At 37.9% G+C, this 144179-nt stretch overlaps 1 protein-coding gene across 1 annotated transcript; it reads left to right on the top strand.

Annotated features, from left to right (window-relative positions):
- Positions 1 to 69661: 69661 nt before the first annotated feature.
- prkx (protein kinase X-linked) lies at positions 69662 to 127419 on the top strand. The gene is made up of 8 exons (XM_036563559.1): positions 69662 to 70401; positions 92824 to 92992; positions 94535 to 94798; positions 109018 to 109137; positions 117117 to 117212; positions 121107 to 121164; positions 123386 to 123463; positions 125424 to 127419. Exons 1-8 carry the CDS (start codon positions 70221 to 70223, stop codon positions 125547 to 125549), a joined length of 1092 nt encoding a protein of 363 aa, XP_036419452.1. The 5' UTR covers positions 69662 to 70220; the 3' UTR covers positions 125550 to 127419.
- Positions 127420 to 144179: the final 16760 nt, after the last annotated feature.

The following is a 144179-nucleotide window of genomic DNA, read 5'->3' as shown; positions in this document are numbered from 1 at the left end:
AGGCGTCTGTTAGCTGACGTAACAGATCTGGCAGTTGGTGCTTTCCTCCGAGCGCGTTCAGCTGTCCAATGACGTTGTGTGAGCAGCAGTTCAGAAAGAAGCGGTGGGACTTCACATATTTCGGAGTGTTAGCCTTCACCCTCCTAGCGCTGGTAGTATTGAGTAATTGGGGGAGTCCTAACTAGTGGGTGGAATTGGAGACGACTAAACTAAAAAAAAAATCAGTATCTAGTGTGATAATCCACCCCCCCCCCCCCCCCCTTTACCTTTATTACATTACATTATTACATCCATTCAGGAAACTTTCAGACTCATAGTGTTGAGTTGTCTTCTCACAGTGGAAGGATGGACAGAAACACCTGTGGATTTTTCAGATCATAATAAAAGTGGAACTGTTATTTTCTCCTCTCTCTCAAAGATTAAAGCTTAACGGGATTGTTTTGGTGGTCTATTAGGTGTTGCAGGATTGTTGGGAGTTCATATTTTCTCTATATCTTTTAATAATTCTAGTTTTGGAAACTTGTTCTTATTATTGTTGATCTTATATCTTAGATTTTCAAAAACATCTCCTGAAAAATGAATAACCTGTACTTTATAGCTGTTTTGACTGAAAATGAAATAAATGAAGAATGATATCTGACTTTTGTACAGTACTGTCAATGGACTTTGTTTACCTCAATATGAAATGCAACTCATTTAATATAGTCTACGTATTTTCAGTTTGTAAATCAAGCAAAACTTTTGGTTGATTTTGGAGTGTTTTTGAGAGCTTTTTATACTCACACAGCAGCCGAATGACTGCTAGCTTACTGTGAGTGTCTATTCATTTTGACCTGAGTTTCCAGTCCTCATGAATACAGCAAGAAAATAGCCATGATGTAGGATCTTCTTTCCATCTTTTCTTTGACTAGTGTAATTCGGTATGCAGGTAATGTAGAAATGGGTCATATTTACCAAAGCTCTTACAGTAGCTTTGATGGATGACTGTAGCACATTTACAAACAGCTTCGTTTCTGACTATAGTGCAGCTTTAAAACATCACATAGAGCTCTTTTTGGCCTGACAGATGCAGCAGATATTTTTAACTTCAGTTAAACTCTCCAGACTGTGCCATAGCACGCTTTGAGCCACCCCTTTTTCCACAGCTCGATCCCCTAATACAGAACTTTCTGGAGTGTTTACAGGAATAAACGTACCTGTGCTAGCATCACATCATGCCGCCTGCAGCCTTTTATGAAGACGCCGTGTCATTCACACAATTCTGTGAAGTGGCTGAGGCGCATGCAGCTTCAATGTAAACGTGATCTCTACAGCGACGACAGCAAAAACAGGAAAAAAAGCGTTTATTTAGGAATGAGTGTTCTTACTGTGATTGCCATCCTGCAGGCTCTCATGAAATATGCATACCCTTCCCCAAATCCAAAAATATTATTTGTATCTGTTTGTGCTGGTGTTCCATTCCCCCAGACAGCAAATGTTTTAGAGAATATACAGATCTCATCAGCTGAAACCATGTTGCTTTCCTATTGTTGGTAGAATATAATACTAGGAAATTGTGTATATATATGATAATATCTATACTGGCAGCTCATTTGAAATAGCATTTGAATTGTACTCTTAGCAGATACTCATTTTAGTGTAATTTTCTTGGTTTTTACCATCATTTCATCCAAAATAATACCACCACACTGTGGTGACCGTACCTCACACTTTCTTAGTATCTAGAACCTGCTAGTCACTTCAGTGTATTTTAACTAGACTGTGTTTATAGTTATCATCACTTTATCCAAAATAGTGACACAGCACTGTGGAGACTGTACCTCACCCTTGCTCCATTTGTATCTGAAACCTGCCTTGGAACCTACCATCAAAATAATTATCTAGTACTTTGGAGTTGGCACCACACATATACACTTTTGATGAATTTCACTCAGGTATATTTTTGGCTCTATAATTCCACTTTTAAGGTAATAAGATTTTGACAAACACATACTTAAGATTTGATTGTACTTCTTCCATAGCTGCTTAGCAACAATGCTAGTTATCTAAGGATGTCAACAGCCATCATCAGATCAAATAAAAATGAATAGCGTAATATCAGCTACATTAATTGAACTTTAAGGAATTGATTCAATCAATGCCTTTGACGACACTCCAGAATGGTTTTAGTATGGAGGTAAAGCACTGCTCTCCTGTTAGCTTTATGGAAAGTAGGATACTTGCTACCTTTAGCACTGACAGATAAACATCCCTTAACAGCAGATCCCAGATTTTCCTGTTAATATTTATGTCATGATGTTAACAGTACACTGCAATTTCTAAAGGGTAGAATTTGAAACAGTCCACATGCTGTAATGCATTCATTCAGCATGTTGTCATTAAAATTCAATACAAATTATTCTTATCAAAATTCAGAATCAACCGCGCCCAGAGTTCAGCACCTTGTTTGTTTATATCAACAATGAAATGGGACAATTTTCACATCAGTGCATCTGCCCACAAAACTCTCTGTATTTATTAAGCTTCACACCTCTGTTGTGGGCAAGAGAGCAAGCAAGCAAAACAGACAGAGGAGAGCAGAAGACAAAGTTTATTTGCTGTAGTAATGTGGCTGTGATTGGTATGGTATTGTTGTGTTTGTGGCTGCTGTATTTCCCTATAGAGTCTCCTGCTCTGAGCACAGGACAAACTGTCCCTGTCCCTCTCATTGTTCATAAACACAAGCCTACAAAAGCTCTATATGGCTCTAATGAGGAACACATACTGTGACCTCCAGGGTACACCAACAGTGTAGTGTACACAAACATTAACCAGCCTGACCAGCCCACTGTCGATTAAGGGTGGGCAGTATTGCAAAAATATCACATCAATGAGATTGAGATGGAAGAGATTCACGGTACATTGTAAGTATAATTTCATTTTTTCTGAGTTTTGCAAGCAAGTTGGATTAAACTAAATGCACAGCAGACCAGCAGTGTCACGTTTAAAACTGGTTATGAAGAATTATGAGTAAAAGGAATTTTTGGTAACACTTCAGTACAGAGGGACCATAAAATGTCCTTGTAACACCCTTATTAAGCCTTATCAAGCCAGTAACTTGCTGCTAATTATTTCTTTATTAAGCAATAACGGTAATGTGGGAACTCTCTATGCTGTCACGAGTTGTCAAAACAGTGTCATGTTACCATTACTATTAACTGTGATGTCAGATGTCATAAAGTTTGATGTCATAACCGCATATGTCACATGCTAAGTGTACTCAAGTTAGCCATCATGACATCTAACATTGTGACATCTGTCATAACAATCAATAGTCATGGTAACGTGACACTGTTCTATTACTGAACAAAACCTGTCATGATAGCATATGACATCAGCCATGACATGTTTAGTGTATGATTATGTCAATGTTATGTAGAGGGGTTCAAGTAGTGTTACTGCAATAACTATACCACTTTTTTTTCCAGAGCACTTTCTATGCTCTAAAACAATAAGTAATGTATATATAATATTTATGTACTTTGTGTAACATTTTATAAAATTTCTGTTTTCCTTTAAAACTTGTTTTAAAATACTTTAGTAAGAAAATATGTTGCAGTGTTATAAAATACATTTTAAAACCTACCTACCTTTTTTACTTGTATTTTGTTTTGTCTTTTTGGCCCACAGCCCACCACAAACATTGCACTTAGTAATTCAGTTACTAGCTTGATATGGCTAAATAAGGGCAGAATAAGGAAGAATTTGCTCTGTAATGTTTTTTAGAAAAGTAAGTAAAAATAGTGTATTACAGTTCAACCCCTTAAAATCCCAGGCTTTTTACATACTTCTACATACTTTTTATTCAGTAACTACAGGGACTTCAATGCAAACCAGCTGAGCTATTCTTAGGTTATAGAAGTGTGTAAAAAATGTATTGGCCATTTAAAGAGTTAAATATAGCATTAATGCTGAACAGTATTTAAGAGGATGAATACTAGACAATAACAAGCTGCATCATGACTGTTAACTGCCTCTAATTGGCTCTTAAACACCAATAATTTTCTTTAATTTTGTTCACAGTGTAATTGCATTGGTTAATGTCATTTTTAATTCACATTTTAATTTACAGCCTGTTGGCCTATTTTTCTGCACAGCTGTATTTCTGCACATCTTTAGTGTTAGGGACATTTTAATTATTTTGAATAATCATAATAACCAGTGGACCTGTGAAAGGTTTGGCCCAAGGACCCCTGAGTTTAATGGGCCATATATGGCTCGGGGACCAGAAGATCAGATTTCTTTATTTATTTAATATATTTTATTTATTTAGTCATTTGTGCATCTCATCATTGTCCAAAAAAAAACCCATAAAAAACAAGTACCTCAAACTACATCATTTAAGCATGGCAGGTGTTCTTTAGATTATGTGGACATATTGAGATGAACGTACCTACAGGATGCACAAAAAAATACTTTGTAATAAAAGTTTTGTAATAAATTTTCTTTATATAAACTGACATTGGAAATGAAGAACATTTTTGCCGTCTCCTCTTACTATTTTGGAGATTTCTTTTTCTTGTTTTGTACAGTGGCAATATGTAACAATATTCATTCAGTTCATTTTTACACCTGCAGTGGATTGTCCTGAGTCTTTGAGCCACCTCGGGTCAGAGGCCCCTAAGCACTGGTCCCAATGGCCAGTAAGGCCTTCCGGTCTGGGGAAAGTGTAAAATGGTGTAAATCAGATTTTTCATTGAACTATTGCCTTGTCTCTAGATGCCATTGTCTCTAGATGCCATTGTCTCTAGATGCCATTGACTAAAACTGATTCAGAAAGCTCTCTGAAACGAGTCCAGGCTTGAGAGTCATTTTACTGTAATTATAAAGCTCAGCGCGTACGTTACCATGAGTTACAGAAGGCCTCTCCACTGGAAGCTCAGGCTTGGCTAAATGTCAGCAGCATCTTGCTAACACACTGCTCACTGCCCCATCTTTCAAAAGGAGGGGGAGGGAGGAGAAAAGTGTCCACAACCCTGGCAAACCTCAATTTTCTCTGTGTTTTGCATAACTAATTTAACTTAATTAGGCCGGCTCATGGCGGAGGCATAAATCGATTGTTAATTACGGCAAGAATTGGATGGGGTGGGGGGAGAGGGCTGTATTTATAGACAAGGGAATAGCATGGGCACCGCAATGTGAGGCATACATTATCCCCTAAACTATTTTCATTTCAACATTTATCCTGTCAGTGCGTGCGGCATTGCTGCAAATAGAGGAAGGATGGCCTGCATTCGTGTGTGCGTGGGTGGGTGTGCTTAATAATGTGATTTGAAACCTATTGGTGCTTATTGCCTCATCATTCTGCTATCATTTTAAGTCGCTGAGCTGTGTGCATGCATGTGTGTGTGTGTATGTGTATAAGAGAGAGAGAGAGAAAGAGGGAGAGACACTAATTGTGGCCTAAGCTCAGTCTGATATTTTGATTTCCAAGGCTCAGAGAGGAGTTAATAGCTACTCTGTGTTTGTTCATCTCTGGCTTAACCCTCCCCCCCCACTGAGCAACCCCTCCCAAACCCCACTGGTTATCACTGGTCAATCTACATACTCATGTCATCAATCATCCTCGGTCAGTCTAAAAGAAAATCTCAGAGAAAATCAGAGGAAATGCAAAGAGAATCTCTGCTGACACCCCGGCCACCACCTGATGCAGCTCCTTCCCTCAGGCCAGCCATCACTCTCTTATACAGTTAATCATTGCACATAAACAATATTCCAACTTCTAAACTGCACTTCTTAAATATATTGGTATATATTATCACATTCAACATTCCATCCTCTGAAACCACCGTCACAGACCAGCGTTTCTTCTAGCATCTTACTTACCTGCCTTATTACCCCACTTATCTGACTGTTACCTCACTGATCCCTTTCTTTTCCACTATACACCCTTTAACTGCTGTTGCACTCAGCACTTTAACTTACGATACATACTTTGCACAATGTAAGTTTTACAGGTATGTGTGTGTGTGTGTGTGTGTGTGTGTGTGTGTGTGTGTGTGTGTGTGTGTGTGAGTGTGAGTGAGTAATGGTAGGAATGCATGATTTATTTTATTTTATTTTATTTTATATTATTTTATATTATTTTTATTTAGTTACTAATATGTTTTTTGGGTTTTTTTTTGGTGTGTGTGTGTGTGTTTAAGTTCACGATGATTTAATGATGATCATATTGCTTTGTGATTTGTCTCTTCTCCAACTTTGGAGAGTTAGCATTGCGTTTTAGACCAAAATAGTCACGAAAAGAGCTGTACAATCCTCAGGTCCTTTGCTGACAAATGCTGGATGTTCTAAGAAGATACACTGCAGTTCTAAAAGTTACTCAGAATTTAAGTAGTTTTTGCTTTTTCTGTATTTCTACTCTAGTTGTTCTTTGGGAAAGTACTTTTACTTTTACTTGTGTAATTATTTTATCCAAGTATCAATACTTCTACTTGAGTTGAGGCTATTCTATCCTCTGGTCATCGGTTATCATCGGTTAAATAAATTCTTCTCTGCAAAGGCTCATTTCTTTTATTTATTCATTACTTTTTGTTGTTTATTCATTGTAATTGTTATGTTTTATTTATTTTTTAGTCATATGGCTCTTGTTGTATTATTATGTTATTATCTGGTATTGACCAGAGGAAGATGGGGTCCCCTTTTAAGTCTTAGGTCCCTGCAAGATTTCTTCCTCTTGCTTTTAAAGAGTTTTTCTCGCTACTGTCACCCTTGGCTTGCTTACTTGGGACTTGGACCTGGATTTCTATAAAGATGCTTTGTGACAACAGCCATTGTAAAAAAGCACTACATAAATACTTTTAAAATAAACTGATCCGTACTGAGGGGTGGCACGGTGGCGCAGTGGGTAGTGCTGTCACCTCACAGCAAGAAGGGCCTGGGTTCGATTCCCGGCCGAACGACCGGAGTCCTTTCTGTGTGGAGTTTGCATGTTCTCCCCGTGTCTGCGGGGGTTTCCTCTGGGTACTCTGGTTTCCTCCCACAGTCCAAAGACATGCAGTCAGGCCAATTGGAAATGCTGAACTGCCCCTAGGTGTGAATGTGTGTGTGATTGTATATGTATGTCTGTCTGTCTGCCCTGTGATGGACTGGTGACCTGTCCAGGGTGTGTCCTGCCTTCCGCCCAGTGACAGCTGGGATGGGCTCCAGCACCCCACCGTGGCCCAGAAGGATAAGCGGTTTAGATGATGTATGTATGTATGTATGATCTGAATTGAAATTACATTTTAAAATTGAAGTTCTCGTTATATGGGGCACTGCCCGCTCTGCCAAACACCTCTGAACCGTCTCATGTACAGCTAACACAGGCATGTCAAAATCGTTCTACAAAGAGATAATAATTCATAATTCAAATTCAGGTTCAAATTCTTCCTCCTTATATGCAACGCACAGTGAGTAAGACTCGTGTCTCACGCCCAACGGTACAAGCATGACACGTAATCTTCAGCAGTATTGCATAAGAGCAGATGATGGAAACACTGATTAATTCAGATTTTAAATAAAAGAAAATGTGAATTAATCAGTGTTTCCATCAACTACTCTTATCTCACCACCAAATAGGTGCACTTTGGAATCCAGTTTGAGAGGAGGGTGTAAAAATGGATTTACAGAGAAATCAAAGGAGAGAAAGAGAGGCAGAAAAAGAAAGAAAAAAGAGAGTGAGAGAGATACACAGAAATTTGAAGAGAGTGCAAGTAGAAAAAAGAAAGGCTGAGAGACAGAGAGACACATGGAGAAAGAAAGGGCCACGAAAGGTATGAGAAAGATAAAGAACAAAAGAAAGAAATACAAAAAGAGATGGGGAGGGCAGAAAACAGCAAGAGTGAGAGACAGAGAAGAGGCAGAGACTAAGAGAGACAGAGAGAAAGAAGGAGCGAGAAAAGGGAAGAGAGAGAAAAGGAAGAAGAAAGAAACAGACAGAAGAGAGCTGTAAAGAAAATATACAGAGAGAGAAAAAGAAAGAGAGAGAGAGAGAGTTTCCACATTTGAAGATGTTTTGTAAGTTGAAGCATATCTCATACATACTGTATTTTATTTAAGGCAGAATAGATTCCTCTGCTTATGAAATCTTACTTTTAGTCAGTAGGAAAGCTCTGTGTCTGCTCTGTTATGCACTGTAGGCTTGATTTCCAGCCGACTCAATATCTGACATCAGCTGTCTCTTTTCTCACAGATAGGAAAGGGAATTTTTCAAGTGGTCTGTCACTTTATTTACACATCCCATCTGCACAGGCCAGAAACCATCGGATAGACACCACAGCGCAGTGAACGCTGTCACTCAAACATTGCACTGAGAGAGGTCTCAGCAGCCAACCATAGTTCAGTTCCACACTGACACACATATCCAGACACAGACAGCTAATTTTTTTTTATTTATTTTTCATACTTTTACAGTATGTATATTTACAAATGCACTCAAAATTATTATTATTCAACCCCCTCAAAGTGCAGGGCAGTTTGGTAATATAAATAAAATGTGATGAAAATCTATCAACCATGGCTTAGTAAACAGTCAAAGAAGGTTAATGACTACATGTTCAAGTGATTTTGAGAGCATAAAGTTGAGTTTACTGTGAACAGTTCAAATGTAAAATCATTCTGTCCAAAAATGTGCAAAATTATTCAACCCCCAGAAGTCAGTATTTTGTGGCGCATCCTTTACACTTTATAACCTCCAACAAATGTTTCCAGTAGCTGCTCACAGGCTCCCTGCTGGCTTGGTTTGTAGGCAATTTGTCTAATATTTAATATTTCTCATTATGAAGTTATTGTACAAATATAGTACAGACATTCAGCCTGTTTCTAGACATTTTACTCGAAATTATTAAGTGAAAGTTTCTAATTTGCTTAAAAATATAGTAAAAAAGGCCTAGAAACAGGCTGAATACTTTGGTTAGTATTTTTTTAATTGCCTGTAAAGATTCATTTACTGGCCACTTTATTAAGTACACTAATTTGTATCTACACTCATTGTCCATTTTGTCACCTGTAACACCATACAGGTGCACTTTGTAGCTCTACAATTACAGACTGTAGACAATCTGTTTCTCTGCATACTTTGTTAGCCCCCTTTCACCTTCTTCTTCAATGATCAGGACCACCACAGAGCAGGTCTTATTTGGGTGGTGGATCATTCTCAGCACTGCAGTGACACTGAAGTCATAGTGGCGTGTTAGTGTGTGTTGCACTGATACAAGTGGACTGTTCAGTTGTCTTCTCACAGTAGAAGATTGGGGATGTTTTAAGATCTGCAGTAAGAGTGGAGCTTGATTTACTCATCTCTCTCAAAGCTTTAAGCACTGTTTATCTGATGGTGACAGTTTTGGTGGTCTACCAGGTCTTGCACAGTTGGTAGGGGTAACATTTTCTCTAGATTTGTTAATAATTTTGTGAGCTCTAGTTTTGGAAAGTCATGGTTTTTCACTTATTTTCCATTGACTTTCCACTTGTTTATGCAAGTGAATTATCGTTTATCTAAACTCTTCAGAAATATCTCCTAAAAATGAACTTTTAATGTTAACATTTTTCATCTTGTAAATCAAGCAACCCTGTTGGTGTGTTTGAGAGGTTTTTGTATTCACAATTTGTTTTTGTTTTTTTTTTTCTCTGACATAAACGACCATTATGAGCGTACAAATTAAATACTGATGAATTACATATTATAATGAGTGTTGGGGGCTTTTGTGTAAAAATTTAGTGTAATACGGTAAATCTCTCCTATACTTAATGCCCATTTGGACTAGTTAACCCTCTGGGGTCCACAAACTCACCTGCACGTCAAATTGAATGTTTCTATATATTATATATTATATATTATATATTATATATTATTAACAAGGTGCAGAAATATGGTTCAAACATTTGCTGACTCTGTAGAGTCACCTTTTCCATCTCATCTTATCACAAGTTTGTGTGTGACTCATGTCCGGAGTTATGAGGCTATGAAGAGGAGTTGAGATACACACCTTCTGCCTCTCACCATGCACTGTAGGGGTTCCTGATCATTGGTGAATAATCTAACAAAAGGCCAGCAGATTATACAAACAATCAGATGGACTACAGTCTGTAATTGTAGAACTACAAAGTAATCTAGTATATGGTAAGTGGAGCTGATAAAATTGACAATAAGTGAATGTGCAAAGTTACTTTATAAAGTGGCTTTTAACTTTTAACATTTAACTCTCTATATAATAAGGGTATAGCTACTAGCATGTGTGCTAAGCATTTACCAAACCTTGTGGTGTTGTGAAGTAACTTTTTGCCTCCTAAATCTACATTTTCACTAAGCAACCATGCATAAAAAGCAAAACTCCCAGTGTCAGAAAGCGCCACATTGCTAATTACCTAAACTTCCTGTGTTCCTCACTTTGCATCTGCACTTATAAACAAGCTTTCAGGCTTCGCACTAGCTTTGCTAGCTCTGCGTCTTCCTTAGCTGTCAGCTCAGGAGTTTGTCACATCCTGGATCCGCGCTTTGAAACCACCACGGTAAAGAGTGTGACAGTTCAGGGGCTCTGTGTGACGTTGTTAGCGCTGCTAGCGCTACGGTGGGAAAAAGAAACATAACAGCTGATCAAATATTTAGGTTAACCATGAGCCACAGAGACACAGAAGTAAAAAAAAAGTGCCGTCTCTGCAAGGTTGCTCTCATTTCGCTTCCTCAATGGCATCAATGAAGCAGATATTTTGGTTAAACAAATGATCTCAGATCAGTTTTCTTGGTTTCTCTTGTAAAATGTGGTCAGGGGAGATGATTCCCAGATCAGGGCAAAAGGGCAAGTTCCACCTGGAGCTGCAGAGGCAATGGCAGGATTATCCTCCGTATGGAGGCTTATCGCTTGTCATTTTTTCATCACGGTCTGACTTTGAATTCTCAACCCGTGGCAATTCTCTGACTGCGGGGCAGGAACATCTCTTTCGCTCTCTCTCTTTCTCTTTCACTCACGCTCCAGACTCTCCTGAAGCACAAGACTGGAGGTCCTTGTCAATTACAATCGACTTCTGTGACAGAAAAGTGTTGGTTTATGGTTTAGTGGAAGGACTTTCTCCACTCCACACATAAACACTGATGGGGTTTGATGTATTTACTGTATTAAAGGGGGCGCCTAGTCAAAGAGGCAGTCTGGCCTAAAACTGGATTTTAATATGTTATTTGTTATGTTATGCAGTATCAGTGTTCTCTCATTAAAATACCCAGCATGTGTTACATGTACATCATACAAGCATCAGGAATCCCTGTGGTGTCATCCAATACTGACTGCTAGCCTAGCCACTGATCTATAAGATAATAAATACAACCAAAATGTTAGTGTATGGTAGTGTAACTTTTATCTCAGTTGTTGAACAAAATCTTAATGAGATCAGTGATTCTATCTGTATTTAGCACACAATGAATGCTAGACAAGTTGTTTACTCAACCAAAGAAAAGAAACCAAACTGAGGTAAAGTATCTCCACCGTCTGCTACCTTGCTAACTTTCAATTCAACTAATCCATTTTTTCCACTATAATGATTTAAAGTTACTAAAGTTTTACGAATGCAATAAGATATTCAGCTTCCTAGTAACATTAGCAATCTGCCTTCCTTCTGCCATTCATCAGCTAAATATTTAAATCCAAATGCCCCTAAAAACCAAAATTTAAAAAAGGTTGCATAAAGGTTGCTTTACAGTTGCTTGATTCAAATGTGTACTTTGGCTTGACATGAATAAAATGTTACTTTGTTAATTTAATAATGTTAAGTTACTGTAACGTTTCGTTTGTGTACACATTTGAATAATTTAAATTCAATCACTTGTTTTTTAATGCCCTATACATTCACATCCTCACCTTCTGTTCTCAAGACAAAGTGTTCACAATCCCGGGGGTCTGGCTTTTTAGCAACAGACAGAAGCTGCCCAGAACTTCAGCCCAAGTTCTCAGAGTTCTCCCCCCAATCAGTCTTCCCTCACACTACCACCATATGTTGAAGGCATGGTCTGAATTCACAAACACAAATTTAGGGTAAGCTCATTGTTTAGCGGCTTCACACACAATCAGTGAGCTTCTGTCTTTGCTATTGTTGACTGTCTAGAGATGCAGCACTGGTCTGCCTCAGGGTGGCACTGCTGCAAACTGGTTCACTCAGTTGGTCCTTAATAGCCTAGCAACTGTAACTATGACACCTCTAAAAACTTTACAATATGCCATAGCATATTTGTAAATATGAAAACTTGCCCAATTTCCCATGAGACTGGTGGAATGGGGGGATTATTATTTACTCAAGCCAGAAGAGGAAATGTGTAAAATCTCACTGAATGTGTAGAAGAACGCTTTGCCAAACTAGAAAAGAGCATGTCTGGAAGAAGAATTCTTAAACCAAACATTTTGTTGCCATTGAATCTAGCATCAGTGCCACTATTGTGAGTGAGCATGGGACCCCCTCTAATACCAAGGGGTATTTCGCACACTGGTTTAAATCTTTAAAGTGGAAAATCTCACTCAAGAGGCTACTGCAGCACCACTGCAGGGTGCAAGAAGGCATGTTCCCATTAAATTGCGGAGAAAAAGGGACCTTAATGGTCTACAAGGTAATGCCTTCCTACTTAATGCTGCAAAAACTTTTCTAAAGCTTCCTGTCCATTATAGCATGAAGAAAAACTCTCATAAAGAAACGCATAGAAAGTTCTCCATTCAGTCAAATTGAGCATGAAGATCACAAGATCCAAAAATAGCTGCCCCAACATAAAAATGACTGAAAGGTCACCTCCGAAAGAATTCATATAAAGCATGGCATGACCCTTGAAGATGCACTACAAGGCAATCGGACTCTTATGAAACTGAATGTGCAAGGAAATAAGACTGATAAGGTGACCATGAGTACTTTACAGTGTTCATTTGCAATGATTCCCTATTGAACTATCCCTTTCACAAGAAGACCTCGCATCTTAAAGAAATGCATTTGATCAGCATTGACATTTGGACTTTTAGAGCTGCAGAGCGGTCATTCATTCTGTACATTCCAAACAAAACTATCAAAGGCTGAATAACAAGGTCTTTTAAAGGAGAGTGACAAAACATGTTATGGATACCTGATCCAAAGCTCTCTTCAACACCACCTTGGTCTCAAATTTTAGGCTCAGAGGTCAATAACTGAGCAGTGATCTGTGTTGCTTGTCAATACGTTTGCCAAAGCATTTGGTTACACCAGTGTTACATCACTGCTCAATCCATCAGTACATTGAGTCTGATGCTACAAAGGCCGTCTCCTCGCCATTTATAGCCGTCCACAAGGTCATGTCTTCTCGAGTTGCCTTTATGATACCCTCGCCGATCTAAAATGGATCAAAGCGCCACAGGAAATTCCAGAAATAATGTTATTTCACAGGGAAAAGACAAAAGGAGCTTTGCCTTTTCAGATCATTCTGTTTCTTCCTTTGACGTTATTAAATTTGATCGCTCACCATCATTGTGATGTGTGTTCTTCTAGAAAGGAAGATGAGAGGCACGCAGAGATGAGCTGCCATTCCTGCCTATACTATGGCCTTGTCTGCCTTGTCTATAGATTTTTTGTCCACATTAGCATTTTTACAGTGTTTTTTAAAAAAGTTCTTCGTCACTTTTTCATGTACCGGCAATAATAATACATTTAGAAGTAAGTTTTTCTTGTTTTTGGTGCAGTTCTGGAGTGTGATTGTTATGTAGAATTGGCTTCATCCTTTGCAGGCTACTTGCAGACTAGATCAGATCTAGAGTGGGGTCAGTTACTGATGTTAGATATGTAGTTCTGGATCATAAACTCCACTCAAACTCATCCCAAAGATGATGGAGCCCCACCACTCCAGAGAATATAGTTCCACTGCTCCACACCCCAAAGCTGGGGGGCTTTATAACCTTCTGGCTGACTCTTGGCACTGGGCATGGTGGCCTTAGTGTCATGTACAGCTACTCCAGAGTATCCCACTCTGTCAGCAATGCTTTTCTATGAAGATTATACAAGTTGTATGAGAAATCAAACGCCTGTGTCAGTAATGGGAGCTCATTAAAGTAGCTGAATTCACTTAGTAGGGGTGTCTGGATACTTTTGGAAAAGCAGTGCATCCGTATTAGTGTGGATAAGGTTTAAAGTCCCCTGGGAACAGGAAACATATCATGGCATTTTAAATTAAAGGGACAGGCAGGATGGTTTTAGAGCAAAATCAAATAGAACTTATTTTATGGCTGCCTTTTTGATTTATCTTTCTGAATGCCGACTTTGGCACTCAAAAACCTTTTCTTGGATGGATACAAAAGTTCAGTCATATCTATTTTGGTGTAAATTATCTTCGCTACAGCTACTCATCAAGCTCATAAGTGAGTCACCCATGCAAGACTGACCTCCAATGAAGGCGATGTCATTGCACACGAGTCTGTTCCCCAAACTGACTGATTACAACTGATTAGCTGGCAACACAAAGTACAGTTGACTAAGATAATGACTGCAATTTTAAATTTGATGTCAGTATCAATAAAATCATCTCATTCACTTTTACAGTTGAGGTAGCTGATTTTAGACTGGCCATGTTTTGTATCTACACAAAAGACAGTTTTAATGATATCTGTAACAGTTCTGGTGTTAGCAGCTCCACAACAGGACAAATCTGAGTGAACTATTAGGGTCTAATAGCTTTATGACTAAAGACTACAATTACTAGGAGGCAGCAGGAATTTGATGTATTTTGTCATTTCTTGAAATCAATGCAAATTGAAAAATAACCTGCAGACACAGAATATAAAAGAAATGAATGTAATTCATTACACAACAGGCTATGTCACATTCACCAAGCACTTTATTAGGATCACCTCCTTGTATCTCTTTGATACTCTTTGTCCATTTTATCAACTCCACTTACCATATAGGAGCACTTTTTGTAGTTCTACAATTACAGACTGTAGTCCATCTGTTTCTCTGTTTACTTTGTTAGCCCCCTTTTACCCTGTTCTTCAATGTTCAGGACCCTCACAGGACCACCACAGTACAGGCATTATTTGGGTAGTGGATGATTCTCAGCACTGCAAGTGACATGGACACTCCTATCTTGTTGGTCCACCTTGTAGATGTAAAGTCAGAGACAGTAGCTCATCTGCTGCTGCACAGTTTGTGTTGGTCATCCTCTAGTCCTTCATCAGGGGTCACAGGACACTGCTCACAGGAAGCTGTTAGATGGATTATTATTGGTTGGTGGACTATTCTCAGTCCAGCAGTAACACTGAGATAAAGGAGTAAGAGTTATGTATTTAATTCAGTAATGTCATATATACATTTGAATAGTGCAGCAAAGCACAGTAATAACTCACCGTTGCAATGGAACTAATAAGATTTATTGGGGTGATTTTTTTTATCCTTAAGAAGTTGGGTTATTTTATCTGTTTTAATGTCAATAAATAATAAACCTATGGAAAAAAATAATTAGTTCCTCTTCTACTTACAAACAAACAAATGTTGTATTGACTGAAAGTTTAGAACTTCCAACAGAACATCTCCACTTGTTTCAATGAGCTACAAGTAACATACTTTTATTCTTACCCTAATAACAGATTAATTTAACCATAAGTGGTTAGGAGAATTACATATGCCACATTCATTTTTGCATGACATGGCCTTTTTTCAATGATTTAGAGATTCAAAAAGCAGGGGGGGTGCCCTCCAGTTAAAGACATTCCGTGAATTTGACCTTTCCATCTTTAGGATGTTCTGCAACCTGTCCGTGGAGTTTCTGGAGACTTACGGCCAATGCACAGACGGATTCAGACAGGGAGGCAGCTAAGAGTGTCTGTAGCAAAGAGAGAACAGAAAGGAAAAAAAGGGAAGGTGGAAAAAAATGAGGGCAAGAGAGGGAACTAAGGAGAGGCGGAAAATAAGAACGCTCGGAAAGGAAGCGTCCACCGGCTGTGAAAGACCTAGCAATATATCCGCAGCAATTTCACTGGTGGAGGAAAGCATTGCTCCCAGGGAGAAAAGTACGTTGCTGATTTTGTAGACGGCATACAGAGTGCCTCAGCTAACCTCAGAGAGTTGCAAATAAATAAATAAATAGCAAAAGCAGGAGGATACGCACAGCAAAAGTACAATGGAAGAGGCGATGTAATGGAAATACAGATTGAAACCAAATCCTTTGCACTTAACCAGCATTTGGCCATTGATGAAAAAACGTGGACTCCCAGAAGACGGCCCTGATACCAAGCTTTGTCCTGTCTTAGCACATCAGAAAGATTGATCAATGGGAGCAAAGTCAATAATACTGAATGCAACACTGCAGCGATGAATGATGGCACTGTTGAAGGTCAAAATGCACAATATGGGGGTACTAAAACCCAACAGACTAAGTAGAATCCATGGAAGGATCTAATCTTGTCTAACTTATTGTAGCAGTGCTGTTTTATGGTAGAGCTAATGAGTGTTTTAGGACTTTGTCTGACCTGTTCATGTTGCTGTTTATTGTTTGTGGTGTTTTGAGTTAGCTACTCTAGCATGTGACAGTTTTGTGTGGTGAATTATTTATTTATTACATTGACGTAACTAGGCTCCACATGATTAGCAGTTGGTGGACAGGGCTTGTACTTTACCTCAGTCGAGGTGGCAATCCCATTACTGATGCTGTGAGGATTGGAGCGACATGGGGGCAGGGTTGTTCGAAATGAGAATACTAAAGGAAGATGTTCTTGGGAGGACTGGAGAAAAAAACACATTCTTTATCATCCTTCTCACCCAGTGCCCTTCTGGAGGTTTATTTGTAGTGGTTCAAGTAGTATGTTGTAGCCCATCAATCTGTCTTACTCTAACTCAAGTCTTAATTGTTTGTGGATTGGTTTTCCAGACAGGGATTAAGCCATTTTCCCTCAGTGAAGAATCTCTATTCAGAATGCTACGTACTCCAGGACTAGGCTTAATCTCTGACCGGGAAACAAACCCCATGAATGTTAAATGATTTATAGTGTTAAAAAACACACAGATAACCTGAAAACAGAATATTTTATGATAGTTCAGACTGAAGTGCTGTATGTTGCTATGTCGCTTTGCATTGCTGTTTGTGTAAATGCCCTAAAAAGAAAGATATGTAAGCCGAAGGTTTGCCAACACAAGCTCTCTTCGCAATGTGCATTTAATGAATGAAATGAAGTATTAAAGAAGTACAAATGTATCACAAAACCATCTGAATTCACAGCAACCAAAGCATAAAGGAATGCTAACTGGAATGTTCATATTATTCCTTTTCTCCGTACATACTCATTCAAATATGACAGTGCATCCTTTACAGCTTAGCTATACATCATATGCTCTTTTCGTTTACTGTTCTAAACTAATAAATGGTTAAATCACACTATTAGTGCTTATATAACATGAACAGAGCGTAGCTTTACCTTGTCCCTTCTGCTAAAATGGCTGCTATGTAGCTACAGCATTATTAACTATTCACTTAGCTAAGCTATAGCTAGCATACGTACATGAGTCTAGAAAAATGAACATATTTCTCTATAAAATGCGAGCGTTTTCGACAAATATGTGCCCAAACATTAAATATAAAACTATATTGAACAAATAATTGAACTTAAAACAACTTTTAAACACCTAGAATGGAATATATGTGAGCGACACAAGCTCTCTTCACAACCTGCGTTTAATGAATAAACAGGGAGAGAGCTAGTTGCTCCCCTTACTACTACTACTGGCCTCCTACTGGCCAATTCAGATATTGCAGCCCAGGAAATACAACAGATTCACAGAATTAAAGTTTTAAATCTTCAGCAAAGTTAACTTCTCACTACTGCAGGCCCTTTGTTTAAATACAGCTTTCAAATGTTTTTTAACATAAACTTTTCAGTATCTTTGGCAAACTACATTGGACTGTGCTCACAGGCAAACTAACAAAAGCAGTAGCAAAGTGGAAAAGTATGAACTGTTTTGGGGGTATTTTGCTAGCTTGTTATATGGTTTGGTTTGTATCCTGATGCGAGTGGTCTCTTCCAGGATGATAATACCCCCATTCACAGCGCATGAGGGGTCAATGAATGGTTTAGTGAGTATGAAAATGAGGTAAATCATATGCTGTTGCAGTCACTAGATCTCAGTTCAATTCAGCACTCATGGGAGATTTTGGGACTGATGTGTTGAGACAGCTTTGTCCACCGCTGTCATTAAAACAACCAACTGACAATACCTTTGAAAGAATGGTGTTCCATCACTTAAGCAGAGTTTCAGAGACTTGTAGAAGCTAAACCAACACTGAAGCTGTTCTTGTGGATTGTGGTGGCCCATGACCTTACTAAAACACTTTCTGCTGTTTTTTCTTTTAATTTATTACCCATATGTGTGTACAGGGGAGCACCGGCACAATTGTATCAGCTTTTCGAAGTAAGGAGGTTAAAGAGGTTGATGATTTTGGTCATGTTCTCAGGCTCCCACAGCAACAGCATCAGCTAATTTTTACTGTTAATCAGACAGATATTTCTCAAGAAAAGCAAATTTTTGTGCCATGAAAGTATATTGTAAAGTGCAACAGGCTAAAAGTTCAAAGAGATTTGAAGTGGTTTTAAGTTTTGAATTGACGTAAAATCAAATCATGTTGTATTCATTCATCTAAACTTTGCTTTGCATTGTTTCATTCAAAGTATTATTTTGAGTTTAACTGCTTGTTACCAACTGCAATTTTTGTTTTGTTTTGGTTAAACTGACAACCCTTTTGTTTGTTTGCTTGTTTGTTTGTTTTTTACAGTGTGGCATTTTCATAATAGGTGTTTTTGATTACTGAGTTGTGTATATGAGGCATAGAGTTCCCCCTCTTGGGTGACTGAATGAGTGATTAAACATAACCTGCTCTGATAGATGTTGCATTCCTGAAGCCTCATTCATAACAACAGCATTGATTTTATACCTATTCACATCTACTCACACATAATATCTCATTTTCATTCTGGTATTTATGGATAATCAACTGCAACATGCAGGTAAAGGTCATGTGTCACAGAATGATCACAGCTGTAGTGTCTGTAAGTGAATAATAAGCTTCAGCTCTCCTCGGCGTGCTGAGCAGGATGTTTGCGATGCCGTTTTTGTATTCTTTCTAAATAAAGATCAGGTGGATTTCACAGCCCCTGATCTTGGCAAGATCAAATTCAAACGGCAAACAGTGTTAGTCGTTGTGGAGAGAGATAGATTAAGATCAAAACACTCTGCACGGTTAAATATTAATGCGATGCAATTGCACCCAACTTCCCCCACAAGAATATTAAGCACTTGGATTAACATTTGCTTTCTATTTCATTTGATCAGGTCTATAAAATGAGAGCTCGCTAAGCAAACGTCTCTTGTTATGTCAGACTGCAGATTAGAAGGATGGTAAAAAGGGCAAATTAATTGTGGGTGTGCATGTATGTATGTGTGTGATGGGGTGTGTGTATAGATGTGTTTGTTTTTGTATATTTACAGGGCAAAAAATGTCTACAAATGTGACTTTAAAGGGATAATCCCTTTTTTAAAAAGCCAACATAGTCTAACTTGGGCATTTGTAAATATGCTACGGCACATTCTAAAGTTTTTCAGAGGTATCCCAGGCATAGTTGCTAGGCTATGAAAGACCAACTGGGTGAACCAGTCTGCTAAAGCGCCACCCTCGGGCAGGCCAGTGCTGGATCTCTAGTCAGTTAAGAATGTTAAATACAGAAGCTCTCTGATTGTGGGTGAGCTTTCCCTGAATTTGTACTTGAGCATTTATTTCCGACAGTGGACAGTATGATATCATGACAAGTTTATTTTCAGGGACGTCCCAGAATTTTGATTTTTTCAGACATTCAGGGGGTCCAAAAGGTTAGTTAAGGGGTCCTGCACCCCCAGGACCTCCTGTATTTTGCACCTCTATATACATACATATTTCATGTATGGGACATACTGTTATTACATATACACTGACCAGCCACTTACCATAAAGGTGCACTTTGTACTGCTATGTCTGATCCATTTGTACCAGCATAACACACAGTAACACACCACCACCACGTCAGTGTCACTGCAATGCTGAGAATGATCCACCACCCAAATAATACCTGCTCTGTGAGGGTCCATGGGGGTCCTGAACATTGAAGAACAGGGTAAAACAGATCAACTACAGTCCGTAATTGTAGAACTACAAAGTGCACCTAAATGGTAAGTGGACCTGAAAAAATGGACAGAGCATAGATACAAGGAGGTGTACTTAAAGTGGCCAATTCGTGAAGGTGCATACATATATACTGTATAATACATATGAGATATATTATTATTACATATAGGCACCTGCATATTTATAACACATGTAGGATGAATGATTATTACATATAAATGTAATAACGCTTACATGTATATAGTATATATAAAAACAAGTAAGTGTGTGCATATGTGTATGTGTGGGATGGGATGCGGCCTTTACAAGCTCTAATAAGCGTGCCCTTTTTTAAATGTGTGAAAGCAAACTCATTAAATGTTTTCTCATGCTAGAATTTATTTCTTTCCCCTGAACACATTACAAGAAAGCATTAATTAACACATGTAGCCCTGTCATAACTGCAGCAAATACCCAACCTTTACCTCTGAGTGGGTTTACACCAATTAAATTCCTCCAGCTCTGCCGAACCACTGCTTTTAATAAAGCCTAATGAACAATTCAGTAACATATAACCCACCTCAGTCTGACTTTCCTCACATGTGATTATAATGAGTGAATCTACACAGTTACCTGGGTACAGTGGAACATTAGAATAGTTCATTTGCAGAGCGTCTGAAGTGTAAGATCAGAAGAGGAGAGCGAGGCGTGTATGTGTGTGTGATGTGTGATGTGTGTGTGTGTGTGTGTGTGTGTGTGTGTGTGTGTGTGTGTGTATGTGTGTGTGTGTGTGTGTGTGTGTGTGTCACCAGCAGTCACAATTTAATAGTTTTCAAGGCAGCAGAGGAAATAGTCCTGGATTTTAGAAAGGGCTTCCAGTGGTCAAACTTTGCACAGTGTCCACCTCTTCACTTCAGTGATTGTTTAAAAAAATATGCATGTTTGGACTAGGCCTGAGCCATATGTTAAAGTATGTAGAATGACATAAAATTGTTTTTGTTATTATAAAATTGGATTTATAGATTATATTGCCCCCACCAGTCCATCTATGTTCTGTTTAGCTTTTATGCATTTTCTCATTAATTGATTTAATGAAAATCTTTGATGAGGTCACTGGTACAAAGAATCAAAAGCGTCTAATTTTTAGACACCCTGTCAAATATCATCTGGAAAACACCCAGATGAACTAAACAATGTTTTCAGAGTAGTAATACTTTTAATTTAAATTCATTGTATATGATAGCAATCAGATAGATAGATAAATAAATAACAATAATAAAACTGCAAGCAGCAAAATACTCATTTTTAAAATTTGCTTACTTTTATAGGCTGCATTGAACAGATTAGGCAGTAATGCTAAAGAAACAAGATAATCCACACCATTTCTTGCTCTTACTTTGCCGGCCTCTTTTAATAGTAGTGAATAAAATGTATGTCAGTCAAAGTATTAAATACCCAGTAAAGTCTTGGCAATGGCGCCTAAATTGTGTCCTCCTATTAAATCCAACCAAAATCCACACAGGTTGATGGGAAACAACCAAATCTGGCAAATCTGCATAAATAAAAGCGACTTGTGTGCTAATCGCTGCCCCTTGTGGAGAAACCTCTGACTGCTAAATGTGAGCGAGTGAGTGACCTCCAAATCCACATTACATTGTTATTAATCGATCCATTGTTGATCAGTAAAAAGAAACGTACATATTATTTAATCAAACAACGGGTCAGGGACAGTCATATGAGCGTTCTGTTTACTATATACTTTTAAACAACTGTTCTGCAAAATAAAGAAAAAAAAGAAAAGCAAAAGTAAAGACTTAAAAACATTGACTGCATTTACATGGATTTAACAATCTGATCATAATCAGATTTCTGCAGTTATCTGGTGGTCATGTAAACAGTATGATCTGATTTCTTAAATCAGATTAAGGCCTAGAAATCTAATTAAGAAATGTGACAAAGAGGAGCTGGATTTTAGCTCAGTAATTGAGTTTCCAGCGCTTGTACACACTTTCTCTCATTTCTTTTGGTTTACTCAGTACGGTAAGCAGCGTTTAACACAGCACCTGAGAAATGGCAACAAAACATTTTTGGAGCGATGCTGAAACAAAATACATGCTTGATGAAATGAAGAATTTGAATATGCTCATCTTCTAGATAAGGTATATTCATATTTTCCATAAAATGACTCAATTTTAAAAAAAAACTGGTAAACTGGTATTTACTGTGAAAAAATATGCTGTTATCACAACTAACAACATAGGCAGAATGTTTCTCAACCAGGTTGTACTCAATCAGATTGTGCCATTTTAACTAACAGTTGTATAATGTTATTTAGCAGGTGGTTTAGTGTTCAAAGGTCCTCTCAAATTCAGTTCAGTAGATCAGTTCTCAGGTAAGACAATGACGATGCTTCACAGTTAATAATCTCCATGTTGAGAAGATAAACTGTAATGCATCGCCATTGGCTTACTTGTCACTTATCTGACTGCATCCAGGCCTAGTTTGTACTTAAACAAGTACATACACATACTTTCTGCACATATTCCGGTTTGTACATAAAGAGACACATGAACATTCTCTCTCTCTCTCTCTCTCTCTCTCTCTCTCTCTCTCTCTCTCTGTCTCTCCTGCTCTAATGGCACTGAACTCAAGCTGCTATAAAGGTGTACAATCAGAATTTTTATGGCACACTTTTCAATGTAACTCCCACACAGTGGAGGAGGAGACTGACAATTTAAATAAAAGAGAGCGCTAATCAACACACTGCGGCAAGGGAATCGCAAAGTGGAGCGGAGCCTCAATTTCTCACAAACTATCAAGGGGTGCACAGAAAATATCAAGGGGTGCAGGGTAAATAGCTTTGTTAAAAAAGAACAATACATTAAATGGCTTTGAACATCGGATTACATTTGTTACTGTGTTTACTGCACTCTAAAGCTTCCTCCAGAGGCAACTTTAAGAGATGGCATACACTTTTCTGTGAGAATCACAAGAGTTGATGGAAGTCATTATGAAACATTAGTCTTGACAGTGGTTACTCAGTCATTACATAAAAAACATAACAAAAAAGCACCAGTTTTGAATCAAAAGGATAGTTTGGATAAAAATGACAACATTTCTAACAGTCAAAGGAAAGCTAATGTTTAGGAAAAGAGAGAAGGTAATGTTTTAAGGGGAACTATTATGCTCATTTTTAATGTCAATTTTATTTTTGGGGTCTACTAGAATAAATTTACATGCTTCACTGTTCCAAAAACACATTATTTTTGTCATAATGTGAACTCTATTTACCCTCTGTCTGAAACTGAGCCCCACCTCCTGATAAGGCCAGTGTGCTCAGATTGGTCAAACGCCAACAATTCCACCCCTACACTTTCCATCCCTGTCTTGCAGTCTGCAGACAGAACCTTCTCTCCTGAGCTGTACACAGCAGTGTGGCTCTTTTTCCAACAGCATCAGTTCTGCCATATCAGTTAGAGCCAGCCAGAGTCCAATACTGAAAGTCAGGTCAGCATTTTCTCAGCATGGCTACAAAACTGAACAAACTCTTCTTGGCTGTGTGGAGGTGTGCAAAGTGGGGCAGCAAGGAATGGGTTATGAGATTTCGTCATTTTGTAATAAAGGAAAAGAGCTGCAATTCCAATGAGGCACCTGAGAGAAGTGGTTTGTGTGAGAGAGAGTTACTCTCTCTGGTGTGTACTATGGGCTTTGCAACTTTGCAGACTGTTTACGTGCACAAAAAGCTACATAACACACTAAAGGAAAAGGTAAAAATAATAACACATAATAATAACAGTCAATGGAAAGCCAATGTTTAAGAAAATAATAACATAGCCAACAGTCAGAGGAAAGCTAATGTTGTGGATAAAACATAGTTAACAATCAGAGGAAATGTTTAAGAAAATGACAACACATCAAACAGGCAGAGGAACGCTATTACTTAAGAAACACAAGGCTAGCAGTCGAAGGAAAGATAATGTAATGTAAGGCAATGATAACATGGAAAATGATCAGAGGAAAGCTTATATTTAAAACAATTACAACACCTTGTAAGTGTTCAATTTACATTACCGCTCTTCTTTTTCATGACCATTTAATCTGTGGCCAGTTGCTGAAAAGAGAGCCACTCTTTGTTGGATCGTTTTGTTGTTGTTGGCAGACTATTCTCAACCCAGCAGTGACACTGAGTGTGTAAAATCCCAATGATGCTGCCATGTCTGATGCACTGGAGTGCTGAGAAAGGACCACCACTGGTCAGCAAGAGGTCCCATAGTGGCCCCTTTCCATTGATGGATGGGGTAGAAGGGGGCTGCTGATAAATTGTGCAGCTCATCATTTTATTAGAAACACCTACCATATATATATATATATATATATATATATATATATATATATATATATATATATATATATATATATATATATATGCATTTTGTAGGTTTAACTGTGGCCTGTCTGATAAATGAAGGCCTTAATAAAGTGATTGGCTACGGTCAGTAACTGTAATCCTACAGGTAGATAGAGAGAATAGAATGGTCAACCAGTGTGGATACAAGGTAGGTGTTTCTAATAAATTGGCAACTCCAACCCAAAGCTCTGAAAAACAATTGTCTGCTTCAGAAACACCATGTTAAGTGCTCTTTGGCTCTTTGCACTGGAGTCATTTTGTGCAGTGACCTGTGCAAGAGGGAAAGAGGGCCATTTAGCTTTTCAGCACAGCCAAAGTCATGTCCTATACAGCTAAAGGCCTGTTCCCCACCTCAAGCTATTAACCTATTTGAAGGAGGTCTAGCCCAAGCCATACTACCATAATAACATCTGCTCGCTTTCCCTCTCTCTGTCTCTATGTCTCTCTCTCGCTCTTTCTCTCTCTCTCTCATGAAGAACTGTGTCATCTGCAAAGTCTTTCACCAGTTGCCTCCAATTGACCGGCGGGCATGCCACCATCCGTCTCTGTCTCGGGGGAAAAAAGATGGATTCTTCAGTGGCTAACGTTAGCATAGATAGAATTCCCAATGGCACGACTAGCAGCCTCTTCAAATAGGAGGAATCCAACTGGTCCAGCTGAAGACTCTGCAGCATGTGTTCAGGAAGCGAATATCTCAGAATCAGTCTTTATGCTCTCTAGCTATTCCATGGCATATATGGCCACATTCAGCTACACCCCAACCAAATAAACACAGTCCAAACTCTTTACCTAGCCACTTTACTACATGACATCATCTGCATAATTGCATTCCTTTAATGATAGTTGGAAAAAATATACAGGCGAAGGATTCTGGTTATGATTCAATTGGCCTGCAAGCTGCGACAGCTTTATTCATGTTTACAAGCATATATGTATCTCACGTTACACTTTCGCTTCTACTACACACAATAGCCTTAATGTGATTATGTTACCAAGGCAAGTTGTTAAGAGCATAATTGAGAATTTAGAGGTACTGTGGCTGAGAACAGCTTGGGAATTGGCGTCACGTTGTGGTGCATTGTGAGACAGTTCCACCATTATGGCAGGATTTGTTCTTTGTTTACATGCTACAAATATGAACATATACTGCGAGAGCTTAAAGACTGCTTAAAAGATGAGTCAATTTAAAGGGTAGTGCATCTTAAATAATGCTGGAGGAATGCCAAACATTTCTGTAATGCTAAAATTGTGGATTCATCCAAACTCCCAAACAAACAGTGGAGTAATGATCTGGAAATGCTAACATTACCATTCATTCCCTCTTGCCCAGCTGGCATGTGGCTAAATTGCCTGTTTTTTTGCATGAATCATAATTTTCTGTTACAGTTTACAAATGGTTATTCTGCTCAGCCACTGGCATCTTTAACTCAGTTGACTTACTGACATATTTAATCCAGCCAATGACATATATAACAGAGTTTCTGCCATGTTTTGCTCAGCCACTGGCATATTTAACTGAAGAGGATTCATACGATCTTTGATTGAATTCAGTTACTGGCATATTTCACTCAGCCGCTGGCATATTCCACCCTATGTAGCCTTTTAGTAAACACTGCTGACTTAGCTAGTTACCTACACTATAGACGCTACTGCTGCACTGTACTATATTAACTTCCACTAAAAACACAACATTAGATTACATCTTATCCCTTAGATGGCCAGGGCCAAGTTTTATTACACACTTCTATAACCTAAGAATAACTCAGCTAGTTTGCACTGAAGTTCCTTTAGTTACTGAATAATAAGCCTTAGTATGTAATATGCCTGGGATTTTAAGGGGTTAAAGAGAAACAGACAAATGATAATCATCTGACACATCAGCTAATGCTACTACTAAGTTACTGCACCTACTTACTGAAAACAGCGCATTTTAAAGGTAAAACATTAGGTTCGTTGATCAGAAGTGGCAATATCAATGCACACAAAGCTGAGATTGGCTTCTTATTCACCAGCTTCTTATTTAAATTTACTAGTCCACCTCAAACGGTGCAGCAGTTACATTCTGCTGTCTGTGAGGTGTTTGTAAAGAGCTGATTTTCGAATATGATAAATCCACTAAATCACATCGAAAGATTCATTCCATGAAATCTTGAGCTTTGAGCTTAATGTTTATCAACACTTTCACTGCAGTGCTTCCTGTATGTTATTTAACTAGACCTGCATCCAATAACTGAATGAACCTTTCCGTCTATTCTCCCTCAATTTTGATCTGATCCTTGAATAACTAGTCATGTAGATCCACATGCCAGTCAGTTCTGCAAACATATAGTAAGTCCATGGGCTTCAGATCAGGTAAAATCAAGAAAAGCTGGTAGGCAAGGAAGAATCATTCAGCTATTCTGGACCAAACTAGACTGACCAACCCTGCCACAATGGCGGATCGGCCATAAGACTGCATCATGACATAAAGTTCTCAAACCTAGTTCCCTAGTTTTGTGTACTTTTTGCATTGAAATTTGATATTGCTTTGCAGCTTTGTGTCATCACGATCTTCTTGAGTAAGAAGAATAGTATCAAGCCTTGAAATGCCTCTTCTTCCATTTAATTTCATTATCTGGCATACATAGCTCACTGAGACAAGCTATGAATGCCAGATAATGAAAAAAGTTAGAAAGTGTGGATTATAAACTTTCAATTGACACCACATTTGTGTTTGCAAGTACATGAGGATTTTTTTATTATCATTTAACTTTATTTTAAGTTATTATTGCATGTACAGTACTGCTCTGGGGAAAGAAGACTTATCCTTTACAATGTTGCCATGTTTTTGTTAATGCTTGATACCAAAATAAGCTGAAAAATATTAGAAACTTGAACCTGTAAATAAAGTATGTAAATTGAATATAAATGTAATTCATCTATATCTAGCTATCTAATTAATTGTGTAATTATGCAACTGCTTATGAAAATTACACAAGTACACTAGTTTCATACCACTGGTATGAAAAGGTTTGGCTTGAAGAAAATAAATTAGCATAAAATGTAGAGGAACAAAAGAAATGTTCTGGGTACTGAAACGCAAATCACCATGGTCACTGTAGTTAGATCTAAAACCGTCAGCTTTTCTGTAATAAGCGGTCAACAGAGGACAGCAGAAAGGAGATGGAGACATTGGTTCTGCTGCATGCTCATTGCAGCCAGCTGTCAAGTTCAGGCCATTATAATCAGGTTAGGCGATGTAAAAATATTATTAAAAGGTGCTAATGCACGGCTAAACAGGTGTTGGGCTGTCCTCCAGGGTCACATTTACAATGCAAATTTGGAAAAAACAACCAGCTACATGATCTTATTCAGAGCCTTTCCTCACTGCGGCAGGAGGCCAAACGCTTCAGATCCACTAACTGCACTGATCCGTAACTGAAAATACATCTCTCTCCTTCTGCCTCTCTCCTCCTCTGTTTCTCTCTCTCTCTCTCTCTCTCTCTCTCTCTGTCTCTCTCTGTCTCTCTCTCTCTCTCCTTTGATCTCTCTCCCTCTCTTAATCTCTTTTATCTGTATCTCTTTGTCTCTCTCTCTTTTTATATGACTTTGTCTCTGTTTCTCTGTCTCTTTATTTCTGATTCTCTCTCTTTATTTTAATCTCTCTCTCTCTCTCTCTCTCTCTCTCTCTCTCTCTCTCTGTCTCTCTCTCTCTCTCTCTCTCTCTCTCTCTCTCTTTCTGTTTATGAAAATGCCTCACTGCATCTGACCACCTTTTCTCCCACACACGTAAACACGAGAACACAGTAACAAAGTGTACATTGAAATAAATAAATAAATAAATAAGTCTATTTTTGAAGTAATTTAGGGGGGTGAAGAGGCAGCCACCTCCTCATAGGGTACAGCTCCATTAGTGAGTTAATGGCTTTTGAGGAGTGGATTAGCTTGTTCAAATTCGGCGCCAGCCCTGCAGAATCTGGGGCTGAATGACACAAAATGCTGTGCATTACAGTCTGCACTAGTTTTTGCACTGCTGAAGGACAAAGCCAGCTTCATAAATCAATCAAATGAGGACTCAGAACAGCAGCAAAAGGCAAAAGAGCAATAGTGGCACAGAAAGGCACGAATAAATAAAGCATTGAAATGAAAAATGAACTAAAATGCGGCGTGAATTATCTCATATGTAATGTACTCATTACATTACATTAGTTTGCAGCATGTTAACTGTATTGATTATATACCATTTTACAAATAAAAGCTTTGCTGGCTTTTCATTTGATCACTAGCTGGCATGCTTGTTTATCCATTATCTAAGTTAGCTATTAGTAGTGAGTCAGCTATTTCAGAAAAGTGATTAGGAGAATTAGCCAATCAGCAGCGCAGTAAAGTCCTGATTCAAAGTGCTGGAGAAAACGCATTTGACCGGTCAAGTGGCCTTTTCTAGATATAATTAACAATTTGCACTTAAAAACAATTGGTCACATTCTCTCCTATCAAAAGTTGCTCATGCCAGGTTTAGTAAACAGGTCTAACAAAGTCTGCTCATACAGTTGCTAGTACAGGTAGTAGTAATGTAATTTTAAATCTATTTGAAAGAGTTCAGTTTAAAAATGACATCTTAAGCAGACACGATTCATGATTGAATAGGTCAAAAATTAGTTTTGGTGAGTTTCCACAAAAAAGTTTCATAATTGTGCACTACAGGATTTTCACGTTGCCAGTCTGGTAAGTAATGGTGTATATATTTTGGACACTGTGGTTGTTATGACCTTTCAGCTTTGTGGCTTATGTCACTTTTGCTACATTATTATCTTATATTAGGAGGTTTCATATATTTAGTGTTATTTATTGAATTCTATGCTGATTGTTTTTGAACAGGCTGGTTGTTGAAGGGTTCGGTCGGTTTCGTGCTGTTTATCTCTAGGCTGATATGTGCTTGAGATGTGCTTGAAAGCAAGAATATGTACTGTTCAGCTGTTTTGTCATGTGTTTTGTGATATGCACCTCACAGTCAGCTTAGCAGGCTGAACAGAGATCTGTTCAGTTCAATTCAATTCAAATTATCAGCTAGGTTGTGGATGATCACAGCTGAAAAAAGCAGAAGTGGTGCTATGGAAGAGTGGAATGTGGCGCTGTGAATAGGGCCAGGCAGCAGAGTCTGGTATGAGACTAGGCCACAGTATTACAGTGATAAATAATCCTTTCAGTTGGTATCCATGCCACTGCTATCTATCTATCTATCTATCTATCTATCTATCTATCTATCTATCCTTTTTCCTTTGATTTTCCTTCTTCCTTTCTTGTTCTGACTTTCTACCCTTTCTCCATTTTCCTCACTATCATGTTGACTCACTGTTTTCTCACCATGAAAAATAAACAAGCAAAAATAGGACAAAAAAACATCCTCGCCCACATGAAGCTGTGGCATATCCGGCGTGTGAGCGCGCTAATGTGTTTTGGGTGAGTCGTGGGCGTGGGGTTGACGTGGGGCTGGGAAGTGGCACCCACATAATTAATCTCCGTTACAACGCTCAGGCCTGATAAACACTGATGGGTTCACTGAGTCCGAATATCTAAGTTTATGGAGTGGATACACCATGGAGCTAGCCCAGGCCGCTGGTACAGGGCAAGAGACATTAGCTGCAATTTATCGACTGCATGCCTTGAGAAATAGCTGGATCAAGCATGCTAATGTGGCTAACAACAAATGGAAGCTAGTAGCAACCGATTAGCCTGCTGTTCATTGTATAAGATTCAGTCACTGTTAGCATTCTTAGCCCTTTTGAGCAAACTAGCCTGCAACTTGGTCCACTCAGACCAGCACAACACACACTAACACACCATCACCACGTCAGTGTTACTGCAGTGCTGAGAATGATCCACCACCCAGATAGTACCTGCTCTGTAGGGGTCCATGGGGGTCCAGACCACTAAAGAACAGGGTAAAAGGTGGCTACAAACTACAAAGTGCACCTATATAGTAAGTGGAGCTGATAAACTGGACAATGAGCGTAGAAACAGGGAGGTGGTCTTAATGTTATGCCTGGTCGAGTATTTAATCTAAGATGACGTGTGTGAGTAATATTGTGGTTTTGTAGCATATGACATGAGTTTTTCTGTCAAACGTTTGTAATCTTAACTAAATGATCTATGCCATGCTTGTGCTCTTAGGTACACTATATGTTTGACAGTTTGTAGACTCCTACTTTTCTTCTGAAATAAAGGGTATTAGTAGGGGGTTTGTTCAGCTTTGCTGCAGTAAAAGCCTGTACTCTTCTGGGAAGACTTTACTCTAGATGTTGGAAAATTGCCAGCAGTGTCAGCAATGGGTGCATCTTAAAGTAGCAGAATTCATTAATTAGAAGGGCTGTCTGGATATTTTCGGACATACAGTGTGGAAGAGGAGATATTTTGTTATTACAGTTTTACCCTTTACATCATTGTTGGACATTGGAACAAATGAAAAGAGGTCACAAGTGCAGACCTCATAAATAAGTCACTGCCACTGTACTTTCTGAACTCATTTCATACACTGGGGGGGAACCCACAGAATTTCTGGACAAACTCACAGACACCTTGCTTACAACACAATTGTACATTAAGATAAATCTGTTTTTATGAAAACAGTTGCAGGTATCCAGAAGAGAAAGAGACCATTCTCAAGAAAACTATCTGCTTCAGACACCCCACGTTAAGTACTCTTTACCTCTTTGTGCTGGAGTCAATTTGTCATTATTTGAACTTAAGTGAAGGCAAAGTTATTGTTGTTTTCACAGTCTTGTTAAATGGAAAAATCCATTATATTTTGTTTTGCCATGTTTTTGTGATTTGTTTACATTAAAACAAGCAGAAAAAAGTCAGAAGTGAAAGATTTGAACATGTTGATACAGAATGTACCCAGTTTCCAAAAAAGTTGGGGCAGCAGATAAAAAGCCAATAAAAACAGAAAGCAATGATTTGTCTTTTACAGGCATTTCATTCAAACAGCAGAAGAGATATTTTAAATTTTACCACACCGGCTTTCCTGATGTTTGTAAATATATGCTAATTCCACATTTGATGAGTGCAACACATTCCAAAAAAGTCAGACAGGGGCAAGGTAAGACGTTTGTGGAATGACCAAAACACCTGTTTTGGAACTTTCCAAAGGTAAATAGGTGAATAAGTAACAGTTGATACTATCAAGACTGGATATAAAAGGAGCGTCCATGAAAGGCTCAGTCAAAATACTGTACAAAGATATGAATGAATAGTTTGAGAACAACATTTCTCAATGCATGATTGCATGGAATTTACCATCTACAGTCCATTACATTGTTAAAAGAGTCAGAGAATTCAGAGACACCTCTGTGCATAACGTGCAAAGCTGAAAAACAATATTGAATGTCCATGACCTTCAACCTCTCAGATGACAATGCATTAAAAACCAGCATGCTTCTGTAATGAATATAACCACATGGGCTGGAGAATACTTCAGAAAACCCTTGTCAGTAAGCACAGTTAGTTACTGCATCTACAAATGAAATTCAAGATTCTACTGCACAAAACAGAAGCCATATATGAACAACAGGCCGAAACATTGCTGGCTTCTCCAGGCTAAAGTGTCTGCAGTCCAGACCTGCCTCCCTTTGAAAATGCGTGGCTTATTATGAAGCGCAGTATATGCCAGTGGAGACCTCCGACTGTTGCACAGCTGAAGTGTTAAATCAAGCAAGAAAGGGAAAAATGATTCCACTTTTACAACTACAACAGTTGGTGTCCTCAGCTACTCAATGACTACTGAACACATTGTTAAAAGGAAAGATTATGCAACACAGTGGTCAATATTGCCCAAGTTTTTTGGAACATCAAAGGCATCAAAGGCCTGATATTGTAGGCGTCAAATCTGAAATAAGCATATAATAAAACAATAAAGGGAATAACATTAAATGTCTAGTCTTTGTTTTCAGTTGAATAGAAGTCTAAAAACATTTGCAAATCATTTTGCAAACTCTTGTAAATTGAATGTAAATGTTATTTACCAGCTATAATATTATAGAAACTGATTTATTAAATAAAATTTAAAAAATAATAAAATAACCTGTAATAACTTTAGACCTTCAAAGGTTAACCTTTCAGCCTTCATGGACCAATAGGGAAGGTCTGCACTCCCATTTATCGCTCATTAATGGTAAGTGAATTGTTTTGCATTGCTTTTAGTATAGTTGCTGAATAGTAAGCCTTATATTACAACAAAGAGGCACAGAATGAGGCTAGCAAATGGTATTAATATTGACATTTATTTACAGTAAGATCTATTTGGCAGTCTCTGACATTCAACTATTGCATAACAGGCAAGTTAAGCCTGGAGACAAAAAATGAATGCATAATATAGAAGGCTATCCAAGGTCACGTAAGTCACAAAGGCTTTCAAAAATACAGGGCACACATCAAAAGACACAGTTACAAAGCCAGTCCTTTTATGTCCTTTTTCTACTCTCTCATTCCATCCATTTGCACAACTTCGAGTCAATATGCCTCTCTCTCTCTCTCTCTCTCTCTCTCTCTCTCTCTCTCTCTCTCTCTCTCTCTTTCTCTCTCTCTCTCTCTCTCTCTCGATTAAAAGGCTTTGTGAATGTACGTTCTCTCCATGGCCCAGGCAGGTGGGTTGTTCTCTGCATGACACTAATAGTCTGTGATGTGTAAAAAATGATCCATGGGTTTTCACGATACACTCTAAAGGAGAGCAGTCTGTGCAAGTGGCATAAACAAACTTAAACGAGGACTGACCTGCTCCTCTTGTAGCACAGAGGGGGGCTTTTAAACCAGCACTTTACAAGCAGTTCACATGAGGCCACGCCACAGATCAAGCACAGGATTATGAAAAAAGTAGCAAAGCACAGACAAAAAAAAAAAAAGCTCATGCCTCTGACTGTTTGCTGTAACATTTAGGCCCAGTTTTCTAGGTCCAGATTAAGACTCAACACATGGATATATGTATTGGAGATCTAGCTCACCAACAGAGGGCACACTACTGAAGCCACCACTCAATCGACCCATACATATTGGCTTGATTTGGGACACAGAGAGTACAAGTAAATGCTTTAACTGCCTCCATATTTATGGAAAAAAAAAAAACACAAAAACTGCTTTTTCATATGAAATGATGGAATATTTCTGACAGTGCTACTAATTCTGTTTTATAGTAGGTAAAAGCTACCTATCTTCACTGATGAGGGAGCACACAGTCCATAAAATTAACTGACATCTAACATGTTCCTTATTTAAATATCTGATTAAGTACATTCATATTGATATCTTGTATCTGTATATTCAAACTACGCCCATCTCCAAGAAATAAGGCCACCTGTATTAGGCTAGAGTAGGCTACATTAAATCATCATATACTCTTGTACACTGTAAATGGTAATAGTGAACATTACTACAAAGTTATAAGTAAGTTTACTTAAATTAGAACAAACTGGTGTTTTATGCAAAGAACTTAAGAACAATTTTTTTTCATTAAAAAAATGTCATTTTTTTATTTAAATTAATTTGTCAATGTACTTAGTGAAAGTGAGGAAGCTGGTTTAGCAACTTTAGTTACAGTTAAGTTACAGTTTACAGTGTAACTCTTAAATCAGTAAAGGAAAACTCTGATGAAAGCTCATACACATAAAATTGTACAGTCATTAAATTAAGTATTAAGGAACATGCAGCACAATATCCACATAGAAACTGTCACATCTCTCTCCAGTGATGGCAGTGTAGGCCTCACAAGATCGCAGGACACCAAAAATATGGCAGACAGAAATAGCACATTGAGTGCAAGAGTGTTCATTGGTGCATGTTGAAGAGGTGCTAAAATATCAACACATCATAACAAATACATACAGCCATCCATAAAGTCAGATTTCTTTCTCTTAATTACCCCACTCTGCACACTATGAACAAGGAAAAAAACAATATTTTCACTTGGAGATCTGCAGTATCTCCATCTCACTCTCTAACCAATGAGACTAGTCCTTTTTATAGGCTATGTTCATATTACAATCCTCATTACCCAAATCTGATTTTTGCCCAGATCTAATCTGTCTAAAATGATGGTTCTCACTCGTTTAGGTGAGTAACTCAAATCTGTCATTAATGTGAATGGACCACATGGTGAGCAGAAAGTCCCCATTGTTTTGAAGTAAATGTGTCCCAGAATTGAAAATTAATGTGCAGCAAATGAGTTGTCACTAATGAAACATACTTTCTGCAATGAAGTCAACTTTTTTTGTGTGTTTTAATGAAAAATATTATAATTATATATGTGTGTACAACTGCTCAAGCCTGTGTTTGCTAGTCATTTACTGGCTAGTGTTTTGAGTTCTGATGAAAATTAGCTAAAATTGTCACTACCAAAACCGTCACTACTGAAACATTTGGGAAAGTTTCAAAAGGATTTCAGTCCATAGTCCAAATCAATTAAAAGTCTGAAATGGTTTTGTACTCTAAAAATGTCCATATCTATGGTTTAAACAATTAAATTAAGTATTAAGGATCAATTAATTTTCATTATTCACATAGACGATGGAAGAGTAGAACTCAAAAAATCAGAGGTCACCAAGGAATATGGCAGACAGAAATAGCACGTTGAGTGCAAGAGTGTTTATTGGTGCATGTTGAAGAGGTGCAAAAATATCAACACTGCACAATATATACATAAAGCTATCTACAAAGTGTATGGTTTAGAGAGGATTTCTCATTATACACCACTCTGCACTATATGAACAAGGAAATAAGACAATATTTTCACTTGGAGGTCTTCAGTATCACCATCTCACACTCTAACCCAATGAGAAACTAGTCCCTTTCATAGGATCATGTTCACATAATAATCATCATTGCTCAAATCTGATATTATTTCAAAGCAAAAGATTTTAGTCCACAATCCACACCAGTTAAAAGACTGAAATGGTTTTGAATATCCATATCCATGATTTAAACAAGACTTTGAAAACAAGGTCCAGGTCCAGCTCAACACCTTAATGCAAAATCATCGTACAACATTGTAGGCAATGTATTCGTGACCATTGCACATGACAGGTTTCTGTGAGGTAGCTTTCATAGTCATTAAACATTTAAGACATCTGGTTCCTATCACCACCACTGTGAAGATTTCTGACTCTGTAAGTTTCTCTACAATGATGCATCTCACATCAAACCACTCTGAATGGCTTTATTTACATCTTAATGATAGATGTATGCAGAAATTTTGAAAAAAAGAGTGGAATTCCCCTTTAATCTGTGACTGAGAAACCTTGCAAATTTCATGACAATTCAGTTTGATTTGACTTGATTATTTTATAACAATTAAATTATTTTAGTACAGATACTGAATATCCAAATGTGACTGGAGGAACTGTTTACACAGTAGTGAAATACAGACGATAATAACAATACGCTGAGCTTTTTTTAATATTCATGTGGGTCCAGGCTGCACAGAAGCTCCTGTAGAGCTTTGCTCATTTGCAGCTACTATTCTTAAAACTCTACACCCCAGCATAGCAGTCTCACAGTGATTATGACCAGAATAGCTATACTAATTGTTTAATAAGCTCCATTTGTGTGACTTCAAAGAGGACGTTTTTTTTTTTCAGCATAATATTTCCCATAAGATCAAAGCTTTATCTCTATGCTGAACAAATGGCCTTGGCTGCAGAGTCTGCTTTAAATACACTGAAACACAGTGAAGAGTCAATACAATAAGCATAGCCAAGTTCAACAAAACCTTAGCGTGGAATGCATGATCATAATTTGCTTTGACGCACGAGTGATGTGAACGTTGTTAAATTAGTCATGCTGTAGAATCGATACGCTTTTTTTTGAGCATTCCTCATGGCGAATATAATTTTACACCACATCAAGACTAGGTGGCAGTCCCATAGGAATGTAATCCATATTCCATTGTGAAGGAATCAAAGGAATCTCCTTTCATGAATGATCAGATAACAAACCGCGCCAGACTGTGCGACATAAATAGGATTATTTAATGTGAAGCTGCTTGATATACTTGGGTTTCAAGTCAAAGCCTTAGTCAAAGTTTTAGAACAATAGTTCAGCCAAAGATCAGTTTTGCACAGTTCCCCTATGAAACCAAATGTAGCTGACCAGCCAAGACATATTTGGTCAGTTTTGTGCCAGAGCTATGAAGCTAATCATGCAAATAAGTGATGGGAGCTTATTTACAGGACTGTGTAAACAGACCACCCTTCATTATTTCATTTCCAGACAGAATTATGTCTCAGAAACTAAGCAGGGAACATACACTCACATTAGCACTTTGTTAATTACCCCTCTTGCATCTACACTCAATGTCCATTTTATCAGCTTCATTTACTTTATATGTGCACTTTGTAGTTCTACAATTACAGACTGCAGTCCATCTGTTTCTCTGCATACTTTGTTAGCCCCCTGTTACCCTGTTCTTCGATGGTCAGGACCCCCACAGGAACCACCACAAAGCAGGTATTATTTGAGTGGTGGATTATTTTCAGTACTGCAGTGACACTGATTGACACAACAGTGCTGCTAGAGTGGTTAAACCCCTCAGTGGCACTGCTGGACTGAGAATAGTCCACCAAGCAAAAATATCCAGCCAACAGCGTCCTGTGACCACTGATGAGTGACTAAAGGATGACCAGCACAAACTGTGCCGCAATAGATGAGCTACTGTCTCTGACTTTGCATCTATCAGGTGGACTGACAAGTGTTTAATAGAGTGGACAATAAATGAACATAATGTTTAGAACTCCAGCAAAACTGCTGTGTCTGATCCACTTGTACCAGCGCAGCACACACTAATACACCACCACCCAAATAAAAGCTGCTCTGTAGTGGTCCTGTGGGGGTCCTGACCATGGAAGAACAGGGTAAAGATGGGATAGTAAATTATACAAAGAAACAGAAGGACTACAGCCTGTAATTGTAGAGCACATACATTGTATGGACAAAAGTATTGGGACACCTACACATTACACCTACAGGATATTCTATGACATCCCATTCTAAATCCATAGGCATTAATATGGAGTTGGTCCCCCTTTGTAGCTATAACAGCTTCCCCTCTTCTAGGAAGCTTTTACAAGATTTTGTTGAGTGTCTGTGGGAACTTTTGTCCATTCATCCAGAAGAGCATTGGTGAGGTCAGAAACTGATGTTGGACGAAAGGGCCTCAGTCATGCTGGAACAGAAAAGGTTCTTCCCCAAACTGTTCCCACAAAGTTGAAAGCATACAACTGTCCAAAATGTCTTGATTTGCTGAAGCATTAACATTTCCCTTCACTGAAACTAAGGGGCCTATGACAACCCCTGAAAACAGCCCCATAGCATTATCCCTCCTCCACCAAACAGCTGCCGTAAAAGTTCGTCACTCCACAGAACATGTTTTCACTGCTCCAGTGCTTTACACCACTCCATCTGATGCTTTGCATTGTGCTTGGTAGTATAAGGCTTTTAATCATTTTTTGAACTCTTGTTTTGGGAACTCATGTTTTAAACTTGTTTTTACTTGAATGTGCTTATTTAAGTGCATTATCTTGTATCTAATCTATTCAGAAATATGTCTTTTAGCAATGTTAGATGCACATGAAACAAATTTGTGTGGCAGCTCAGGTGTGTTTGAGTAGTTGCTTATGTGAATGTTAGCATTTGTGAAGGGGCACATTATGTCAATGACACATATAGGAACCTTTAGTTGGGAGGATCAGTTGGCTTTATGACTGAAAGGATGGAAGAGTTAAAGTGGCAGTAGGTGCACAACATTAAAAAGTGGATAAATTAAATACGGATAGATTTGATAGTATGTAAGTGTTGGAGGGTTTTGTGTAATTTTCTATTAAACACGTTTTCTGCTATTTCTGGCATTGGAAAATAAACAACTTGTACTTAATAGCTGTTTTGACTGGAAAATAAATAAATGAAAGGATAGTCTTTGACTTTTACGCAGTATTGTACAGACATAGCTAAAAACAGCATGCATAGCCATCTATAAGTCTGTAATTCATCCATTCACATAAATAATAGTAAATCATACATTGTCAGAAACCACATAAGCAAGTCTATTTGAGCTTACTTAACAACTCAACACAGTTTGTCGCAGGTGAGTGATGATTTAAGCTAAGCTGTAACTTTCCATTACTTGTAAGCTACTTTAGCCCTGTACTTCCAGTGCAAAACTAAACATGTTCTGACTGATGAAATACATTTGGGGTCAGGGTAACATTCAGTATTTGATTCTTAGCCAAACCATCACAGTAGGAATTCAGGTTAGGTTAGCCTAAAGAAGCAGAAAGTCCTCAGAGACCAGAGCCAAGGAGCCTTTGAATCGACAAGGTCACGCTGAGGAAAAGGCGGACGTTTGCCTCCAAGCGCAACATTAATCCACTCCATCATATCCACTACTGACACTCGGCCCAGAGAGCCACACACAGATCGGATACTTGTCACCTAGATGGCAAAAAATGCTCTTTTCAGACAGGCATATTTGGGTGCAGCCTGTAAGTAGCCAAGGGCATGATTTTCATTGAAATGACTGATTGGGCAGGGTAAAATTTCCCCTTTCAGGGGTTGCAGAGGCAGGTTCAGATAAGTGACCTCTAAGTGCTTGAGCGTGGGTGTTTGGTAACACTTTACTGTAAGGCAGTGTTCATAGAATCACATGATCGCTGACACCTGACATAAACCCACAATACAATTGGCTGAAACATACCCACAATAGGCATTGTTTGTCATAAGGCTGTTTTTGTCAACTTTGACGTCAAATTACACTTAAAGTCAAAATGAAATGTGGGATTTACTTAAATGTTATGTCAAGTGGTTCTATGCAACTGTGTCAAGTAGCTTTTAACGGAGCCATTTTTTCAAATTTCACCAAAATCAAATGGTTCAGATTTAAATGAAGTCAGTCAGAGTGGCTTGATGTGAAATGTATTGCTCTAGAGAAATTTCCTGACTTGTTCACAGTGATGGTGACAGGAATCCAACATCCAAAGAGTCTGATGCCTCTAAATGCTTCCTCAAAAACAGGTTTCACACCAAATAATTATAAATATGCTGCCTGATGTCTGGGACATTGTTTTATGGTAGTTTTGTAATGAGGTTTTGGCCTGAAATATCTTTTTAATCCATTTTAATCCATTCATGGCAGAGGGCATTGGAAGGCAAAATAGTCCTCAAAGAACCCTTACTTTTTCAGATTTTCCACTATTTTACCATCATAAACATTGCATATTAAACCTTAGATGTGTAGGTTCGCTGGTGGTTTTGCATAGTAAATAAAATGGCTACATTTGTGTTGTAGACATTGCTCTCCTGGTAATGTCACTGTACTACTAGTATAATGATATTACCTTTATTTATGTAGCAAAACAATAGTTTGACTTTTGAGATGTTTTTTCTAACACTGTATTTTAAATATCCCAGATACAGCAGACACGATTTCCACTGCCTCCCCTTATAACATGCATGTTAACATTTATGAAGACTCATCTAATAAAACACTGCAGCAACAGTAGTGAATAATGAGGAAAGTTGTATATGTGGCTGTTTATTAGGAGGAATAACATTAGCCGGCTAAAGCACTGGTAAATTGAAACTGAACCTTTTTTATACTGGTAGCAGTTGTAACTTAAATGTTTAACGTTACTTTCATTATGTGTTTACATTTCAGCTGTGCACAGATCGTCAGTTACAACTCAGTCAACTTTGAGTAAGTTGAAATTTCCTAACTTAAGATAAGATGCTGCAAGAATTAAGGTAAGGTGTGCTTCTGTAATACAAATGTGTGAAAAATCTTATCTTGTCCTGTCAGATCTTAACTTAAGACAAAAGGATAGGACGTTTCTATAATACGGCCTCTGGTTCTTATCACCACCACTGCAAAGAAATCTAAGTCTGTAAGTTTCTCTACAATCACCCACTTCACATCAAACCACTCTGAATTACATTGTTTACATCTCAAGGAATTCCCCTTTAAGATGCTCAGTTTAGTAAATGTACTCAGTGAATTCGTGCAATCAAACAAGTGCGTTCTAATTAACTGGACTGATCATTTATTATATGTATTAATCCAACATTCAATTTAATTTGGCTATGTTTTATCGATTATAGGAGAAACAGAACATACAGTTAATAGGCTTAACTTAGATCTGTATAACTTTGTTAAGTTATTTCTTTGCTACTAAGCTGTTATAGAATTACACTCAGCAGTAGGTTACATGGCAACTTGCTCTTACAACAAACAACAATGTGGCCTGGTGGTTAAATATATAGAAAAGATGCACACACATTGGAAGGTAGGCCAGAAGGGAAAGACAACAGGAATGGGGAAAGTAAAGCAAAGAGATGATGACAGAAGCCAATGGGAAAGATGTTAAGTTTTACTCAACAAGATTACATTAACCAAACACTTATGAAGTAAATCTGACAACTCACTTAACTCAGTTTTACTGACTAACAGGCATTTGTTAAGTAAAATGAATGAGAGAAAAACAACAATAGAGTGATTTCATTTTTAGAGTGTATGCCAGGTGACATTGGTTTTCATGTGGGATTTTTTTGGGTGAAATGAAAAAGCAAGTAAGAACAACTGACTGTGTAGATAAGTGTATATCACAGTGACAACATGCTGATGAGGAGTCAGCTTTAAATCATGTTAATGGTAAAATAAAACTCACTTTAACTAAGGACCACACACAATGCTCAATTTTGTTCATGCTGCTTCACTTGGCAAACTATGTCATATTATTAGCATTATCACCATGTCATTGTGAGCTACAAAGTGTGTCATTTCACCTCAGAAAGTGTCATAACACAGCCTAATGGCAGAAACAAATCAATGATAGATGTTAGGTAAACCTGATATCAAAGTTGGCAAATGCAAACTTTATGACAAACAAATAAGTTGATAATAGTGTTTAGTGTTTTAATAGTGTCCACATAGGTTTATGTCTGTTGTCATGAAGGTTTTATGTAGGTGCCATGTAGCCTGAACACTGACCTACAGTAAAGTGTTCCCAAATGTTCTGAGCATAATTTCACTCAACTGTGTACTTCTACATAGATGGAATGACAATAAAACCTCTTGACCTGACTTGACTTGACTTGAGGATCTATAGTAACCCTCTACTTCACAACTAAGATCAACAGTTGTGGTATTATAGAGCAAATTTGAATTTTTTATTTCAGATTTCTGCTTTCAGATTTACATTTGCTAAGATTCAGTCCTAAAAATTGTTTTCATTTTCTGCTTCTTTTTAGAAGATGAAGCTTTCGCCGATGCTGACAGAAACATGTTGAAATTTCATGTGAAATTATTTCTCACTCAAAGCTCATTCAAAGTTGTGGAAATTGCAGATTCAGCCAGAGCCAGTCCTGACCTCCCTGGGGCCCTAAGCAAAGCAAAAAACCCTCCTGCCTGACCCATGAGCCATGTAAACCATTTGCAATTGCCACAGTCACAGCTATCATCTCAGTGCTCCCACTACACTTAAAACAGTTTGCACCATCAGTCAGTCTAAGAATAAGTAAACCTAAACAGAACAGAATAAGGAATAAACAAACAATAATTCAAAATTTTAGATTGCTCCATTTTAATTTTATCAGCCGCATCAGGCCCATTCAAACTGGCTTCCCCAAATTCTCTTTTGTACATTTTTCAAATGTATAATACTATTTATATTATGGCTTTGCTGCACACTCGATGGTTATTATTTACTGAGAGATGTGCATCCATATTGCCCAGCAAATTAACATGTTAAATTCAATATTTAATCAAGTCAGTCTCAATCCATGCTTTCTGTTTTGCAGTAGTCCAGAGTTCTAACTAAACCTTGACTGAGAGACTAGATAAAATGTTTTAAAATGAAGAGTGCTTATGTGCAGTGTGCTATCATGCCCATATACTGCCTGAACTGGGCTGGTCTCCATAGAGGCTGCAGCTAGAAAGAGTTTCATTTCATGCACGCGCATATGAACACATGTATACACACAGTGTGGTTATCTTTTCCATGCTGCAGTTTGTAAACAACTTTAACTGTATTTGACTCTCAAGGACTAGAGAGAGATGCACTGGCCAGCCAGCACATCAACTTTTATTTGTTTAGCACTACTGTTATTTGCTGATATCAAACTTGAAGGGGAGAGTACAAAAGTTTACCTGATTGCTGTTCCCACAATTCACTCACATCGTTTTTTTTTCTTTTTTAGATTCAGATGGATTTTTCTGATAGCTTCATCCTCTCTTCAAAGTTGTAAACAAGAAGAAGCTATAACATGAGGGGGAGGCAGGGCCCTTACATCATATGTGGGGCCTACACAACATGCATAGTGAGTGTAGAGCCCACTGGTTTTAGATTCAGAACAATTAATATCGCATTTGAGTTTATAAGTAGAAAAGATGTTTTGATAATGAATGCACAAATGTAGTTATTTGAAAACATATTCAGTGTAGCAAAATGACAATAACCTCTAAATAAAAATATAACCCCATTTCCAAAAAAGTTGGGATGCTGTGCAGAATATGCAAAAAAATACAATGCAATAATGTGCAAATCATGTACACCATATTTTTAAAAGAAAATACTACAAAGACAACATATCAAATCTTGAAACTGAAAATTTTATTGTTTTTTGAAAAATATATGTCCATTTTGAATTTGATGCCAACAACATGTTCTAGAAAAGTTGGGACGGGAGTATGTTTCATCACCTCTTCTTTTAGCAACACACTGTAAGTGTTTGGGAACTGAGGAGAAAAACTGCTGTAATTTTGGAAGTGAAATGTTTTCCCATTCTTGTTTGATGTAGGATTTCAGCTGCTTAACAGTTAGAGATCTCCTTTGTCATGTTTTTCATTTTATAATGTGCCTGGACTCCTTTAAAATGGAGCAATGCTGTTGTAATACATGCAGAATGTGGTTTGACATTGTCTTGCTGAAATAAGCAAGGTCTTCCCTGAAAAAGACGTCATCTAGATGGCAGCATTTCTGGATCCTGTTTATATATGATTTCTTCTTTGTGTTGTGGAGTGTTAACTATCATTTGTGGATGCAGTGATGAACTGTTTTCCCAGACAGTGTTTTTCAGAAGTGTTTCTGAGCCCATGCAGTGAATTCCACTGGAGAATCATGTCTGTTTTTAATGCAGTACCGCCTGGGGGCCCAAAGATCATGGCCAGCAAATACTGCTTTTTGGCCTTGTCCCTTGCATACTTTTAATGATATTATGTACTGTAGATGATGAAAAGCAAAAGTTCTTTGTTATTTTATGTTGAGAAACGTTTTCTTGAATTGTTGCACCATTTGCTTATGCAGTCTTTCACAGAGTGGTGAACCCCTCTTCATCTTTACTTCTGAAAGACTCAGCCTCTCTGTGATGCTCTTTTTATACCCAATCCTGTTACTGACCTGTTGCCAATCAAACACCAGGTGTTTATTTTAGCATTAGACAACTTTTGTTACCCCATCCCAACTTTTTTGGAACGTGTTGTTGGCATCAAATTCAAAATGGGCAAATATTTTTCAAAAAAACAATAAAATTTATGCTGTATTTGTACTATTTTCAATGAAACATAGGGTTTAAATGATTTGCACATCATTGCATTTTGTTTTTGTTTACGTTTGGCACAGCCTCCCAACTTTTTTTGGAAATGGGATTGTACAAACAACATTTCAACATCTAAATAACAACATTTCTAAAAGTTCATCTCAGGACAAACTGGCTAAAGGCCTCTTTTTACAGCGCTGACTCAAACTTTTCAATACAGAATGTAAACTGAATGTTAATGTAATTAATTATGCAAATTACTAGGTAATTAATAAGTAATTACATACTTACATCAATAAAAATGTAGCAAAATGGTAATAACTCTCAGGCATTTATGTCAAAACTCAGTGGTGTCTGCAGTCTTTTTTCACTAAGTATTATAGCACTTTTAGCACCATCCCAAATGACTCAATCCTAGTTTGGATGCACAGAGTTACTATAGAAGCCCTGACAGACCGAGTCAGACGCTAACAGTGTTACAAAAAGACAGGCTTCATTTCTCATTAGCTGTTTGTCTGTTATCGTCTCTGTGTCCATCCACTTCTCTCTCTCCCCTTCTCTCTCTCTCTCCCTCTTTTTATTCCTCCCTCTCTCGGGTGACAAGACCTCTCAGCCTGCTTCTCTTTCGCTCTCTCTGTCTCTCTCTTTCTCTCGCGCTCCCTCCCTCTTTCCCCACTCCATGTTTAAGTGATCACTGCAGAGACAAAGCAATGAAAGAGGGAAGGGGGCTTTGGTGTGTCTTATTTGTCGCAGCAGAGCCACAGCGCCCCCATCTGGTAGCCAAAGCAACTATTATCTAGCACAGTGAAGTGTTGTATGTTCCAAATACCTCTAGTTTATTCATTGCCACTGGGTATGCAGAGGGATTCCCATGTGCTTTAAATGTGCAAAGTCATCTTTTCTATCACCATACATCTCAGTAGAGCTTAGTAGAGCTTTTTGACCAAACCCAAAGGAATTCGACTATTAACATGAGGTTCAGATAGTTTCTCAGCTCTTGGATCAGCTTTCAATTTCATGTAAGACTTCTGCACAACCCCATTTAATGTTTCTTCGTCTGCATTTACTTGTGCTCTACTTTTCCCTCCTGCTTTTATTACTTTAAATTTTTAATCTGGCATGCTGAAGTCACTCATGTTGCGTCAGCGAGGTCCGCTGAGGTCCATAAGGCTAGCATGAAAACATGCATTAGCCTTTTTAAAGTTTTTTCCAGACTGCAAACTTTTTGAATGTCCTTAGAGAGTCTCGATTAATGAATGCATTTGTTAAAGTGGAACTTACACATTATTTTGAATAGCTGATAAATAGGCGGTTCATTTATTATTTTGTTTGATCTGATGATGATTGCCTTTGTGGCTACTTAACAGGCACTGTTGTTAGGAATGTGGAGCTAGTTGGTGGTGATCAGGTTCTGGATAGGTTTGGACAGAACTTTGTTTGGCTACAGTTTCAGATTTAAATTTTGATTCAAGCCCAATGTTCTCAAGCTACATAATTATTGGCTCCCTTGGTAAAGGTCTAAAAATGTCTTTGTGGTTGAATAGCTTAATATCACATTGAAAATATGAGAGAAATCAAATTTTTAATTAAAGTTGATTTAGTCCAAGAAAACAAAAATGCTTATTTTTTAATAAAACTGATATAATTTTAAGATACTGTGTTGGGACATTTTTTATTTATCAAGGTACAAACAATGTAAATGTACCCTTGAAGGTACAACAGTGGTTTTAAGGTCCAATTATGTACCTTAACTAAGTTTTCGTGCCTTTTCATAACCGAATGTTTTAAATCAGAACAATAAAATAAAAAGACTGGAGACGAGACGGGGTGTATGGAGTCAATACAACTTACAAAATATAATTTCAGTGGATTGTGGTACAAATATGTTCCCTGACTAAAGGTACTGAGATGTGTCCTTGAGGAGACCACCCCAGTGACAGAAGGGGTACTGCCCCAGTGACAGTTTTGTACCTTTTTTTATGAGCATGAACAAATTTACATCTGCTCCCTTTGCTAGCGTAACAGCAATGAGTCTGCTCCTATAATGCTTAATTCAATTAATGCTTTACTGGAGAATAGAGCAAGTAATCTGAGATCATTCTTAATACAAAATCCCAAGGTTGCTGCCAAGGTCCTCTTTTTGAACCAACTCCACAGGTTTTCAGTGAGGTTTAGGCCAGGGGATTGGGTCGGCTATGTCAACAGCTTGATGCCGTGGTCATTGAACCATTTTTGGTGGATTTGAACAGATGTTTAGGATCATTGTCTTACTGGAAAATCCAACCATGATCAACCAACCATAAGCTTTTTTGCAGAGGCAGCCAGATGTTAAATCTCCTCATAGTTAATGGAGCCCATAATGGTACATATTCTAAACAAGATTTCCATGGCCTTTCTAGGAACAACAGCCCCAAAACATTACAGATCCTTCTCCATACATCACAGAAAGGATGGGTTTTCTGTACAATCTTCCTTCTTTTTTATGCCAAACCTAACTTGAGTGTTTGTCACCAAAAAGCTCTATTTTTTCCTATCTAACAACAGAACCTAGTTCCAGCCAAAGTTTCAGCAGTACCAAGCAAATTCCAGGTTTCTTTTGTGGTAAGATGAAAGAAAAGACTTTCTGTGTGAATGCTTTCCAAATAGTTTGTTGGTATTGAAGACCCCAAAAAGCTACAATTTTCTGCAAATCACATTTACTGTCAGTGCCAATTGTGACACAGTTTTATTGTAAATGTTTTCTGAACAGTTCCTCAGACTTAATTTTACTTCAAATCAGAGGTCAGATTTTCACATATTTTTAGTGTGAGATTAAACGCAAAGACATTTTTCATGATTTTTTTTAACCCATCTTCAGCAAGTATCCCAATAATTATGGAGCTAAAGTTTGGACTAAAATGTCCAATTAAAGCTTCAATGATGAAAGCATGCTTTCAGAAGGAGCTGAGAGTGAACAGGAAAAGAGAGAGAGAGAGAGAGATAAAGGTGATATACAAGCTGAGAAGGTAAGAGAGTGCAGTTGGCCAAAATAAGAGAATGTGAGTAAGAGCGAGCGTGTCTGAGAAAGAGACTGGCAGGCAGAATGAAAACAGGGAACTATAGAGAAGTGGGCACAGTCTTTGCCAAAGTGAGACAAAAAATACAGACACAATCTTTCAATTTGTCAGTCTCCTGAAGCAGCAGGTAAACCTGTGATCCAACAGATGCATAGGTGCTTAGACCCAGTGCATAGGTGAGCACTGGCCTGCCTTACATTCCTCACTCCATGAAAACAAGTAATAGAATCAAGCTAGTCAGCTAACATTTGCGATGAGTGATAAATTTAATGTCCATGGTGTATTTCATTTGTTTTCTTTGGGTTTTCCAAGTTAGAAGAAGGGTCAGCTTGAAGCAATGCCATAAACAAAACACTGCTGGTTCTTCTTAAATCTTACTGAGCCAAAACCCAGCTCTGCTAATCAGATTTCTAGAAATCCAGTCACAGTCTTAATCCCTTTTGCTGTTTACATGATCACTTGAATAAGAGATAATGATCGAATTATTGGTGTGCATGTAAACACAGGTTGCACGGCTACAAATCTAGAACCACATATGAAAGGGGCTGAGATCTGATTTAAAAAGATCAGACTGGTGTGTCCACATAGCTCTGAAATGATCAGATCTGTGTCACATTATGGCTAAAAACAGATTTGAAACATTCTAAGTTTCTCAAGAATGGAGCATTTTACACCAAACCACTACAGATGATTTTAATTAGGTCTTAACCATTTCATTATACCAGAATTTTGAAAAGTTGGTGGAATTCCCCTTTAACACAGTTGCATACAACCACTTGATGTAACACTTAAGAAAGAGTGCTTAAGTAAGTACTTAAATTTAGTTTAAGAACTAAAATGAAATGTTGCAAAACATCCAATACTATTATTATTATTATTATAATTATTATTATACAAAGTCACAAATCTTTATAAATATCTGCTATGCCGAGAGTTTTCCTATGATTAAAGATTAAAATGAAGATTTTTTTTAAAATGACCCCTTTAGAATTCCAGCATGATCAGTCCCTTAACATTTTATTCTACTCCATATCATTCAGTGAAAGATGATGCTTCTTACTTACCACACCACACTGATGGCACTTGGCCAGCCAGCCAGCCAGACGTTTATCAAGTGATTATTGTCTTATGGTGACAGCAGAGAGAACTCAGTGAGGTGGAGGAGAGAGAGAGAGACAGAAACACCATATCTCTCGCCCACTCATGTCTTCTCAGCTTTGGCATACCAAGCGCTATTCCGCAGGATTACATTCTTATTTATTTTTCTTTTTTTCTGGATATGGAAATGGGAACAAACTCACAGTGTAGCAGAAACAGCCTCTCCAGAGACAAATCGATGGCATTGTTTTGGGGCTGTTAAAGAGAGAACACAATGCTTCAGTGCGTAGAGGCTGGAGATCCCAGCACACAATGTGGTCTCTGGTAAACCATGGGTTCATTACCAGGGGAGTAGCTAAGGTCAGTTTCACAGAAACACATCGCTTCCCAAGAAGGCTTTTATTTATTTTCTTTATTTATTTTTTTTTGGTTCAGATATAACAAACTTGTATCAGACAACAGAAGGTGGAAGAAATGAGCACTTTTCCCAGAGTTCGATTTTGTAATTTTTATTGATTGCTGCTGTGAGGAGTGGGAAAAAAAGAGACAGCGGGCTGTTTTCCTGCCCCATGCTAGTCTCCGGTGCCTCTGTATTAAAGGCTTCCACATAATTGTCAAATACCTCTGCACTTCAGCATGCAGCCAGGCGCTCATTAAACTGACTCATAAGATGTACAGTTGTTCACCTGAAGATATTGAGCAGCTTAGCACGTCTCGGTAACTGCCTGTTGTGTTCTGAGTGCAAAACAATCCGGTTCTTGTATAACCTTAAAGCACCCATAGCCTACAATTTGCTTTCATTTTATTTTCTTCCCCTTGATGTCCACTTAGGATGTTTGTGTGAGTGTATGTACCAAAAACAGATTTTCATGGCCATTGTCCAACTTCTCGCTGTCCCTCAGAACTAAAGTAGCTATTATTGTTAATGTCATTCTAGTTTGTATGTAATTATGTGTAATTCTGCCATTTTTCCAAGATTTGTGCATAATTAAATTGTTAAGATGTAAACAAAGTCATTCAGAGTGGTTTAATGTGAATTAGTCCATTCTAGAGAGACAAAATTGTTTACAGTGGTAGAAATAGGAACCAGACGTCTGAGGAGTTTAACCCCTTCAGTGACGCGACGCCACAAAGCGACCAGAATTCAGTCTTTTTCAATGAGAGCTGGTGGTAAACATTGGCAGCACAAAATGGGTGGAGTTAGCAATGCAACAAAGTTGAGCAAAGTTTAACTTTATGCAATTTTAGAAGCAGAGCGATGTGATGATTACCTATGGGAATTCTTCAGGGTGCTACGGTACGTGCCTTATCTCTGCCACTGTCAAATGGTATGTGTCTTTTTTGGTTCCTAGATATTTGTTCCTGCCAGAGATAGAGAAATAGCAGCAATGCTTTTCACCGCAAATAGACGTCAGCAATCGCAAAAACCAAACACTGTTTTCCTCATACACTGACTGCACAGACAGTGATGCACTACGCAGGGATTAAAATTTATAGACAGGCTATTTCTTTACAGGATTTTTTATTTTTAGGGTCAGCTCGAGTTCAGAAATGCCCACAGGTGGTGAGTGACCAGCGATTTGGGTGAGAAGAGGCAAAAATTGGCTCTTGGCTCTTCTCTTGAGACCAAAAAGAAACCCCTTAGTGACCTTATGAAGACTTGCAACCTTCTAACCTCTGCCTAGTTCACATGTTAACCTGTAACCCAGTAAGCTTACCAAATTTGCCACAAGCCCAGTAGTGACTGTTGACACCACACATGTATTGAACACTTATATTGGATCAATGGCTAGTGGCCTATGTAATTTGCTATAGCTCACAGTGTATATGCAGCGGTCAGAAGGATGGGTGTGTCCACTGGGATTACTACAGTTACTCTTGAGAAAATAACTGGTAAGAAGCTTTGAGGATGCTAGTCAAGAATATATAATATATACACATATTTATTTTGTCCACTCGTCATTACAGCTTTTAGTTTTTTCAGGAGTCTTGCTTTGAGTTTTTCAAAGAAATCTACAAGGATATTTTTTACACACCTCCAAAGTTCAGTCTTAGAAGTTGGTTGCATTTTCTACTTCTCACAAAGGAAGCAAGCCCAAACACATTCAGCGATGTTGAGGTCTGGACTCTAGTGTGGTCAGTCCACTGTTCTGTGAAACCAGCAGATGTTTTTGTTTGATTTGCAAATCTTCTTCATCTATTTCTTTTTCCGGTTCTTGTCAGCTACACATCCTTTCAGTCATATAGTGTTGAGTTGTCTTCTCACAGTAGAAGGATGGATACAAACACCTGTGGATGTTTTCAGATCTGAAGTAAGAGTGAAGCTGGATTTTCTCCTCTCTCTCGAACATGAAAGGTTTAAGTACTGTTTATCTGATGCAGGCCATTTTGCTGGTCTACCGGGTCTTGCATGGTTGTTAGGAGTCCAATTTTCTCTATATCATTTAACTATTTTTTCATCTTCAGTTTTAGAAGCTCTTGTTTTTTTAATTTATTTCCTCTTGACCTTCCTCTTCCTTATACAAGTGGATTATCTAATATCTAAACATCTCCTTAAAACCAAAATCTCTTTGTAAAACTGTCTCCTGAATTGTTTGAAATACTTAACGTAAATTTAAAACTACAACCATTACACTGTAACCATACAGGTCTTTAGATGTGGCAGACTTGACAGAATGTATTACCAAAGCTGTTCTGCTGCTGAAGCAACTGAAGCAACACAGTAAAAAAGTAGTTCCGGTTACATTTACTTTTGCTTCGTGTAAGGTTTTCTGATTTCCAGGCATGATCAGGCAGGTCACAAAGTTTGATAAGTGAAATGCTTTCACCGTCACTCCACACTGCTTTGTTTTACAATAAAATGGCTGAAGCCTGTGAAAACTTAGCCTACTAATAATTTACCAAGAATTCTTCCCTTTGAAAACCTAGTTCCATTTCTATATAATATACAAATGCCCGTAAATGCAGAATTTCTGAAAATGTTCAATGTATAAATACATGTATAAACATTTACTGATGAAATTCAGCCACTCTCCAGTGTCTTCTCTTATGAACACGTATTGAGTCAACAAGATTTTTGCTCTATGCTAAGTGTAGAGAAGTGTGTCAACATTATAGCAGAAATATGCTGGATTTTTTCATTCTGTGCATTCTACGTCTCTTACTCTAGTCCTAAAATTGAAATATCTTATCCTTTTAATAAGACCTGAACTACTTCTCAACTATAATAGGGATAAGTTAAAGAGCAGGATAGTGGAGGCTGATCCAAGATCAGCTCATAAAGAGATAACATCTCCTTGCTGCCTGAGCCTCGTGTAGGACATTCTCCAGCACTAGGCCCGAGCTTCATTAAATCATTAGCACGGTGTCACACACAAAGAGGAAGTGTGAATGTGGGATCTGATGAATTAATTTCCTCCCTCCCCCTCCGTTATCACACCCCCTACAGGTACAGGAAACAGCTCTTTAATTGGCTTTAGGAGGCACAAATCTCCTTATGTTCTTCCTCCCTGAGAGTGATGGGCCCAGGCTGCGTCCTGAAGTGGACTTTTGTCTTCTATGGAGAGGTGACTTTGAATGCACTTTGGTAGTGATATATTACAACTCATAACGGTAAAGTGCATCTCAGTTTTAGAGGCACTGTATGCTGCATTACTCCATAGCTATAAACATTTTCAAGATGTAGTACATTTTATAGCCGTGTTTATTATGTATTATGAAAGTAATGCATTATAAAGGGTGTTGATAACATGACAACTCAGTCCTGCTTGCATAGTGCATTAGAACCCATCTGGTTATAAACATACAATAAATCATGCCATGATTGCTGGGGCTGAAAAAAACTTTTCTGTAGTTTTTCTGTATATATATATATAAACTACATTTACATTTACAGCATTTAGCAGATGCTCTTATCCAGAGCGACTTACAAGAAGTGCTCTGTCTATCCAGAGAAAGTATCTTCACTAGTTACCAATAAGTTAGAGAGAAAGCCAGTCCTGAGCTCAGATACTGCTAGAATCAGAAAGTCATTATTGACACTTAGAGAAAAAGGAACAGAGTTAAACACAGAGCAGTGCAATACAATACAATACATAAGTGCAATACAATACATTACAATCAATACTTAATTCACTGCTCATATATGTATATGAGCTCTTCATATAAGTGTAAGAAAAAAATACAGTAAACCACGAATAATAATAATAAATAATCATTTGTAAAAGAAAGCAGGAAGGTCTTTCAGCAGCTGCCCATTGGCTTCTATTATACTAAAATTTCAAGTCAATTTCAATGAGTTTTTGTTCTTACAAGGCGGGTGAAGGAAATGGGAAGTGCATCAAAATAATTCTTAATGGCAATCAACCCTGTGCTACGGATGTAGCAGGTAGAGATGAGGTTGAACATTTTTCTAGTATTCCTTTAAAGTAGTTACTGAATAATATGTCGTAAAATCATGAACTGGATAATAAGCCTGCAGTGTAAAGGGGGTGAGGATGTTATCTCACACATACACACACAAACACATGCACTGTCTGCAGCTGGTCAGACACTCCTGGTCTTCTGTAAACCCTTCCGAAACAGTGTGCATACAGTATTTACCCAAATGTCCTTGGTGCAACCTTGGTGGTGAATCAGCATGCCAGTTCACTCGCAAACAGCACCGCTCCGAGCTGCCCCCAATTTTAACAAAGACTGCAGACATCTCTCCTTCTCTCTTTCTTCTCTCCTTTTTTTCTCCCCCCTACTCATCCAGAGCATTCCTCCCTTCTTTTTTCCAGAGGACACGGATGTCGGCTTCATCAGCTTGCATTGCCTGATCTCGGCTGCTTAATTAGGGTAATTAGCACTAAACGAATGAAGGGAAAGATAATGTTTAGGAGGTTCTTTTGGGGGGGGGCTAAACGGTTTTTATAGGACAGTGATGACAAGTGGGTTTTTCTGGCTAAAGCCAGCATCATAGATGTATAAATAGATGATTTTCCAGTGTTGAAACGAAACGTTTTCAACAGAAATATCTTAAATATCCAGGGGGTGCAATTTAATAGCCTGTACTAAATGTTTAAAGAGATCGTATCTGACATTTTTTTCTCCCTGAGGTCCACTTACGATGTTTGTGTAGGTTTATGTAACAAAACCATCATAATTGATTTTAGATTTTTATTTTCCAACCCCTTGTCATAGTTTTAGCATAAAGCATTAGCCTGAAACTGCAGAACCACAATTAGGGTATATGTTAATTGAATTAAAGGGCCCCTGTCCCACATTTTCTCGTATTTTATTGTTTTTCCCTGAGGTCTATTTCTGACATTTGTGTGGTTTTATGTACCAAAAACAAAACTCAGTCATAAAATATGTATCATAATTCATTTTTCATGACCATTTTTAATGCCAGCCTTTCTTAATCCTTTACAATTAACAGCAGTCCAGGCTAAAACACCCCTTATAACTTCAGCATAAATGTGAGGGGTGAAACTGCTGTAAGCTGAATATGCAGATAAATGTAAATTTTGTGACATCACAAAACAATTAATTCAAAATTTTTGGAACTTTATTTTCATATATGGAGTGAAGAATGAGCTGTATGTTTTAAAACATTAACAATGTTTACATTTGCACCTTTTATTTAAAAAAAAAAAAAGAGTTTCAGTTTTCCATGATATTGGCCCTTTAATAGAAAGTTGACATAGAAGTATAAGAGAAAGAAACAAAATCTGAAATAAAAGGTGTTATTTACAATAATGTGGGACATAAATAATCTTAGACTTGTCTGGACAGTTTGATAAACGAAAGAGATGTCCAGATTTCCAGGATCAAGTCCCATGTCGTCCAATGTATCGACATGCTTCACTCTCTGTACTCACACACGTCTTTCCCCTCGTCACCTCTATCGTCCGTCACATATCCTCAGTGAAGCAGCCCAGACTTCTGGAATGTTCTCCCATCCCACTGCAGGCACAGTGCCGCTTATCCGCCTGGCCCAGAGAATTGCGGAGCAGAAAGGCCCCCTGTTTGAGATTGATAAAGCCAGCAGGACCGCATTTCCCAGCAGGCTCTGGGGCTTATCTGTGTGGGCAGTCTAGAGTGATGGCCCACAATGCTATGCTCTGAGGAGCAGAGCTGTCCCCCGAGCCCTGTGCCAGTGTCGCTCTACACAAGACTTGTGTACGAATGCATCCGAGGGCTTATATTAAAGGTTAGCGTCCCGTTTGAGTTGGTGCAGCTTTTCATAAAAATGTTCTTTATGGTTTGTGGAAAGCAGAAAAAATACATCTTTTGGCTTTCAAACAGCCTCTCCGTGAGTAGATACAAGAAGACAGCACACTATTTTAAAGCGTCGGTTTGATTTTCCTCTTCTTTTAATCAAAAGAGTTTGACGTAGTATATAAACATTGTTAAAAGTTACAAATATCCTAATTGTGATTCTGCTAATGCAAACATAAGATGACATACTGTTATCAAAGCCATGCACTGATTAAAACAGGTTCTTACTAGTTATGATATTTAGTGATTGCTTTAAAGGGGCATCCCAGCCTAAACATAGTATTTAATATGCCATTTGTCATGTTGTATAATATTCTATAATGCATCATTACAGACTTCAACATCATCAGTTAACAAGAATTCACAATTTTGTATTATTACAGTGTTTTTTGTCCATTAATGTTCTCTCACTCCATACTCTTATTGGGAATCTACCCCTGTTCCACAGATATATCACTCATATACAAGCTAAAAAATATAGACATGATATCCGGCTTCCTAGAAGTAACATTAGCTCTGTTTCCTTACGCATAGTGGGGAAAGAAAATTCAAACAGCCCACCCTCAAGTGTTCACCCCAAAGACGGGATTAGTTTTCCATGGAGAAGTGAGGCAATGCCAGGTTACCTCAGGACATAATGTAATGTTTATGTCTGATTTGCATGGTATAAATGATATCAGTCTAAGTCACAGAGGTGGGAGTGGCTACTCGAGTTACACACCACCTTTAGTCCAGAAAAGAGTAGAAAACATCTTTAAACATTTAATTTAACCATTATTCCATTTACTTCAATCACTTACCTTGCTGTTTTAGGTGAACGCAGTGCTTAATTAGCATTGCCATTTAGCTTGGAAATTCACAGCCAACTGTCATAAAATCCATTTTTATGTCATTATGTCATTCATCTCATGTTCTGAGTTGTACCCATGAGATGACAGTAACATAACATGTAAGCCTGATTTTAGCCACAGAGAACACAAATAAATGCTTCTTCGAAGGCCTCCATACTTAAAAAAACTCCTCATTTGCAAAATATGGTAGCATTTTCACCATGTCGATTCGCACGGGATTAATATAATCTGCGGTTATTCATACTGCTTGTTTTATTGAAGGTAAAAAGCACCGTAATATTTACTGACATGCGAGCATGAGGTCCATATAAATGACTGACATTGCACATTCAGACAGGACTAAGATCATCAATAATTGAAATTACATCACCCCACCTCCTCATGTAAAACTAATCCTGATTTTTGAGGGCCTGCCATTAAACTGCCATTAAATTCCTTTAAAAAGAGTTTGTTTTTACCAAAAAGCATAACTCGTGTATGTGGTGGTGATTTGATAGATTTTGTTTATTTTTAGCTAACTGAACACTGCAATGCTAGGCTAGCTGGTGACAGGTGCTAGACTGTTAACAGTTTGCAACCAAAGCTAAGTTGTTAGCAGCAGAGAGTGGATAACATTGAAAGACAACTGTGGAGTGACTTTTCTACACCACACATTTTGCATATAATTATCTCATTTCACTCAAACCCCATAAAGAGCACTGAAACGAAATTTGCATGTTTAAAAAACCTCACTTCATTTAAATCCTAAGTGTTATATGTAGTTATAGTTGATAGTGTCTACACTTTTTTAATGAACATATTATAATTTAATAGCATTATAAAACCTGACTATATAAAGTCATTTACTTCTGCTTTATAAAGTGCTATGTTTGTAGTTATAACTACTTAAGAGCAATTATATAAGCTTATGCCAGGGATTATAAGGCATCACGTATGCCATAGAATGATTTTTAATGCATCTAGAATGCATTATGGATACAGTACTCATAGGACGTGTTACCAGTGTTTCTGAAAGTAAAAGCTATGTTTATACCTTCCACGCTCAAATTCATAGACAGTAAATGTAAAAATGCCATAATCAAACAATCTGACTATTTAAAGACTTGTTTGTACTGTGTGGTGCTCTGAGTACACACTCATTTATCAACCCATACTCTGTTAGAAAAGTTGTTCAAAAGAGTCTAAACGATCTTGCCAGAGAAATCCTGTATTTCACTACAATACTCTGCAGCATGAGTCAAAATATGTTTTTCTCCGTTTGACAGTCTGTCTTTAACCAGACAGACTTTTGGCTTGACGTTTCATTTCACCATTAGTGTCCATCACTCTCCTGGCTGTGTGGGTGAGCGCGTGTGTGTTTTGTGCGCAAGAGAGGCTACAGCAGGCTTAACAGTGCACTAGTGTGTGTCTGGAGACTGTGTGTGTGTGTGTATGAGTGTGCCTGTAACATGCCATAAATTGAGTTTCTCAGGCAGTGACACTGTCAAAGCAAAAGCAGGAGAAAGTCCTGTTGTTCTTGCATTTATCAAGAAAGCTCAAACAGCGGCACAGAGACATGCCTGAATAAGGTGGGGGGGGGGCAGGAGAAAGCTGGAGACAAAGAAAGAGGGAGGCCTTCAAATGTCTGTGTTTAATCTAAACAGCCAAAAAATGTGAATGTGCACCAGCTTAGCACTAACAAACATTTCAAACTCCCCTAAGGGAGCTAGCAGGAAAAACATTACTGGAGAGGTTTTTGACAGAGTTTGGCAATTTATGGCCAAAACTGAAGGCTTATTTCTAATAGTCATGGTTTGCCACTGCATTTTTGGATCTAAAACTTTTGTATTTAATCATTCGTATTACTTTTTGCCATAATTTACAAGCCAGTAACCCTTTAAAATCCCAAGCTTATTATCTCCCCACTGGGTCTTAAGAACAACTTAATAAGAATAACCAGTTAGCATTACAGTTCAGGTCATTAATATTAAGTATTAATGACCTGAATTGTAATGCAAACTGGTTATTCTTATTAAGTTGTTCTTAAGACCCAGTGGGTCCTGGCCATTTAAGTGGTTAATAATAGTTAATAATTAAGTTGGTTACCTTGTTTAATAACTTTTGAAACTGCATATCTGGAACTGCTGCTGATTCTCCAGGTCTGCAGACTGAGGCTTGGGTGGGTTTGAGGCAGAGCAGCAGTATGATTGGCCCAGCAGGCCTAGGCACACCCACTTTTATCACTGGCTCACGCAAAATGACTGCTCAAATCTGCTTTCTGTATTAATAAATAATAAAAAATAACCAAAAATACAAATGAAAATGCACTGGCCAAATATGACATATTTGAAATTCCATTTTGGACATCAAATTTCCAGTTTAACTAATAGCTCCATCCTTAGCCAATAAAATCCTCTCAAACAAGACCCAGCTCTAATTTTCAGTGCTAAATCTAGGCACACCACATCATGCTGGTAAGATAAGTATAAGTTTATTGAGTACTGCATTAGCAGTGATGCTGTCAACATTTTGAAGCTAAACATGGGGAGGGTCAGTATGTGAATTTAAGGTTTGGAAGCATATGAACACAACTTTTTAAGCGAAAGCTGAGCATGTCATGTAGCATGAGATGAAGATCGCAATACCCTACAGAAAGCAATATGACTTCTATCATAAAGAAGAAATAGCACTCTGATAGATGCCCATGCTGATTCTTTCCTCGACTTAGTGCACTCAGTCATCCAGACCGTGACTCTGCCCTCATCAGCAGGGTGAAAAGGAGACTACCTTCCGATTGCAGCTTCTTGAAACCCCTTTGATTTGCAGTCTTTCAAAATAATCTCAGGGTGATACTCTCTCTCTCTCTTTCTCTCTCTCTCTCTCTTTCTCTCTCTCCTGGCTGGTCTCTTGGTATTCCCAGCACCAACGCACGAGGTGAGCGTCTTATAAAACATGCAGAACGCCATCTGCAATGCACTCCCTCTGGGCACGGACTCCTAATCAACAGCAAGCAAGACTCAACAGCTCGTTCTTTTTGTTCTATCAATGTAGGCAGAGCTGCTACAATCCAAAGTGCTTCAGTACGACTCCCGGCTGATAATTGGATGGTGCCAACACAGCCGACGTCGATGTGTGTGTGAGTGTTTGTGAGGGAGTGATTGTCTGATCGTAAGGGTTTCCTATTTGTATTGCCGCCTGCTGTTATTTTCAGTTGATGCACGTTGGTAGTGGCTTTGTGTGAGAAAAAACATGGATTGGATCAATATGATGGAAGAAAGGATTTCCTCAGGCTACTTTTGGCTTGTCTTTCTTTCTTTGTTTCCTCATTCTTCTTATCTTGTTCTACCTCTCCACCTTTCTCACCTTTCACTGTTGCTTCTTCCGTTTCAAATCTTTCATGGACAAACAATACATCATAGAAGCTTCACCTTCAGTATTTACAAAAGAGGTGTTTTTGGAGCAATGGAGCAATGATTTATTTCAGCTTTTATTTCTTTCATCACATTCTCAGTGGCTCAGATGTTTATGTGCACATGGTTAGTGTTTGGTAGCATCACCTTTAAATTGTTTAACTTGGCTCGAATGTTTCAGGTAGCCTTCCACAAACTTCTCACAATAAGTGGCTGGAATTCTGGCCCATTCCTCCTGACAGAACTGGTGTAACTGAGTCAGCTTTGTAGGCCTCCTCGCTTGCTCACACTTTTTCAGTTCTGCCCATAAATTGTCCATGGAATTGGGGTCAGGGCTTTGTGATGGCCACTCCATTACCTTCACTTTGTTGTCCTTAAGCCATTCTGCCAAACTTTGAAAGCATGCTTGGGGTCACTGTCCATTTGGAAGACTCGTTTGCACCCAAGCTTTAAATTCCTGGCTAATGTCTTGAGATGTTGCTTCAATACCTCCACATAATTTTCCTTCCTCATTATGCCATCTATTTTGTGAAGCGCATCAGTCCCTCCTGCAGCAAAGTACTCTCACAACATGATGTGGCCACCACCATGCTTCACAGCTGGGATAGTGTTCTTTGGCTTGCAAGCCTCCCCCTTTTTCCTCCATACACAACGTTGGTCATTATGGCCAAACAGTTCCTTTTTTGTCCCTTCAGTCCAGAGGACATTTCTCCAAAAAGTAAGATCTTTGTCCCCGTGTGCAGTTGCAAACTGTAACCTGGATTTTTAGGGCGGTTTTGGAGCAGTGGCTTCTTCCTTGCTGAGTGGCCTTTTAGGTCATGCCTATATAGGACATGTTTTACTGTCTGTTTTACTGGAGGTCTGGAGGTCCACTATTCTTTTTCTGATGTCTTGGCTGACTTCTTTTGATTTTCCCATGATGTCAAGGAAAGATGCAAGTAGGCCTTGAAGGTAGGCCTCAAAATACTGCCACAGGTACACATCCAATTACCTCAAATGATTTCAATTAGCCTTTCAGAAGCTTCTAAGCCATAGTATCATTTTCTGAGATTTTCCAAGCTCTTTCAAGGCACAGTCAACTTGGTGTATGTAAACTTAAGACTAGAATTTTGATTTAGAGAATTATAAGTGAAATAATTTGTTTGTAAACATTTGTTGGAAAAATTACTTGTGTCATGTACAAAGCAGATTTCCTAAACAACTTCCTAAAACTATAATTTGTTGACATGGAATCTGTGGAGGAGATAAATTTTAATGAGTTTTAATGACCTAAGTGTATGTAAACTTATGACTTCAATTGTAAGAAACTGCTTGCTCCGGCCACTTGAGCAGCAACACCTCCCCGTAGTGGTGCCCCTGGGCAGAGAGGGACCTTCCCCCTCAGGTAAGAACTCTTTCCAAGCCTGCTAAGTGGCTATATGAATTAAACTTATTATTATTTTATTATAAGAACCATTTAGGAACCTATATTTGTAAGACTGTATACTCTTAAAAACAAGAAAGGGTGCCACAAAGCGTTCTACAAATGATGTCGTAGAAGAAACATATCTGAAACATATCAGAACCATGTTTGAAAAAAGATTTGTCAGTGTAAACAAATTTTTCACATTTTTAAAGTACTTTCACACAATGTAAAAATGCTATTCAAATTAAAGGTTCTTGCTAAGATCTTTTACATTACAGCTCTTCAGACCCTAAAAAGGTTCTTCATACTCACACATCTTATTTCAGATAAATGGTTCTCTCAAGACCCATCCACTGAGAGGTTCTCTAGGGAGCCAACCGTGGCACCTTTATTTTTTAAGAGTGTTATGTAAAGGTTCTATACATTTTTTTTTTTCCCAAGAGGCATGAGTCCAAGCCAAGAACCATTTATTTTTAAGGGTGTGCTCTTTTGTACCTTTCAAATGTTTTACATCCAAATAACTTGCCATGAAAGCTTAAAAATGGAGGTACATCTTCTTACAGTAACTGCTACAGCAGCTAGAGGGCGACACTAGCCATTAAACAGATGGTGAGAGCCACTGGACCGCTAATGCTGGGATGACCAGGCCTTCTCCCACACTCGGCACATTTTAAATGACAAATTACACATGCGGGTGGCTCGATCATGAGCAACCGAGTAACTTAAACAGATGGGACCAGGATCGGCGCTGTGGTTTCATATACTAAACGCTGACATGCTAAAGCATTCCCTTTTGGTTGAGACTAGCGGAGTAGAACACGCTGCATCAAACCATGAGAGACTTACCACACAAATGAGCTTCTGAGCTTCTATATGTACTTAAAGAGCAGGAGATGCTCCTGGGAGGCTGCATGGAGAAGCTCCACACACCAAGGAGGAAAGAAAGAAGAGAAAATCCCATTGACTGCACATGAAGTGTCTGCTTTGACTACTGTTAAAGAAGTCAATGGAAGAAAAGAACATGGATTCAGATGAATAAATAAGAGAGAATAAGGGAAAAGAAAGCAATATAGAAATCATTGCACAACACAGCAGACTCTTCATGGGCTTTGTATTTCTGTACACAATTCTAACTTAGTCTTAGACTAGAAAAGTTGATTTTATAAGTGAAAATAAGTTAATACATCCTCTACAAGGAGCAAACTTAAAACATTAAATTTTTCTGCAAGTTGCATGATTTAAGGGTTCTTTGCAGCATGAAAAGGTTCTTCAGATTGATAGGAGAATGTGTTGTAGATGGTTCTATGTAGAACCTTTTTGAAAAGAGCTCTATATAGCACCAAAAAAGGTTCTACTATTGGTACAGGCTTGACATCATAACAATAAGATTTTTGGTGCTTTAAAGAACCCCTTTAAAAAAAAAGGTTATATTTAGAACCATCTACAGCACTCTGTAATCATGCAAAGGGTTCTTTGAGTGTTTCTGGTTCTTTACAGAACCATTTTCTTTAATAAAGAACCGTTAAAGAACTTTTTTAAGAGTGTAGGCCTTTTTTGGCCTCAATTCAAGGTATTACGACAAAATATTAACTAGATATTTTCTTTTAAAGTGTGGATGCATAAATCTGTACTTTCAGGGTTCTTTTGTTATTCAACAAAAAATGTAAGTTTTCTGCATAATTAAATTGAATTAAATGGTTAAGATGTAAACAAAGTCATTCAGAGTAGCTTGACTGGAACAGTGTTAATGGGATGGAACAGTGCTATAGGATGCATAGTACAATAGGATGTTAATAGGAGCCAGATATCTAAAGACTTTAATGCCCCTAAAAGTTATTAAATGATGTGTATATGGTTATGAATATGCTGCCTGATGTCTGAGACTTTGTTTTAAGATTACGAATAAAAACTCAGAATAGACATGTAGGCTCTTTTCGGATAGTAAATAAAGTGACTAGATTTGTATTGTACACATCACAATGCATGGTTGCTATCACCACCACTGTAAAGACAATCTGAATGGATAAGTTTATCTACAATGAAAGATTCAGACAAACCACTCTAAATGATTCACTTCTCAAACATTATTATTATTATGCAGAATTTAAAAAATGTTATCTCTATATAATTTTTTGGGTAACACAACTGTTAGGTACTGTTCATAAGGCTGTTCTGTTCATACATGACACCTATACAAGCTTGTCATAACAACTGACATAATCCTATACAAATGTTTGTAAATGCTTATTCCAATAGGCATCATCTGTCATAACGGTTAATTTAGTGAACTGATCGAAACCGGCAAATGTAACCTGTATGGCAAATGATGCCTATTGGAATAAGCATTTATAAACATTCATGTAGGGTCATGAAAAGCTTATGTAGCCTTATTAACAGTACCCTACAGTAATGTGTTATTGTTTTTTTGTGCACTTTATTTGTTTGTTATGGCAAACCTCAGCTTACAGACCAGACAGAGATTTCCAGAATGCTATATCTGGTCCCGGTTTAATGTTATGCACACTTCTTTTAGTGTATGGGTGTTAGGCACAACAAAGTTTCGCCATTCCCCAGCTTTAACACCACCAAATCAATTCATATGGAGCTTGATAGTGAACTAATGAACTGAATCCAGTCTGATAAATCAGGCGAAACATCAGCCTCTGCAGTGCTGTGGCTCTCTAGCACAGCACACGTGGCTTTAGAGCGTCTCTGTAGAATTTCGAGTACAGCAGCAGTTGGTCACTGTGTCAATACGTACCATACCACGAGAGGATCGTCCTAAACTGTGGAGGTAGACTCCCTTTTCTACACTCTTGGACAACTGGAGCTCATGATATTGGTTATTAAATTGTATAGGAATTTTGAGCTGGCTGTCTGCAAGCAGGGAAGCACCAGCTCACTTAATTAGGGTAATGAGGCTGGTAAGTTGGGTTTCACTTTCTTTTAAGGAACACATATTAGGGCTTCATTGAGGTCTTGTTCTCTGCTCAGTATCACCAACAATAGACACTTCTAAATGGTTTATTCACTATGCATTAAGTTTTATTAATTATGACCTGGATTAGTGTGTAACTGACAGTCTGGTATGTGAGGATCACTAATAATTAGATTGTTACTTGGAATAATAAATAATAAACATTTTGGTAAAACCTTTTTATGGAAATTAAGCATGAGTCATGATCTAAAGTCACATCTTATTAGTGTATAATTAGCAGCATTTTATGCCTATAGGTTGTAGGGAGTGTCAGGTTTATTGCTTTTAATAAGAGTTTTATAAGTCACTACTTCAAGATGTGTTAGCAAGATAATTTTAGCATCTAATTAGTGACGTCACTGCACTTTTGAATATGGAACATCTCTTGAAGTATTAGTGACTCAAAGAGATAAGGTCTTATTTGCTCAAGTTAACAAACTCTAGCAGTCATGTGACTCTAAAACATACAGGATTCAAATGCTGACAATTTTACATGAATACATGTGATTTTTCAACGTAATTTGTGCTCAATAATTTGCAAAACAGCATCTTAACAAAGCATTTATGGGACATGACTACAACTAATGAAGTCGTTTTTAGTGATTTTTACATAAAAGGTCTCAAGCTAAATACTAAAACAGGTCATAATGAATAAAGCTTAATGCATTTGATGCTTCATAAATTACCTTAATAAACCAGAATTCGTGTTGCTTTAAAATACAGTGTTGTCAATGCATTATAATTGGCCTGTATATGACAATCCATTTTTCAAATATGCAATAAAATAAATGCAGTTGACAAATGAGAACCGATCACATTTTTCACTGTGTGCTGTGAGCATCCTGACCAATGACAGTTCTAGGCTGTTTCTTTGGCTGTATAGATGAATCATGGCAAGATATTGTTTTGCATGCCAATCTTTAACTATGTCACATTGATTTACCAATATGTTTTCACTCCATTGCAAGATATCACAGTCATCATACGCAGCAACATAATCACAATACTAGCATTTTGTCCATGTTGTTCGGCCGTAGCATTTGAATCTAACCATGCCTCTCCACCAAACCAGGTTGCTCTCCCAAATGGGAACCCGCTCGGCTCTCCAGATGGTGGGTGAGAACGCTCCAGTGATGCTTAGCCTCCTCAAACACATTTACACAATCCAGGAAACAGAGCGAGGGATGGCAGAAACTCACTGTGTATCAGCCTGGCTCACACCTGTGCTCCATCTGACCCATCGCACCTGAGAATGCGCAGTCCAAGCAGTATAAGGATTTGCATTATTAGTGTCAGCCTCTGCCGGTCTGTGGAGCAAGCACCTGCCTGGGGGTTCCTTCATCAGCTTTGGCCATTTTGCCAGGAAAAGATGATACGGACAAAGAAGACAAACAGACAAACTGATAATTCATTTGTACTTTACAAATGGCATTAGGGCATTTTACACATATAACATTTAATGCAAATCCAGTTAGCAAAACTATATTAAAACAATACGGTGAAGCATTTTGTCAGATGAAAAGCATTTCTAAGTATTTTGTTTCTATGAAAATATTTTCTAAGCTTATGATACTAAATCTGATTTTATGATATCTCAGTAGTTTTCAACCCTGTGATTGATTGTCCTGCCCACCACATATTAGTAATAGTATTTTCTCACTTTAATAACACACTGATTAGCACTGCGCAAACCGCATGATTAAATCATCATATGCTTGCCTCAGACCTTGTGAAGTGGTTAAGTAATATCAAGGATACTTGTGTGGTTTCTACATAAGATACTGTAAAAGATACTGATGTCTAAAAAAATAAATAAAAGTAATCAGAATTCTAGATAGCTGTTACTACTGTGCTATCGCTATTATGTTTATGGTACATGTCCATTTTTGTAGATAACGGTATGGTATGTGTTGTCAAAACCATAAAGTGAGTCTATTTGAGACTACTTAACAAGTGTGTGTTGATTTATGATTGCAGTTTACACAATGCTAATTGTTGGCTATAAGCCTGCATACTTGTTAGCTACATTTGCCTCATAGCTGAAGTACAAAACTAAAGAAAGAAACCTCAGACTTGTTGACTATATTTGAGATAAAGGAAAAATGTGTTAAATTGACTGAATGATTCCATTAACCCCTTAACATACATACAAAGGCTCACAAATGGACAAATGGAGCTATTCTTAGGTTATAGAATTGTGTAATAAAACGTTGGGCCTGCCGTCAGGCCCATGGCTTGTTAAGGGGTTAACAACAGCATGGCATTAGCATAGGTAGGAGAAATGATTGTAATGTTCACTACACTCTTAGGAAAAGGGATTCTATATAGTAGCAAAAAGTGTTCTTTGGCTTATAACAATAATGGAAGCCTTTTTTGGTGCTATATAGAACTTTTTTTAAAAAAGATTCTACATAGAACCATCTACAACAGATTTTCCATTGATCTGAAGAACACTTTCAGGATGCAAAGAACCTTTAAATGATGTAAAGGGTTATTTGAGTGTTCATGGTTCTATATAGAATCATTTTCTTGACTAAAGAACCCTTAAAGAACCATTTTTAAGAGTGTATGCTGCATTAATAAAGTAGCATGTTACGCTGCTGCTAGCAAACTGCCACAATGTTGTTATTGTGGCCCCTGAGGCCTACTCATGTAGCAATGATAAACTGGTGTTTTCACATTGTAACTGACTGCCATGAGTGGCTGTCAGTGAGTGTGATGCGATATGCATTCAGCCTGACAGACTTCTGAAGGATTTAATGAAGTTATAAGTGCTATCCATGCCCATTTTGCTTTCTCCTCACCACTGCTGACCAAACCAACATGGCAGAGCTTTTGTTTACATGATGAGGACTTAATTGGAATAGATAGATCTACAGCAGATGTAGAGCAAAGTGCCTGCAAGACTGCATTCATGTTAATGTTAAAAATGGAATAGCAATACCCTGGTGATGCTCAAAAGAATATGTTTATGAATCCATAAATGTTCAATTAAACAGCTGATCAAACCATTATACCTTGTGTATTTTCATTTTACTTAACAGCAAAGCTAATAGTACAGCTAATATGCAAAGGTCTAAATGTACAACAAGCGTTTTTTTCATTTATTTTACAATAAAACAATAGAGGCCATATCTCCCTCCTACCGTTCTTGTAGTTTACTACAATCTGTCAGAATGACTATGAATGTGTCATATTATAGAGCGCTAAATTATTTAGTAACCACTACTAATTAGTCATGATCCACAATAATTATTCAGTAATTGCTATGGATTGTTCAGTAACTACTACGAATTATTTAAAAACTACTACAAATTATTCAGTAACTACAAGAATGTTTCAGTACCAACCATGGATTATTCAGTAACTACTATGAATTATTCAGTAAGTATTATGAATCATTCAGCTATGTATAAGTCTATGTAACAATGTTTTACAGTTCAATCTTGAAACTATGAACTTCACGTAAATATTTGTCCAGATTAAAACGAAACTGCCATTCCAGTAGTGGGTTATATTCTTTTAAAAAATATTTTTCTGGGTTAGTCTAATTAGAATTAAAAAGTAGAATAAGAATTATAGCACACATAGGCATATAGACAAAGTATAAGGTGTACACAGTGGTATATGAGACACTGTTTGCCAGTGGGTCAGTAAGACATATGAGAGCCTCTGTGTGTGTGCGTATGTGTGTCTGGCCCTGAGCACGCTAGCGTATCTAAAGAAATGCCTGGGAAGCCAGCAGCTGCTCTAATTGAGTATTTTAGGACAGTCTGCGAGTGCATGCATCTTGGATGCTTCCTCCATGGCCTCTTTTCACCATCAGTCCTATATTTCCACAGCACATTACAGTGGAAACTGAACAAAATCCTCATGTAATTCCATTGGTTTGTGCATTTGTACACTCTTTAATTAAACATGAACATAGCATGAATGATAGTAGGCCAAATATTACCTATAACATTTCATATATCACTGTTATAGTAATACAGCTGAATGGTGATGCTTTCATGCAGAGTCAGTGTGATTATAAATAATGTAAAGATAACATGAATCATTTAGCCACTTGTATATAATTTGTCTTTTCATAGGCAAGGTTTCAGTTTTGAACAGGAAAAGGGGGGAAGCCCCCCGTTTAGCTTTACAGTTCATTAACTGTAAAGTTAACTGTATCTGTGTGTGAATTTAGAGCATACAGGATGATGATGCATAAACTTAGACACAGTCAGAGGGAATAAACTGAAACAGCAGACAATTCTGTTTTGTAGCACAATTTTGTCTATATAGCACTTTTTTCCTCTCTGCATAGGCAAAGCTCTTCTTGTGAATCTTGCATCAATTTGGCATTTTACAGAATCTATAATATATCATAGCTGTCAGAAAGAAAACAAAAACAAAACTTGTATCTCTTTTTTTCAAGTAAAAATGCCAGTTGACTTTTATACTGTATTATAATTTCTTCATGAATGGACCAATAGAAACACTCAAAACTTAATTAGAAAAAATCTTCCCCAAGTTATACTGATAGAGTATAAAAGAATGAATGGCCTAATGTATCATTTTTAGATGACTAAACTACAGATAGTATATGCAAAGACCTGAAAAAGCGTCTTGCTGCCATATTGTTGACATTCCGTCAGCATAACGTGTACGAACTGTGTCGTCAAAATCAAGATATCAAGAAAAAGTCAGTTTGATCTGAGTCACTGATCTGTCAAAAAGTCGATCTGTCAGTAAGTTATAACACATCCAGACATCTATATGTACCTTGTAAATACTAGCCTACACATCAAAGGAGATTAAAGCATACAAATCGCTAGAATCATATCATCTGTGGACAGGTCAGGGACGTTCTGACGTTTGTACCATCAGCTACACCATACAATGTCCCAATCATTATGAGATGGGAAAACTGAGTAATACCTACGTATCCATGTCTGATGGGGTTAATTAATGTTAGCTTGGCATTAGCTTAAGTTATGTGAGCCCTGCTAAGATTCTGGTTTTCGATGTCAAGCTAAAGCAGATGAGATCTAGACATAAATATATTGCATAAGTCAATCTTCAATTAGTGTCACTTGAAAATGATCTACAGAATTTAGTTTTTTGTACAGAGTTTGGTTTTTAGTTGCTGTTGGTGCTACAGCCATGAGCCACGCAGCACACCATGGATATGTTTTATTTGTCAGGATGCTTTATTAAGTAATGGTGTATAAACAGTGGCTCTGTAAGAGCTGAAGTCATCATCGCACCAACTGCTGATATTGACAATATGGTGGGGGCGGCAACTATGAAGTCAATTGGATAATATCTGTAGATGGGTCATTCTACAGAACCGTCCATTTTTGTGTCCCTAGCGTTTACAGATATATTACACTTGAAAAACGTTACAATTTTTTACATGTTCAAATAAAACAATGTTATTTTAACAATTACACCTTCTTGATCCATCAATTTAGCAATATTGGTTTTTAAATCAATTATCTAGCATTTCAAGCACCACAGAAGTGCTTGTCCCCACAGTCATGTGTAAAGGGTGAGGCCATATTTCAAAGAAAAAAAACTTTTTCATGCAATTTTAACTACAATAATCTATACATGACTGTGGAATATATAAATTAAATTATATAAAGAGAACAAATGCCAAATAAATGTTATAAAATATATAATGAAAGGTGTGGTCCCCAGGAGTTGTGTCACTGGTGTTACTGCATAACAAAAAATCTCTTATTTTGAATTAAAAATCACACTGATGACATCACTCAACTTCGTTCTACCTATTTTCTGAGGATCTATGAAAAAAGCACATGGTAAGTCCACTGTGTCTTTTCAGTTATCAGAAATGTTCTTATTTAGCTCATGATTTCATATGAAGCTGTTAGTTGACGTCACTGGTGTGACCTACTTTATTCTTAGATAATTGTGAAAAAAAAGAATACAAATGGATTAAATTACATGTTTTAGTGGATATTCCATGATTAACACCAGTGACACCTTTGGATACATTGAAAAGTGGACGTTTCTGTAGAATGACCCAGAGGCTAGAAAGGACACTTTATAAAAAATAATTACAGAAATTAAGCTACAGTTAAAAGAGTGTACTACTGTAATAAAAGAAAGCAAAATTGAGTTAAAGTAAATAAGGAAATTCTCATTCGCAACCTACAAATCTGTAACCTTCTCGGCTTCAGTTTTTTGAAGAAAAAGAAATATGTACAGAGGTTACACTCAACAGAGATTATTGTCTACAGGAGAATAATCCGTGCTCTGCTGCACGTTGCTGTGCGGCTCAGGCTGCATTCCTCAAACTCGCATCCTTTCAGCAGCCTACATTTCCCAGGGTGTGGTCTGAGCGCTACGTCGTTTCTACATGTGCACAGACTTCAGTGGGAAAACACTCTCGGGGCAGTTCCTCACACTATGCCCCGCCCCCTCCCTCACACGATTGGTTGCTTCACCACATGTTCCACGCGCTATTGGTTAAAACGGTTGTCAATCTTTTTTTCAAGCGCTGCTCCGCTTCCTTACCGCTGAGTGAGCTGTTTTGAGGGGAGGGGGGTAGAAACCGGGTTCGGGTTTCGGTTTTTGGGGGAAGGAAAGGGGAAGTAAATAATTCATATGTCTCGTATATCTGACAGAGTGCGACAGGGACCGACAGCTAACGAGCTAACGTCTGTACGGGGAGAATTTCGACCGGGAAAACAAAGCCTTCTTGAAGTTTTCAGCGGCTCCTGCTCACCAGTCCTGCCTTTGTTGACTGTCTGCTCGGCTCACAGCCTCTTGTCTTTTTCAAAGTAGTGAGTAATGGACGTTTGGATTGACATGGGCTACTTGGGATTCACGTAGGAAACAAGACGAGCTCATTCACCTCGCTCGTTATCATGCTGCACCGGAGGGAGGGTTACACTCAGGTCCGCGTCAACAAAGGAGACGTTAATTTAAATTTAAGCGAGACAGTCCAGCGTCCGTTGGATCAATAGCGGCAGTAACGCTCTCTGTCGCCTGGTAGGAAAGGAAGCGAGAATAATTTCATTTAAAAGGACATCATCTGGTATTAGGGTCCCGGAGTTGTGACCAAACTCACAGCTGGAAGATGGCAACAACAAAAGCCAAGGCTGGACTGAACAATGGAGGCAGTCCTTATCGAGAGACCAACGTTAGCAGGACAGAAGCGAGCAGTCCAGCGTTATCTGCTGGAGGAGCAGCGCCCTTATCAGTGGCCAACAATAGCCGGACTTATTCTCTGGATGACTTTGACACGGTGGCCACCGTTGGTAAGTTGGTTTTACCTGTCCACACACCTGAAGTCATGAACCATAAGAAAGCACAACTTTATTACTTGCTCTAGCCCAGGCTTGCTTTGCTTTAAGGAGCCTGTGGCATGACTCAGGACACTGTACTTTATCATTTTACATACTAGTATAAGGAGAAAGTGTGGCCGTATAGACAAGGCCATGTTAAAGGAGCTGTAACCTGAGCTTACCAGGCTGGATGTGAAGGCCCAAACCATCCCTGGAGACTATCAGGTGCACCTGTGGCCTTCCACTAGCTGGCCCCCCAGACACTATTAGATTTCACTCCAGTGGCTTTTTTGAATGGGAGATTTTAAGTCCTATAAGTCTGTTTTCCTACATAGATTTTTAAATTAACCGTGTCACTGTGTTAAAAAATGTCATCTACCATTTACATACATACTGTGAGCATCTTGTGATAAATCAACCAATAGATAAAGTCCAAAATTATTACATTGACATACATTAATATCAAGAAAATTTTTTTTCGCTTTCCTTGGTAAAGTTAACTTTTTGGTGGTGTTTTTATGACCTTTTTGCATATTGGCAGTATATGTATGTAAAGCCGTACACACACACACACACACATCACTAGGTGATGTGAAGCGCCACCACATCTACTCAGACTGGAGTTAAAGCAACATCATTGGACAGCTCAACATGCTTGGAGGAGAACTCTAACTACTAACTCTTTTATGTTAGCTAACAGACACCCGCGTTGGCTCCCACCTCACTGAGTTATATGGGTTGAAATAGGGAATTGCGAGTGTCATACAGACTTTATTGTCTGAGGCTTAAGGCCTATTCACAAATGCACACTGTGTTTTGAAAACAAGCACTTGTGTATTATTATAGTCTTTCACACTGAGTCCAAAACTGCGACTCTGCATAATTTTTTAGGCTGCTAGATTTTCTGCGTTGTATGGATGCGTTAAAAATCAAACTGACCAATCAGAGCTCCGTCATCATGGTTGCAGCTCAAACAAATGTGCATCAAGATGACGCCAACCCAAAAGATCAGAATTTTATACTAAAAGCAACAACAAAACTTTGAAAATGCAGAGGTTAAAGAAAATATATCGTGGACCAGAGCTAAAAGTCAGGAATGACAGCAAGTATGTTACAGTGACTGTGGCCTAGTGGCCATTTTTTTGTCTAGGTGCAGCCTAGTCTGTTCATGCCCTTGAAAAACTGCAAACTATTATCTTTCCTCGATAGTGAACGCTCCTTTTTAATGAGGGGCACAGCAAGCAGAATCTCAGATTCCCCCATTGACATATGAAAGTCGGTCGTTATGCAGCGGTGGAACTCCACATGTTGTCGTCTTGTACACAATTTGTGCCTCATTTAGGTGCAGTGCTTAAAGAAAAAATGTTGAATTCATTCATCACCTACTCAAAAGATCGATTTCTTCTTCCTCTTGTGTCTTCTTGTCACAAATTCAGTTTATAACAAAGTTTACAACAAAAAAACGCATCAGACCTGGTACGAAGGTCCCACTTCGTTAAAAATCTCATCCACTGGTGTACGAAGTGTGAATAAGTTTTTAGCTTTAGCGTTTTTGTTTTTTTATTCATTAGTTAAGTAGTTAGTTTTTCCAGCACATCTAAAGTTAGGATTTCAGAGGTTTTTTTAATGACGTCTTTACTTGTTGAGGATATTTAAGTCCTTTGGGCCCATTTTGCTGTCAACCTGATTGGAAATAAAGATACAAACACAATGTTAATTGTCTACTATATATGATTTGCATGCTCCATTTTAAGTGGGATTTTGCAGGTCGGTTAAGTATTTTCTTTCTATAATATGATGTATAATTTTCTGTTTGCCTAATTTCCTAATACGTAATTTACGGACACAATTGTAACTTGGATTTTAAAGTGATTTGGTCATATGGTTAGATTCCCAAGTTGCTAACTTGTGAGTCTCTACAGTGGGTTTGTGTTGAATATGACATTTTTTCCCACTTTAGACTTCCGCACTGTAACTGCAGCTCCAACACCTTTTAATTAGTTTTATCAAGCACCCTCTCTTTCACTTTCGGAAGTGTTAGGAGAGGTTATTTTGGGTGCATGTGTGTGCATGCATGCTCACTTAAAAATTACAGGCGTGTTCTGGAGCTTCTTCAGCTCGCATTGTTCAACTGTAAGTAGGTCTCCATTTGCTTATGTGTAATTAATGTACTGATCCTTTAATTACTTCTTCACCATAACAATTCAAGCTTGTTCCTTGTTGTCACACTTGTTCCTTAAAGTCATTTGCATTAGCGAATGCTCCCAGAAGTGTTCATGTGTGAGCAAACCGGCTTGTTGACCAACAAGAGGCCATGTAATATCTTTTGAAAAGAATCCGTAATGCACCAGCTGGAATTTCTGAGCCGATAACAATGACCAATAATTAAGTTATTATGGTTAATACTGATACCAAGTTTTTTTAATTTACAATTTCTTTGCAGTTCACTTAGGTGCTGTTGGAACAAAATCTTATATCTCCATTTCTGACACTTTAAGGGTCCATGTAATGGAAAAAACAGATTCTCTATACTTCTTTAAAATAAAAGAGTTGAATGCTGTATGTAAGTATAGTTTCAAGTTTCAGAATGTGCTGTTTAGTCCATACAGTCCATACATGGTAACCAAGCTGCAAATGTTGATTGTGATGTTTTTTGTGATGTCTCGAAAACCAGCACATGTAAATATATCAGCCTGTTTGGTCTACAGCAGTTTAGCTCCACCCACTCACCTTGAAGTTGTAAGCAGTGTTTTAGTCTGGGCTGCTTTTTGAATGAGGGACAATACAGGGGAGCCAATCAGAACAAAGATCTTTCTTCACAGCACAATAAAAAAGACATGTTTAATTAATAAAGAGAGGTTGGAAAATGGTAATGTTGAAATGAATTATGACTGTTTCTGGTACATAAACCCATATAAATGTCAAAGTTGACCTCAGAGAATAAATGAACCAATAGAAATGCCCAAAAATTCTTTGGGAAGGTGGTAGAAGAGAGTCTTATTCCATGAACTTCCATTTAGAGTTAACAAACATGCTGGTTTTTTGGAGATACAAGGTTAACAGCGTCAAATGAAGTGCAAGACTGTAAAATTGTAATTGATGATTGATTAATTTTACACAGCTGTGATATAGTTCAATCAGACATTATATTTTTTGTAAACATTTACATTCATTTTCATAAATATTGTACTTTTTTTTAAAGAAATCATTTAAAAGGTACTCTTATCCAGAGCCGCTTAGAATATTTGAGGAATGTTGCATTAGGGCGAAATAGTAGGATTAGGAGTGTTGCTCAAGGGCTCTTATTAGTGTAATAGTAGCAGTATGTGTGTGTGTGTGCGTGTGTGTATTCTCCTGTAGACATGTGCATAGCTAGTGGATGGAATTGGCTAGATCTCCCCCTGTTAGGCGATTGTGCAGTCTAACACGCTTGGAGGAGATTGCTAACTGCTTCTTTTTTGGCAACTAACAGATGCCTACATTGGCTAGCCATCTAGAGAGAGCCCGGCCAGGTATTTTCAATTACGCATCGCCATGTCTGTATCCTTATGATGGTGATGGAGCTTAGGCAGTTGCTTCAGTTGGGCGTCCTCTTATTAGTACTGAACACCAGTGGTGTTACTGCTCGGATGGAGAATATCCCCTGGCCTCCTGTGTGTTGAGTGGTACTGTTATCCACTGTGACCAACACTAGTGAGAACACATGCACAGTACATGTGTGATTATCAAGGGTGTAACAATATTGAGTATTGAAAATATATTGAACATGAAAATATGTGTGTCATTACACCTCTAGATTATTGATTGTCATTATTGGCTGTAATTCCTATGTCAGACCAATAAACATTACATTTTCACCTTGATGAGCCAATAATAATATATAAGCTGCTGATATATTGTGCGACTCTGCTATCTTTACTTGATGTACTGGTCTGTTAATTACATGCTAGTCTGGTGCCACTTTCCACTTGACATGGCCAAGAACAGTTTATTATGACACTGTCACTATCACTGTTTTAGTATGACATGTAGGACATGTAGGGGCAGTCGGTTTTCAAAACAAGACTGTAACCAAAGCAAAGCCGTGGGAACCAAATGTGTCGGCAAACTCACAAGGATATCTGGCTTAAACTGCTTCAAAGAAAACTCAAACTTAAATAACTTTCAAAGACACAATGTCGTGAATATTACAAACCTTTTTTTTTCTTTGGTCAATCCAGTGACTGTCTCACTCTGAAAGGATTGCAAAACGGTCAACTGCTTACAGTCATGTGTTTCCCATCATACGGACACGACCTGCTGCACAGAAGTCACTCAGAATGAAACTGACAGCATCCTAACAAGGATTCTTAACAGCTTAACATGCAAAAGATATCAGGCACTCTGTCTACGTGTGGGTGGACCGAGACTAATTACATGCTTGTTTCTTGTTGCCAGTCGCATTTAGAAGAAAGGCTTCCATCTTTGACCAAAACATCTTGTTGGCCAGCAGAAGCCTATGTAATGTCTTGGAAAAGAATTCATGACAGAGTAGTGGCCGCAGTCTAAGTTCAGTCTATAACACTACTGGCAGGAGTTGACAGAAACTCTGCTTGCCGTAAAGCAAAAACACAGTGGTGAAAACTGCAACGACAAAACATGGTGACAAACACAAGAGTCAGCCTATATTTAGAGACGTCACTGTGCATGTGTGTGAGGGCAGTAGTGGTAGCAGTATTGTTGTCTGCCTCTTTGGCAGTTGTTGTGGGAATTTGAAAGGACAGCTTCTCCTCAAAGGCCTGCGGGAAGATACAGTTCATTTTAGGATACACATCAACGGGACATTCTCACATACTTTCACAACTACAAGTCTTGACATGTTGCTTTCTTTTTCCAGTGTGAGGGTGTTGGCTCAGTCAATATAACACCTTAGTATTATGTTAATAACGAAATGCTCTTTATCACATGTTGTGCCAATCCCTCCTGCTTTTATTCTCTTCATTCATGGAATATGTCAAGGCTGTCATTATTAGTCTATTAAACTAGACTAAACAAAAAAAAACCTTCTTGAAGAATTGATGATGATTAATTGACAGTTTGCATGATGATAATGCATTCGGTTTTTAATGTGTTGTTACTGTTAATGGCTGGTTTAGATTAGAAGCGGCATGACTGCTGGGAAAGCATAACATTTCCCAACAAACTTTCGTTTTCAACCAGTCACATCTCACACAGCAGAAAAAAGACTCAACATGCAAAAGCCGCGCGCTCCCATGTTAACAGAGGAGAACTCTCAGGGTATTCTAGGACTTCAGAGAAGGCCTTATGATTTCTGGGACCTAGAAATGTATCTGTAATTTTTTTAGTTCTTTTTATTCAATACAATCATTCTTGTATTTAACCTCTGCAAGTATTATAGTACTACTGTTGTTTCATTGTTAAGTTCTGGATAAAAACGAAAGGGTTAATTTCTTTAGATGCCAAGCAGAAATTTGGCCAGTCAAAAGTTGATTTCCTCCATGGTATCTAGATAAGTATAGTGAAGAGAGCTCTGCTATTGGTTAGGAGTTCAAGAGCTTGATTAACTATCAGCATAATTACGAAGTAACAGAGAAATCTACAATCACACTTTGATTTCTAAAATACAGGACCGATTTCATGAGAAAAAAAAGTCACTCTAGGCCTTCTGGAAGTCGTAGATACGCTAGTGAGTGTGAATTTGAGTGGCAGCCTAATCAGTGGGTTGATGAAACTGCTAAAAGGTAAAACATATGCTAATATGTCTGTCAGAGGCTTCAAGTAAAAAATGGAATGTCTTCTAGGAGCTTTATATTGCTAGGTTTAAACTATAACAGCCCTCAATTAGCTTAATGCTAGCAGAAATTAGCATTATTGTGGAGGTGGATTTTTTGGAGTTTTTGACGTTCATGGCTCGAATTGAAGGCCTAGCTCTAATAGTCACAGTTCACCACCGCATGTTACAAAACTTTATTTTGACGAAAATCAACCCACTTACCCACAGCCAAAACACTGGCACTGTAGATGTTACAAATTTTAATTTCTTTAAAGCAGTTATACACTGTAGACATTAAGCCACTCTGTTAGCTTTTCAATATACACCTCATGGATCATTTATGTTTTTGTTGGCTCCATGATAGCATAAAAATGGAATGCAGGAATCATAATTGGGTTGGAGCTTAATATAGCTGATACTCAATCCATTAAATATGCCTTTTTATCACTGCTTTTTAAAAACATACTTTCTAGTTTATCTTGAGTTAAGTCCATTGTTATAGTTTAGTCTTTTTTGTTTAAACTCCGACTATAGTAACTATTGACAGGGACAGCCCAACAATATATAAAATGCAAATTATTATATAGGCCTGTCATGTCATTCAATGTCTTTTAAACTAAAACTAAATCTCTCATCCATCCACATCTTAATGCATGCATGTAGGGGATTATGTTTTGTTGAAAAAAATGTATTTATTTATTTATTTATTTATAAGTGTAACTTGCACCACTCAGGAAGAAGACCTCTACTTTAACCGTGGCAGAATGGGAAGCATATAGTATTAGGACTAGCATAAAAAATCCAATTTGCTGAGCCTTTGGTCGGATGCGAGGGATTTACGGCCTGTGACGAATCAGTTAAGCCACTGTCTGAGTGCTCTTATTACGGAATTGACATTAAAATGATTAGGAAACAGCTCATTCTCGTGAATCAGCGATATCTATGGCTCCCTTGTGTTTGGGCTGGACATGAATTATGGGAAAGGGTAGATGCCGAGTCAGGATGGTGGAGAAGTGCCATTCACGCTTTCTGATTTAGAGTGTGGGAAAACTGCAGTTATCCTGTGTAGAAGTCATGAAATACCCGTTTCATTGCTTAGTTAGATGTTCCTCAAATGTTGCTACCTACTAGACTGCAGTGTGGCACTAGGAACATCTCACATTAGTCGATCAGTGAAAACATGTTTAAAGATTACTTCTTTCGTTTTGCGCTGAAGCTATCAGGCTAATGAAGATAACGAGTAAGGGAAGATTAGAATCCAATTAGCATCGTGCCAAAAGCATGCTCAAGTCATCACTGTTTGGTGTACTGCAGTAAATAGTCCTGTAGGAAACAGTAGTAGCAGCTGTCTTAAAGCCTGAATTTTGTCAATACTTTGGTCCAGTTTTGTAAAAACAGTATGTCATATGCATCAGTTTGAGAGAGGTTTGTGCTGAATTAAGAATGCAGTGCTAATGGGCCCTATTCACATTTCCCTCAGGTTCTGAAGTTAATCACTTTTCCGGTTTTAGCATAGCACATATGACAGCGAGCAGGGCTGTAGAGTACAGATATGCTTGCATTTGCTATTAAAACATTTTATTTGTGAAGATAAACATTGCTGGCTCTCAGTGACTCTTTACTATGCTGGCACATAATGAACCGAGGACAAAAGATCTTGTGTAGAAGAGTCCTCATCCCCCATGTAATGTGACAGTTGTTTGCTCTAGCTTTAGCTCAACTGAAAAAAGCAGCCTCCCTCTCTCAATCATTCCTCCCCCTCATCAGACATGCAAAACTACCAGTTTAGCCCCCAGTTTCTAAAAATATCTTGGTGTCTTTTAATTACCAGAATATTTCTGAATAATAAAATGTTTTCAAATGTAACGTTTTTCAAATGGAGCTTCAAGGAACTATGTTACTGCTGCCCTCAGTGCTGCATTTCCAAAGAAAATCGGCCATGGTGTTTCATCAATTCCCAACCAAGCACACGTCACATTCAGAATGATTCCAGACAATAAGAAGAGCGGATGATCCTAGTTTTAAAGTAAATTAAGGAGTTCATGTCTGAAGCTAATGTAACTCTGTCATTGTTCAAATCTGACCACGACTACGTGACATGACCTTGTTCTGTTAAGTTAAACCATTTCAGTCTGTTCATTAATATTTCTATTAAGGACTTAATATTTGTATAATTTTCCATTTCCTATAATACTAAGTTGTTGTGCAGACATGAACCATAAATTACTTTAAATGTCCATCTGGGTTATTCTCACGTACATGGCAAAGTTTTGTTGAAAATTTTATTTATTTACTTATTAAACCTGATTAAACCTTAATGATTTAATTTATTTTTAGTAATATTTTCCACCTTGTGACTGAATTCTTTCATTCTTATATTACTGCAACACAGCAAAGTTTAAAGAAATCTCTGTAAGTAATATGTTTTTCCCCACAAAATTTATTTATTTATTATTTTTTGTTTTTTTAAGCTAATTATTAAAATATGTATATTTTGTAAAATACATTGTGTTGCAGTTTTATGTCAGCACAGTTGCTGCAACACATTGATGTTTTTCTTTTTACTTGTGCCACATAAGATTTTGTTGTTTTGGTTCACATCCATACAGTTTACAAAGCAAACATTAAAATAAAGAGATTCAACAGTTTAAACTCAAAAATAGTGATACTGGTAATGACAAACACATACAGATGGACTGCAGTGTGTAACTGTAGAACCATAAAGTAAACTTATATGGTAAGTGGGGCTGATAAGGTGGGCAATGAGGTGGTGTAAATGTTATGGTTGATCGGTATACACGGTAGTGAGAATTGGGGTAAAATATGCCAACAAATGTAAACGTAAACTCTTTATTGTACCATACAGAGCCTAATTGATCTACTAAATTACATGAATATTTTATCTGCATGTTGCTTATGACACTCAAATATGTATGGACATGTTTTGAGGTGGTTTTATGAGAATGACCCACCTGCAGAGATGATTTACTTACCACTTTACTTTACAACATTTACTTTACATACTAATAACCATCTGCTTTCTAAATCACCTAAATTAATGTTGATCGTAATGTGTACTCAATCTTGAAATAATGAATTAAACTGTATATGACTGTTTTTGTTTGGAGCCTTGACACAGAACAAAATGTCCCTGAAAATGACTGCAGCATAGGGCTGGCCTGAGCAATTTGAATATTCAGGTATCCATTCGCAATATTAGTATTCGGTTCTCATTTATTATGGGGAAAGCTTTGTCTCTTTTTATGCTTTCCACTGGCCGTTTAAGCTAAAAAAGCACAGATAGTTAAGAAATCATGGGAGCACTTTATATTATCAGACAATAACGAAAATGCCCAGTGCTTTAAGAGGCTGGTATGCCTTGGAGGCATGACAAGTTTGATGAATCATTTCAAATATGCAGGTATAGTGATCCTTCCTGAGTATCATTCCTGACTTAATACTGTTTGAGGTGTGTTCTGGCAGTGCTGAAGCAGGGGAACACCGACACAGCTGCCATCGTAGGAGCTGTCCAGCAGACGAGTCTGGGGCGGAGTCTGAAGTTAACTTTAGCTACTCTAGCAAGCATCTCTTCAGGCTGTGGACCGAGAGCCACATGACTGAGCTAAATGGCTGTGAATGTGCTCAACTCGGCCTGCATGACGCCTTCAGTGCCGCTTTCCATAAAAAAAGGCGAACTAACCAGATACAACTTTTAACTGAAACTTTTAAAAAAAGACTCTTCAGTCCAAAAAAAACACTCAAGAAAGATGAGAAGGCATCAATCGCAGATTCTCTTAAAACAAACGCACAGTACGCAAGCAGCTGGACTTCAGCCTGACTATAAACACACTGTTGCCACCCACTGGATATATTTTGAAATGCGGTAACACACATGCTTAAATAGATGGTTAATTACACGATATAAATATTATTCTTTGTAAGGCTCATTTGAGTCGGTATTTGAGTACTCATTTGGAAAGACCAAGCCTGTAAAATGCTGTTTGGCCCTACTGCAGTAGATAAAACCGGGAACAAAGTTACCTGCTTGCAGAAGTCAAAAGGCATGGCAACCTATAAATGTGAAAGGGGCCTGTTAATAGAGTATTAGCTTCCATCATCTGCTAGCTACATTAGCCTTTGTAGCTTTAGTAGATTTATAAAAATGTACAAAAGTACATGTCATAGTTAATACAGCAGTAACAGCCTTCAAAAAAACCTGAATTTTGTCCATACTAGATTTTAAAGCACCAAACATGACTTGACTGATCAACTGCACAAGAATATTGTGTACATTTGATTATTTGCAGTGTTTTTAGACACAAACAGCTGAAGTCATGTCTCTTGTTTTCACCAAGAGACTGAGCCTCTAGGATTCTAATATGGGTTGAATAGACTGCTCAACAGTGTTTAATAGAAGCGTGGGTTAAGATTAGGGTGGTCACTGTGGTTCTAATGGGTGTGCTCTGTTTTGAGAATGACCAATGTTTTTTGGAACTTAACCAGGCCAGCTAAAAAAGTTCCTCAACGGTTGCTTTGGCTTAAATTTAAGGCCTGTCTTTCTAAGAGCACTTGTTTGGGGCAGTGCAGTGTTTATGTATATCGTTTTCCACATGGAGTAGACATCTTTCAGCCCAGACAAATGAAAGGAAAGGTGCTGTTGAACTAGCGCAGGCGAAGTCCAAGAGTGAGTGTGTGATTTGTCTTAATCTTCTCTGTTGAATGTTTGCTGCTTGAAGTCACGTTTTTGTGTTTTGTCACAGTGTGTTGCAACCCGTTTCAGCTTATAATGGGTGGCGTTTTGGAGAAGTGTCCTTTTCTGTGTATGATCTGAAACCGGTTAAGTGTCTTCTCGCTTCAGTGTTTTGTGCTGGGTTTTGGTACACTCTTAAAATAAGGGTTCTTCAAGGGTTCTTTAGAAAATGTAAAGGTTATAAATACAACCATAACAACTAAAGAACTTACTTTGGTTCTATTCAAAAGTTTATGATGGTCAACTATAGCATAGATGATGATGATTATTATTATTATCATTATTACTATGTGTAATTTCCATGAAAGGAAGAAGAACCTCAAAATCTTTAAAAATGATTCGTCACTCTTAAAGATAATAGTTGACAAAAAGGGTTCTTTGCACAATGCCATAGAAAACCATCATTGGTTTCCTTTTCTAAAAAGAACCTTTAAATTGGTTTAGAACCTCTTTACTGCATAAAGGGACTGTGCACTTTGTTTGTGCACTGTGTAACATTCGTTTTTAAGAGTTTATATATCACATAAAATACAGTAATGATTGTAGAAGCTTTTTTTTTTTGGTTCCAAATATAACCCTATTTGTTTAGAGTGTAAGGCAGGCTGATTCCACATCAGTGTTAAAAAGGCCACCTTTCATCCATAGGCAGAATGACCCACTTAGCTAGAGGAAAACCTGTGTCACATGCCCTAAATGAAATCACTAGATCATGCCTGTTTATAATCTCCTAATGTTCTGCTGTTTATGCTGTAGTTGCACGTGATTCAGTTGCAGAGCAGAAGTTGCCTTTGCATGTTTAAGGATTTTCTCCCTTCAAAAGAACAATGTTATTTTCCAGAATTCTTTGTCTGATACTGAAACATTCCATTCTGTAATTGCTCACTAAACGGAGGCTGTGTTTTTCATGGCCATTGTAAAAGACGGAGCACAAGGCATTTAGCATTTATTGCCATCGCACATCGAAGAGCCTTGGGCACCTAACGCCTTGTTGCCGAGTGGTGGTTTATCCCTTCTTGGACTACTATCAGTAGGTACTCATGACTGCTGACCGGGTACACCCCACAAACTTTGCCGTTCCAGAGATGCTCCAAGCCAGTTGTCTGATCATAAAAATTTGGCCCCTGTCAGAGTTGCTCAGGTCTTCAGGTCTGTCCATTTCTCCCACATCCAACACGTCCACTACAAGAACTATGAGAACTCACTGTTCACTTACCGTCAAATGTATCCCAGACTTTGACTTAAATTGCATTTGTAGTGACATTCAAACAAGTTTTTTCATCTTAACCTGTAGACGCCAGCCGACACCACAAAGAACTAGTAAACAGCAACAACCAGCTTATAGTAACTGCCTAAACTGTGTAGTGAAAATTGGTTATTTGAATGTCAGCTTATTATGCTTCTATTGAATGAAACTTTATTTGAAGGCTGCCTAAATAGGCACTTCATGACACATGGTCAAGCATTGAGAAAAAAATGTATACTTGAATATTTATGAAAAGCTTATGCCAATAAACACAAGATGTCATAAGGTATTATTTTAAGTAAATGACATTGTACTGACATAAGAAGGCTTAAACTAAGATGTCATTTGTTTTATTTGTTTCATAACATGTTATGACGCATCATTCCCAAGTAATGGGACTTGTAAGGCAGAAGTGGCTGTAGGTAGCCTTCAGATGAAGTGCTAATCTTCCTTATGTTCCTTCTTAAAAACAAAACCATTGTACTCATCGATAGGATTCTTGTATCTGACTTTTTAGACCAACTGTTCAGATTTCAAGTTATAAAAGACTAGGCGTGGGCAGTATGACTTTGATTAATGATGTCACAATATGCAGATTTTTTGCAGTTTGTAAAACATGCAATAAAAATTGTTGTAGTTGTAGATTTATTAGTTAATTAGTCAGTAAATCATTACAGAATAATGTAATTGTTTATCTGTTGCATTACAGATTCGATTTTTTCTTATTAAATCTTAGAAAAACGAAATATTGTGATGCTTATTGTGTATCGTGAAAATGTCTTGACGTTTAGTAAGATGTCATAGCCATATTGCCCAACTGTACAAGTGACCAAATCTGATTTGTATATTCAGACTTTAGTCGCATTTGCTCGCATATCCACATTTGGATGTCATATTAACGATGCACATGTACATATGCTGACCAGGTAGCAGCAAAACTTAGCAAACCTAATGATGATTACTAACTGACAGAACTATCATGCTACATTTCACTTTTTATTAATTACAGCATGAACAGAGCATTGCATTAATGTAGGTTGACCTGGTCACCAAATTGCTAAGAAGCTGTAGGCTGTAATATTTAGAGACAGACTTTGAAATCTTTTGAGGAAGTGGTCTCTGTAAACTACAACATGCAAAGTAAAAAATATTTCACTGAAATGGTGGTTTAACATTCTACTCTCATTGTTTAAGCTGTAGTATTTGAATATGCACCAGTGACTTGTTGTACATTCAAACTGTCGCAAAAAACCATGAAATCTGAATTGACTGGTCAAACTGATTCACATAGCCACAAATCTGATTGAATCACATTCGAAACCACCTACAATGGTCAGATTTCGTGTGGCTTTTTGCCATTAAGACTGCAGAGATATGCCGATGTCAGTTTTGAGCTGCCTGTCTGAACAAGGCCATAGTTTTCTTATATAATAAAAAAAAACAACAAAAAAAAACACTAATGCAACTTTTTTTATGCGGAAAAAGTAAATGCACCTCTGCATATATCACTGCTTCAAACGTGTGAAATTGAAATCAGGTGCTGGTTTAAGAAGATATCCAAAATATTAGAAATCAATTATTCCACTCTGCAGAAGATCATCTACAAGTAGAGAAGATTTAAAACCCCTACCAACTTGTCCAGGCCAGGTCATCCTGGCCAATTTAACCTAAGAGCAGACTGTAAGATGCTAGATGTCTCTAAAAACTCCAAAATTTCATCACAGGATCTGCAGGTAGATCTTGCCACTGTTGATGTAAAAGTGCGTCTGCTGTTAGAAAAAGACTGCACAAATTTGACCTACATGGGAGGTGCGCCAGGAGGAAGCCTTTGTTGTCTAAAAAGAACATTGGCACTAAAGTTTGCTAATGAATATCTAGGCAAGGACCTGGACTGCAGCTATGTGTAATGAAGAGATGAGTGTAAGATAGAGTTGTTTGGCAACCGTACCAGAAGCCATGTTTGGTGAAAGCCAAAGAAAGCATTTTATCAAAAGAACCTCATACCAACTGTAAAGTATGAGAATGGAAGTGTTATGGTTTATGGCTGCTTTGCTGCCTCAGGGCCTGGCCAACTTTCAATCATAGAATGAGCTATAAATTGTCTTTCTTACCAGAGAGTGCTTAAGGAGAATGTGAAATCCCTCAAACATTTGAAAGAATTCTGCATGGAGGAGTGGACAAGAAATTACAGTAGATGTCAGAAACTGGTAGACAGATATAGGAAATGCCTATATAAAGCTGTTTCTGCCAAAGTGAGCAGTTACTACTTACTGAAGTGAGGGGTGTACTTACTTTTTCAGCAGACAAAAATGACATCTCAGATATTTTCATATAATGGTTGCATTGTGAACATTTTATTGTTTTTTTGTTCTATTACATAACACTTATCTATACGTGCTTAAAAACCAAATGATGATATTTTCACATATGTCAAAAAAGAGAAATATTCCACAGGGTGTACTTCTATCTTCTAACCCAAAAATGCCCTGACGCATCATGATTAGGACTGGCTAACTTCCAAAATATTTTGATAACATTACCAACACTGATTCCCTGAGTTCGAAACTGATTCTTCAGAAATCAACAGAGCACTGCACAAAAATTGAGAAGGTCTTATATTAATGGCATTCGTACAGCATGTAATTTAGACAGCAAATCAGTCATATTTTGGAACAAGCATTTTGGAGCAAGCATGTTGATTTTGATACTGAATGACTAATTAGGTATTGAAAATTGGCATTGAATGACAATTTTTGATACTCTGTGGTATTGAAAAAATTCCATCAGTATCATGAAAGGACTTTTTTTTGTTTGTTTTTGGCCATATTGCCCACTCTTAAAATGTGTGTGCTGTGTTGAGAAACTAAGAGGTGGCTGGCTGATATGTTTTGTTTAAGAATTCAGCTGTCAGCTTGTATCACAAGATGATTTTGTCTGCGGGTAAAACTGAATAGCTGACTAGACAGAGTCTTTGCCAAAGAGTGTCAGTCTGGCTAGCTCACCACTATAGAAAGAGCAGCACTTTCTGAGTTAATTTCCAAACTTTAGATCTGCGTCATCACTTTCAGCTCTGCTTCACAAAAGTGAGACTGGATGACTTTAGTTGTGTCTGCTGCTGAATTACTCTCAGACTCACCAAGAGATGTAAGGAAAACCACTTTGCTTGATTGAATCTTTGTTGCTGTCCTAGACTGAGCAAGTTGAAGTATGTACTGTATTGATTTCTCCATGGTCTTCCTGGAAAAACAACACTTCACAGATTCCATGTGGTCAGTACAGCCACACCTAAAGGAAATCTAGCCGCAGCTTAGACAGAACACTGGAACTCTCTCAGCCAAGTGAGTACATGTCCTCCATGTTCGCAGGAAGCATGAGTTAGCAATGCGTCACAGCTAGCGTTATGATGTGTTCATACTTTAGAATATTCCAGTCATCCTATCAAGCACTCCTTAAAGAAATAGTTCAGCTCAGTTACATGATGCTCAAGTGTTGTTAGCTAGTGTATGTATGTATATATATATATATATATATATATATATATATATATATATATATATATATATATATATATATATGTAACACTTATTTGTAGAGAGTTAAAGTGCAGTAAAATTATTAAAATGCAGATATTTTACCACCTTAGCCCAGTTTTGCCTAAATATTCTGCTTTTCTGGAGTTAAATAAATACATCATCAAATATCAGTTTAAAATATTTGTCAAATATTTTTGTTTTTGTAAAGCAAATACTTGCTGATACCAATATGAGTCTGATATCAGTGTGCAGCCCTAACACCAGACATGTTTGGTGTCTGGAGTTTACTTCAGAGTACAGCAAAGCTAGTGTAGGTACCAAGTAATGGAAGCTTATATTCCACCAATTAGCACTGTGAAAACTGTGTATGTATCATCAAACATTTGCTTCAAATGCAGAGTGCGAATTACAGGGTTGGACCTGAACCCCCTAACTTTATCCCTGACTTTGATGTTTGAATAAAAAGAGCTTGAGTGGAGAGGTTCCTAAAAATCACACATGCTAAGTAGTTTTCATAGTAAAGTCTAAAATATGCTACTCGTATGTAATAGAGTAAGGATGCAATGCATCATTTGGGGGAGGACCATGCCTGAAGCCCCTCCTCCTTCCAGTCTAACATACTGTAAATTTCCCATCTCTATCTTCTTTTTCCTCTGATGACGTTTTCATACCCCACCACACCATTTCTGCCCTGTTCTTCAGTTTTATCTGTCTATCCTTTATCTTTTCTTAATAATGATTAGGCTCAGCCTTTGAACTCAAAGCAGAGGCCACCCAGACCTCCAGCCCAAGTTTTCAGCATTCTCTGGCCTGCTAAACTCATGCAGTCTCACCTCATACTGCAACTGAATGCTGAAAGCAAATACAAATGTGAACACTGCTATAGTAGGTCACACCTTTTCTTAACTGTTGGCACTGCCTCATGTTGTTGATGTTCTCTAATCATGGGTCATTTTGAAGAGAAAATGTAAGTATGAAAGATAAACTTTAGCTAGCTAGCTTTGTTTTGTAATTTAAATGGCACTGTGTTATGAAACTAACTTATGAAATCATTTGCCACACCTTCTGACTTAGCATAGGTTACTTTTGTAGACTGTTGTTTTGAATACGCTGGCCACTGTCATTAGTTGGTAAATCTATCTTGCTAGTTCCTGCCGTTATACGATGTGTCAGATCACAGTGGGGGGAAAAAAGCAGAACCGCCAAATGTCATTGTATAATTCTCGCTTCATATGCCTCTGATGTACCATAATTACTTGTAAGCCATATTACCCTTGTAGCTCCAATGCAAAACTAAAGAAGTAACCTTCATAAACCAAACAGTATCTTGACTGATCGAATACAAGGTGGTATGGGGGGAAATCATGCAACGCTGATGCTTTGCCCAACCGCTTGTTAACGACAAAGGCACTTTCTGACTGACAGTAAAGTGTTTTGTTTTCAGTCTTCTTTATGGTACGTAACCGTGGAGACGCACTGGGTTCCACAGTGTTTCCTTGTGTGAGGTGAATGTGTGAAATGCCAGCATTCCACTTCAGGTATTGAAGTCATGGTCATGACTCAGAGTGCCTCCTTGTTCTTTCATGTTAAGCAGTAATGTAACGTTAGGTATGGAATGCAACAGAAAAAAGAGAATTCCTTAAGGTTGCCTCACACTTTGTTGAAAACAGTATGTGCAGAGAAGAAAGCTTTGTTCTCTCTTTCAAACCTTGATTCTCACAAGTTTATCTTCTTTTGAACTTCTTTTTAAAGTAATGTTTTTCACTGTTATTTTTCAAATGTAGAATTTTTTCAAGATCCTGCAAATGTTTTGTTAACATGAAACAGCAGTTTGCTCTTAAATTAAATATGGCACCAGTCCAGTTGGGCCACTATCGTCAGAAAATGCTGTATTGGATATTTGAGGGAAAAAGGAATGAATCTGACCCAGTTCTGCTACAAATCTAGCCTGAAATAGTATAAAAGTGGTAGTAGCACCATGAAGCATGAAGTGAAGTAGATTACACGATTAACCACACAGTCTGAGAACAATGAGCTGGTGACAACAATGAGCATTTCAACCAGACATTCATTAACTTCTTCATTTTTGTCATATAATCATCAACATGTACTAGCAGCGTGTTACGTTATACAACAGAGCAGTATTTTATCTAGAAACTTTTACTTTGAATGGAGCCTGATTGAGACAAAAACTGGTTTTGTGCAGATCATGCTGTTGGCTGTTTGTATATTTCTAACTGTACACCCTTAAAAGTGATCCTTCAAGAGGCCTTTAATGAGAGCAATGATACTGTATAGAACCGTTAACAACTTTTTGAATGCATGAGGTTCTTTGAAGAACTTTTTTTTTTTTTTTTAAATAGCACCAAACATAGAAAGGGTTTCTCTATTACAAGTCAGCAAATCTTTTTTGTTACTATATAGAACTTTTTTTGAGAACAGTGTAAGGTAGTCAAGTGTTTGAGCGGTTTGAATATTGAGAAGTTTAGTAGTTGTTAAAGAAAAAAGTATTGGTATCAGTATTGGAACAGAAAAGTGGTACAAAAAAGTAAAAAAAGTATTATCAGCCATCTCTAGTATAAACACCTGAACTAGGTTGCGCCGCTTATCTGTAAGTTTGTAGTTAGTTTTGTGTGTAGTCTTGATTAACACTAGTTAGTTTCAAACTATCATTTTACCATTTTACCAGTGGTGAACTGTAACTATTAGAACTAGGCCTTTAATTTGTCAAAACATGAGGAAAAAAACCACTTCTACAGTAATGCTATTTTCTACTAGCATCCCTGTGGGACTCTAGTAGTTTGTTAGCGCTAAGCTAACAGTGATTAGCATGGGCATTCTTGGCCGTTCTAAATTAAATGTGGATATTTGAAGCTTCTTAACATTCCATGTTTTACTTGAAGCTTGTGACAGATGTATTAGCCTGTATTGTACCTTGTAGAGAGGCGAAGTGTAGAGCTGCGCAGCTGTTTCTGTTTCCGAAGGTCCACTGGTTAGGCTGCTGCTCATATTCACAGTTAGTGACGTATCTTGAACTTCCAGAAGGCCTAGGGTGTTTTCTCTCACTAAGTTGGACCCACCCACTGGAAATCCAAATGTAATGGATTCCACTGACACTTAAAAATTGTGTCAGTCGTTCATCTAACACGTTAGACCTTCTCTTCAGCTCTTGTAGTCGTAACGAGTAGGAGAGCTTGCTTAACTATATCTAACTAGACACCACAAAGGAAAACAGTTCCAAGACCGGCCAATCTTAAGCTCAGTATTTGAAGAATTTCACCTTTTTGATTCTTTTCAATAAAAATGAACAAAAAAATACAGACACACATTTTTTGGTTACCAAAAATCTTTCGGCCTTCTCAGAAGGCCTAGAAGGCACTGCAGGTTCTCCTCTTTGTTTTGCTAAATTCATTTGCACCACAAATCCATAAATTGTGTGTTAACTAGTGTCTAACTAACTAAGTGAGTAACTAACTAATGAACTACAGGTTTCTGACTTACCAACACAACCGGAGTTTCAGCATTTGAGCCTCGCTGAAGTTAAGCTATGGATGTAAGTATCATGTTTGGAAAGAAACATGTCTTTAGCTTTTCTTATTCGTATTCTAATATTCAAATTAATATTTCATAGAATATTCTAAAACGAAAATAATCGCTAGTTGCAGTGCTACATACAGTGTTCAGCTATACCAACCAAAGTGGAGCAATACTCGAATGATATTTAATATTTAATTGCGAGTGATTATATGTTAATACAGAATGGCTCCTGTTTATTAGTATAAGGTCAATCTAAAATGTGTGTGGTTCCTCTGAGCTTCAGAAAGAGCTCAGTATGCAGTTTAGGAGGTGGCTGAAGGTGCCCTGCTCTCTCTGCAGATGAGCCCTCCTTGTCGCCATTGATCGTGTGTGTAGCGTTAGATCTATTACTTAGCAGGGTCCCATGTTCCCCTTTGCAGGACTTGCTAGCGGCTTTGTTCTAGTCTCCATACACTGATCAGAGTAGTGCTCACTTCTCTCTCTCTCCCTCTCTCTCTCTCCCTCTCTCTCTCTCTCCCTCTCTCTCTCCCTCTCTCTCTCTCTCTCTCTCTTTCTCACCCTTTCCTCTTTCTTTTTCTCGTGCTCCCTCACATTCTCTCTCTCTTTCTCTCTTGTTATCCCTCTCTGTCTCTCTGTCTTTCTCAAACACACACACAAGTGTGAAGAGTGACTGATATGGCAACAAAAAGGAGTTAAAAGTAGAAGCAAAGCCAGTAAAGCTGGTTGTTAGCGACGTTGTTTGATCTCATCTAGCACGTCTAGATTTTTTTCATCTAACACTATTGGCTTTTATTCATCAATCCAAAAAAGGTTTTAAAGGGATAGAATGAATGCTTGTAGAGGTAGTTGTTAACAACATTAGCATTGTTTGATCTCATCTAGCACTTTTAGCTTTTTTGATCTAGTACTATTTGCTTTTATTCATCATTCCAAAAATGATTTTAAAGGGATAGAATGAAGCCTAGATAGCAGTCAGTTGTTGAATCCATGTTAAGTCGACATTCAGCTGTCAACATTAACTTTAACAACATTAACTGAATCGGTGTTCTAATCCAATGTTGATTCTTAATCACTTACGTATTCTGAATAAATATTGAAACAACATTTAAAGTTTAACAAAAATTCAGCAGAACACAGATGCAACACTTTTTTCAACCTTTAGAAAATCATGTTTCTGTAGTAAAACATTGTCAAAGCCATCCTGCTTTATCTACAGGATAATCGCAAAACGCTAAAACGAGAAAATTCTTTGTAAAGACTTTGTAAGTAGTGACACTGAAGCAGTCAGTGAGTCATAAACACCAAACAACTGGCTTACTTCTTGAGATCTCATTTCTCTCTGTGACTCTAAAAAATAAAAGCAAGAAATCATACTGTGTTATAATCAGTTAGAAGCATAACTGTAAGAATATTTTTCTTTCTTTCTATGGTTTGATCGTTAAATAGTTCATTTTTGCTAGTGTAGCCATAAGCATGCCATCGTAATGGTCAGGTAACGCTTCAAAAGAGCTCATATTCAATTTTATTACATATCACTCATCATCAAACACATTTGTGCTCGTTTTTAGCAGCATTTGTTTATTGTTTGATCTCTACCACTATTCGCTTTTTGTATCAAATTAATAAAGAAGTTTAAATGATAGGATAAAAGATGTCACTAGCTTTTTTTCATCGTTAACCAGGTTATCCTTCACATGTATCTAACTTATCTAACATGAAGCTTTGGTCGCACAAAAACAAGCTGGAGAAAGAAAAAAATTCTCCATGTCTGTTGTCATGTGAGGAAACATCAAGAAAGAAGCAAGAGAATGGATGCATTTTTTTCAGCCTAAACACTCTTGTTGCAATGACATCTGGCAGATAATTGAAACCAAAGACAGACGCTAGCTCTGCAACGATTCCCTCTTTGACACATAGCACACTTTTAGGGCAAGGGCTAATGGCTTTTACACCCCGTGTAGTACACTTTCTGACAAAGAGTGAGCCATTTTGGATTCATCAAGAGCCTGTTGAGTGCTGCCATTACAGAATCTATTATTCGTTGGGGTTTCTGTGTGGTTTAAGCTGCTGCTCGTGTCTGAAACATTTGATCATTCATTGGGTTTGAGACTTAGCTAATGGTTGAGCATTTTTGATTGTTTCCTTTAAGTGTAATCATGGCAGTCTGTAAGTCTGGGCCTCTTTAGTGATTAAGAGACAGAGCATTAGAATTTAGTTATTTCTTTCTGACCAGAAGAAGGTCCATTAGTGATAAGCTATTGATTTTATGCTGGGAATAAGATAATGTGGATGGTCAATTTTTATGCCCAATAGGGATGTTATAACACATTGAAAGATCCTTAATTTTCCACACTTTTTGTATTTGGATATGCAAAGAATGTGATCTAACAGAGTCAAAAAGATTTTTATTTTGTGCATCATAAAAAAGCAAAATGTAAATGTATTAATGTATCCAGAGTTCATTTACCTTTTATTGTTAATCTGATGAAACAAATCAATAGTAAACCCAAAACAAAGAATTCAGAATTCTGTTCTGAATGTTTGTGCATGCTTTCAAAGACAATATCACAGGGCTTCCAGCAATAACTACATCATTCTTTTATGTAGTGATAGAATACATGATAGGACACAGAAAGCTCTAATTCCACATGCTGATTTGTTTTACTTAAGATAACAGTTAGTTCCAGCCACACAAACTGATTGGTTGAGAGGCTTTCTAACCGTGCTGTTATTTTGCCATAACATCATAACAGGTTTTTCACAAACATTGTATCACTCCGCTGAGACGCCGTTGCTAAGCAATGAGTTTGACAGCTGTAGGAGACGCTCAATCCATTTGAAAGTTTTTACTTCTTGCTTTGCGCACAAACAGAAAATGGATACTTTTAAGATTAAGTTTGACCTACAGCCGTCATTTCCATCGAACAAGCTTTTCAGTCAGTAGCTGTGACAGAAGAACACCTAAAGAACCTGGAATTAGCCAGACATAAACCGAATACCATTCGCCAAACGTGTAGTCTCATCTTCAGAGTCTGACCAAATCGGACTGAGCCATAAAACCGCCGCAATAAAAAACAAAAAAGCTTGCTCAGTGTCATGACAGGGAGTGAGCGGAGCTCGTTACTCCGAAGTAGCAACAAGCTGCTTGTTAAGGAACTATAATTTGGCGGAAGGAATTGCGAACATTAAAACATATTAAATGACACGTTCACGACCCAATTTATTAATTTCTTACTTTATTTATTTAACTGTTGTATAAAAGCAATAGAACACTCAAGGTCGTGTGTTATCGCTAAAACATCACGGCTGTGATGATCTACGGCAAAAAATCACAGCCGTGATGTTATTTCACGATAACACACGACCTTGAGTGTTCTATTGTTGAAATGGCCAACATGAACATGCATGCAATTCAGGTATTCTGGGTGCAGATTCCAATGAGCAAAAGTCTCTGAACGTAACGTCAGCAAGACGTTGGGTAAGATAGGATTAATAGGGCACATGGGTTATTAGACAAATGGCACTTCTCATGTCTTGTTCTCCTGCCCCGTTTTAACAGGTACAGGAACGTTTGGCAGAGTTTTTCTGGTGAAGGACAAGAAGACGAGGGGTTTCTTTGCCCTGAAAGCCATGAAGATTCCAGATGTGATCCGATTAAAGCAGGAGCAGCACGTTCATAATGAGAAGGAAGTTCTAACGGAGGTGAACCATCCCTTCCTCATCACGCTGTGAGTGGGTTCCTTCCTGAACTGGCAACCACCCATCCCACTGTGTTTTCTTATTTAGGTTTCAGACACGCAGAGAAAACAGCAGGAAATATCTTACATCACATATTATGTTTGTCCAGTAGGTCCTCAGGTTTTTGCCTGTAATCTTAACTATATTAAAGGTTTTTATGAGCTTGCCCACTGACTGCCCACAGGTAAGGGCACACAATCTCCTATATTTGAGTTATGGATCAACCCCTTGTACCATCATTAAGTAAATTGGCCAGTCTGCGGGGAAAAGGAGCGGAAAAGGACACCCACTGGCCAAACAGCTTGATTTTAATATTGGTAATTGCTTCAGCTTCAGTTGACATGTTAATAACTAGGCTTGCAGCCAGTTATCAACCAATCCCCTCCTTGAAATCACTTTGAAAGTCAGTTACATTCATAACTTTTTTCCCCTCAAATAGCAGCCACTGATTCTGTGTTAATATACAACCAAAACTGATCCTAATACACATCTAGCCAAAGAAGATTTCTTTTATAGGTCTTTTATCTGAGGCAGTTTTTGCTTGATGAGTTCAGTCAAACTTCATACTTACATTTAAGGTTACTTTATGAACACTTTATAACGAATGATCGGTTTGACAAAGTGTGCAACACTACATTAAGATTACAGTGAGTAACCCTTTTTGGTGCAGTAATAGCCTCTAATCTTCTAACAAGATGATGGACGTTTACACTTGATGTTGGAACGTTGCTATGAGGAGTTGATTGCATTTAAACACAACAGCGTTAGTGAGGTCAGGTGCTGATGTTGGATGATTAGTTCTGGATCACAAATGGCAGTCCACCTCACCCCAAAGGTTTTGGATGGTGCTTCATCACTCCAGTGAATGCAATTTCACAGAGTGCAAGAGGTCACTCAATGGTTTGATGAGTATGAAAATGATGCAAATCATATGCTACTGTGGGCACAGTTACCAGATCTCAACCCAGTTGAACATCTGTGGAACAATTTGTGAAAAACCTAGTAAGACTGGTTTATGCCTCCAGGCACAGAAGAGATTGTGGGTAAGCATTGCTCATAGAGGCCACAGTGTGCACACCTCTAAAATCACAACTACTTGGAGCTATGCGTTAGGTCAGTGATTGGCTATCCAGTAGCACTAAATCAAAATGTATCAGGTTGAGAAGATGTTCAAAATATCAAAAACAGAGGAAAAAGAGAGAGGTTTGGACACTGCGCCTTAGTGCACACGTTCAAGTTACATGCAAGTGCACCTATTTAAATGTTTGGCGCACAGTGCCTGCACGTGTTCTAGATATGTTTTAGGCCTTTAAACAGCGCTCTCCAGAGACTTGTGAAACCTATGCCCAGGCACACTGATGTGATTCTAGTAGCTTGTGGTGGTCCAACACCTTACTGTAATACTTTGTTAGTTTTTGCTTTAATTTGCTACCCTTCGCTGCATACATTAGCAAACATTAACTGTTCACAAGTTATAGACGGTGCTGCTTTCTGGTTGGCATAAGACATCTAAAGAAAGGGACTGTCTGCAGGTTTTGGACTCACCATGACGAACGCTTCCTGTACATGCTGATGGACTACGTACCAGGCGGTGAGCTGTTCAGCTACCTGCGCAGCCGTGGCCGATTCAGCAACAGCACAGGCCTCTTCTACTCTGCAGAAATAGTGTGTGCAATTGAGTACCTGCACTCCAAAGAGATCGTCTACAGGGACCTGAAACCCGAGAACATTTTGCTGGACAGTGAAGGACACATCCGCCTCACAGACTTCGGCTTTGCCAAGAAACTCTCAGATCGGTAAGGTTACCCTTAGAATTCTATCAGTTATTTTTCCATCACGTTTAGAAGTGATTACATAATTTACAAAATATGTTACTTAGTTACATAATGGATTACATTTATGTTCAAACTAGTTCCAAGCTAGTGTTAAGCTCCAGACGTCTAGAGGTGTTATTGTTTGGCTATACATTTGATTTACATTACATAATTATTCATTTTAATTAACGTTACTGATAGCACTGATATTGCTGGTACCACACACACATGTTCTAAGCCGCTTATCCTTCTGGGTCACGGGGTAGCTTGAGCCTATCCCAGCAGTCATTGGGTGGAAGGCAGGATACACCCTGGACAGGTCACCATTCCGTCGCAGGGCAGACACTGGTACCAGTGCTGTGTTTTTCTTACTTAAGACTCAACCTCCTTTGGTGATCAACAAATTCACACTATGGCAGTAGCTCTAAATAACTTTGGTTTCATCAGGAGACCCATCAGTGGACGTTCTTGCCATTTAAATGCTGTATTTGAATGAGATCCTTCAGTCACAGTCATAGCAACAGCACACAAGCAGTAGGCCTCATGTTGGAACAGTGTATGGTTCGAAGGGTCAAACTAGAACAATGCATTAACGGCATCTGACAAGTTATGGGGTTAATAATTGTGTTAATGGGATAATAATACTTGGAGACCATTACACATAAAACATAGTCATAAAAACATGAGCCTACCTGCCATCTATGCCCACTCTAAATAAAGCAATGTTCAATCCAAAAACCGTCTTTAATTAATGTTTACAAGCTATTTGTAATGCCCATTACAAAGCAGGCTGGTTCTAAAGAGCAGCAGCATTTTGGTATTAATATGTAACAATTTTAAGAGTTATTACATGAAAACCTGAACACAATCTGAGTTTACAGAGATTGTTTTGCATTTCAAGAATGCAGTTCATTACAAAGAATAAAGTGATGTTTAAAACATTACATATTAAGTTACAGAGCTTATGATACACTTACTCTCATAGATATTGCATAGATATGCTTAGATAATTAATTTATGGATCATAAATGTGTATGCATTGTGTGTATCCATGTGAGTTAAGCATGTATTCTGTGCGTTGCTATCTGACATTTGTCATTTGGGGGAATCTGTAATACACACACACTTTCTAAGCCGCTTATCCTTCTGGGATGCGGGGGGAGCTGGAGCCTATCCCAGTGGTGGAATTGGTAATATGTTAGTACAAAAATGGAATGTAAACAAAGCGGTGTAATATTTTGAACAGTCAGTTTTCCCTTTGGGAAAGGGGAAGACTGACTATATTTTTTGGGCCAGTTCTGCAGAAAGTTAGTCTTGAAGCCATGCTTTTGAGTGTACATGTAAGGACATAACAGTGCTTAGCGCTTGTCTGTCATTCCTGTCCTTGAAGTCAAACATTGTTGATAAGTTTGTTTTTTTATCTTGTGCGTGATATTTTTCATAGATAGTGTGTAGCTTTATTTCTCTGCCAGCACAAGAGCATCGCATTCCTGTGTGGAGCTGTTAGTTTGAGGAATTTCAATCAGAACACAACAATGAATTAACAAAGAAAAGGGTGCATAAATGTTTCCCAGGGCCAAACGGTCACCATCTTGTGTCTTTATTAGAGGAAGATGAATATCTTTCCTAGCTATCTGCATATAGAACCACAAGTAATAAGGTTTGTGTTTTCTGCCTGCAAATGGGCGGCGTACGTTATGAGGCTTTCTAAGCAAATAACTGGCTCGCTTTGACCCGCTACATCAGCCAACGCTGCGTTATTTATTCTGAATGAGCAAGGCTCGGACCAATTTTCAGAGTAACCTTGGCGAAATTGAAAACCCCACCAGAAGTGGCCCCCGTTAGTATCGTTCAAGTTAAAAAAAAAGGGAGAAATATATGTGCGTGTGTGTTATCTGCAGTGCGGAGAGTGCCGCAGTGTTTCTGAGCGCTCTCTTGCACAGACGGAGCACAACCTGACCCCTGTGACATGTAAACATAATGGACTACGATTACATTTCTCCCTCTCTCTCACGTGGGAGGGGCAGAGAAATAGATTTGGAGTGGGAAGCTCTCTGATGTGCAACTGACCCACTTATATAAATGGAAAGCAATAAAAAAAGGGAAAAAATGCCTCCGAATGCAATGGGGAAAGACAACTGCCCCTGCAAGCGTGCAGTCCTGGTATGCTTACTAGAGAGAGGGGAAAGTGCATGGAAATGCCATGTACCCACACTGCCACCCACTGGCTGACAAGTGCCATTGCTGTCTGGCTAATGCTGTTTTAGGACCCTGATCCTTGGTCAGTGTTAAACTTTAGGAGTCTGCAAGCTCCTACTACTCCTAAATACAGTCTTATGGGTGCCCCTGGTCATATTCCATGTTCATTTGATGTTCTATATATACATACATATGTATATGAGATTTCAGGGCCCAAGTCTTTGATTAACTGTTGTCAAACTGCTTATGCCCCGGTTCCCTTCCAAATGTAATTATATTTTGTTCTTGAAAGTCTAGAGTTATTATAGTCACTTTACTGTGCTTTAAATTTGCTTTACATAATTACTTGTATCTAATTGTGTAGTTAATTAGTTAATAGATTACATAGTTTATTATTAGATAGTTATTAGATGGTTAATAGATAGTTACAGTTGACTTGCATTCAGGTTTAGCAGGTTGAAGTCTGCAATTCTTGTTTTAATGTTTGTTTTCATTAATCATCTCTTTTAGAACCCACACTTTTTCATGTTTTAAAATTACACCACACTTTTTTATTTCTAGAGTAACTGTGACTTTTTAAATTGTGATGCGTCATGATATCAGAATCATATTGGTATTGGCAGGTAATTGCAGATAGCAGCATCGGACAGATGTTTAAACTACCAGTATTTCAAATCGATATTTGATGTTGTATGTATTGTACTCCAGAAGAGCAGAATGTTGAGGAGACTCTGGGCTATCATATTGAAATGTCTGTGTTTTATTTTTTATTACTGCTTTTGTAACCCTATAAATGTAATATTTCTCTGTAATGCTACTCCAGGAAGATGTAGTCCCAGTTTCAACATTTGGCATTGGCATTGGCATCGGCAGGGAGATGTACATGGAAAATATCAGATGTCGGCTTTGGCTCACAGTTGCCTTATCGGAGCAACTTTATTTTAAATCGGTATGGTCATTGTAGCTAGATCTAAAGCCTATAATAAAAGGCCTCTGGAGAACAGAAGAAAGGACATTCTGCTGCATTGATTGAAAGTATAGAATCCACACTTTCAACAGAATTTCTGTACTTCTTTTAATGAGCTGCAAGCTAGAAGTAAAGGTAACAATTTATTTGGATGATTTGAAATAGATGCTCAGAAAATGATAAATTCTTGACTGAAACCAAAACCAAAATTCAGGACATGAAACCAAAACCAAAGTTCTTTTATATTTGAATTAATTTGCCACTGTATTTATGCATTTAAAGCAATGAAATAATGTAGATGATGGTCTAGGGGCATTAGTTGACTGTTGGGAAGAGAATTGACAGGGAACTAGAGGACTAATTTAAACTTAAACAGCTTGCTAAATAAAATAAAATAGTTTAAAGAACTAAATGTGTTGTAAAACAACACTAATAATAATAATAATAATAATAGTTATGGATGCACGTTTGTAGTCACAAGAGCAAAAGGAACAGAATTTTTAATCATTGTTTCTCTTTTTCGTTTCCGTTCAGATTAAGTGTTTTTGACACTTCGGCCGAAAGGTTTCAGAGGCCGAAATTTTGGTGCATCACAAATACTGAACTTGCCTTTCAACTATGTATCTTTCTAAATTCATCTTAAATTTAACCCTGATGTTTCTGAAAATGAGTTTCACCGAGTAGTTTGTTAATAATTTAAGCACCTATAAATAATCTGTGTTGTACTGTGCAAATAAAGCAGGATTAAAATAAACAAAATGTAGGAAGAGGCATTTCAAAGTGCACATCTGTGGACGGTTAAAAGGCAGCGTCCACCACACCTGCTGAGGGAATTGTTATTTTTTGAGCGCATCGGTACTGCCAGGCTTGTGAAGATGAGGGCTCATTAGTCTGAGACGGCAGGAGATGGATTGCAGGTTTCTTGTCATCTTTCTAACCATCGAGGAAGGCTTTGCGGGTGGAAGCGATGGTTGTGTGTCAGACGGGCCGCTCCTTAGCACTCTGCTGATGACTGGGCTTGTAAATAAGTGTTTCCTTCACCTTTTTCATCACCTTTATCATCAGAAAAGGTGATCTGAACCGGTCAGTGCTGACAGCTGCCCGTAATTATTGAACGCTTGGAGCTGGATAGATTCGTAGGAAGTATTGTTTTCGTGTTGAGAGTGGAAGCAGCGATGGTAGTAATAAAGCCTGTCAGATTGCAAGTTCAGTGAGGTTATTTGCAGAGCAGGATGTTTTTGTGAACTGAATAACTTAAAGGGCCTTTATCATGGAAACCTTTTTTTCACTAGCTTTTTAAAATAAGAGTTTTTGTATTATGTAAACATTGTTAAGGTTTCAAAATGTAATATTCACTCACTCCTCAGTTCTCACAGTGCATATATGGAATCATAGTTGTAATGCAATTTCCGTGAATGTTTTTACATATGACTGTGCATTCAGCCCATTATAGTGGTATAGAGTGTTGTTACTGCAGACAGTCTGTAGCAGAGTTATTGGAGTGAAAGATGTGTGGGAAATGATTAAATACTGTGCTGCTCTTGACTGTTAGGAAGCAAAATTTTGAGCATTGTACGTTTCAGCCTAGACTGCTTTTTAAACGAGCCAGAGCAAAAACCATTTCCATATAACCATCCAAAGGGTGCGGTAACAAAACCAGCCTGTTTAATTCAAGGGAAAAAGAGAGGTGAGAAAAAAGTTTAGAATCCACACTTTCAACAGAATTTCTGTACTTCTTTTAATGAGCTTCAATCTAGAAATAAAGGTAACAGTTTTTGAAATAGATGCTCAGAAAATGAAAATTTCTTGACTGAAACCAAAACCAAAATTCAGGACATGAAAACCAAAACCAAAGTTCTTTTATATTTGAATTAATTTGCCACTGTATTAGTCATGTAAAAATTAGTTGTGACTGTTCTTAGTACATACAACTACACAACTTTACTTTGAAGTTCAGGGAAAAGAATAAAATATAAGAACAGTGTATGTAAATGTGTCCTTAAAGCTCAAACTGAAGACTGTCTAACAGAAATGACCCGTATTTCTTCTCTTAATGGACAGGGCTTGACTTTAAGTTTAAGTTATACGACTAACTGATAAATTCTACCTTCTTAGGACCCCCTGTTCTGCAGACTGTAATGTTATAAACAGTGGATCAAATAGACTTGGATCAGATCCTAGAGAAGCACTTTCACTCCTCCTTTTACAGACTTAAACATAGACGTTCAAAAGGAACTTTAAAGTGATGACCTGGAGGAACTACCTTTGTTTCCCTAAACAACCTTTCAATAAAGTTGTTTCAACTTTTTTTAAAGACCCATCTAGAAGGTTCTTCAAGGAACCAAAAATGATTCATCTGTAGTATTGCTTTTGGCACATTTTGGCACTTTACCTGTTTTAAAATGTGAGACTTCACAAATACATGTGTAGTTTGCTGTTTTGCTTTTAGTTCTTTACAACTTTTTGTTTGTTCTTTTATTTACGAGTCAGGCTTTGTAGAGAGGAGCAACTGCGGGGAAGGTAGTGGAGCAACCGTATGCAGCACTGTGCAAAAGTCTTAGGCACCTTAACACATAATTTAAAGCTATTGTCTTTGCAATAAGTGTGTATTTGCTTGTAAAATTATGCTATATTATTTCAATAAAAGCCAATAAACATAAATACAGTAAAAAGTAACAAGGGTTTTATATGTTTTATTTTATTTTCAAAAATGTAGTTGAGATGTTATGAGCTAGTTTGAAGAACAAAGTTTGGTTCCAGATTTCTCCTCGATGCCCAGCTATCTCATAGTTTTCTTAAATTCTGTCATACCATTAAATACTGATTTGCCACATGAGGTATTGGATGATAACTACAGTTAATGCTGGACTGCCACAAGGAGGTCTGGAAATGGATAAAAGAACACATACATAAAGCCACTACTTACTGTATTAATAGTATTTGTATAGTATTTGTGGTGTTGTATGAAGAAATAAACACATACTGACCAGATACATAGCATTTTAAGTCTAAATTTTCTCAGGTGCCTTAAACTTTTGTGCTGTATATTTACAGTTTCAAAGTGATTTTTCATTCTGGGGTCAAGTTTCTATTAGATTTTGTGATATTTTAGGTTTAAAATGGTTTGATTCCACAGAGAAATACTAAAAAACAGTGCTGAGATAGGATGCTTTCAGATCACCGCTGTTCCCACGACAGTCAATGAGAGACCCTCAAAAGAGACTGTATATTGTATATTGGCAATTTAGTCTTAGTTTTCCATATTTTGAACATTAATTTTACCTTTTTAATTACAATATTGGAATTGTTACATCCTTATGTGAAGACTCTATATCTTTCTCATGTTTCTCTTCTAATGTCTAAGTTACTATCATAACTGTATTTTTGCTTAATTTAGTCCTTTTAAGCTCCTAATCTTTTGAAGTGTCTTCTTTTAGTCAGAGTGCAGCGTTCTATATTTGGGATCATAATAATAGCACCTTTCAAAGATGCCCGCTGAACAAAAATAAACATTGACATGCACATTTTGATAAGGGGTGAACCGATTAGAGTTAATAGGAAAAACAACAAAGCTATTAGTCTGGAGTTTATTTTGGAGACATCCCCAAAACATGACTGACTGACTAATCGAGCCAGTTACAAAGAGCAGAAATAAAAGTAGCAGATTGATCTAAAAGTGTGTGTGTGAGAGAAAAAGGGGCAAATCTTTCCCAGCAGACCATCCCTCTGCATGCCAAATTACTGTCACCAAGGCAACTACGCGAGTGCTTCTTGTAGCAAAAGCAAACGTCTCTGGAACACAGCAAAAACAAAACTCAAGGGCTATTGCAAGCTCGGCCTGCAGAACAGAGCACAATTTGAAGTGATGGTTTGGTGAAGCCAAACCACGCTGTAAAAAGTGGCTCGTCAGATCAACCAAAAAAAAAAATACTTCATGTAGTGACAAGCAGTTGAACTAAAATTACATTGATTGAAAGAATCACTCATTCAGAGTATTTATTTAGGTTGAATAAAATGAGTTAATTTTTTTTGTTACCACATGAAGTAATTTTTTAGGTTGAATTGACAAGTTTTCTACAATGCAAGACATGTTTGGTGTCTGGTTTGGATTGCTTCTTTAGTTTTCCACCAAGACAAATTGGGTACATTTGATTTTTAGCCAGACTTCACCTGCACCTACTCTGATTTGCCAAGATTGATCGTAAATACTGTGACTGTGAAAGGCTACGTTCAGATGGCAACTTTTATTCTGCCCAAAATGACATTATATCTTATGTCAGAAAGTGGATTTTGTGGGCTCCGTGTGCTTTCAGCCAATGTGAACATTAGCAAGTGTCTTGAACAACAACAAGCAAAGAGCCACAGCATCAAACTTCAGAATTAAACTACTCACCCAGCTACAGTGGTGAAGGGTACTCGTCCAATTTTTTAAACCACTTTGGGTGATAATATAGCGGATGGTACATCTGCATTAAAAAAACAATTAATTATCTTTGAGTTGAATGTTTTTAAAACAAGTATGTGAGTAAAACACATAAGTAACCATACAGCCAAGTGATCACTCTACAGTTCAATTTTACTCATTTTCTTTTTTGATTGGTTACCTCGTGAAAGGTGACACATGACAAGCCATCTTATTTTTTACACTAACATGGATGCCATCATTTATGGTCAGAAGAAAAGACAGTTTTTCTGACACGTGTTAAAAAAAAACACTTGTAAACACCTTCCATGCTCACATTATTCTTAATTTTTTGAAGGAAATCAAAAACAAATGAAACATTTTTAGAAATATAATGCTTTAAACAGCTTCTTCCTAATACTTTGGGTGTATTTTGCAACACTACCAAAGAGCAGGTTTTGTCTTAATAATCATATATGTATATATGTATATATGTATGTGTGTATGTCATTATTTTAATCTAATGAGTCAAAATTTAAACCTGAAACAGAGAAGGTTTAAAAACTCTTTTTCTCCTATCTCTGGGCTTTTGTACAAAAAAGTAAGTGAGCTACTTATATTTTGCTACTCATATGTTGCGTCTGATAGCTCGCTAAATTGGCAAGCCTTGTAGGCGCAAAGTGTCAGTAGACTGTTGGTAATTAGTGCCGCTTTCACTAAATCTGCTCCGAGAATGTCTCTGATGAACAGAGCAGTGTAAAACAGTAATGTCAAATTGCATTTTGTGTTGTTGACTGATTCAGCAGACTCTTACACTGATGTTAACTGGCTTTCTGTGGGTTAATTAGACCATATTCTTTCCTCATTAGTTAGCCCCTTAAATGGCCAGGGCCCGCTGGCAGGCCCAGAGTTTTATTATACAATTCTATAACCTCATATATAGCTCAGCTAGTTTGCATTGAAGTCTCTGTAGCTACTGAATAAGTCTTAGTGTGTAATATACCTGGGATTTTAGGGGTTTTAGTCATGTGAATACCTTCTCATTGCCCACCAAATGGCCAATAGATTTTGCCAAAATCTCCTTTCAGTATATAAATTGGGAAATTGGTTCACACATACCTAAGTAGTATTCTCATCAGTCACAAGGCTGATGTGGGTTGTCCCGCACACGCAGCTGAAACTAAACTGCATCCCCCACATGATTAAAGAAGCTTATAGAGAAAGCTAACAACCAAACAAAAGCTAACCTAGAAAACATAACTGTCCTATCAAGCTAGCTCATCTATCTGCCGGTTCATTCATCCATTATAAAATGCAAACATTAAGCATTATTTGTTTGATGCTAACATACCATTCAAATCCCATAACCAGGCTAGTAGAAATCAGCATCATTTTAGCAGTGGTAAAATGGGAAAACAAACCTGCTTTCAAAGCAATTGACTCTAGTTTCTGCATTAAACATCGCTGTGCAGTAACAAGCCATTATTGAGCTCTCCAACATGGTACTGTGGCTACACACCTTATCTCATCCATTCTACCGAGACAGCCAGTGAGAGCAGAAATCATTGGCATGTGAAATCAACGTGACCTTTTCATCACAGAGGAATAAATGACAGTATAAGCCACATCATCCAAAAGTCCGAATAAGGTGTTATCCAGTTTATACTCTTCACAATCAGTGAGCACAGAGAACTATTTAATAGAAAATAAAGAGCAAACTTTGTTTCTTAAAAATTGTAGAACTGCAGTTATAAGCATTTTGTAGCAGAAAAAGTAATGAGATGAGAAAACTAGGGTTTTTTCTTTTATTTGTTTTATAGTAGTTATGTATTTTTTTTTATCACGATGACCAACGTGAGTAACACACTAAGATTCAAATGAGAAATTACTTTGCACTGATGCTTTAGCTGCCTGCTCCTGAAACCTGATAGAAGATGTCTCAAACAATCAATAGCGTAAAAATCTTGGTTCGGTTACGACGATTCAGAACTACACCATGTATAGTTTGTGAGCTGTAAACAAAGCAAGAAGGATCTTGTCTGTGAAGCAGAATCGTGATAGCCTCATTGTGTTTCCCGGCATCTTAATCCTCGACTGAATTGTGCATGTAGCTGTGTACAAAGAATCCCCGTACGCTCTGCTATACTATAAGACAGGTCATCTGATCTCCCCATGGGTCGCCACACACGCAGATCGATCTGCCTTCAGACTTCTCAAGCTAGCGGAGTGCTATCACTTTACCTATCCCTGTTCCACGGCCCCCTCGTGTAACCAGAGGCACTTGACTTTGACTCTAAAGCTGGACGTACATTTCACGTGTAACAGAAGGTGGTTGGAGGCAGGATGGAAATGTGAAGCTTCTTGTATTGTGTCCTTCCTGAACTCAGTCATTTACTTTAAGGGAATAGTTGAGTCAAAGATGTTGCAGTAACACCCTACTGTGGGGCAGTGAGGCTTACATAACAACTACATAAACAAGTAATTACTGACGCAAACCAACAATTGAAGTCATGAGGATACATACACTTGTTTAAGTCATTAAAACTCATATTTATTCCCTCTACATATTCCATGTCAACAAACTGTAGTTTTAGCAAGCTGTTTAGGAAATCAACTTTGTACATGACACAAGCAATCATCCATCAAATGTTTACAAACAGATTATGCACGTATAATCAATATATCACTATATCAAAATTCCAGTGGGTTAGAAGTTTACATACACCAAGTTGACTGTGCCTTTAAATAGCTTGGAAAATTCCAGAAAATGATACCATGGCTTTAGAAGCTTCTGACAGGGTAATTGACATCATTTGAGTTAAGCGGAGGTGTACCTGTGGCAGTATTTTAAGGGTCTACCTTCAAGGCCTACTTGCCTCTTTGCTTGACCTCATGGGAAAATCGAAAGAAAACTTTGGTGCGAAAAATACAAAACAAACGACCTTGTGAAGATGCTGGAGGAAACAGGTACAAAAGTATCTATATCAACAGTAAAACATGTCCTGTATCTGCATGACATGAAAGGCTGCTAAGCAAGGAAGAAGCCACTGCTCCAAAACTGCAATTAAAAAAACAGGTTACAGTTTGCAGCTGCACATGGGGACAAAGATCTTACTTTCTGGAGAAAATGCCCTCTGGACTGATGAAACAAAAATGGAACCATTTGGCCATGATGATCATCTTTATATATGGAAGAAAAAGTGGGAGGCTTGCAAGCCAAAGAACACTATCCCAGCTGGGAAGCATGGGGTGGCAGCATCATGTTGTGGGGGTGCTTTGCTGCAGGAGGGACTGGGGCACTTCACAAAATAGATGGCATTATGAGGAAGGAAAATTATGTGGAGATATTGAAGCAACATCTCAAGATATCAGCCAGGAAGTTAAAGCTTAGGTGCAAATGGGTTTTCTAAATGGACAATGACCCAAAGCATACTTCCAAAGTACAACAAAGGACAACAAAGTGAAGGTAAAGAAGTGGCCATCACAAAGCCCTGACTTCAATCTCATAAAAAATGCATAGGCAGAACTGAAAAAGTGTGTGTGAGCAAGGACGCATACAGACCTGTCAGGAGGAATGGGCCAAAATTCCAGCAACTTATAGTGAGAAGTTTGAGGGCTACCCGTTTGACCCAAGTTAAACAATTTAAAGGTGATGCCACCAAATACTAACAATGTGTACATAAACTTCTGAGCCACTGAGAATGTAATGAAAGAAATAAAAGCTGAAATAAATCATTGTCTCTAGCATTATTCTGACATTTCACATTCTTACAATATAGTAGTGATACTAACTGACCTAAGAGAGGTAGTGTGTACTAGGATGAATGTTGCTAAAGTGTATGTTAACTGATGACATTATCTGTGCATAAACATTTATATTCCAACATGCAGTACTACAACTATGTTAGCAAGCTGTCAATGTCTCCAGACAGCATGGCTGATCTATGTTTTTGTTTAGAATTATTTTTAGCTGTCCATCGTTGCATCACCCTGCAGAAGAAAAAAATCTTTTGTTCAGCTTGGACTCCCATATTGTTTTTTTGGCGGACATATTTCTGGACGTATCCTTGAGTTTCAATCTTGGTAACAATGACAAAGATAAAATGATACGCCTTTCCATATTGAGATGAAGAGATATCAGTGCTGGTATTCTTGAGGTTGCTAAAGTGCTATATAAATAAAGTTGTTTTTTATAATAATAATAATAATAATAATTATTATTATATTATTATTATTATTATTATTATTATTAGTCTAGGTCTTCAGGAGCGTTTGAGTATTAGAACTAGGTGTGTTGAAGCTAACTCTTCAGGAGGGTAGTTCACTAGGACCAGTTTTAGATATCCCTGATATAAGAAATCTGATTGTTGGAGAACAATCTGTCTGCATGAGTCAGTCAAAAAATATTTCTTTCTAAATACATTCTCTACAGTTGCATTGCAACCTGCCAATAACCCCACCAAGGAAGAAGGATGTGATATGAGTTGTAATGGTTGCAAACCGCATAAAAAGCAGGCGATTGCGCAGCCATCAATGGCTGGGAGTCCAAGAGAGCTTGGTTGGCCTTGCTCATTCTGGAGGGACAGGATTCTCCTTCCTCTCCTCACATCGCTCAGCAAACAAACAAAAAAAGATATAATTGTGTGATGTCAGCATGACAATATGAAGGATCTGGTATCTGCTCAAATCAGATATGTAACTAATACTCATTTATACTCATTGGCTGATTCTGGAAAATCATTTGTCAGAAAGAGCAAATCAGGAATAATATTTTGTTAAAATTGCTGTATATTTCTCCTAGCAGGCCCTGTTCCACTTTAACAGATCCATGGAACCACAGCACAGTCTTCAGAATGTTGTGACATTCTTGCAGTTACCACTTCAGACGAGATAAACACCGATAGATAGCACGGTGGTAGTTAGCAGGGCGCAGGGGCTGTCACCTTGTTTTTGTGCTTTAATGGAATTACAGTCTCCTTCACTGTCACTCCTACTGACGGGATCGTGTGATAGGGTTCTGTGAGAATGCTTGTGTGGAGGTAAACAGTAATTAAGCTGTTGAAGCAGAGTACTGTGGCAAATGAGCAGCAGGTAAGCGATCTGTAATCTTGAGCCAAGTTGAAATCTGGATAAGGGCATGCGGTGTGATTGAGAAGCTTATGTTCAAGCTGCATTTGAAATTTCTGGAATGTAGGTGGATCTACATAAACACATAGTGAACTTTTCACCCATTAATGTTATATGGAAACCACCCAGCTACTGTTTATGAAATCTGTATTATATATCCATATCAAATATCTCTTCTGCCCTACAATCTATCCAAGAATTTACCTTCAGTCAGCAGTAGCATTTAAAGCAACCCTAAAGGAATATCAAAGCATCTTTCAACCTTACCTCCATCTGCCGCATTTGTATTGCACTGCCGAATATCACAGCAATTTCAGTGCGCTTTCTAATGCCCATGGCGAGCAGGCAAGACCTCGGAAAAAGTCCATACCACTACGCTGATAATGACTTACCACGGTGTAGAATAGGGATGGGATGCTCAAGCCTTCCCCCCTTTCTATCAAAATTAACAAAACCTTTGTGACAACAGTTTGGTAACACTTTACTGTAGGATACTGTTCAAAAGGCTACATGACACCTGCGTGAGCTTGTCATGACAGCTGACATAACCCTGCATAAATGTTTATAAATACTTATTCCAATAGACATTGTGTCATAAAGGCTATTTTAGTTAACTCTGATTAAAATTGCCAAATTGGAATAAGCATTTATAAACATTTGTGTAGGGTTATGTCAGTTGTCATGGCAAGCATATGTAGGTGTTATGTAGCCTTATGAACAGAACACTACAGTCACCACACTGGCATCAAAATAGAAAGTAACGTTAGCTTAAATTTTGCAACATACGAGACTGTAAAGTACATTGCTCTTATTTGTTATGCATGGTAGGTGTGGGTGATATGGAAAATAGTAAAAATAGTATATCATGATATTTTTTCACTATGCACATTTAAAAACTGCTGTCCAACTATATAAATGCAGTGGTTTTTATTAATCTTTTCACCCATTGCACTAAATCCATTCTCATAAATGCTTGTTGTTTCTCATAATAAAATTAGTCATGATAACAATGACATTTATCAGGACAGCAATAAAATATCATCAAATTGCCCACCTCTAATGTATAGCAGTAAAGAGATATGATGAAACTTTTATATTCTAAAAGCAATATAGTTTGATACTTATTTCAAGATAACGCTCTTTGAGAGTCTAGATATGTCAAAAACTGATACATTTTAAGTTGTCTTACCCAAGTTTGGCCAAAGCTGTCCTAAATAGCGAACTGCTGTCATCATACAGTGTTTATGTGTGGTTTTGCTTTTCGAGTAACACAAAGAATGAAGCATTAAAATAATGGTTAAATAAAGAATTTGAATAATATTAATCACTGTAATTATTTAATAGGACATTTATTATGATAAGGTCTGTTCTTGGTTCTTGCTACAAGAAAACAGTTTCACTTGAGCATTACATTTTCATAATTAATTTCAGATCTGCGTACAGAATACCAAAATATTACAATAACTTGAGTCAATGTTCTGTCCTCCTCTTTTTATCTGTCTCCAGGACATGGACACTCTGTGGTACTCCTGAGTACTTGGCTCCAGAGGTCATCCAGAGTAAAGGTCATGGTCGGGCTGTGGACTGGTGGGCTCTGGGGGTCCTCATCTTTGAGATGCTTGCTGGGTAAGACATTCAATTGCACTGTCATTTGGGATTTTCCTCTGTGAAACCTTGTTTAGCCTCAGCTTGAAGTAATACCTTGAAAGTGAAAGCAGCTCTGGAGCAGTTGAATCTGCATCTAAAGCAATGTGGCATGCAGACAGAATTTGCTGCAGTGGTTCAATTCATATAACTGTTCACATTTACAGTAGCTAGTCTGAAAGGTAACACAGAAAGGGGATGAGCTACAAGTGTTTTGGCACTAGAGGGCAGCACTCATCTGGAACTGGGCAGACTGGAAAACAGTTAAGACAGCTGTGGTCTGCTGTAGAGCTGCAAAATGTATTGTTAGTTAACTATTTAAGGACAAAGCCTTGAAGTGGTATTTGTTATTTTCAGCTGTAAAGTAGTGATCCAATACACAAGTGATTTATATCGTCTGATTCAGCACAAACTTCTTGTTGTTGTTTCTAACTTGACCCCTAAATACACCAGTAACTTTCCACAGGGAGTACCCATCGGCACAGTACAAGCTTTCATTTCTGATTGTTCAGCTGGCTAGCCCAGCAGTGCTACTGTTTTCTCTGTTTTGAGAAGCTTCAATGTGCTATTATAAAGAGAAACTACCTGGCAATTATCCCATTACTTAAAAGAACTACACTTTTCTTGACATCAAATAGTTTGTTCAGAAAATATAGCGGTATTCTGCGTCCAAATATAACAGCGTAGCAAACCACACAAAAATGACTTGCACGTTTTGTAAGCTGAGGTTTTCTCTCCATGAAGGTTGCTTAATATCGATTATACATACTTTGTAATGTGCTATTATTTCTTACTATGCCATTGGAGGACTTGATGCTTCTGGCACATTGCTTATTGTGTGAGTGAAACTATATGTAACAAAAAGGTGTAGGTATTGATTTTGCAGTTGTGCTGATTTATACAGAACATTTACAAAAATATTTTGTTGCTGTCATAACAAAACCTGAGAGAGGGTAACTTTATAGGAGGAGAGGAAAAAAGCTATGAATTTTAACCTCTAGAAGTTTTTACTGTCAGTTTTCATATTTAAATGTAATTACACTATTATATGGTTAGTTATGTATGCAGTTGTGTATGTGAATTATATTTACATTCAGTATGCCTCCTTTATTGAGATGTTTCTATGTCAACGAATGACAAAACATGCCAAAAAAAAGGAACGATTTTTATGCAAAGAAGACTGTACACATGGCAAATCTGACAGCAATTAGGTTTAGAGTCGTTATTGTCATTTAGTTAGTAGTTCAGTTCATATTACATACTTACTTATAGTTGTATTTACATATTAATTACATAGTTACATAATGACAGCTAGATTTACATCTGATTTGTATTCTGTATTGACACATTCAACTTTATTTTTTTCTGCAAAACAGGGCTGTATGTAGAATGTGTAACTTTTAGGAAAATTCAAATAATAGTAAAATATCTCCTCTTCCACTTACAAACACACATATGGTATTGATTAAGAATTTGTAGTCCACACATTTAAAAGAATTTCCCCGATTGCTTCCATGAGCTGTGAGTTATAATTAATGTTGAATTACACTATGGCTTTTTAGTGTAACAAAACTTTATTACAGGCAGGTTTGGATAGTTTCTGTTGGTCCGTTTGTCATGAATAGTTTACATAATGTAGGCAGCAGTCATTTTTCAAGAGGTTTTAAAAAATAATAAAATAGTTACTAGATTTTTTATGAAGACAAAATGTCTGTGCAGAAGTAACTTCAGATTCTTATGTACTTATCCATTACCTGCCCTTTTTCTGCTCTAAATGTGCCATACAGTTTCTCATAGACGACTGCGTAGTGGAAAAAGTGACCCACCCTCGCTCTTCACCACTTTAGAAGTGTTCAGTCCTAAGAGAGAGAGAGACCCGCTCTTGGCCCTCTGCTTTTTTTCCAGTCCCTTGGAAGACACACACACACACACACACACACACACACACACACACACACACACGTTACCTCCCCTTTCCCTCCTTGCACACATGCACTATAGCCTCCTTCAGGCCTGTGTGGCTTATAGAGCTCCAGTGCTTCATGCCTGCTTTGTCAGAGGTCTTGCATAGAAATGTAGCAAGAGCTTTGTAGGGGAAAAATATGTAGTTTCCTAGTTTGATCTGTCTAGGCATGATTTAACATTAGAAGTGGATGATATGATAATATGATATTGCGTGTACCATTAAAAAGACGAATTACAGAGAGTCTGTAAACAACAACAACTGGTGTATTAGAGTTAGAGACATTAAAATCTGGCAAACAGTTCAATAACTAAGTTTCAAAGTTTCATTTAAATAAGCTAGTACCAGGTTCACATTGTATTTAGTCTACATTCAAGGGAAATTTCTGCATAATTCAATTGCTGAAGCAATCAGTGCAAGGCAAAACCCATTTTGTTTATGCTCCATGGTGTGGTGAATGTTAGGTTGTATTGCATTTCATCATCTCACTGTCAATATTCCCTTCAGATCGTGAATGAGGTTATGTTTAAAATACTTAGCTGCATATTTGATTTAATTAATATTTGAAAAGTATTTGCTGATAAAAAGAATAAATTATAAAATCATGCATGTTAACTAAGCTGTTCATTTTTTTGTTGTGGTATCTGTTGGTATTGATCATTGCAATTCTACTCTCAATATTATTATCAAGCTCAAATTTTGTTGTGACAGCCCTACAGTATCTTCATGAACCGCAGAGTAACAACTTGCTGATTATATGCCAGCCTATTTTGCAGTAAGCTCATTATATTCTTTTATTTTTCCATTGATTTTTTTTTTCACTGATCTTTTTCAAATGTGTATATTTTTGCTCTTAGCAATCATTCAGGAGGTTGCATGTGAGTGTGTGAGTAGGATGAGGATGTTGCAGTGTGCGTGTATATGTCTGTAGATGACTCCAAGCTAGCCAAGACTAGAGCTAATGTAATCCCCTCACTGTAAAAGCAGATGGGCATTGCTTCCTCTTTGAACTCTGAAGGAAATTGAAGTCTCCAGACCAAGGCCTTGCTATGGAAACTCCACTGATTAGCTCCAGAGTCTAGCTGTGTAAAGTCTGCATCTGAGTCTGATCTGTCCAGGACAGCCTCCAGAATGTCAACTAGCACTCATTTTGCTCAGTTCTTTATGACCATCCAACATCTGGGTTCCAACGGGTGGACTGATAGTAAGTATGACGTATGGCTTGTCAGTAAAGATGACGTATGTATGACGTATGAGTTCTGCTTAGTGCTGAAAGCTTGATTTGATACAGTACTGCAGTCCACTGCAGTCTAGGGAAGCATGATGTGGACATAATGCTGCATTCACAGGTTGGTGTATGCAACTGACAGTGGTATACATTCGTGTAAACGTTGTCATAGTGCCTGCCTGTGTGTTGTTGGTGTTAGCCACTATTTTACTGTAAAAGCTGTTCTGAACACACGCTCATCTTTCTGATGGTGTTTTCATTGAAATGAGGGTTTTATTGTACAAGGAAAGAAAAAGATGGATTATCCTGTTTGCCATTGTCATATAAACGCAGCATAAAATGTAGCATATTGCAATAACCTTATGAGATATGATGAATTCTAGCATTTTATGCAATACCTTGGACTAATTCAAAACATGAAGGTGAATAACATAGTGGATAGTCCCACCATCTCGCACGACTGGGGTTCAATTCCCCATTCAGGTACCTGACATACATGCCGTCTAATCTATGTATGTTGCTCTGACGCAGCATATGCATGATGTAATTTGATTCACTGTTATCATAGCCTTTTGCAATGTGTTTTTTGCAGAAGTTAATATTGCAATGATGGCAAAAATGTGTTTCCTAGCGCAGACCTTGTACAGTCCGATTAAAGTTCAGTATTTTTCCACCAAAAGTGGATTTTTTCCAGTGTTAATTTACAGTTTTTGTCCGTTTTTTTTTTTTATGAGACGTTTTTCTAAAGCAAGAATGATGATAAAAATGACCTTTCCTATGTTTCCATGGTGTATTATCTGCAACTAGTTTAAAGTTCAAAATGAAATCTGAATAATTTCTATGTACTAAAAACTTTACACATAAAATCGTTAATTACCTATCAGCTTGGTAGCTAGTATTCTGGTTCTTGCTTAGTGTACCTATAATAATTACCTATATTTATTTATGTATCTATAAATAAATTGAACTCAAACATCTGCACTAGAGTAAAATAGTCTTAGGCGAGCTCTAAGTGATATGTTCTTCATTATGGTAGGTTAGAAATAATAGTGGGATTGCTGGAGAACATTATATCACTGCCTTAGAGTTTCCAAATGCAGTTTTGATCTTGTTCTTTACCCTGTGGAAGCCTATAGAAGGTCATTTTTGCGCTATGTCTTATATTAAAAGCACATTTCGCAAGATAACACCAACATTGTTTTACAATCTCTGGAAGAAAAAAGCTTTTTGAAGAAAGCTATTCTGCTGTTCTTTTAATTTCATTTACCTGCTGGTCTGGGCTAGATGTCATGATGTGTCAAGTCAATGTTTCATCAGACTTATTACACCCTTATGGAAGTATAATAGCACAATACGCTGCTTAAGTTTCTGCCTTAGTGTTTGGAGAAGGACACAGTTGGACACTGCGTTTTCCCTCTGGCCCTGTCTCAAAGCTGTGTCGCCACTCTGCCTCATTTTGCATGTTACTGTGAACCTTCGCCATGTTTAAGTGAGTGCCTAAGCCTTCAGTCGTTAGGGGAAGGCTTTCACAAAACGCTTCTAAAGCGAGTCAGCATAGGTGCTGTCTCACGAAACATGACTGTCTCTTTCATATTACACAATTCCATGTTAAAGGACATTTGCTGTAACAGTGCGAAAACAAATTAAGAGAAATATGACACAATAAAAAGTAACAAAATGTCTTAGGGCTAATCTGAACATTTTGGGAATAATACTGACTTTAAGAAACTATAACTGTTAATGTTGTCTGTTATAATTGAATGTTCAGAAATGAAACAGACTTCAGTAGTTTTAGTGAAACAGTGCTTTATTGACTGATGTGCTTGTCAGTTGTTAACTGTAGATTTTACAATCATAATTAATTAATAATAATCAATTGCAATATTTAACAGATTGAGGAAAAATAAAACAAAATTTAGCCTGTGCAAAAGTTATGGCAACTATTTTTTTGTATGTATTAAACTCAGCAAATAAATAGAAATTGTGCCCTAAAATTAGCATCTCACAGCAGTTTGGTTTGGAAGTATTTAATGTTTTTAGAAGTCAATCACTTCTTGCGCCAGGCTTGGAATTTACTCACATTTAGCAGGATGTAGATTCTTCACAAGGAGGTGCCTTTAGTACTCAAGCAGATTTTGGTGCCTCCCAAGAGTGTTGGTGCACAAAGCATTTGGTGCTTCGCATCAATGACATATTGAAAATATATGAAATATTAATTTGACACGGATGACAGCACTTGAAACAATGACGAACTCATTAGCCCTCTAATGCAACATCTCTCCTTTGTTCTGTAATGACGGACAGATGGGCAGAGCGAGGGTCAAAGCTGTCCCACATCTTTGACAACAAAAGGGACTTTTGGGAGTGAAACCAGAATGACACTGCAGTGAAGGCAGGGTGGCATGTTTCTGTTTCTCACTGTGTCTCTCTTATTCAAGCTCCTTCTCTCTCTTTTTGTTTTTGTCTCTCTCCTGTCCTCTGTCTTCTTAGACTCTCTCTCATACCTTGTCTCTCTCACTTTCTCTGTCTCTTCCTCATGCTTTTTCTTTTATCTCTCTCTCTCTCTCTCTCTCTCAAATCAAATCAAATCAAATATACTTTACATGGTGTGACAGGGTGAGAGATCTATGTTACCAAAGCCATACAGTACATTAAAGTTAATTCAGCAGAACAGTTAAAATAAAAAATATATGTATATATTAAGTTTGAATTATTAGTATGAAAATACATACAACAAAAACTCCCTCTCTCACTTATGCTCTCTGGAGGTCTGGCGACACCTGTAGTGTTATGTAAAGACTTTTTAGTTGCATAACTCAAAACATTTCTGTTTCTACCATGTGTTGCCAGCATCCAACATGGCTGTACCCCTCTCTTTCTCTCTCTCTTTTCTTGTCTCCCTCTCTCTCTGGCATTCACATTTGTGCCGTATGATCGAGCAGCTGCTGCTAAATCCATTACTGTTGCTCAGCTGTGTGACTTCATACAATAGCCTTGCAACGGAGGTTATTTGTGCAAAAGGCCAGACACTGATCTGAGGCCAGTTTTGCCTTGTCCGTTGTAGTGGCGCTGTGCAGGATTACATGAGAGGAAGCAGAGCAAACTCAAACAGGTAACACTTGAAGCCTGGGACATCACCAGCTGAGTCTGGATAATAATGTAAATGTACTGTAGACATAATTCTGGAAAAATATTGTCTGCAGAATTATCGTGATATTATCATGATCCAAATACAGTTACTGCCACGTGAGCGTTACAGAGCCTTTCTCTATAGCTTGCATTTTCCCTGAGTGTAATGTTTACTATATCTAACATTACTAAATTATTTATAATAATTACTGTATCCTGCACAGACGGCTCTGGTTCTCTGCACTCGCTGATTAGAAAGCAAAATATTGCCAATCTGGCATGTTGGCACTTTTGCTCTGAACAAGTTCATCCATTTTACTCTCTACTTAGATCTCACAAGTTTTCGTTTCATTTGCATATTCACCAGCGTTTTTTGCCAGACTGTCTGTTATAACGTTTGAGCATGTATGTGTGAGGTTAATTATTCTTTAGCTACTTTGAATTATTTACTTTCTACCATAAATTGTTCAGTTGGTAGTATGAATTACTCAGTAGCTATTATTAATTATTTAGGAACCACTATGAATAATTCACTAACTGCTAGGATTGATTCACTAGTAACTAGTAATTTTTAAGTGGTTATTTATTCAGTAGCCTCTATGAATTATTCAATAGCTGATATAAATTATTCACTAACTACTATTATTTAGTAGTTGCTATGACTTGTTACTATGATGTATTCAGTAGCCACTATGAATTATTCAGTAACAGCTATGTGTTACAGAGTAGCGACTATAAATTATTCTAAATTACTTGAATTTAATGAATTGTTCAGTAATTTCTATGAATTTACTAAAAATCCTAAGACTCTTTTCTAGCTTTTTTCTAGTGTTTTCAGAATAACTGAAGTGTAGACCCACATACAGACCTTTAGGGTTTAGGCGGCTAACGCACAGACACACACACTCACTCAAATTCAGTTCAGTTCACTTGTTTGTTCATTACCTTTATTTAATCAGACAGGTAAACTAAGGACACATTACCCTTTTGAAACTGACACTAAGATTATACTTGGAGTATCAGCATTCAAATACATAACCAGGCACATACTGGCAACATACATTACTGTCATTCTTTCGTGTTTGTGTATTGTTTGACACAAGGTGAATCATGATTTTAATAATGTGACAAATGCTGTGACAAGTACTTCCTCTGATATGCATTCCTACACAAACACACACACACACCAGTTCCAGCTGAATTCTGGCACCAGTGTTTTTATTATTTGGAAGATCCATTCTGTAACTGAGCAACCGGAGACACATCATCTGTTACATTTCATCATTTTGCACAAATGTATTAAATTCAGTGGACCTGCCAATAAGACAAACTCCACATTATTCTTTCTAAAGACTCCCTCCTGATCTTTTTCTCTTTGACACAAGAATTGCAAATATTTTTCAATGACAGCAAAAATATTTTTATAAAAATGCATATCTTTATTTATTAGGTTTCCCGTCATCAGTGTTTTTTAGATTTGTTCTTATTTTTCTCATTTTTGTCCCTTGATGTAGTGTCTGTGTTCCTGTTCCTATTTAAAAGCCTTAAAATGTATATATGTACATATATTTAATCAGTCAGAAGAAGTAATTAAAATGCCCCGCTTTAATGCAGTGTTTGTATTTTTTTTTCCTCTGCTAGGTACCCACCGTTTTTCGATGACAACCCTTTTGGCATCTATCAGAAAATCCTGGCAGGAAAGCTGGAGTTTCCACGGCATCTGGATTTCTACGTAAAGTAAGCTCGAGCCAAACAAGGCAATGACAAATTAATTAACCTTTTATTATGAGCTCTCCATTAAACATATGCTTAGAAAGTACACAAGTCTATTAATCAAGCTGAGCTCTGGTTCCCTGAGAGTCCATAATTGCTGGTTTTTGAGAGACATTAGTACACCAAGTCACCTTTGCCCGCTCTGCTAATGCATGCTTGTTGGTGGGCTTGCTTTTCTGACCTGTACACAGCTAACTGGTCTGTAGTCCACAGACAAATAAGTTAGCATCCACACACGCAAACCAAAATGGCCTGTAATGAACTGGCTTGTGCCGATGTGAACCCATTAGCTCAGGCCAGAGACAGCTGCAGAGTGCAGGAATGCAGCTGATTACTCCCTCTTTTCCTAACAACCCGAATCCCTCTGACCCACATAGAGCACAGCACAGTCAACCCTTCTACTAAAAACACCATACTTCAGGCTTATGTGGTCATACAGCCTGTGGAGATACTGCTTGATCCTTGTCTTACCATCTGTATTTTTGTCCATTTTATATACACAGTGTTGTGCACAGGTCAGAAACCATCCTTCATTTATTTAATTTCCAATAATGTATTATTAATTTTTCATAGATAGAATATAGAAGAGAAGGATGGGCAAAGTCAAAAGAAGGCAAAAAAATGAAAAACGTCCACGAAAACTGTCACCATCAGATAAACAGCACTTAAAGCTTTCATCTTTGAGAGAGAGGAGAAAATCAAGCTCCACTCTTACTTCAGATCTGAAAAAAATCTGTCCAGGTGTTTCTGTCCATCCTTCTACTCAATTTGTGATAACATGAGAAGCAGAAAACACAACCAACTTCTAAGACTAAACTTTGGAAAAATATATGGAAACATGATTGAAATATTGAAGTGTGAGATGATTTAGGCATGCAGTTAGAATGATGCTCATAACTAAAACACAAGCTTCCATTACTTGTTATCTACATTAGACTCGTAGCTCCAAAGCAAAAGTTAAGAAGCAAACATCAGACACCAGACATGTCTTGGCTGATCGACAACATTTGGAGTAAAAGGACAATTGGGGAAAATTTAAATTTTTTTCCAAACTATTCCTAAATTACACATTTATCAAGTAGAAGTAATATAGATAAGGCCAGGAAGAGTCCCACTTTCCTGTCAAAGCAAAACTTATGAGTTCCTCATAAAACCTGCTTTGGAATTTCTGAGACTTTGTAAAATGCTGTCCTGTACAACAGGAGCGCCCAAAATATTTTGGCACAGCTGATCAGGTGAGCTGAGTGATGGGTGAAGTGTTAAGAAAAGAAGAGTTCTTGCTGTGGAATCAGCTGAAATTTATGTCACTTTCAAAATAAATCTTGTCATGTCAGCCAAATGAAAATCTTTTTTGCCACCATTATGGCTTGCAGGCCAGAATCAGGCAGTCGTGCCGAAGAACAGCTTCACAGTTCTAGCATGAAAGAGGCTGCTGTAGCTTCCTAGTCCATTCACATCAGCATTATATCCTGGTTTGTGGGAGCCTTGTACATTCACATGTCAGCACATACTGGAGACATATGAAGCCACTTCAACTGATTCAGACCCTTGGGCACAATGCAGTTTTCTGACTGGAACCATATCTGTGGCTTTGACAGTGAAAAGTAGGCCAGATATCAGTAAAACCAGGGCTGTATGTCAGCAGAGGCTTGAAGAGACAGACTAGATAAGCTATCTCTGAGAAACTGGTTAGCATCTGCATGGCAGCTCCATGTGCTGAGCCTAGCAAGAGTGCAGGCTAAGGTCACTACAAATGCAAGCCCTGGAGGCACTGCGCACATTAGCTTGACAATATAATAAGCAAAGGAAATATGAGGCTCCTATAATGCAGTCAACATGCTAATAGGCTAGTTGGCAGCACACAGAGTAAGATGCACATGGTTGCCCTTAGAATTGAATATATGGCAAGAGATGGGAATACTTGCAATTGAATTGTGAAGGCAGCAATAAATCATGAATGTAAGTGGCTAAGTCTGACATGTGGGTAGAACGCTGCCTCCGTGTAGTGCAAACTCTATGGAAATGTATTTGCTTCCCGATAGGAAGGTTTCCTCCTTCCACGCCAATAATGCCACTTTAATTTGATCTCCACTTTAAGGTGGAGCTAAACTGCATAAGCTGTTACATCATAACACATGACATCACAACCACGATTAATTCAAAACTATTTTTGCACTCAGTTTAGTTGAAACTTTAAGAGTGTTTCCAAATTGTCAAGCTGTTATTTCCCAGAAGCGAGGAACATGTGGTTTTCCAAGATGTAAACCCTTCAAGATAAATTACACGGCTGTCATGAAACACTAGTATATTGCAGAAACATTATTGTTACTCCTGTTTTGTTGTTGCTACAGTCATGCAAAGATTTCATTTAAATGCACTGGGCGTAGGATGTGTGAGGAATTTTTTATAACCATGTTCTATAAATGGGGTACAGCCCAATTTCCAAAAAAGTTGGGACACTGTTCAAAATGTAAATAAAAACAAATTTCGATGATGTGCAAATCATTTAAACCCTATATTTCATTGAAAATCGTACAAAGACAACAAATCAAATGTTGAAACTGAGAAATGTTATTGTTTTTTGAAAAATATATGCCAAATTTGAATTGAACAACACGTTCCAAAAAAGTTGACTGCTGTAGTTTTGAAAGTGAAATGTTTTCCCATTTTTGTTTGATATAAGATTTCAGCTGCTCATCAGTTCAGGGTCTCCTTTGTCTTATTTTTAATTTTATAATGCGGCAGATGTTTTCAGTGGGTGACAGGTCTGGACTGCAGGCAGGTCAGTTTAGCGCCCGGACTCTTTTAACACAGAGCGATGCTGTTGTAATACATGCAGAATGTGGTTTGACATTGTCTTGCTGAAATAATCAAGACCTTCCCTGAGAAAGTCATTGTCTGGATTGCAGCATATGTTGCCAAAACATGTATATGTCGTTCAGCATTAATGGTGCCTTCACAGATGTGTACTAATGCACCCCTATACCATCATGAATACTGGCTTTTGAACTGTGCATTGATAACAAGCTGAGTGGTCTTTAGCCGGATGACACAGTGTCCATAATTTCCAAAAAGAAATTCAAATGTCGATTCGTCAGACCACAGGACACTTTTCCACTTCCCCTCAGTCCATTTTAAATGAGCTCAGGCCCAGAGAAGGTGGTGGCATTTCTCGATTCAGTTTATATATGGTTTCTTCTTTGCATTTAAGAGTTTTAATTAGCATTTGTGGATGCAGCAAAAAACTATTTTCACAGACAGTGGTTTTCAGAAGTGTTTCTGAGCCCATGCAGTAATTTCCACTACAGAATCATGTCTGTTTTTAATGCACTGCCGTCTGAAGGCCCAAAGATTATGGCCAGCAAATACTGTTAATACTGGCACAGACACAAAAACAGACTGTTTAATTATAATGGAATAAAAGAGGAAAATGGTCTTTTTTTGATACATAAACCCACACAAACATTATAAGTGGACCTCAAAAAAAAAAGATACAAATAAGAAAAATATAGGGTATGGGCATTTTAATGTGCATTTTAAATTAGCTAAGAAAAAAATGAGTTATGCTACATTGAAAGTAAGAGGCAACTATTTATCACAATGACTCATATGAATATACTACAACATTCTGCCATATAGGTGAAGCAGCAGCATTCAAATACAGCATGAGGGAACTTGCGTTATTCATTGTTATTCCGTAACTTTGCAACACAGATCAACAATAATAAAAAATAATAAATTGGCTAATTGCCAAATGCGTGTTTGGAGTAAAAATTTGCTGTTTCTGATCTTGGCCGATTTTGATCATGCATCCCTAGGAAGCTTGAGTCCTTTCTGTTGTTGTGTTTGTCCTTTCAGGGATCTCATCAAGAAATTTCTGGTAATTGACCGGGCAAGAAGACTTGGGAACATGAAGGTAAGCATGGCATTATTCTTTCACAGTCAGCTGACCTTATCTCATTTGAGTACAATAACAACCCCACAGAATAGAGAATAGAGAAAATTCTCTAGAAACTTTTTTTAATCAATGAACTCAGATGCGCTCATTGCAACTGTGCACACACAACTTGTATAATCTCCATAGAAAAGCAGTGGCAATAGAATGGGACACTCTGGAGCAGTTGCACATGATCCTAAGGCCTGGAGTGTCCAATCTTATCCACAAAGGGCCAATGTTGCTGCAAGTTTTCATGCCAAACAAGTGGGAGCACACAGGATTGAATTGTTCTCAGCCTTCAAACAATTGCTCATGTGTGCTTCTGCCTTATTGGAATGAAAACCTGCAGCCCCACTAAACCCTTTGACTATAAGACTGGATACCCTAAGGCCACCATGCCCAATGCCAAGTGTCAGCTAGACAGGTATAAAGCCCCCCAGCTTTGGGCGGCATTCTCGGGAGTGATGGAGCTCCATCTGATACCTTTGGTGTGAGTTGGTGTTGCCTTTGTGATCATTCAACATAAGTACCTGACCTCACTAATGCTCTTGGGACTGAATACAATCAAATCCTCACAGTAAAGTTCCAACATTTGATGTTAATCCTTCCCAGAAAAGCAGAGTCTGTTACTGTAGCAAAGGAGAAACAAACTCCCTGTCAATCCCCCTGATTTCAGAAGAAATGTTGAATGAGCAGGTGTCTTCAAACTTTTGGACATGGTATTTAAGTTAGCTTTAATAAAGATTTTGACTCATATTCAGTGTTAACAGAATGTTCTACAAACCTGACATAGCTTTTGAACTGAAACATTGGAACTGTTTTGTTCTATTTTACAAGCCTTAAAATTACCCCAAAGGGAACCTTAAACAGTAACTTTGACAGAGACCACATTTCCAGAAAGAAAATTAGTTTAGTTTTTATGTATTTTGAACTGTTCTATTAAAATGATATGAATCACACATCACTTGTATTGCTGTGTATTGCAGTTAACTACGTTTTTTCTGTCAATACTGCTAAAATTGAAAATCAATATTGCTGTGTGAAACTAATACTGGTATACGGGTATAGACAATAATAGCGCCGAGTGCTAATTTATCATCAGTATCAACCATTTGTTTAGCTGAACTACTGTTATAAAATATGGAAAAATGTCATTCCCGCAACAGCTTAAGCTCTAAAAAGGGTCCCAGCATGCTTTCAAACAGTATGCCTGGAAAGAAATGTGATCCTGGTCTAGCTGCTTAGGAAAGGTCTTCTTAATTACCAAAATGAGAAGTGAACATATCTATGGAAAGATTAGTTGAGAGAGTCTCTGAAAATCACCCATCTCTCACAATGTTTAGGCTTCTGTCTCTCAGCTGAAGTGATCAGGTCAGAAGGGAAAATAGTAGCTGGGAAAATGGTAGCACTTGCCAGCTTTGGTGAACGTTGCCAGCCACAGTTCTCCATCTAATGGAAGCAATGTTTTAAATTGTACTTTAATAGAGGATATTTTACAAATTAGCATTTGATGCGATGGCAGCAGTGTGCTTGGTTTCTCTGTTTTTGTAATATGTTACATACTACTGTGGTGATGTCATCTGTCCTGAGGAGTGCGTGAATGGATATGTCTGGGCATCATTTTCCGTTTTCCCATCAACTGTAGTTATGGTAATAAGCTCATAGGTGATTATTCACAGCAAGTGTTGATTTTACCTTTTTTCTTTTGCTCTCTCTGCACATCACAAATATGGTTTCCCCAAAGAACTTCGGTGTTCATGTATTGCTGCCAAATCTTTAATTTCCCCTTATTTTCTTTATTTGAAGTTAGTTGAAACAAAGAAGGCATCATGGAAGTTCTACATGATTTAATGACATACAGGTTTTATTTTTCTGTTGTGGGCAGTCTGCCTGCACATCTTTTCCTACTCTTTGGCTTTGGGTGACATTGTGAAGATGAAAGAGCATGTTGGAGGAATTTACACCCATTGTTCATGATTTCACCCTGCGTTCTTGAATCTTGCGAAAGTCCATTGTTATCACTTTATATTCGGCTATGATCCCATACGGACATAAAGGCTGATTTAGTGTGAAAGGGAGAAGTCCTTTTATTGATTCCATATTTCACAGTTCAGTTTCAATTGTCAGTTTTCTTCCTGCCTTTATCCATTACTTCAAAGTCAGTGATGGGCTGCTTTTTCGTGTCCTTTTTATCTTGTAGAATGGAGCAGAAGACGTGAAAAAGCACAGGTGGTTCAAGTCTGTAGATTGGGAGGCAGTTCCGAATAGAAGACTCAAGGTAAATATGGCCTCTCTCTTAATTTTCTAATTTCATTTTCCTCTGTTGTAAAGTCTTGTAGTCATATGAAACCATATGGCACGGTTATATAATTAAACTGTTTTTATAAAGATAATATAACACTATTGTTGTAGATCATCGTGAATCTTTCAGTACTACCCTTAATAGCTGAATGTTTATATATATATATATATATATTATTATATATATATATATATATATATATATAATATATATATATGGACTGGCCAATTCAATTAGTACACCCCCTTTTATCTGATATCTGTTATTTGGGTGGTGGATCATTCCCAGCACTGCAGAGACACTGACATGGTGGTGGTGTGTTAGTGTGTGTTGTGCTTGTACGAGTAGATCAGGCACAGCAGTGCTGCTGGAGTTTTCAAACACTGTATCCACGCACTGTCCACTCTACATCCACCCTTATAGATGTAAAGTCAGAGACGATTGCTCATCTTTTGCTGCACAGGTTGTGTTGGTCGTCCTCTGATCCTTCATCAGTAGTCACAGGGTGCTGCCCACAGGATGCTGTTAGCTGGATATTTTTGGTTGATCAGCAATCCTCCTTAGTCACAGGACTCTGCAGTTCCTTGTTCAATCACTAGATGGAAATACAGACCTCTTGACTTTTGACTATAGGAGTGAAGACCTATTTACAGTCTGTTTTTTTACAGTCTGATTTTTAAGGACGAAAAAACGCAAGTTTTGAAAATGAACATGTATATTAATGAGTCCAAAACTGACGGACTGCGACGCTGAGTAATTTTAATCAGAGCCTGCTGGAGTTCCTGGGTTGTACTGATGGGTTAAAATCAGAGCTCCATTGTCATGGTTGCAACCCAAACGAACATGTGTTAGGATGGCAGCGGAACTCTTGAAGTTTTCAGAGTGTTTAGACAGAAGAACACTTCAGACTTGGTGTGAAGTTCCCACTACATTAAAATTGCATCTGTTTTGTCCAAAAAAAATCTTATTTGGTGTGAATAGACCTTAACAGTCCAGCCCTACTCTCAATCGGTATTGACTATTGCTGAAAGGCGATCGGTATCAGCCCCAAAAACGCTGAACGGTTCATCTCAAAATATATACATTGCCTTTCAAATGTTCCAAAAAATGTTTTTTTAGAAAACAATAAAACAGGGAAGCCATTAAAAAGCCATTCTGACCTAAAATTAGAATTCAATATGTTATTTGTTGCATTCTGCAGTATTCTGTAGCACATAATTGCATCCCTTAGCCTTATTAGTTTTACAGAATTCACAATGTTTGTATATTTTCATGTTTTCAGTCATCAATATTCTCTTACTACAATACTCATCATGCAAAACACAAACATATCGTACAACCATTGTGAAACCCTGTGGTATAAACCAATCTTGATTGCTAGCCTATCCACTGATCTATAGGCCATTAAACATAACCAAGCTGAAATAAGATATCTAGATGGACTCTATCCTGCTAACTAATTAAAGCTAAATCATTCAACTGCACTTTAAAAGGAATAAAAAAATAGAAAAATAAATCAATAAAAAATGTAAGTATTATTTTTACATTTTTTTTGGTTTTAGGGTAAGGGTTTGGGACAGCAACCTCCCAATCGAAAGTACCTTATAAATGATGATTTTGTATATATGTAGCTTATTACCATCTCAGTTAATGGATTTATGTCTTGGGGCCACAGTTTAAACTAATTCAGTAGAACACTAAAATAATAATAATATGCAGCTCAACATGCTTGATAATGCTACATGTTGACTATCGTGCCATTCCTTTTAAAATCCTTTTATCTTTATAGAGCCTGGATATTGGCCCAGATAGTTTCCAGCACGCTGTGGCGGTTTCTGTGGTGGCATAATTACAGAAGCCATGTGTTACAATTTTGTCAGTGTTCTCTCTTTAATGTCTTAATGTCTTGCTCTTTTTTTTCTCTTTCTCCTCAAAGCCACCCATAATTCCTAAGGTGTCTCACGAAGGTGACACATCTAACTTTGACACCTACCCTGAAGACGAATGGAAGAAGGACACTCCGGTGCCGCCAAAGGATCTAGAGATTTTCAAGAATTTCTGAAAGAACTTTTTAAATGGAAAAACGTAAGGAAGAAAAAAGTGGCTGTCAGAATAGGACATCCATTTATTCGTTCCTAAATGGGGGCCAGTCTGTGCCTGTGCTTCTCTCCCCTCTGGACTGATGTTATGGAGAAAGATCTGAGATCGTGTTTGAGGTAGTAACCATCATCATGAAGATCAACTGTATAGAGAAGAAAACTCCATTCCCTTTACTTCTATTTCTTGGGGCCTACTTTTCTTATGCAAAAATGGATCCTGCACCAAAAATGACTTTTTGTTTTTGTAACGTGCATATCTGCAATAATGTTTGTTTTTTTTATGGTTCCTTTTGCTGGATCAATACAACATCTTTGATTACCTCAGAAAAGTGGATTTATGTTCCTCGGTACCCAGGAGACTTTATGTTTTTATGTTGCTGCAAAGCCGAGAAGAGCACACTACAAACTAGCAGTCTGATGTCATTTATTTATTGATAAGCTATCTGGAATTTAAAGGTTGGGACATGGAGCGTGTTGTATAAGTTGATATGAAGTCATGTAGTCATAGATGCCTCCAGTGTCTCAGACCAAAAGCCAGAAAACCCAAAGCGTTACATGTTAAATGTTACTTTGAGTACAGGTCTCAGACTGTTCGTTACAGGTAATTATTTGCTCTTAAGTAATTAAAGGCTTTGTCACTATGGGCATGGAACCTTACTAGAGGTAACTGTACCAAATCTGCCTCAGCTTTCAAACAAATGGTCAAGGATTGAGGATTTTAATTTGAGTTTAAAATAAGTTGTGACTTGGTGCTTTAAGATACACGATAACTGGAATCTTGAACACAAACTTTGTTTACCTTGAGGTTTTCTGCACCCTTAGGCTTTCTAACCTTCTAGTCATAAAGTTGTGTCCTTGTCATGTCCTACTGTAAATACTTTCTAATCAACCTTGAGTGCATGTACGTAAATGAACTTTCAGCACTTGCCTAAGGTGGCCTTATATTAGGATGTGTAAATCGTCTTTTTAAAAAACATGGTACTGGTGTGTTTAAAGCAATTGGTGCAGTCAAAGTGTTTTTACAGGATATATCAAAGGACAAAAGACAGATCATGTCTGCTGAAGTTTACGCTTCATATTTATTAATCTGCTTTTGGATCCAGTTTTGGAAAGTCATAACTGTGACAGCTACAACGTGCAAAAATTATGCAAATTCTTGTTTTAGCTGCAGGTAAGAACTTTGTTAATGCGCTGTCAATTTCAGAAGTGTAGCAATATGAGGCAAAACAATTACAAAACTTACAATATAATACCTTTGAAAAAAAAAATAGTTCCCATGCACTTATGAAGATCATTATTAATATGTTTTGCATGATATAGGGGGGCTGGAACTGCAGCAAAAAAAATAATTTAATTTCATGTTTTTAAAAAAAGCATTTGTTGTCTCGAGTCCCAGTCACACTAGCTTTTTGCCAGCGAAATTTTGTGAACAAAAGTGCATTAATTTTAATAGAGTTCACAGACATGAGCAGTTTTGCATTGCAGACTTCTGTAGTGAATAAATTTTGCATGTAAAACTTGGCATCAAGTTCAACTTTGGTGAACTTTCACATGCCCTCAACCAGTTGTGCTACTGCTTTGGCTACAGGAAGGGGCTTCATGTAGCAGTGATGAAGATCCAAAATGGAAGAAATGCTTTTTAACGTTTCTTGTCTATGGGCTATAAATAAACACGTAAAAGAGAGAGTCACTCAGGAGACTGTATGAGGTAGTATTGTGCTTTTACATTTTACAGTTGGCAAGATAGCCAGCTTGGTAGCTGCTAGGTTAGCTGCTAGGCTAAGTGCTGCTGCACATACCTGTCACCCCAAGGTCGCCAACCATGTTAGTTGTATACCTGGGCTGCATTTTGCATCAGTATCACAGTATGTAATTATCCAGTATACTTGTGTATACCTTTGTGTTTTACTCTTGATGGTAGGTAAGATAGCCAGCCTGCTAACTGCTAAGTTAGCTGCATGGCTAAACGCTGCTGCACTCACCTGTCACCCCACTGCCGCCAACCACACCAGTTATCTACACTTATTTTGCTACAACTCAGCAAAACAGAGTAAATTCTTTCACAGGTATCGACTTATCCACTTTAATTATATTTATTTCTGTGTTTTGCCTTTTTTTCTTGTGTGTTAGTTGGTTAGCAAGTTAGCTAGCTTCCTAACTGCTCCAGCATGGCGGCAATCTTTTGGTCCAGCCTTGGTCATGCCATTTTCGCAAGTTGACACATACTGCAAATTACTAGTGTGACTGCTGATTTACGTGGTGTGTGTTAGTTAGTTATCAACATTTGTGTGCTAGGGTAAAAAGTGTGAAAGTGTGTGGTTTTAATTTTTTTAATTTTAAATGTATACTTTGCCTATTCTGAAAAGAAAAACTGTGTTTTACTTTGTTCTTTTGCTACAATGAAAACTGAAGTTCTGTGAACTTAATGACCTGAAAGTCCAATATAGGAAAATTTTATACTCAACTTTAATAATGCCTTTTATTCTGTTCTTTAGTAGTTTCCTTAGATTGCCTTCTTCGAAACTTTGACAGTGTATTTAAAGTGGTGCAAGTGCAGTATTATCTGCTGTTATGGGAGCTAAAAATAAATTTTATGTGAACAGAGCTCTGGTATTCTTGCATTGCTTTTTTTCCAATCTAAACATGTTAGATTTTGGGTAGAAATTTCAGATGTATCAGATTTTACAGCTAGATGTTGTTTCTTTGTCATCTACAGAGCCAACAAGCTTCTACTTGAGTAAGAGAGTTTCTTAGCTGCTTGGCTGTCATGATGGTACCTCTGGGCACTTCTGTCAGCATGTTGGCATCTGACCAAAATCCCTGAAAGACTTGATTCAGGGCAGTATTAAGAGGCTTTAGAACTATCACAGCCATCTTACAGAGAAGTATCAGAGCAATAATGAGCTTTCTTTTGACACTGCCCTGAACCTACTGTACTGTTGACAGTACTGGTCAAAATGGCCATTAAGTACCAGTTGTTCATTTTTCAGCATCAGGAAACTTGTGGATTTTTTCAGATCTTTAGTAAGAGTGGAGCTTGATTTTCTCCTCTTTCTCGAAGATGAAAGCCGATTGGGACAGTTTTGGTGGTCTACCAGGTCTTGTTGTCAGGTTGTTAGGAGTCCTATTTTCTCTAAAACTTTAATAATATAGCCGTTTTGACTGGGAATATATAGTACTAAATATATCAGGATCTATTGCCGATTAGTATTTTTTATTAAAAATACTTCTAATAATGTTTGGCTTTTTCTGTTTTTTTTTCTTTCTTTCTGCAAGTTTTTATGTAAAATATAAGGATTTAAGAGCCACCAGTACCCATAAAAATAGTTTTGTAGGTAATTCCTGTCATGGACATGAATGTGGAGGTCCTTCACATCTCGTTATTCGTTCTAAAACCATCCATTGTAAGTACCCAAATGTGGTTATCCGAAGGCATCACTCCAAAAAAGCCCTTCTTGACATCTCTATTTTTAAAAGTGAATAACAAATTAGCATTACATTTCTTCTCTGTCTCATGCAGATATGGACGAATGAGCCTGTCTACTAATGTGGCACAAGCCTTGTACTACTCAATGTGCTTTTTCATGGACATTTGATTCACCCCCTGCTGGTCTCCAAACATAACTTTCCCCACCTCCCTTCGATCCTTGTAGAGCTAACGGGTGCTGTTCAAACAATGTAATGGGCTTCAGGCCAGTTAGAAAAACATGAAACTGTGAGGGTCTAATTGTAAGTTAATGGTTCCCCTATGATCATAAATAGCTCTGAGGTCGCCCTGTCAGGCTGACAGGAAAGTGGGCGAGTGCGTGCTGAAACGCTTTTAAAGCTCTAGTCCTACACTGTTTTCCCTCACATGACAGGAAAGCATAAATATTGTGTACACAACGTTGCATAGATCCTCTGAGGTGAAAATGACCTCCTCGTTACATGACATAAGTGTGGGCTGGTGTCCAGGTATGTGTACACGCCCAAAGTTCCAACACAATGTTATAAACCAGCTACGCTATTACGTATGAACTATTACGTAGGTGTTTTACCGTCTATAAATCATCAGCTAGACAAAGCACCTCCTTTACCGGTGCATAAAACTGAGCGCTAAACCATTAACCCTGACCTGCAGGGGTGCTGAATGATGCTGTCACAGCTGTCTTATTCTGTCATCACACTGAAAGTAGCCTACGAGTTGACCTTTCACAATATGCTGATCTAGGACCTCTAGCCCTTCTGCAAATCTCAGCTTGTGACAGAGGTAGTCCTTGAAATTATCACTCCAAAAAAAATCTCCATGAGCAAACATTGAATGGATCATACTGACATGCTCAGTGACTTTAAATGTGGTAATGTTATAGGATGCCGTTTCTGCCCTGAAAGATCTTCCCCAGTCAACTGTAAGCGCTGTTATTGTGAAATGGAAGCGTCTAGAAGCAACAACAGTTCGGCCTTGAAGTGTTAGACCATGCAAACGCACAAAGTAGCAAATCTCACAAAAAATTGTCTATCCTTGTTTTCTGGAAGCAACATCAGCACAACAACTCTGCTTCAGGAGTTTTCATTGCTGAGCGTCTGCGCACAAGCCTAAGATCACTGCGCAATGCCAAGCGTCGGCTGGAGGGGTGTAAAGCACACCGCCACTGGACTCTGGAGCAGTGGAAATGTGCTCTCTGGGGTGATAAGTCATGCTTTACTATCTGGAAGTCTGATGGGTGAATCTGGGTTTGGCGGATGCCAGGAGAGTGCTGCCTAGTGGAATGCATAGCACCAACAGTTTGGTGGAGGAGGGATAATGGTCTGGGGCAGTTTTTCAGGGTTTGGGCTCAGCCGTTTAGTTATCATGCATTGTAGAAGGTGAGATACCTAATGCTTGCAATTACTCATTGAATTGTTATGTTATTCTCAAACCGTTGTATAATTTGCTGACACATTTTGTTTGTATTAAGAAGTGTTTTTTCGAGTGAAGGGGGTTTTCTGTTCTTTCCTTAATACAAGAAAATGTCAAATGACTGTCCATGGCTTCACATGCAGCAGATAGAGATTGGGTTAAAAAAACACCTGGGTGTTCCTTTAAAGAGTTCACGTCCTACATAATTCTTGTGTTTTAATTAATTTTTTAGTCATAATTAATTTTTTACTTGACTATTTTCCAGCCTTTTTATCCCTTAGAATTAAACAGGCTGATTGTGTTCCTTTGCCTTTATGGCTAATATATGTAAATGACCTTTGTTCTGACTGGCTACCCTGTATTGTGCCTGAAAAAAATCACCATGGATGGGCGGAGCTACACTGCTATAGGCTGAACAGGCGCATAGAGGTAAATACACTTTCAGGACATTCAATAAAGAATGAATTCAAACCAAGCTGTTTTTGCAACTTAGTGTCCATATATGGACTGTATGGACTGGGGAGTAAGTGGTATGTTTTAAAACAATGCATAACAGATTATTTGAAAAAGGAAGGCAGGGAAAATTCAGTTTTCCATGATAAGTGGCCTTTAATAGATTATATCTGTTTGTGAGATGCTCCTGAAGATCAGGATCGGAAAGTCTGGTGGGAAGTTCTCCAGGAGCAGGGCTAGGACATTAGAAAAGTCAGAGGATGATCTCTGGTCACTCTGCAAGGGCCCCTCCTAGCAACCTGTTTGATTCTGATGGCTGGCCTACAGAAGTTGTTTTTTCTGACCTGGCCTCTGCTTTATTGAATCCTGATGACATTTATGTAATAGCAGAGGATGTTTTGACAGATGTTACAAGGTCAGCAGTATCTGATGCACTTTACTCCACAGTTTGCTGCTGTGTTTGGAAATAAACTTATAAGAAAGTGAATTTGCAGATGATTGAAGAACAAGGGAGATCTTTAATGTCTAAAGCAGAAATGAACTCTTTCTCCCTTTATAACTATAAGCTTTATTCAATGCAGGGTTTTAGGAACTCGGCATCTTTTTTTTTTCTCCTGTTGCATCCTGTGCTGGCTTCCTACCTTGTAATTGGGACACGAGTCTAACACAATTAAAGGGCCTAATGCGACTCGACACAAACACACACACACTTCCATTAACCCCTCACCTTCTGAAGGCCGCAAAAGAGGGAGAACGAGTGCCACAGGTCAACAAAAACACCTCTGTTGAAAAAAAAAAGGCCTATTAGTCGACACCCTATAAATGACAGGTTTGCTGCTCTTTCCAAAGCACTTAAAGGCTTAAAGTGAGATATCTTCAAAGAGGCTTGTGATCACACACACACTGCCACACCCACAGGGAGAAAAGAAGGAAATGGAGCCTCTCAGCAGAACCTATTGCTCTTAATACACAGAAAAGAACTCATTCCAATACAGTATGTTCCTCTGTTTCTCTGACTTAAGTTGTAAACATCAGCTGGCTTTTTGCAGGCTGTTTTAGGTAAACATTGAGAGCCAATTATCATATCTGAAGTGCTGTTTTGTTTTTTATTGTTCTTGGATTTTTTGGTAAATGAAGACAAATAGATGGATCCTATGATGCTCCTGCAGAAAATATAGTGCACTGCAACTCAAAATGCATCCAGTTTGGTAACACTTTATTTGAAGGCCACTTACATAACGCATGCATAAGCACTAAATCAGATATTTTAAAAGTAATACTTGAGCATTTCTAGGAAGGCTGTTTTCATAAACCATTATAAATGTACTTAAAACTCTTTGTAACTTGGTAGCAGTGCTTTGTAAGCATGTGTATAAACTCTAATAATGCTTCATAAGGCTCTAATAAGGAGCTATAATTAATTATGACTTATAAACATGTAGTAACAGTGTCAAGATTCACTATAATGCCTTTAAAATTGATAATGATCTGTGCATAATTACAAAGAACCTATAATATTACTGTTATAAAAATATAAATATTTAAAATGGCATTTAACAGTTTTGTGTCAACGTATGTCAACTTATTGTTATTGAATGCTTATGCATGTGTCATTAAGTCTCTATGTAGGTAGCCTTCAAATAAAATTTGGTCTTTTAGGGACCAGTAAGGTAAAGATTTGAACCAAAAAGATCCCAAAAATAGACTTGCGCACAACAAACTTTATCTCCTGTGCTGATAGATGCTGGCTGAAGATCCACTGCAGTGCTGTAGGAAACACAGTGCTCTTTTGATAACTTCTCCTTCTTTTTGCTATTGCTAACATTTTTTCTTCAGTGTGGATTTAAGCTACTCTACCCATATCTGACCATCAGCGGAAAGCAAAAAAAAACGAAAAAAGACTTTGCGCTCCTTGGATTTTGTGGAATATATTGAACTGATTTGACATTTATGGAAAACACTGTCCATTCTTTATAAAGAAAGCATGTATGGGTGGGGTGCTTTGGCCTAGTTACTTTATTCAGTTGTGTCCTCAGCTGTATATTGCATTTATTCAGTCCAGAGCAGCCAGTACAGCTGCACCGTGTTCTTTTTTTAACTGAAATCCACCTTGAGTTAGTTTTGGAAGGGAGTCGCCATCGGAGGTTTGGTGTCTTGCCTCGTAGGAGAAAACAGAAGTTGTTTAAAGCAGATTTGGGCCTGCCTCGGCCTAATGTCATACTCTATGGGAAATGACATCCCTTTGTTTTATTTCTTTCAGCAGCTGCTCCATGCGAATTAGAAAGTAATACGCTTAAGTTACTTGATTTAAATGTATCGTTTCCACATGAGTTAAATACACAACATCAACATTATTACTGACAAACATGAAACTCTGTTGATGTACATTGTTAAAATTAAAGGTGTCAGATTGGAGTAAAACCATACACGCCTCATTCTATAAAGTACTGAAAAATGGTCATTTGACTCATAACGGTACTGGATCTCTTTTTGGTGCTGTGAAGAACCATATACAACTGGTTTTCCACCATAGAGAACCATTTGACCATGCAAAGAACCATTTATGCATTACTTTGAGCACTTATGATTCTATGTAGAACCATTGCTTTTACTAAAGCGCTCTTGAAGAACAATTTTAAAGTTTTGGTTCACAGAACCTTTGGCTCTCTTTCAATGGATGGTTCTTTAAACACCGTTTTTTTGTAATTCAGATGTGTAAGTGTGAAGAGTTTTACAGTAAAGTACCACATAAAGTTTGTAGACTTTTTTCATAGAACCATATGACCAAGAACCATTTAGGACCCTTTATTTCAAAGAATGCTATACTTTTTAGGCAACACTTTAATCAAACCCTGCTACATAATATTGATGCCATGCCATAAACATGTCATTGCATTTATAAGCTGTCGTAAGTTGTCATAACAGATATTGTTCAGTACTGTAACAATGTCTTGTTACTATTAGCTGTTACTATTATATTAGCTGTCATGACATCAAACATTATGGTATCTTACATGACAATTATCAGTAATAGTGACATAAAACTGTTATATTACTGGACATAAACTGTCAACTCATGACAGCATATGACATCTGCCATGACACGTTTACGGCATGGTAATGTTAATGTTATGTAGCAGCGTTTGAGTAAAGTGTTAGCATATTTCATGTGGAATCACATGACTTCCATGCTTCTTCAGGGTGGGTAGGGCTGTCCTGCAGATAGAAGCACTGCATTTTATCTACTTAAGCATATTCTTTCGATTTTACGAGACAGCCATGGACAGTCAAGGACAAATGGCCAATTATTTGAGTTGGAAAAGAATACTGGACATTATATCATCTTTCTCAGACTGTAAAACTGAATGGGAGGAAGTCTCTGTCCATTTTATTGCTGCCTACTAAAGTTAAGTTGAACAGATGAGGCAGAAGCGCATCTGCAACTAAGTCATGCATTCGCCCTGTTTTTTCCTGCCAATGATCTCATGCTTTCTCTTCAGCATCTTCTCTCATTCCCCAGCCATTGACCCAATGAGATTAAAGCTTAACCTAACACAACCGGCTGCTGAAAACAAAGACGAGTGTCGCCAGTCAAATCATCCCTCAGGGACAGTTTAGGGAGGACACGCATTTCTGATTCTTATGCTTCAGCACATGCAAGTCTGACTCTTACATATACATCTGATTCTTATATTAAGACGCATTAAGTCATATTTTGGCCTTAAAAGATTTGCAGCTGAAATGCGATTGTTATATTTGAAGACATTCTTATGCATGCATCTCACATTTGATCACTCAGACGACTTCTGGAGGTGATTAGGGCACATATATAACCACATAACAGTACTGTGAATAGCAAAGCATCCCAACGTGTCCCATACAGCAATAAAAGGCTGTCTAATCAGCTGCTACATCACAGCAGAGACGAAAGCTGCAGTGTAGCTTCTTTCTTTGACTCCTCTACCATTTGTTTACAATTTGGGTTAGCTATTCATGCAGTTTCAACATTTGTAACAGCCCATATGAACAATGACTCATGGGACTTTTTAGTTTGACAAAAAACATAGCAAGAGACTAACGTTGTAAACATGCATGGTACCCACCAACCAACCATGAAATCTGATCTTAAGCGGTCCCTCGAGATGCATTCAAGGCACATGGAAATGCCAGGTGTGAACAGCTAAACCGTCATATGCAAAAGTTTGGGCGCTCTTGGTCAAATGACATTTTGTTGATAAAACTCTGCAAACAATCCTTTACAGAGAACACACTTCTGCACATTTTGATGCAAAATTACTGTAAATTACTCTTTATTTTCACAATTTAACATACTGGGGGGGGTCTCACTGCTCACTGACCACTTATGATTAGACCAATCAAGATGGATGTTAGTGGCAGGGCTGAATTTTTTTCAAAAGTTCTTCTTGAGGAATTTTCAAAGCTTTATGAAAAGGGTTTAAATACATGTTTAATGCTTCAAAATACATCTTCTAAGGTCTTCAATTGTTGCATACATCAAGCTGCAGTGGCTGTATTTGTAAAGGATTTTATTAGCAACTATTGTGCGCACTGTCTTTTTAATACAGCAGGGTTTGTATACACGTCGTTGCTGACGTGACACACCCATCAAACGAGTACCTCAAAGTCTGTTGCACACGGTTTCATACTGTTTTGATGAAACATCATTTCACCTGGAAACCGTAGCAAAACAGTACATAAGTTTTGAGACTGAATTTGCCCCAGGTATGAACCAGGCCTTAGAGACTATAGCTCATCTTTTCCAATGCACAGTTTGTGTTAGGGTTATTTTACTCCAACTCTTGTCATACATTTCCCTTAAAAATTCAATATTGAGAATAACTGCTTAAAGAACAATTGATCTGAGCTGAAATTATAACTGAGTGTAAATACAGCACTAACACTCCACTTATTCTGATTTCATGTTAATGGCCACAACAGATTACATTACTGGAGAATGTTGAGTTTTCAAAATGACCTAATCTTTGTTTTTGACTAAATGCAGCTTAGTTGTAAGCTAACCCCACCATGTGGAGGCTGCACTTTAGGCTGGCTAGCTCTCACATGTTTCAAAACACTGTTATGTCACAACATGTTACAGCAAGTTCTATTTGAACCTGTTTAACGATATAAGATACATAAAATATCCATGGCACTGTTTACCCTGTGTTAGATTCTCATATTTCAGGAATCGGCAACCCAAATGTTAAGAAGAGCCATTTTGTCCTTTCAACAAAAATCCAACCAGCAACATTTTATGTCCATTTTACCATCTTGGCTGTAAATGTGTCTCAGTATGTGTTAAAGTCTTAGTATAGACTAAAAAATATAATATGAACGAAAATGCAGACTTACATTGCTCTGCTTTAAGCTTTAGCTCAGCTATAGCTGCTTTCCTCGCATCTCTGGCAGGAAACTTTTCCGCAAAAGTAGAATAGTTTATATAAATAAAATGTCTCTCAGCATTCGACTTTTTAAGAGGCTGAAGTCAGCTTCTCATTCGCCGGCTTCTTGTTTGAATTTTTCTGTTCACCTTATGGTGCACAAGGCGCCAGAATGTAACTGCTGCACCATTTAAGGTGGAACAGGAGAATTTGAACAAGAAGCTGGCGAACAACAAGCTGACTTCAGCTTCATGACTTTTTAGTGTTTGACAGTTGTTTATTGTAGATTTAACATATCAGGAGTGCTTATAAATGCAAATAAGTCAACTGTTCTCCAAATGATCTATGTCTGTTTTAAATCTTTCTCTTTGCCTATTTGTTAGCTACTAGCTAGGCGAGATTGCTGTCTGCATTGCTATGTGACCAGCAGTCTGTGTGGCACTCTTCAGGGTCGAAACTACAGCTACATTAACTCCTACATTTAAGTCCATTTATTGGTAAAACTGTGTTAGAATGATCATCAAAGCTTTATTTTACTGCAAAGAAGGATTTTTTTTACCCGAAACAATTTAATTGTGCTGTGGAGCTGCAACAGAGCAGCAAAGGAACCGCATGCGGCTACACAGGCATGTTGCCAACCCCTGCCATATTCCTACATTTCTAGCAAATCTATGAATGATTTATGTCTGTATTCAAAGCTACACCATGAGGTCAAAACTAAGACTCCATTTTGTAGACCTTTCTGAACTCCAAAGGACATTTAAGGCTAGCTGACTTCATGAAATCATAAGTAGGTCAATCTAAAGCTGCCATTTTTACGAGCACATTAGTGTAATATTTCCTGTTAAAGCAGCTGTTCAGTATGACGGCTGATTTTGGCATGAACAACGCGCTCACAAAGAACTGGAACTAGCTCTAAAGAATCTCTAGAGACTGAATGAGAGGGACTTGCATAGTTCATGTGCAGCTCTAATGCCATTGATTAGAAGATGTGCTCATATAGACGCCACATCACTCAGAAACACACTAAGAACGTTGGTTATGGCAAAGGAAGGAAAGAGATTTGGGTTTATTGGCCCCATACTTACAATCCACTGAAATAATCATACTTTACCAAATCATTTGAACTTCCCTAAAAAGATATATTTATTATTCTTCATTAGATTTCAGTTATAACATGATGCCATTTCCCACACCAAGTGCTTTCAAAATGTGTCTCTGTTGTTGTTGTTGTTGAAAGCTAATAGCTTTCAGGCACATACAGATCTGACTGCATGAGCTGTCTTTGTTCTCCAGTGAACAACCAAACCCATTCATTAGCTCACATTAGGGATGATTATGTCTGAACTATAACTATCCTCTTAAACATGAGGGTGCCAGAAAGGGTTATTTGGAATAATGGCTTAGAAGAACCACTTTCAATGTATGGTTCTTTAAAGAAGCATTTTGTGATGGTATGAATGTGTGATTTTGAAGAACTCTTTAGAGTTTAAAGAGTCTCTATATAATGTAAAGGTTTTATAGAGATGGAACATTTTCTTTGAACTGTCTGTCCAAGACAAGAGCAATTTAGGAAACTTTATTTGTAAGTGGTAGTAAATAGATTCCAGTGGTGAACTGTGAGTATTCAAGTCCAGCATTTAGTTTGGGCCACAAATGCCAATACTCTATGCTATTTTCTGCTAGCACCCCTAAGGGATCTACATGTTTTGGCATTTGTCTAGCATAATTAAATGCATTTTACACTTGTGAAAGACATTTTTACAGGTTACATGTAAGCTTGTAAAATACATTAGCATATTTTTTACAGTGAGCTCCAACATATAGCCTCTGTTTTCTAACATCTGACTGAAATGCATTGATTAGGCTACCACAGTGACCTAACTAGGACTTCCAGAAAACCTAGAGTAACATTTGTTCTTACAAAATTGGACCCATCCACTGTAAATCAAAAGGTGTGACTGTTTGGTTAATCAGATACATTAGACTTTCCGTTCAGCTCCGGAAGATCTTTCCAATAAGATGCATCATGGTATTTATCTAGATATTAAAATTGGATAGTTTTCCATTGAGCGTTTAATCCTTTTGCTTCCCAGTTCAAATGGCCACGGCCCACCAGCAGGCCCAAAGTTTTATTACACACTTCTCTAACATAAGAATGGCTGAGCCATTTGCAGTAAAAACCCTGCAGTTACTGAATAATGAGCCTTAGTATGTAAAAGCCTGTGATTTTAAGGCGTTAACAATGAAATAAGATAATTGCTACAATACTTGTACAAGATTCTATTGAACAAGAATTGATTAAAAATTAAAGACGTATATATTTCACAGAAATCAGTGGGCCTTCTCTGAGGGTCTCAAAGGCCCTGAAGGTTCCCCTCTGACATACTTGTTTTTGTCACTGAAGAATCATAATCATTCATGCAATACTTTTTGTCCAGATACCCCTTCTAATTAGTGAATTTGGCTATGAGCAGGTGTCTACAAACATCTGGACATATAAGGCCAGTGTTCCAGGCCTAGATTAAGCATAGTCCTTGTCTTAAAAAATATTTATCAACTTGTATCATTGGAACTGCAGTTTAGTCTAAGACTAGGCTTAATCCAAAGCAGTCCATAGTGTATTTTTAAGTTTGAACACCCAGCTCAAATTACTTTTTGAGCTGTTTTGTTGAGCTATTTTTGATGTCAAAATAGGTTAACTTGAAACATTCTCTACCGTGAACAAACTATTGGAAAAAATGAAACATTAAATAAAAAAAAGGTACCATAAGTTTTGCACAAGTCACAATTTAAGTTTTATTTTGGCCCAAAATGTTAAATTCAACAAATGAACAGTGATTGTGCATTAAAATGTAGCAGACATGTTAACTTATTTTACAGAGAAATTCAACAAAACATATAATTTGACCACAGGCACCCAAACTTCTGCATACAACTGTCGAATTGACTGATCTGCCATATTTGACTTGAAGTGGCTTTGTGTGGTTTGTTGGGTGATTTCTTTGGATACATATGGCTTCATGTTTACTGTATCATGTAGTTTGTCAAATGAACTTGAAAGGAAGGACAATAGAGGTTCTGGCTAGAATGGAATGTAGCCTGTATCTCTAAGGTTAACTACATTTAGATGATTTACTATATGGAAAACAGCTCCAATTGTTCTGTCATTGCAGCGACGGGGCCTGTAAAACATCCTCAGGCTTTGACACACTGACACACTCTGTAGGCACTGAGGCGATGACTCACCTCCTGGCAGTGGCTTAATGTGTTCTGGAAGGCATTCCGAAAGATGTCTTCTTGGCATTGATCGAGGAAACGTAAAACACGGCCTGATAGCTGAGAAGCAGCACTGAGATTTAGCAGTTCATAGACAGAGAGGCCATCCAAGCTGCAGCTGGTCCGCCCTATCACCTCATCTCAGAATGTGAGAATGTCAGTGAGGTCATCAATGTACAGTGCAGTGCAAAAGTCTTAAGCAGCCAGAAAAAAAACTACTTAAAACTGTTTAACTCAACAAAAAACGTGTTTTTGCTTGTCAACATTCTATATAACATTAGAATAAATACGAACGGTTCCGCCAAAAACTCTTTTGGAACAACGAAAGAGAACACACACACATCATCTAAACCACTTATCCTTCTGGGTCACGGTGGGGTGCTGGAGCCTATCCCAGCTGTCATTGGGCGGAAGGCAGGATACACCCTGGACAGGTCGCCAGTCCATTGCAGGGCAGACAGACAGACATACATATACAACCACACACACATTCACACCTAGGGGCAATTCAGCATGTCCAATCAGCCTGACTGCATGTTTTTTTGGACTGTAGGAGGAAACCGGAGTACCCGGAGGAAACCTACACAGACACGGGGAGAACAGACAAACTCCACACAGAAACGACCCTGGTCGCCCGGCGGGAATCGAACCCAGCGCTACCAACTGCGCCACCGTGCCGCCCCAACGAAAGAGAACAAAAGCCAAAAATTTTGACCAAAAAAAAAGATTGAGAAGGCCAACAATAAAGTGTCAAACAAATAATTTTAATTGCATTGAAAATGGGATTGAAAAATGCTGTTTGTTCCTGACACTCTCCTGCACTGTGCAGATGTGTTCAAACAATCTAAACAGCAGCAGATCAACAGTGAAAATGTGAAGCTATGCAAAATTCTGAAATCAACGATCTATACTGCTAAAGCTCTCCTCTAATAATCATTCATTACTACCAATAACACTGTCACCATGCCAATGTGGCTCAATCAGCAGCTAATCAGATCAGAATTTATTTACATATATCAGTCTTAACCACAGAGATACAAATGAATTACAACTCATTTCTGTACATATCAACACACAAACATGATGAGTGGGCCTTTAGGGACCTGTAGGACAACATACATGATGATGATGGACTCAAGACAAAACACATGATTATGATGGACTCAGGACAACACACATGATGATGATGATGGACTCAGGACAACATACATGATGATGATGGACTCAGGACAACACATTCTATACTTCCATTCTATACTTAGAATGGGGCGGTGTTTAGTTTAAATACAAGCATAAAGATGCATTTTCGTTCCCAGAAATCATTAATCTAAAGGCCTATAAGGCCCTAAGGATTCCCCTCTTGTGATTCCATATAATGACAAGGTATTCACACATAAACCCACGTGTTTTTAGTCTTACTGCCTCGTCCTGGTGGGCTCATATTAATTAAGATTTTCTCTTCTTGAATCTCTATTCTGTCATCACCCAGTCATTACTGTCCTGTAGGCATGAGTCATGTATGTGCGTCCCATCTTTCAGAACCTCTGGCCTTAAGCAGCATGAAAACAGGGCCAAAGGGCACAGGGACATTTCACCGTGCATATCTTGCTTTTTTCCAAACATGGCTTTCCACACTTTAGGAACTTTCTGAAGAGGATATCTCTGATACAAAAGAATCCTGCTCTTCATTTTCAGCATGGCGGTAGATAATTGATGCGATTCTCATGTCAGTCCTGAATCCTAACCTGCTGCACTATAACCAAACTTTGTACGCTTATCCAAATGGTCAATGGGATCCAAAAAATTTGAACTGGAAAAGACATCAGACATTTCTCTCCAATACTATAAACCAGGTCCAATAAACTGCCATTTCCTCTCAGATCATTTCAATGTTACTGTCTTTTTTTGGAATCAGGACATCAGGAGGGACCCATAAATGTTCCCCAAGGCTGCTGGACTCGATCTATATAGTTCAAAGCAGGAACCACATTTGTCCTATTGAAGGAATGCTGCTACAGCAATCATTCTACCACACCCAATATGAATGATCATGCTAATGTTCAATGATATGCTAACTGACAATAATCTTTTACTGGAACAGAAACACCTTATCATGGTCTCATTTTTTCCACAGGATTTTTTAAAATGCTACAAATGCTGCGAAGGTTCCTAAATGTTGTGGGGCTAATTTTCATGCCAGGAGCGGGTGGTTAAACAACACAGTATGGGTGGGAGTGGGACAACACGTATGTGTACAGAAATTCTGCAAATGAATGAACAGCCAAAATAAAATGATAACTACCCCGTAATTATTGGCATATATAAATAATATAAAATAACAACAAAATAACAAAAAGTAACTCATTAACCAAGTTCTAAAATAGTTATAAACTGAAGCAACCAATAATGTAAACACGTAAACAACACATAAATTGATTTCAGTCATGGTGCAGCCTTCAGACAGTCAGATGGCCACAGCTGTGGAAAGTATTCTTAATAAAGGTGAATATATGACAATAAAACCGACTAAAGGCAATTCTTTGGCTTCAATTCATGTGGCTGTCATTTTCAAATGTGACTAATGCAGACGGAAAGCAGTTAAATAGGCCTTCATGCAGGAACAGGAGAAAAGTACTTCAGGAGGGAGCGGGACAAACAGTGCAGAGCGAGATGAAATCTTATAGGACTGGGAGCGGAACTGAGAATTTTCTTGCAGATATGCCGCTCTGCCGTGCAAAATTAAAGAAATTTAATTGAACTTAATTTTGTGTCAAAACGTCCAAGTACAAGTAAGTAAGTAAATACAAGGTATTATTTTTTCAGCACCAGAAAATAAGACAGAAATCATATTGTGGCGTCAGCATAGAAGAATATGCAGGAAACATTGTGCTTTAAAGGCAAATGCTTGTTTATTGAATAGGCAGTAAGGGAGAACCACCACTCAGTGCTAGCTCACACGGCCAGGATAACAGGCAGGTCACTTCTAATCATACCCCTTCATTTTATGGAAGGCACTAACACTGACACTACTACCCCACAGCCCAACACAGCAAAGCATGAGCAACATATCAGCACCTCACTGAGCTAACAACAACATATTTACAAGGAAAGTTTCTTCTGAGTGGGGTGCCTCCCGAGAGCCCCTTCGCATAGCCACTCTGCATGAACATGCTTCCCGCACTCCTATGGCATTGTGAGCCAGTGGTGGAACATCACAGTATATTTAGTAGAAAAATTTCTCACACCTCCAAAGTTCAGTCTTAGAAGTTGGTTACATTTTCTGCTTCTCACAATCAAAGTAATCACAAAGACTAGAAATCTAGTGATATTGAGGTCTGGATTCTGTCCATTGTTAGGAAAACACCAGCAGCTTCTTCATGTGTTTTGCAAATGTTCTTTTCTCATTAAGAGCTTCTTGACAGCTACACATCCTTTCATACTCATAGCATTGAGTTGTCTTCTCACAGTGGAAGGATGAACAGAAACACCTGTGGATTTTTTCAGATCTGAAATAAAAGTGGAGCTTGATTTTCTCCTCTCTCTCAAAGATGAAAGCTTTAAGTACTGTTTATCTGATTAGGACAGTTTTGGTTTTCTGCCAGGGATCCTTTTTATTATTATTTTTTTTTAATCAATTAAGTCCGGTTTTGAAAAACATCTAAGAAATTTCTTCTGAAAATAAATAGTGCTTGTACTTAATGACCATTTTGTGGAATTAAATAAAATGACTGTAAATTAAATAAATGAAGATGGTCTCTGAATTTGTACAGAATTGTATGGTTAGAAAAAACCTTTAATTGTTGTATAATTATGAGGAGGCTCTTAAAACTTTAAACAGGTTCTCCCACCCAACTCAAATGCATCTCATTTACAAAAGCAGTTTCTGAAGCATCAATCATTGAAATATTCTTTAGGAAACTAAAAGTGGTTGTTCAACAGCATCATTCCAAAGAATCCTAGAGAACCCTGAAAAACAAGTTTGGTTCCCTAAAGAACATTTCAATTGATTTTATTAAAGAACTGTCCACTGGAATGCTCTTTAGGGAACCGAATCTGGTTCTTACATGGCAAAGAAACCTTTTTAGACCAAACATTTTGAAGAGAATGCAGATGTAATGAGAGATGTCGCATAATTCTAAATTATGCTAATAATAAATACCAGATATAGAACTTTCTTTTGCAGCTCTAGAGAGGTTGCCTGCAGTCTTCATGCTCTCTGGAGGTGGTCCTGCAATCTTCTTTCCATATGCAGGGCCCTCACGTCTGACCCCCAGAAGGGATTCATGTGGAGATGCTCAGAGGTTCATCCGTTAAAATCCCCTGAAGAACACAGCTACTATTCCATCTGTCTTTGACTTCGCTGTTGTCTTTTCTCCAAATGCATATTTTGCACTGATGTAGTATTAATCTCTACAGAGTTATGCAAGCAGATTCTCACAATATGGAATGCAAGTGCATCCAGACAGATTTTGTGCATTAGTTTCCAGCAAAGCATTGCTCCATATCTCAACTTGACCATTTTAGTGAACTTTCTAGAATACGTCTAAATTTCACAGGCATTTAAAATTACAAAGGAAATT

This window comes from Colossoma macropomum, unplaced genomic scaffold (genome assembly GCF_904425465.1).
Source record: "Colossoma macropomum unplaced genomic scaffold, Colossoma_macropomum, whole genome shotgun sequence".
NCBI lineage: Eukaryota > Metazoa > Chordata > Actinopteri > Characiformes > Serrasalmidae > Colossoma > Colossoma macropomum.
The sequence above is the reverse complement of the archived record's forward strand: the minus strand, read 5'-3'. Positions and strand labels throughout refer to the sequence as shown.

Excerpts from the sequence above, each read along its gene's own strand:
- prkx (XM_036563559.1), top strand. The coding sequence starts at position 70,221 with ATGGCAACAACAAAAGCCAAGGCTGGACTGAACAATGGAGGCAGTCCT. Across the intron at positions 92,993-94,534 it reads CATCCCTTCCTCATCACGCT|GTTTTGGACTCACCATGACG; the intron begins GTGAGTGGGTTC and ends GACTGTCTGCAG. Across the intron at positions 117,213-121,106 it reads CATCTGGATTTCTACGTAAA|GGATCTCATCAAGAAATTTC; the intron begins GTAAGCTCGAGC and ends TTGTCCTTTCAG.